The 119,290-nt window shown below is 40.5% G+C and overlaps 2 protein-coding genes across 3 annotated transcripts; both read left to right on the top strand.

The window, feature by feature from the left end:
• The first annotated feature begins 7,350 nt into the window (after nt 1-7,350).
• Nucleotides 7,351-8,698, top strand: HSPB3 (heat shock protein family B (small) member 3). Its single transcript, XM_071425958.1, has one exon. The coding sequence runs from the start codon at nt 7,537-7,539 to the stop codon at nt 8,131-8,133; it is 597 nt and encodes a 198-aa protein (XP_071282059.1). The 5' UTR covers nt 7,351-7,536; the 3' UTR covers nt 8,134-8,698.
• Nucleotides 8,699-20,457: 11,759 nt separating this feature from the next.
• Nucleotides 20,458-87,512, top strand: SNX18 (sorting nexin 18). Of its 2 annotated transcripts, XR_011678974.1 has the most exons (4): nt 20,458-22,199; nt 70,208-70,409; nt 80,698-80,763; nt 81,110-87,512. XR_011678974.1 is itself a non-coding variant. In XM_071425418.1 (2 exons), the coding sequence occupies exons 1-2, from the start codon at nt 20,654-20,656 to the stop codon at nt 39,516-39,518; spliced, it is 1,800 nt and encodes a 599-aa protein (XP_071281519.1). In that variant the 5' UTR covers nt 20,458-20,653; the 3' UTR covers nt 39,519-41,690. The 2 variants fall into 2 exon arrangements, 1 of the variants encoding a protein (XP_071281519.1); XM_071425418.1 differs by lacking the exons at nt 70,208-70,409; nt 80,698-80,763; nt 81,110-87,512 and adding an exon at nt 39,265-41,690.
• The last annotated feature ends 31,778 nt before the right edge of the window (nt 87,513-119,290 follow it).

Raw genomic sequence — 119,290 nt, 5'->3', positions numbered from 1 at the left:
TTACGCCCAGTAAATACACAAATTATTTTTTAAAACTTCTCTCTAAGAGTACATAATCACATTCAAGCTCTGTTGTACTAATTACTAATCTTTGACTACAGAACTACCCCATCAGCCTGCACAGACTTAATTTACCTCTTTGGTACAGCAAAGATTAATATGGAAGAAAGAGATTCTACTGTGAAAATAAAATTGTTTCTATAACATGTGAGTTAAATCTGCCTTTATAAATATTATTTTTCTCTCATGACCTCACTACAAACACTTTATTGCTTGCAGAGCATGCTATGTAAACATAAACCTTAGCAAAATAAAGTTTAATTAAGGATCTTCTGACCTTCAGTAGAACAACATAATAGCAACAGATTTTCACAGCAGTTATGATCTGTGTTATAAAAATAGCTGTATTGACAAATACATGTTGGGAGGAAAGTATTGTAGTAATGAAAAGGGCTACCTTACCTACTAATCAGGTTTCTAGTCATGTTAAATAAATGTGGACATGTACAGAGATCGTTCTTTAAAGGGTATGGCAAAGGCTGAGTTAGATTCTTCCAGTATTTTATATGATACAAAGGCTTTTTTTATGAAGAAAAACAAATTTCCCTTTTTTCCAACATATGTGGCATGAGGTCTTTGTAAATAGGCAAGTATACAAAGCAGGCCAGAAAACATGTTTAGATTTTTCAAATTCTAACATGCTTAAACAGAAGGTTGAATAAGAAAGAGGAGAAAAAGAGTTCTAAATTTCAGACCTAACATTTTTAAAGCATTCATGACTCACGTATATGGAGAAACCTACTTATCCACCTCCCATAAATTAAGGTTCAGAGTAAATTAATTGGTAATCTTAAAAAAAGTTTCTGGTCAAGTTCTGTTTTCTGAGATGAATGCACACTAGGAAAGAAACTATAATTTCAGAAGTAGTATAGATGATAGTGTTAATATTAAGGATGTAAATTCTGCACTGATACATAATTAAGGGCAGGTCCAGTAAAGATAAAGGATTATGTAGTTTATAGATCAGAATTTGTTCCTCATACTTAACTGAAAATTATCAACAGAAAAGGATTTCTAGCAGCAGATTTTACCACCTCTGCAGCCTTTCTGGCATTGCCAAAGTCAGGAAATTAGGACAATATGAGACTATTGTTTTAATTCCAACACTAAAGGAAATAACAGTTCTGACATAGAAGCCAGATTTTGATTGGCTTTCACCATGTGGAGGGGCAAGGTGAGACAGTATTTTAGCCAATGAATTATTCGCTTTCCTTCTAAGAATTTCATATTATCCACTAAGTTACCATATGAAAACAATAGCATTGAGACACCATCAATATCCTATCAGTCACTCTAAATTTGAGATTTTGGAGTAAGCCTTCCACTCTAACTACTTACCCAGTCAGTCTCCAGCTGCTCCTTGTCAGCTAAAGATGCTTGACACAGTAGTTAATTCCCAGGGTATATCGAAATCAAACAGCATATTTATGTCATTCCAGAGAGGAATTGTTCACTAACCACAGCAAACTCTTCCTGTAAATCCTTCTCAAATCCCAGCAGTTTCTTTTTAAAGACTTTCTGGATGAAGTACTTCTACCCCAGGATCAGCAGCTGGTCACCAACCAACCAGACCAACACGTTGACACTCAGCCCCAACGAGTTCTTGGCTGAGTTTTCAGGGATTCTTTGAACACAGAATTTCTTAAATCTCAAAATTCATTTAGTGAGTTCAATTATTTTCTGGTAAGGACTTGCTTTGACAAATATATCCAGAGGATCAGTACACCACTTATCTTCACTTTCTTCTTAGGAAAAAGAAAGAAACAAACATCAAAAACCAAAAGGAGATACTCAGTGTTTTGTGCTAATTACATACTAGCATATTTATGTGTAATATAGGACCTACACAGTACATAATTTTAAAAAGCATAAATTTTGCTACTTCCAGAACTTCATAGGTGAGATTTTCAGTACTTGTATTATTTTTACTAAAGTGGTCCACATGAAAACATGCACAGCTGAAGATGTCCCCATGGATAGGGGTTTCACATTTTAAATGTACATGCTAGCACTAGCTATGAAATTTTAACAGGTCCAAAATACATGAGTCTTATTGTACTTCATTGCCTTGAGATATTCCTACCAAGTCTCAAGTAAAACCTTCAGTGAGGCAGAGGAGTAGGAAACCTGACAATTGGCATTCTTCTTGGAACACTAGTTGATTTTTCACTGGTGAAAAGTAAGACTGTTTCTACAGCAAGAGTGCTTTGGATCCTGACTTTCAATAGCAAAACAGAGCTTTTGACTCCCTAAGGCACATTATCCTCTTTTAATTGTTCATTTCCTCTCCACTGTTTTGTCTGCAAAAGTTGAACAGACTATTATCACTGTAAAGAGTTTGCATTCTATAGGAATTCCTCAAGAATTTGTGAGGCACAGATGCATTTGCCTCTAGCATACATGCAAATATTGAAAAACATGTCATGTGAAAAACAAAGCAGATATGTGTAAAGAGTTGCATGACCTCACTGTAACTTTTACAGTAATGTGAAATTTAAAAATAATTGTTCTACATGTTGTATTTCATACCTTCACTATTCTGTAAAGCTATTGTTCCAACAGCAGCTGCTGTGGTCCTGTCAACCTTCAACTGCTTCAGCTTCATCCTTCATATGCTCTTCTATCATCTCAACATGTCAAGAAAAAAGTCTTGTAATAGTGTTTGCAATGTGTCAAAATGATAATTCATTCCATGATTGCTTCTATTTCTTACCATACTTCCTAACAAATGAGCAAACACTTGATTCTTAGTGCAAAAGCTGGGATTCGTTTTCCACTTCTTAAGAGGCCCATAAGTTACAAGAGAGCATCAGTGCCCTGGAGAGATTTTCCAAGAGGTTGATCAGATCCAGTCTTTTCCAGGTTTTGAAGGACATGACCCACAAACAGAAGTCTCCCTTCAGTAAAGCTGGCTACATAACAACAACAGTCTTTACTACTTGCAAGAATTTTTATAACACAGCATGAAGTCTTGCTGCAGAAAGAGTTATGTTGTGATTCACTGACCAATATAAACACCATGTGATTGGAATGAGACGTTGCTTAAAAAAAAAATCCCTCAATATTTATTGAAAACAGAACACTTAGTATTTGCTGATTAGGCACTTGCAGGACTCGTGGTTACATTGCTTATTTCTTCAGCGCTTACACAGATCCAGATCTAACAATCCAACTAAAAAGAAAGCTCATAGCTTTAAGGAGCAATGGATTCAAAGTGATGGAAGTGAGATGGTAATTTTCTCACTATAAACAAATATATTAAATGTCATGTTGAAAATAACTCTTTACCATGGAGTTTTCATATGTATCACCCCATTTACATTGTCACATATACCTTATTTTACTATCTAGCTTTGTGGTACCAACCACAAAGCCTGTATTTCCCGATTGGGCATAGCAGAACATTACTAAAATGAAAGGAAATACTTCTTCTTTCATTTAATATGTACTGCAAAGTCTTAAGTGACAATATCTCTTTTGAATGACATGTGAAGTAGATAATGAGTGGCATCCCTGTGTGCTTTCGTAAAAGTAACTTCAGTGCTTCATCTAGATTCATTTGGATAATTACATGGCCCTGATGTGAATTTAGCCTGTTAGCTTCTCCTATAAGAGTTCTTGTTCAATTCAGCCTGCCAGCCTTTTCACATTTTTCCCCTTTCAACAGTTACTGAATTTCAATAGTAGTTGAAATACAAATTTATCTTTGGGGAATCAAGCACACAGAGGATTGTGACAGGGTAAGCTACTACGTCAAAGTTGTGTCAAGCAAGATGGACCTGTATTTATTTAAGAAATGCATCAGAAATGTGTTACTCTCATGATTTTTTGCACTTTAGATTTTTGCAGTTTAAAATACAGCTTTACCAGGATGCCTACTTCATATATTTAATAGCATCACACAATCATAGAAAGGTTTGGGTTGAAAGAAACATTAAAAATCATTGAGTTCTAAGCTTCCTGCCATGGGCAGGGATGCCATCCACTAGACCAGATGGCTCAAAGCCCCACTCAATCTGCCTTGAACACTTCCAGGGATGAGGCATCCACAACTTCTGCAGACAACCTGTTCCAGTGTTTCACAACCTACACAGTAATGAATTCCTTTTGAATATCTAATCTAAACCTACTCTCAGTTTAAAGCCATCCCCTCTTGTCCTACCACAACACGTCCTTGTCAAAAATCCCTCACAAGCTCTCTTTTAAGCCCTCTTTACATACTGGAAGGCCACAATAAGGTGTCCCTGGAGGCTTCTCTTCTCCGGGATGAAAAACCCCAACTCCCCACCCTGTCTCTGCAGGAGAGGTTCTCCAGCGCTGTGATCATCCTGCTGATGCTCGTCTGGACCCACTCCATCAGCTCTATGCCGTGCTCACGCTGAGGACCTCAGAGCTGGATGCAGCACTGCAGGCAGAGGCGCAGAATCCCCTCCCTCGACCTGCAGGCCACGCTGCTTTGGATGCAGCCCAGGACGTGAATGAAATATTTTTTTTCCGCCACCCCCTTCCAAAATACTGAGAAAGTAGCTTATATCGGTGTGAAGGAGAGTAGAGCTCTTATCCAGCGTTCCCTGACGCAGAGTGCGCGGCCCGCCGGGAGCAGTTCCCGGCCTCGCCAGGAGATGTCGCTGTGCCCCGCGGAGCCGGCACCGCGCGCTCCCGGCCGGCCGTGCCCGCGCATCCCGGCGCCGCGCTGGAAAACCGGCGGCGGAGGTGGACACCAGGGACACCGGCGTGGGAGGCCGAGCTGCCCGGCTGCTGCTTCGGAAGAGCACTTCTGCAGTGCTCCCCCTCGACAGCCTCCCCGCTGGGCAGCACCGAGAGAGGCCTTCGAGGCACGGTAAAATCGGGAAACAAAACCTGAGGCACCGAGCTGGTGATTTAGGACATTAATCCTGCTCCTGTCGGATCTGCTCTGAAGGCTTAAAAAGACCCTGGTAATCAACTGTTATTAAAACGTATTGCTGGGCCGAATCCTGCTCTAGGTATTTGAAGAACACGGCACCATGAGCATCAGAAGTCCTTCAGTGTTGTAGCACTGCGCCCATGTTTAGATTTGAAAGCCAAAAATCAAGGGTGTTTGTGTGTTCCACTTGGCACATTCCCCCCGTTAGTAACAAAGAGATAAGAAGCATTGTGCTAATTCATGAGACCACAGATGACAAACTGAGAGAAGGGACTGAACAGAGGAGAGGGCAGGATGGGAAAGCAGAAATAGGCTCTACAGCTTCATTATCAAAATCTTTCTGATTTCTTGTCCTACAGAGTAGAAAGGGATCCCATAACCTTCTGCAGCATTTTGCATGCAACATGAATTTAAAGGGTATTCAAAGAATCTTTCATGCTAATTAGACCGGACAGCTTCAAGTATGCTTAGCACAGACATTTGAAAGACTAACACAGCTGTTTCTGGGAATAGATACAGCTGTCCCACAGTGACTTGCAGTGATGGTGACTTCGGTTTCCATTTGAAGTGTAACTATGGGCAAGTGTATCCTTTTCCAGAGATAATGAGAATAAATAAAACAAAATTTAAAAGTGATATTCCTGTACAGTACATTTATTAATGAAGTGCAAAACTGAAGTAAATTAAGTCAGGCTACCATCACAGAATTAATCAGGGACAGCAACAGCTTTCAGGAATCTGTATAAGCATACTATCACAACCAGCCAGGCATACTGCTTCGCTTCAGGGTTAAAGTTTCTTCATCAAGTGAATAATTTGCTAGCAAAAGAGAAAACACCTGAACAGATAACAAGCAATGCTCCAGGTTGGTTTTATCACTATTTTAGTCAATCATACATATAGAATTGCATTTTAAAATTATTTCTGGAGGACACTTTAACAGGAGAAGAGCCAATAGTTAAATAAAGTAGCCTAATTCTCCTTACTCACAGTACTTCTTTCTCACAATACTCAATTAAACAGTTGGCCTTTAATGTAAGTTATCTTGAACTTTTGAAAATTTCCTTACATTCCAATGCAGCCTTTATAATTTTAAAATAAAATGGCAGCCTCAAAGCTTTAATTACACATACATCTGGTAATTCTGCCCTGCTATTAATGCAATAAAGAAGTCAATATCTGATAAATATTGAAGTTTAGTTGCCTCTTTCTTCATTTCTCCATTAGCAACCAAAGATCCCATAATAACTATAGTAATGGAACATGTAAGGACAAGGGAGAGAGAGATCTCTGAAGAACAATAGCCAAACAAGAAGAAATAAAAGTGTCTTATTTGATTATTTCTAGCTCTAGGGCAACTTTTACTGCACTAACAAATCAAACAAAAAAAATCTTCTCCAACAATTACCATAACACATTCTGCTTCACATTACAAAGCTCAGCTGGAGTGATATTCTAGCAAACATGCTAAAATTTAGAAATTATTTTCCTTCTTTATTGCACTTTTCTCTTAGCTCTTGTTAAACAAACGATTGACCTTTGTAGGCATTATCTGCCCTGCAATCATAGAACGGCAAGAAGATTACAAGGCAGAGGTTGTAGAACCTCCTTCTCTGGAGGCATTTCAAACCCACCTGGATGTGATCCTGTGTGACCTGTTCTAGGTGGACCTAATTTAGCAGGGGGGGTTGGTGTAGATGATCTCCAGAGGTTACTTCCATTCCCAAACATTTTGTGCTTCCATAATTACACCTCAGAGAGCCTTGGAAGTCATCAGTCCTGCTTTGCAGTCACATACAGTAGATGAGATCACAGGTTCAAGCTGTTAAGCAGCAGAAGATGGGAGTTACTGGGACAATGTTGTAGCATTAAGGATTTAGAATTGTCTTTACTATGCCCCTGGGGGAAAATAACTCTAGGCTCTTCTGGAAGCTCTGAAACATGAGCTTTCATTGTAGTTCTGTCTGCACTCTTGTGGCTGACTCCCTGACATGTTGGAGATGTCTCTGCTGTGTTTGTAGGTCACTAATATTGCAGATTCAGCCCTTCAGGCTCCCCCTTTTTGGGCAGAGATAGTTCCCTCCTCCCATCAAAAACATGGTGTCCTGGGGTGACCATGCCCAAATTTCACCTATGCACAGCTTCTGCAAAAATGTCCAATGCACTTGCTAACTTCACAGTTTAGCTAACCTGAAATCTGCTCCATTCCTGCTCCCAAGGAAATTAAACCTCTTCCCTCACTAGCTACACATTTCAATTAGAACATACAATTCAATTAGAAATACAGATTTTGTACTTATTACCACATATCCCTTGGAAAAACCAAAGTATTGAACTTCCATTTAAATAAAAAAAATATTCACATTATTTGTGTAATCATTATTCATAATTATAAACAGCACAATATTGCAATAAGACATGCATTAAAATGTTTCTTTTACTATTCCTGCATGAAAGCCATGCATGTGTTGGAGCCACTCAATACAGCAGTGCTATAAATAGTGCTCTATTGTTAGTGGATAAAAGACGAAACAAGTCTCACAGCACTGCAGCACAGGACACTGTATTAAATGTTAAGCTCTGCCTGTTCTAAAAGTGAAAGGCGACATCAACTGATAGACTGGTCTGTGGGTAAGACACACGGCTGGGAAAAGCTCAGTGTGACTCTGCAGTTTCCCAACACAGCAAGAGCAGCAGCTGATCCTTCTGCCTCAGCAATGGCAGAAGCTGTCATAAGACATTGGGTGGAAACTCCTGTACGCTACCAGGAGCAGTTTGTTGGCCAGGAGCTGGAAGCACACAAACTGAACCACCTTTTATATGCTTTGCCGGGCCCTGCCACCACTGCACTGAGCGACCAAAGGTGCACCCCAGAAAGCACGGCTGGGGCCGAGAAGAGCAGCCAGGAGGAGGAAAACACACAATTCCGGGTCTTGCTGGATGTTGTGCAGTTCCGCCCCGAAGATATCATTATCCAGACTTTCGAAGGCTGGCTCCTGATTAAAGCTCAGCACGGACCCAGGATGGACGAGCATGGTTTCATATCCAGAAGCTTCACCAGACAATACAAATTACCCGACGGAGTGGAGAACAAAGACTTGTCTGCACTTTTCTGCCATGATGGCATTTTGGTTGTTGAAATGAAGAACTCAGTGGAAAAGAATTAGAACCATGTCTATAGTTATCGGTGAGATAAAATCATTCTTAATGTAACAAAATTATATCAGTCATGCAATGCTGTAGGGTGTAGTAAGCAAGTAGCTGTATTTATTAAAGGAAATTATTTGTATATATTTTTTGTATGCTGAGTTTACTGTTTGATGTAAACTGTTATACTGCTTGCCTCCAGCTACACATAGGTTGAAAACACAGGCTGTTCAAACAGTAGCAAACTCAGGCTAGTCTCAGCAGAAGAAAAAAATCTATTTGATAACATATTGAAAATGGAGCATAGTTTTGAGTTAAGTAGAGGGAATTGTATTTCTAAGCAGTAAGCATTTGTTATACATAGTCATAAACATTAAAGAAGGAATGGACAAGTTGTGAATCTTATAGAAATTTTAAAAATCTGTTTTCTAATTTTTGAAGTTAAATTCTTCTCTCTGGAAAAGCACACGAACTGAAAGATACCATGAAGAAAAAATCCCTATTTCCACAGTTCAAGCTTCTGTACCAAAAAACTCTCAAGAGATTACTTTTTAGAAGTGTGTTGCATGTTTCAAACTACAAGGAAAAAAAATTCTTTACTTGACTTTATTTGCTTGAAAACACAATAAATAGAAATTATGCTTTCTGTCAAATTACTTTGAAAGAAAACTTTTAAAGACATTTCAGAAAATTGGTTTTGTTTAACATAACAACTGAAGAAAAGATTTTTGTTTACAAAAGTACCAAGTTCTTCTTTGTGAAACCTCAGTAATAAAAAGACATTGCTCTTGCACAAATACCTTTTTATTTGCACATTTTAGGTAATCTTGTAATTTAATCTGATGAGTATTTAATTGTCCATGTTGCTTGACAATTTAGGCAATCCCACAACTCTGTCTTCAAGAGCAAATTTTTCTGCCAATGATAATCCCCCTCTCTCCATAGGAACACAGGCCCTACATGAATCTAATTTTAAATACAGGGGTTCCTTGCTGCAGACTCAGCTTTAGTTTCTGTTCCAGTGTCTCACATTTCATGAGAGCAGCGGAGATGAAAAAATATCCACCTTCTATATCTATGTGGTCTTCTCAATATTAAAAAGAAATAATGCCATGGGTTTGTAAATACTCACATATTTGAGGGTAACTGCATCTGCAAGTCAAACTGCCTCCTTTTATGTGTACTGGAGACTACTATGACTGGTGTGCTATGAATAGTAAAGGAATGTGGAATGGAAAGTGCCAAGTTAAAAACAGATGCTTTATCACAGCCATCTGCTGTTTGGACAAATCAAAACTATATTCAAATGAAACTGAATACAAATACAATTTTAGGAATATAAGAAAACTATGATGAACAAAACCTGGGCTCTCACTGGCTGAAGCTAGAGAGTTCTTTTAGTTTCAAATTAAAATCCTAAGCTTGTATGTCGGCACATGTCCATTTATGAGAAAGATTTACATTTTTGTTGTTTAGACTTAAAGATATTTGAAGCAATTGGTTTTAGAAAAGTGGGTGGTACAATTCTTGTATTTTACCCATTAATTGTGCTAAAAGTCAGAAAAAATTTGTACAAGAAAGGCAAAATAATTGAATTGTAATCTGAATTGTAAATTTCCATGAAATGCAATTATATTTTTAATACACCAGAAGTCAAAAGTGTAATGTTTTCTAACAAACTAAACCAAATATAAAACATATGTCCCTGCATTTCTATTCAACCCCACACTTTTCCCTCATATTGCCTGTGTTCAATTTGCATGTTGGTTTAAGATCAAATAGCAAATCAGATCTAGATTTCTACATCTAGGAGCTTCATCAGACAGCAATCTGGTAGAAGATGTAACATGGACTTAAGAAACTGAATTCTAGATACAAGTCTAGTGTAGAATTTAAACTTTACAGGCCAGATATATAAAAACTGTACAAGCTTAAATCCATGGTTTCTACACCACCTTACGGCACAACTATTGGGATAGTGTTCAGGATCACAAGTTAGCAATCTGTTTTGGTGATTTTTGTTTTGTAAATTTTGTAAAAACAGAGAGTTTTGTAAATTTTATCACTTAAACTTACAAGTAATTAAAAAAACTATTCTAGCTATGATTGCAGTGATGATATTCATAGCCCCATAGATGAGAAAGATGATCTAAAAAAAACATAACTGATTTAATTATTTCAAATTAGATCATGGTTAAGCTACTGGAAACTTGGCAAGGAATTAGACCATACAGCCAAAATCATATCATCTGTTCTATATATGTTAATACCATGGTTACACACAGGCCTGCTTATTTACACAGGCCTGCCTCACAAAACTGGGTGGAGAATGTGAAGTCTGATTGTTCTGTATTGCAAGTCTCTCTGCATCACTCTGTGCCCAAGTCTGTACTTGCTCACAATGTCATTCAGTCAGAAATCACTGGAACACCTTGACCCAGACATAGCACAGATTTATCCAGCCAAACTTTACCTTCTCTTGTAGACAGATCTTTACAAAAGCCTATATCCATGCTCCTTGGTAAATGGGAACTTCCCCTGACCTGGTACCCGAGTCTTCATGTAACAGGGACCACACTGGAGTATGGACCTGCCACTGAATTCCTGCATTTTAGCACCAAGAAGAGCATAGGAAAATATTTCCCTCCTTTTTTTAAGTGGTGCTTTATCAAAAGGTCTTGGATGCCTGATTTTATGTGTTTACCAGAACAACCTCAAAGTACTTGGCAGACAGTTTCTGAATAATCTGGAAAGATCTGTTCTCACACATTTTATATGATATTTTACTTTTATAATCTGATTAGAACTGAATGTGAATGTCACATAGAAAGGTGCTAATATTGCTCATGGGCAGCAGACTGAGATATTAATCAACAGCAAAGGATTTCAGAACAGCTACAGCTTAAGACAGGTTTAAGACATGCTGATGTGGTTAAATTAGGAACTGTGAAATTGGCTGTCTATAAAATTCTGGGCCAGAATAAGTGATAAGCCTGTGCAAGCCCTGCAGACCAAGTGTTACTGAGCCTTCTCAGTTCCCAACAGTGAGGGATTACCTTTGTAATTGATCAAACTGCTCCTCCAAATGGCTAAAGATGCTTTAATGCATGAATATAAGCACTGTGAAAAATGCCTTCATACAGAAGAAAATGTATCAATATGGCACTAGTCTCCAAAAAGAAGGTAAAAAAAAAAATTCCATAAGATTCTTGTGGGCAGAAAGCCCAAAAATGCCTTTCGTTGCCTTGCTGCCTTTTTATGGTTTCTGCTGCACCCAGGGCATTTGAGATCTCTCTATAGGGTCCAATATTGGGAATACAGTGAGCCAAGGCTGACATGATACCCACCAGTCACTCAATAACAACTTAGCTGCAGCACTGGAAAAGAGAAAAGGAAATCTCTGGTGTATCATAGTGGCAACACTCCTGCTCAGAGAGAAAGGTCTCACATTCCTTACTTACTTCATATCCAGGAATCAAAATGTTCCTTTTTAATCTGAGTAACCATACAAGACTCGTTTTTAAAGTGAGTAGAAATATTTCTGAAAATATTAGGTACACCTTCTGTTTGAAAGAGATGCAGACCTCTGTCTTTGCCTACTACCAGAGACAGTGGTTGTCCCCTCTCACCCAGAGGACAGCAGCTCAATAGCCCCACACTGTGAACACAGAAGTTAAGTCTAAAGAGTTACACCTGTACTGTACATTGGGTACTCAGGTGGCCCCACTTGTGCTAACTCTGGAGCCACAAGTACTGTGTGCTCAGGTCCAGAAAACTCAGACCCTCTACTTCTGTGCTCAGGCTGAAAAGTCATCCCTTATTTAAAAAAAACACTTGAGAAACATGGCACTCCAGCTCAGGACTCCCCATTCAGGTTAAAGCTAGAGTGGAGATTTCTGCTGTCTGTGCTATGGTGGGCTGCATTTTCACCACAAATCCCATCAATCTACATTAAAAGTAACCCTCTTTAGCCACATGGTAATACTGCTGATGCCAGCCTTTTCAAGGGGAAGTATGTCTAGCAGCAGCTTGCACAAATGGAACTGGTGCAAACAGAGAATAATTTACAGTTCCTCTCATGCTCCTTGGTGTGTTTACTGTGCTTTGGGTTGCCCCAGACCCCAGTGAGCACTGGCAATGAAGCATGCGACAGCTGAGCTCTGCTACATGGCACAGAAGCTGCAGCAGGCAGGTCTGTGCATGAAGAGGAGACAGAAAACTGTAGAACCAGGGCAGGTAGGCCTTGGCACACAGCTCTCTCAGGGAGAGCTAAAACATCCTTGTTACCAACACTGTTTCCAGCAAATCCACACCACAGCAGCTACCATCAAGAAAATACACTCAATCAGAAGTCAAAACCAGTGGATATATAAAAAATATTTGAAGACATAATATTTAAACCTTCTGCAAGAAATATTTGACTTTTTTGTAAAATAAGCACTTTTAGGGGCTGAGAAATACATTTTAAAATTACTTCAAAAATTTTTGATTGTTAATAGAAAAGGAACATGTACATGGACTGAACCCTTGGTATCCTAGGCTGAAAGAGATGAAGCTAGTTTAGCTACTATTTTCAACTACCTTTCTTTCCAATTGCACATCTCTTCAATTATCTTATCTATTAATTGTATATTTCATCATGTAAGCAGATATATCCATGTCAGAATCTCTAAAAGTTTCATTTGTTCTTAGCAGAGTTGGATGACATGGGGATAAAAGTGGAAGTGCCCTACCTGAACTAGCCACCCCAAAATTCCTAGTCAAGTCTTCATCAGCTCAAACTGGTTTACTGAATCAGTATAAAATAGCTAATCTGTGCAGTTATCTCTCTCACTGGCTGTGCATGGAGTTGGTTTGATCCAGCAAGACTTCCTCACTCAGGTGCTAATGTGCAGCCTCCAGGGCTGGCTGGAACATTCCTCTTTACCACCACAGTACCAGGAGTAGAAGCTGGCTGCTCCTGCAGATGATTCAGACGCCCAGAGGGATGACATGAGTAGTTCTCTGTATGTGTCTGATTTCCCACAAGAGGCAAGATGGGATCTGAGAATGTTTTGGGTTCCAGTGGCACTAACTCCTTTATTTTTAGTTCCACTCCTCACTTTCCAGGATATACTATTCCCTTCTCGGCCTGGGCATGGGAGTTATCTGTTCCACAGACATCACAGCAGCACCCTGGAGTAAGCACAAAGAGCAGGCATGGCTTCTGTCTGTGAATAAGCTAATTTGGAATTTGGATGTTGGGTTTAAATAAGTCCAGCTCTTAACTAAAAAATGATCCATTGATATAGCTATCATGAAAAATTAATGAAGGGGAATGATTTTCAGAGCAGAGTGTGACTAATAAAAATATAATTCTTGTATTCTGTCTTACAAGGCAGACAGAAGCTCATAAGCTACCTGCTCTGGTGACAGCTGTATGCATTTTAATAGCAGTTCAATTATATTTTGCAACTTGACCACAATTACCCAAGCACTGGTGGCATGATTAGTATGTACCGTACAAGACACTCCATAAATACTGCCTCTGCCTTAATGTATATATGGAGCCTCAGGACTTGATCCCAGAATGAAACTGAGAGACTCAATACAGATTAGGAGACTATGAGACAACTAAGTGAAGAAATATGAACTCTAGACCCTATCATAATAACCATAGCAATATTTAACTTAAACCTGCTAGAAACCTCAGTCTGAAATGACTACAGTGTCGAGACAGATAAGGTTTCCAGATTTATTTTATTCCAGATTTAAAGGGCAGAAGGATCAGTGATGATCTCTAGTGTGACACCCTAAACAGAATGCGCATTATCTCATTTGATAACTTCCTCACAAAGCCAGCCCATAATATGTTTGAAAAAGAACACATATTTAAGTAAGAGATCAAATCTTTATGTCAAGACTTCAGCTGATGGAAAACTCATCACATCACTCCATCAGTTATTCAAGTGTTAATAATCATCATGGTCTACAAAGAGCAGGTTTTCCCTTGTCCCCTGAGATTTGTTCAGTGGTAATTTTATCTTAAAACTAAAAGTAATACTCTGGACAGCTTTTCGGACAGTCTTTCTATTACCCTGTTTTTATGAGTTACAAAGATATAAAGGCATAGTGCTTTCTACTAAACAGTCTTATTAGCTACTAATAGAACACAATTTATCAACATGAAAAACATAATCTTTCCACACAGAGCAGAATCTTTCCACACAGAGCAGAAATACATATTGAATAACTTTGCATACATTTAAACTTTGTACCTTATGGATACCTGTATCATCATTGGTAATTTTGCCATCTTCATGTACTACTCTTTAAACTATTGCTAGGATTCTGTTGCTAATTGAATATGTCCTGACCTCCCACTGACCATGTAATTTTTAATATATTTTGAGCCTTCTCTTGTATCAATTGATATTCCTACCAACTCCTTATTTTTTCCATTTCTACTTTCACTTGCCCTTTTATAAAAATGTATTTTAGATTTGGATAATTCTGCTTATCTGAGCACAGTTTGTATTTATGGGTAGCAATAAACACTCTAAATGCATACAGAACAACCAGAGACAGGTTCTGATACTGTTTCTCTTAGGAAATTATAATCTCTTAGGATTTTATTAATGGTATGGGATCCCCTATACATCTCTGCATTGAACTCCATCCTAAAATGAATGTTCAAAACAAGGAAGCACCAGGCTACATCATCTGTGATAGGGAATTAATGTCATTCACTTTCTCACAAATACATGGCCCTAAGAAAGCACAGCAAGAACCTTCTTCACCACTTCAATATTTGCAGGCCTCTATGTTCTCCAAAAGACCAGCAAAGCACGGAAGCTAAAACTGTATGTAGTGTCATTTTGAGTCACTCACCTTCTCAGAACTTTCCATGTCTTGAGCTGACACAGACAAATGAGTAACTCCTTGGCCATCCTTCAAGTAGTCCATGTCCTCAAGCAACAACATGAACAAAATTTTTCTCCTTGAAGAGAAAAAATATCCCATAAATACCCAAACATTAATTAGCCTTAATGGAAATGCCACTGTCTCCTGATACAGAATGCACTGTATCAGCTTAAACACAAGCTCTGAGAAAATAAAAGATACTTTGATGGTCAAAATGCCACCAAAACTGGTTTGTTGCCTAAGTTAGTGAGTACTCGTCCTGGTTTCCAGGCTGAGACTGAGAAGTCACTCACAAAATTCAATGACAGACAGTAAAAATTCATAAAGTAGTGTCAAGCCTCATCCATCCTGACCCATTGACATATATAACTGAGGAGCTGCCAGTGACTAGTCTCTCACTGGGTCACCAGCCTCTGCCAGGCACCTTTCTGCACTGACCAGAGCAACTTCAGCTCAAGTCCTGTGGATTTTTAGAGCCCATCAGTATTTATTTTCCCATATTTTCCCAGCGTTAACATAACCACAGACCCTGCTAAGGAGGTCTCCTCTGCAATTTCTGTGTCCTCGGTGAATACAGGGAAATATGCATGCAGGAAATTAATGAATGCTCAATTCTTTATTCTTACTATGCTATGACTTATTCATCCTATACAATGGGTTTATTGCTGGTATAACTTTATTTTCATGCCACATTTATATGGTACATGGATATAATGCTGGCCTCAACATCAGCTACCCACTTAGCTCTCAGTTTTGCTTTTTATCAAGTATTTGTTATTACTAAAGGTATTAGATTGATAAACGTAAGATTGAGAGAATCCTTCAAGGACTTAGGTAGCTCAGGAGAAACTACAGCAGGCTCATTCATCCTCTTTTGCTGTCTCAGTCTTTACTCAGCAGGTAAATTCTGCCTGTGTGCAGGCCCAGGGACTGGCAGTTGGCATGGACCCATTTGTCCATAACCATGAGAGACTCAGCACCTTCAGAATGTCAACCTAGCACATATCACCCCTGCCACAGCATGGAAGAACTGCATACATAAAGGATTTATCCTGACAGCATCCTTAGATGGTTTGAAGCATTATCCCTTCAGACAGGAAGTGGAGACAGACACACATTCCAAGGAATATTAAATGGAGAGTGGAGAATGACTGAGTAGCAGCCACCTATTGCACAGACGGGGGCTGAGATAGCTGATACGTATCACAAAGACCAAGCAAAACCCTCAGTGTTTCTGATCAATTATCTCTAACTTTACACAACCTAGTTAGAAAAAAAGCAATGCAACTTTTGTTCAATTCATGCTTGTGATTGAAAAATATTTTGTTTCCTTCTATATCTCACTGCATCTTCTCCTAAATTTCAGTTTATAGAACACTATAAAGTGTTTTCATTTCTCTCAGTTTTATGTTTTCAAGTAAGATTTTTTAAAACAATTAAAATAAAATCATATTCCATCTTTCAGAAACTGAAAAAAATACCACTAGAATAACATCTTTGTCAAATTTATAGCACTTTCTTTACTGATTTGGTAGTTCAAAGTCTTTAGTCAAAGTCTTTGCCTTTAGCTTTTTACGTTTAGCAAGTGAAATGCTTTGTGTTTAAAATCATTTTGTGCCCTCTAGTGGCAGCCCAGCCAGGCACCCGAACTGTGACATCCGTATCAGAGATTACATAAAAATGGAAGCAAAACAGTTTATTCCCCTATTAAGTGAAATTTATTATCAATCTGTATGGTTTCCAAAAATTACACTCGGCTCTAGTTATGATGAGGTAGTAACACCAGCTACAGATTTACCACAAATAGCAAAATCCCCCAAAAAATCACATATACTGTGTAAGCATTTAATCAAACTTGCTCTTAGAAATATATTGATGAAAACCAACCTATTTGTAGCCATTTCCTTGCACGAAGCACTATTCAGTGTATTTCCTATTATAGCATTGCTCAATGTCCACACAAACATTTTTTCCAGGGTCCACAGAGGAGTACCATCATAAAGAAAAGGCTTAGTGCCACCAAAGTTTCATCTTCTCTCATGAAAATTAATTTTGCTTTTCGTACTAAAACAGCAAAGTAATAGCATAAAGGAATAGTAACAAAATAAAGATGGAAATATTTGACACCTTCAATGAGAAGTTACACAGGGCAATATAAACTTCCATTACATTTGAGTTCAGAGCCTCTCTTCATTCACTTTTTCTTAATTCAAGATAGATTAAAACCATACATTTTTTTCAAAAATGTTTAAATGTTTCCAAATTTTTTACTCTAATTTTCTGCACTTGATCAGCAAAAAAATCATGCTGATTTCAAACATCTCTTTTAGCACATATTAATGGTGTCTTGAGACAACTAACTCACATACAATGAGATATCCCATATACAGTCTTCGCTAGCCATTTGGTTTTAGTCTGGCTTTCAGCTTTACTCCCTCAAATAACAGGTCCCTTGGAACACAGTAAATAATACACATTTTCACTGAATTATAGGTTATTAGTCTTTATAATAACATTCACTTTGCCTCTGAAAATTCAATTCCCAATGAAGATGGTAGAAATTCCTGACCAAGCAAAGCACTGAGATACTTGCTTTGTGCAGCTAAAATGCTCTAAGTCCCTATGTACCATTCTTACTTTGAAACCGTTGTCTCTCCTAGCTCAAATAGCAAGAAAAAAGGTCAGTAAATCCAGCTCTTCTGCTTGGCACTGCAGATGGTTATTGAGGACTTTGAAAGCTGGTTGGTTTTTTTTCAAACATTTTTAAAATGTTTGTTAGAATGGCTTCTAATTTTGCAGGTCAGTTTTCTTGAAAATAATAATTGATGGTTTTAAGATGTTATTTATAATATGCACAACAGAGTGCCTCAGCACTGTGGTAATCAGAATTGGCTCACAGGTGGAAAATTATGGAAAATGTCATTTGCAATCATTTTATTGTTCCAAATTCTTTTTGCAGTTTTGATCACTAGGAAAATAACATAGCACACATTTTCCTTTCATATTTTTGCCTTATTGAAAACATTAGTGCTGGAAAAAACATGACTCAACGTCACATAACTTAATCTTTTATTAAAGTCTTCAGATAAAACTGAAAGATCCTAGAGAATAACTACTTTAAAAATTTCACCTGAGTAATTAAGAAATACTACTTTCATTAGCTTTATAGATCTTACACCTTCAAATTCTCCTCGTAGCAGTTTTTGTCCCTGTTGGACTTGACACCTTTGCTTCTGTTCCTTTGAGATGCAAACATCAAGCCAATACTTACTAGAGATAAATCAGGCCAAAAGCACTGAGGGGAGCAAGAGGAAGCAGGACAGCTGCCACCTCCACCAGACCCAAGGAAGTAAGGGAGAAGCCCAGCTCAAAGTTGTCCCTTTCTCCTGCCCTGGCTGTGACAGCCACAGCCTGACAGGCACTGTCAGCATGACCACTTGGAGCAGGAAAATCCCATTCCTGAACCAGCTTTGCACTTGTGCAAGGCATCTGTTTGTCACTCCACATTGTCCAATGAGAGTAAATCTTAAATATCTGCCTAAAACAAATCAAGCTGGTCAGCATGTCTAGTACTGTTCACTTCATGTGACAAAAAATGATTTTTTATCTATTCAGAGAAAACAACATTAATCATTAAGAACACTGAAATTTAGATGAATAGGAATGAAAAGTTTTGGAAAGGAGTTGGATCAGGTGCAGTTAAATATATATAATGCAATAAGTAGTATAGGGAAGGCAGATCAAGGACTATTCTTCTGTAGTTTAACCTGTGAGGATTCACATGAATGCATAAGATTTCCCAGATCAATATTAGCAGTAACTTTGGAAGGAATACAAAATCCCAATCACTTACCTTGATCTGCAGCAGTCAGAATTTGGGATGAAATCTAAAACCAAGGTCAAACTGATCCACATGTATCTCCTGTTGGGGTTTTAGTCCTTGCTGTAAGTTAGCCAGCAGGTGGAAAGCAGCATGGTGGCTGTGGGCCAGCTGCCATGGCTATCTCTGTGTTTAGCAGAAGAGAACCAGACCTGTGTGAAAGGCAGACACGGACGGTGCATCAGCTGCAAGGGCAGATACTGACCAGTGGAAAGAGAGCTGAGGTGGTTCTAAGAGCACTAACAGGTCCTCATGCAGGGTTTGAGGATCCCCTCAGGGCCTGCTGGTCAGTGGTGAGTGATGATGACCAGGCCAGGTCAGGGTGTTTCTACCAGCTGCCAGCTCTCTCTCAGGAGACAGCTGATGCTTCTCACCTTAGCACTGCTGTAGATACTCAGAATTGCTCTCTGTAAACTTGCTGCAACACAAATGTGTTCCACAGGGCTGGCTACTGAGGAGCTGGTTGTGTGGTGAATTACATGTTTCTTTGGTCATTGTACTCAGTAATTAAAACAGACTTCCAGATTTAAGCATTAAAGGAGTTTGGGGCTAACATGCTAGACTGGGGTGAGCTGACATATTAAAAAAAAAAAAAAAAAAGAGTAGACAATCTGAGCAACAGTAACAGGAAAGTACTGTGATGATATGTGAACTACTTGTGGAGAAAAAGAAGAAGTGTAAAAAGCAAACCCCAGGTACCAAACACTAAAACAAGCAGTGAAAGGAAACCGTGGGTCTTGTAGCATTCCAGTGAATTCCTCTCAGATGAAGACAAATTATTTGACACAAATTTATGAAGTTACATACTCTCTAAACTATAGCAGAGAAATAAGCAAGATACCTGGATGCTAATGGGGAAACATGAAGAACTGGGGACCAGAAACTTGTCACATCTCCTCTGAAACACTTCCTTCTAATTGCTTGTGAACAGGTAGAAATTTTGAGAGAAACTTCTACCTAGGGATCCAAATAGAGGTAAAAGGTGATTAACGGGACGGGGTTCATATTACTAGACAACACAGGAGCAACAGGTGGGGAAATAACCACGCAGGGTTATTTCCCACGCAGGGAAAAAAGCACCTCGACCGGACTGAGGCTGTTCCGCAGAAAACCAACATCAGTGGCATTACTACATTTTCTACGAAGGCTAAAATACGCGTTATCCACGAGCAAAACGCACCCTGACATTCTTTTTCTCTGGCCGCAGCAGGCAGCCGGAGGAGCGCCAGCAGCACCGGCGCGGCCCCTCAGCACCCGCCTGGCGCGGCTCCCGCGGCGGCCGCACCGGAGCGCGGGGAGAAGACCCGGGGGCTCGGGAGGTTTCCCGGCCGGACGCGGAGAAGCGCTGACGCGCCCTCGGGGCATCGGGAGGCGCTAGCGGCGGTGGAGCGGCGGAGGCCCGGCGCGGCCGGCGCACTCCGGGCGCTGGACGCGGCCCCCAGGGCCCGCGGCCGGCAGGGGGCGTACGGAGGGGGGGGCATCGATGGGGGCGGCCGCTCTGCGCTCGGCTGCTCCGCGCTCGGCTGCTCCGCCCTGCCGCTCGGCTCTGGATTAGCGCAACTGGCGACGTGGGACGGCCCGGCCCGGCCCCGCGCCCGCCGCCGGCTCCGGGAGCGGCACCGGAGCTGCACCGGGAGCTGCACCGGGCAGGCCGCCGACGGGACGAGGAGCCCGAGGGCGGCGGCACTCTTTGCGGCAGACCCGCCAGCGCGACGCGGTGAGGGGCGGCGGCGCAGGGAGCGCCCCGGTGGGCGGCGATGGCGCTGAGGGCGCGGGCGCTGTACGACTTCAGGTCGGAGAACCCGGGTGAGATCTCTCTGCGGGAGCACGAGGTGCTGAGCCTGTGCAGCGAGCAGGACATCGAGGGGTGGCTGGAGGGCGTCAACAGCCGCGGGGACCGCGGGCTCTTCCCGGCTTCTTACGTGCAGGTGATCCGCGCCCCCGCCGCCGAGCCGCCGCCGCCCGCCCGCTACGCAAACGTCCCCGTCGGCGGATTCGAGCCGCTGCCGCCCCCCGCCGCCTTCAAGCCGGCGGCGCAGCAGCCCCCGCCCGAGTCCTTCCCGCCGCCCCCCGCCGGGTATCCCTTTCCGCCCTACGGCGGCTCCTACCAGCCCAGCCAGGGCAGCGATGACGACTGGGACGACGACTGGGACGACAGCTCCACGGTGGCCGACGAGCCGGGCGCCCTGGGCAGCTCCTACCCCGACTACGAGGCGGCGGGCGGCGGCGCCCCGGGCCGGTACCGCCTGTCCACCCGCTCCGAGCCGTCCCTGGGCCCCCGCGGCGCGGGGCACCCACCGGGACACCCGCACCCCCCCGGCGGCGGCGGCGCCGCCAAGAGCTCGGCCACGGTGAGCCGCAATCTCAATCGCTTCTCCACCTTCGTCAAGTCCGGCGGAGAGGCCTTTGTGTTGGGCGAAGCGTCGGGCTTCGTGAAGGACGGGGACAAGCTATGCGTAGTGCTGGGCCCCAGGGGCCCCGAGTGGCAAGAGAACCCCTACCCCTTCCAGTGCTCGATCGAGGACCCCACCAAACAGACCAAATTCAAGGGCATGAAGAGCTACATCGCCTACAAGCTGGTGCCCAGCCACACCGGGCAGCAGGTGCACCGCCGCTACAAGCACTTTGACTGGCTCTATGGGCGCCTGGCTGAGAAGTTCCCTGTCATCTCCGTGCCGCACTTGCCAGAGAAGCAGGCCACTGGCCGCTTTGAGGAGGACTTCATCTCCAAACGTCGCAAAGGCCTGGCCTGGTGGATGGACCACATGTGCAGCCACCCTGTGCTCGCTCAGTGTGATGCCTTCCAGCACTTCCTCACCTGTCCCAGCACGGATGAGAAGGCCTGGAAACAAGGCAAGCGCAAGGCTGAAAAGGATGAAATGGTGGGTGCCAACTTTTTTCTGACCATCAGTGTCCCCACAGGCCCTGGGGCCAGCCTGGACTTGCAGGAGGTAGAAAGCCAGGTGGATGGCTTCAAAGCCTTCACCAAGAAGATGGATGAGAGTGCCCTGCAACTTAATCACACGGCCAACGAGTTTGCCCGCAAACAAGTCACTGGTTTCAAGAAGGAATACCAGAAGGTGGGGCACTCCTTCAAGTGCCTCAGTCAGGCATTTGAGCTGGACCAGCAGGCCTTTTCAGCTGGCCTCAACCAAGCCATAGCCTTCACTGCAGAAGCCTATGATGCCATCGGGGACCTCTTTGCAGATCAGCCCCGGCAGGACCTAGATCCTGTGATGGATTTGTTAGCGTTGTATCAGGGGCATTTGGCCAACTTTCCAGACATCATCCATGTGCAGAAAGGTAAGACCTTTTTGTGTTTTCTGAAACAATTTAACTTTTATGTATCAGTGGCATGCAACAGATATAGGAACCAGTGCCTAAACTTGCCTTGTGTCTGGCTTGCTGGCTTTGTGTTCAATATTCCTATGTTTACTTAGGTAAACTCTCTCTAGAAATACAAAAAACACGTCAATGACAATTTTTATTATGTGCCAAAGGCCTAAACATAGTTGGGAGTTTTGCCGATCAGAGGTTGCTGCGTTCGGCTGCATATCTCTCAAAGTAACTGCGTTGAACTAAACTACCTATATATTAAAAATTATTAGGCTTGTTTACAAGCTGGAAATCAAGTGGTTTGCAAACATCTATTACTCTGAGGTATGTGAGGTATCTTGAATCTTTTATCTATTAGGTACTGAATATGAAGTAACATGATGATGCAGGTACTCCTCTGATTGACCACTCTGTTCTAGGTGCACGTGGAGGTGTGTATTTTGCAGCATCAGTCTGATGAGATGTTTAAGGCTGCTGGGGCAGCCTCTTTGTTCAGCCAAGTGTCCTGTGGTGTTTGTGAAAGAGTAATGGTCAGCTACAGTGTTCTTAGTTGTTCAACCTTCACCCTTATTATCATGAACAGATGCTGGTCACCTGTTACCCTTTCAGCATCTTTCTAGCTGAAACATGCTGCCCAGGTTCAGATTGCTAGTTGTAAGGTTCTTAGTGACCTGTCAGAAAGAAAGAAATTCAAAAATGAAAAAAAATCTGCTGTATAACTAATGACACGTGTTCAGAGAAACAGAAGTTTGAAGTACTGTATAAGAGGAGATGCTGCTGTTAAATTATTGATAGTCATACATTCTTTACCATTGCAAGTAGGTAAGTCCATCATTAATTCTTTTTTTTTGTTATCTTCCTTACCTGTAGTTTTCAACTCAAAGTTCAGGAGAGTGTGGCCTTTCAGTAATAACACCAAGGCCAAGAAAACATCACATATGCTCTGCAGAAATGGTTATCCATAAGTTACCCAAGAAAATGCATGAGCTTTGTAGAAAATTATTTTGGAGATTAAATCCCAAGTGAATTGTCACCCAGAGCAAATCAGTCTTTTTGTCCTTATATGAGATTTCCAGGGGTTTTGCATCTGAAACAGTACACTAAGATTAGTAAAAAGAGTTGGAAAAGTTTTTTTAACAGAGCAGAAAGACAGGTGTCTAGAGGTATGCATTGCTGGGAACATCTGAGGAAAGAGAGTTGCTACAAAGTGCACAATTTGTTGTTATTTAAGAAAATAAGCTTTTCATAAAAATTGTATGCATCAAAGTCTGATTTCCATTCTGCTGTCAAATATCAAAAATTGTGAGTGGAAACTTAAACAATCTTAATTTTATTTTGAAGAAGAAAGGGAGGTGTAAAGGTTAGCATTTGAGGAGTTTCTTTGCTAGCTGCTGTGGTATTGTGTTTTGATAACAGCTTTCAAATATTTTAGATTTGGAGAGATGAGTGGCCTTAGCAATGCCTCATGTTTGGGAGCAGAGCATGTTAGAGTTGTCATCTAATAGGATTATCTGTAAGCTTCTGGAAAAAATATAGGGACAGATACTTGTATTAGATGGAAAAATCCAGCAGACTGTATATACTATTTAAATAATATATCCTCAGGCTTTAAGGTTATATGGAGGTCTTCACTGAAGTATTTTTGGAAACAAGCCTTTGAAGAGAGGACTGGTAATAATAAGACATGTGCTGAAACCATCCTTATTTCCTTTGTAGTTCTATTTGAATTTACGCTTACTGGTAAAGTGTACCTTGCTGAACTGCTGAAGGTTCATGTAAATAACTAGAGCTGTGCATGAGCATGAAGTATGTAGAGTTGATTTTGGGCTAGGCACTGTCCTGGAGCAGACTGGAGAAATGTCCAGCTCCGCTGCATGCAGCTGTTAATGCTCCAGCGCCTCTGAGCTAGCACTGTGTTCACAGTATCATCCATGGCACATAGTAGTCAAAGGAATATGGCAGGGGCTTGAGAGGGTGGTCTTGAGAGGGTTTGAGAGTCCCACTGAGGCTGGTATAGCCCCACTGAGGCTGGCATGGCCATTGCAGGAACAGAGTTGTGTGAGTTGTGTGATTTTCGTTGTTTCTGTTAACAGACAGAAACTAGAGAGCAATGTTTTGTGCTCCGTATTGCTGGTTTATTACTCTTAAAGGGTAATAAAGAAGGTACAGCTTTTCAATGCCAATCTGTAAACTTCAGATGAAAATATGAACTGTTTGATGTTCTTGCAACATAAAGGCTTTGTTTTGAATTTACTGTCTGGGATAGTTGCCAATTTTGAGAAATAATATTGCCCCTATAGACTACACAAATATCTGTTTGTATAGTCAATAGCTATGAAACTGTGTTTGTGATAAGAAGTCATGTGAAAAACAGGGTTGATATATCTTTCTTCAAGGGTTTTATTTTCTATTGAGCAAGCTCATTAAGCAGTAAAATTACACCAAAGTGCCCTTAAAAGTTGCAGAAGCAGCAGCCTGACTGATACATTGTATAAATGGCATGCCTTTAAAACTATGAACCCTGAAATTATCAGCAGTGCTCTTTTTTTGCTACATAATGCAAATATATTACTTACTTCTGATAAAACCCAAGATGATATTCCCTTGGACCTAAGAAGGATGAAAGAACAAAGGCAGCTGTACCAAAACTTGCCTGTGTCTGTGCATAGAGCTGGAGGACTATGAGTGTGAGAATGATCAACTCCCAACCCTCCCAGCTCAAGCTGGATCCCTGCAAATCTATGAGGCCTGATAGGATTCATCCAAGAATGCTCAGAGGGCAGGGTGATATCATTATGAAGCTCCTCTCATTGATTTTTGAGCAGTCTTGGAAATCCTAAGAGGTCCCAGCTGACTGGAAGCTGGCAGTTTTCCCAGTTCTAAAGAAGGGCAAGAAGGAGGACCCCTTCCACAGGCCTGTCAGTCTCATGGCAGTGCCTGGTGAAGTTATGAAGAAGCTTATTCTGAGAGGTGTTGAAAAACACCTGAAAGACCATGCAGTCCTTGGTCACATCCAGCACAGCTTCATGAGAGTAAAATCCTGCTTATTGAGTCTTCCTTGTTTTTTTATGACAAGGTAATCCACAAAGTTGATCAAGGGAAACCAATTGATGTGATCTTTTTGGATTTCACTAAAGCTTCCATTGTTCTCTCTCACTGTATCCTTCTGGACAAAATCAGCTCACAGCTGGACAAACACATCATGGGATGGGTGAGAGCTGGCTCATGGGCTGGGCACAAAGGGTTACAGTGAATGGGGTGGTATCAGACTGGGGACCTGTCACTAGGGGGGTTCCACGGGGCTCCATCATCAGGCCTGTGCTCTTTGCCATCTTCATACATGACTTGGATAAAGGACTGGAAGGGACACTAAGCATGTTCCGGAGATAAAAATCTGGGAGGAGCTGTTGACTCCCTCAGAGGGAGGGAGGCACTGCAGAGAGACCCTGACAGATTAGAGAGATGGGCAATCACCCACCAAATGAAATTCAATGGGGAAAAGTGCCAGATTCTGCACCTGGGATGGGGCAGCCCTGGATGTACAGACAGACTGGGGGATGAGAGGCTGCACAGCAGTGCCATGGAAAGGGCCCTGGGGCTCTGGTCCATGGCAAGTTGAACATGAGCCAGCAGTGCCCTGGCAGCCAGGAGGGCCAAGCGTGTCCTGGGGGCATCAGGGACAGCATCACCAGCCAGGCAAGGGAGGGGATTGTCCTGCTCTGCTCTGCACTGGGGCAGCCTCACCTTGAATGAGGTGCTGGGGGCACTTCTGGGTGCCACAGTATCAGACATTAAACTACTAGAGAACATCCAGAGGAGGGCCATGAGGATGTTGAGGGTTCTGAAGGGGAAGCCTGATGAGGAACAGCTGAGGTCACTTGGTCTGTTCAGCCTGGAGAAGAGGAGACTGAGGGGAAAACTCATTGCAGCTTGCAACTTCCTTGTGAGGGGAAGAGGAGGGGAAGGCACTGATCTCTGTGTGATTGATGACATGACCCAAGGAAATGGCCTGGAGTTGTGTCAGGTGAGGTCGAGGCTGGATATTAGGAAAACGTTCTTCACCCAGATGGTTTTTGGGCACTAGAACAGGCTCCTGTTTTGGAGATTTCCATTTGGACAATTCCCTTAGGCACCTGGTGTGACTCTTGGCATGTCCTTTGTAGGGCTGAGTTAAACTCAGTGATACCTGTGGGTCTCTTCCTACTTGGCATAATCTGTGATTCTGTAATTTTAACTGTCTTGCCCTGTTATGCTTTTGCTGTACTGCAGTTAGCTGAAGAGCTGCTGAATATGATTTCTAAGTGCAATTTGTGCTATGGACTGAGAACTCTGCATGTCTGAGGTTTTGTTTAAAAACTTTCTGCAACTTATGCAAAAAGAACCACAGAGATAAAAGTTTCCCTCTATGTGGGCTTTTTCTTTTTCTCTAGAATTATGAACCAAAGCCATGTAAGCCTTGCCATTGCTTTGTCTGCATCTAACCAAGAAAATGTGTTAACTGTTGTGCTTTTAATTGTTTTGGGATTCAGGTCTTTCTGCCTTCTATGCTGAGGACATCATATGTGATCTGATTTTGTAATTTGTGTAAAACACATGTACCAATGGACTGTGGAAATATTTTCAAACTGTTAGCTATCTTATTAATATTGTTAATTGATATTTTATGAAATGGCAATAGTTTCAATAGGAGATTTACAAGATTCCTTTTCTTTCATCTTGAGTTCCTAGTGTTTAAGTAATTTTCTGCAGGAAGAGTTAATGTTCCTGCTACAGAAGAGACAGACAAAGTATTTGAACATTTCTGTACCACATGCCAGTCAAGGATCAACAGGTCAATGCTTCGAGACCTTTCTTGGTTTCATGTGCACCCTAGTCCGGGTCTTGGATTCATTTGATTGAGTCCTACAGCAAAGAATGTGCCAAGCTGGAAACCCCACATTTCCATCTGGAAATATTTGGTTTGAGAGTCCCACTGAGTCTGGTATAGAACATATCAGCATCAAGGCATACATCCCGTACAATGACTTCTGTTCTATAGGTCTTACTTGGAAAATTAAGTGATTAGGGAGAACCAGTGCCTGGATAGGGTAGACAATGGGAGAGTGGTGTCTCAAGCTTCTAAATATCCCAGTGCTTTCATGCATCTAGCCCTCAGCTCCTTGTAGGTAAATGCCTCTGATGCGCATGCATGAAAACATACTTGGGCATGTATGTGGGATTTTTGGAATGGAAGGTACATATTAGACAGATACACTTGTACACAGTTTTCTTTAGCCTCTGGCGAAATATTTGCAGAAGAGGGATATTAAGTTCCAGAGGTGCAAAACACTAAGCTGCATTTATCATTTTCTATTGCAGAACTGGTGTATCGTTCAAGAAATACTGGTTCAGTTTTTTTTAATTTTGAGAAGCAAAGCAGCTTCCCATTTGTAGTGGATAATACCTTCTCTTTTATGCATTTAAGGTCTACTTGGGGAAATTCCCTAGGCATTCTTGGTGAAATAATTTCTACGTATTAATTGCTAAAGCTTTGCTCAACTTGATGCAATCTTCCAACTTCTGTACAACACAAATGCTCACTGCAGGCCCATGCAAGTTCAGAAAATTCAAGCACTTGAGGGAATTGGAGACAGTATATGCTAGTATCCTAGCTCGTTCTTGTCTGGCTCTCTTGTCTTCATATTTGCTTAGTGAGGGTAGAGAAGTTGGGAGAGTTTTGGATATCTTTCTTTCAAGTTTTATTTTAGGAATTACTATAATTGGCCTCTTGCAATTCATGAAAGTAGAGGAAGTACTGACTAACATGCTGTTTCATCTGTGCTTTCCAGATTTCTTCTCTCTTAACATTATGATGTTCTTGTTTGAGAAATTTCTGGCTATGGTTTTTACAAAAGAGACCTGAAAAAGTCTAAAGGTCTAAATGTTTCCTGAGATAACAGGCAATTCCATTTCCTTTGCATGCCAGGATTTAAGAGAATTATTTTTAAAAAATACCTGAATGACTTACTGTTTTCTGGTCACTGTTTGTGAAAAGTAAAATAAAGCAAATAGTCTTATTTACCTGAAGCTAACTTAATTCTGGACATAGGCTTTAAAGAATGCACTTGCTGTGTTTTTAGAATATTTATAAATATTACATATATATTTTTATATTATTTACAAAACTGCAGGTAAAAAATCTATCCAGATGGAAATGTGTCAAAATTTAAAGCACCAGAAAATCCAAACAGCACTGAAACCTGGAACTCTGTAACATTTTCAGCTTCCGCCTTCTCCCTCCTCCCCCCATGGAGAAGTGGAATAAATCAGACTGGTTAATATTGGCACCTAAAACTTTTATATCACAGTATAAAAGCAGTGCTTTTCTCCTATGCTTACTTCCTTAGCTCTTAAATTTGTTGTGCAGACAGGGTTTTTCTCATCACTGTTTTTTCTATTATCCACCTTGTAGGGTTTTTTCCTCCTCTGTCCCTCAGATGAATACACTCTGCATGGGCTTCAACTCAGGTAGCTGCTGGGTAAGAGCTAGGCATGCAATCCTAGCCAGATGACCCTTGCAGCAGTAAAAGGAGATGGGTGTTTCATCTGTGTAAGAGCTTTGGTGAGAAAGGATGCTCCAGGATGACTTCTATTTTTTGCCATGTCAGCCTCCCCATAGCTGTCACGTGATGATGTAACACTGTCTGCTTGCTGCCACATTACCCAATATTGTCTCACAATATTTAAAGGTAACCTTAAGGAAATGGAGCTAAAATGTGAAAGAATCTTCACATTTAGAAACTGTATAAAATTACAGCTGCCTTAGTTTGTGTGAAGTCAGAGGACAGGAGTAAAATTGAGCAATGCCTTTACTTGAAGAAAATTAAACAGTAAGAGGGGAAAAAAAAGGACTTCCATGCCCTGTCTATATGAAAGATAAATCAGTCTTCTTAATGTACGATTCATTTTCCTTTTCCACTCCCTCACAATCTCTGTTGCTTTTAAGGGAGGGAGATTCATGCTGTTGTGATGGGTCATTTTCCTGTTACCTTTTGAAACTGATCTGGTATCATACACTTTCAGTAACAGAGACATTTCATGGCTAATAACACACAAGTGGGTTGTTTTTTTCAAAAACTGCTGGTATCAGAGGAAGACTATAGCTATTCCTTCTGTGGGAGGGACTACATGCATTACTGCACTCCAGAAAGTCTGTCCAGTCTACCCTGCTAGTCCTAACTGGAGAAGTTTTGATTGGAGCTGACACCTCTAGGTTTGACTACAGGCGTGCATATTTATTTAAATACAAATCTTCATCAGATTTGTAGTCAGATCATAGAAAATGTCCCAATACTATGTGCTCACCACAAGTAGTAAGGCTTTATCCACTGGGAAGACCCAGTTGAGCAGCAAGGGAGTAGTAGAACAGTGTAGACATTGAATAATTAAAAATTATACTGTAGAAAAAGGAATTCTATTTCAAAAACAAAGTAATGCCTTTTGAGAGACATATGGAGAATCTGTAGAGAGGGCTGGTTCTTCTGAAGCCTTGGGTGCTCCTTGTCTGGCTGATAGGCTTCTATCCAAATACGAAAGACAAGAATTGGTAGACTGAAAATGGAAAGAAGCTCCCAGAGCTCTTCCAGTTCTTTGTTAGCACATTATCAAAAACAAACAAGCTGCCTAACTTTTTTAGTTTGTAAGTCACCTTTAGAACAAGGACATGTTTCAGCCTTTCCAGAATCTTTCCATGACTTCATTGTTAGACTTTGTTTGATCAGTTAAAATGCCAAGTCAGTAAGTGCAGACTGTGTAAACTTAGTCAGTTGGCATCTTATGTATTTTAAATTTCCTGGTTCAAATAACACAGAATTTGAAAATTTTAATTGAAAAAATAGGAAATTACATTTGGCTGAGTTCCCAAACATGAGCCTTATCAACAGACTAGAGCAAACAAATGGCACATGCTTTCTTATGCAGTTTTGTTTGTATCTTTCATAAAAGCCATGAGGACTTAAATAAAATGGAAAAAAACCCCAAACAACCCACCAACATTTAAACAATCTGTTCAGTTCTTGCCAGTGGCTTTGGGTTGTTATTGTAGCAGAACAGGAAGAAGTGTGATGTTTTCAGCCTTTGTTTTAAGTAGGTACACATCATGGGTGGACAGCTTCTGTAATCATAGTGAACTGAGCTATGTTTTTTATGCCTGCATGCAGTTCATTAACAATGTGAAAAGCAGGTTCATCCTGTGATTCGGAGTTTACATTTCTTTGTTGTCCCATAGTAAAAGCAACTTACTATTCTGTACTATTCTGATTTTTTTTTAGAGTGTTTGTGATTTTGAATCTTTATATGCATGAATAGCTATGCTGCCTATAACTAGCAGTATACTAAAGGAGCTTTTCTTTTAAATAATGTAAGTATAGCATTATATTAAAATTTTCATGTGTTCTGCTTTTGTATTATTTAACATATTTTAATTGGTTGCATTAATGATGGCTTACCTTGAATGTTTTTTTCTGCTACAGAAATTCTACTTCTTTTTGTTTATACAGAGAAACTGCAGAAAAAGCAGTTTTTCAAACAAGAAAACTTCTTTTTGTTCTTGCAGAGAAATGTTCAGAAATCTAAGAGAGGGCAGTTAAAGGGTACTAGGATAACATAAATCAGTATCTGCATTTCATTTGCATCTTGACTCTTTTATATGAATTTATGTTAAACTGCCTATACATGTTTTATTTGCTCATCTTACGACAGTAGTGGAGCTAAACAGATGATAGTGGACAAGCAAACACTGTAAGTTGTAGTTGTTCTTTGCTTCTCATTTAGTCTTAACAGAAAACAACATCCAAAAGCAGGTGTTTCATTGTGCCCCAATAAAGCAGTGATGTAAGAGTCAATGGAACTTGAATTTATACTTACTTCTCTCAGTAATAGTTGGATGTTCATACACAGTGTTACCTGGTTACCCTGTCCATCCACTTCCCATGAATCTTACAAAAATTTTTTTGTAACAAGGAAAGAAGTCAGCATTTAATGTAATAGTGCTCACATCCATTTTGGAGAGGAGGAGAAGGAGGAGACATTTCTGCTCATTTGTTGTTAACTATTTCTACTGAAAATTAATTTATTTTATCCATAGACAGCATAATTTCTGATGGTTGTTGTCTTGAAGTCAGCAGTATGAACAGGGCTTTTACAAAAGCTGTTAAAACTCTGGAGCATCTTTCTAACATAAAGTGCTTGTTCCTAGCATCCTAATTAGGAAAAATTCACAAAACTTGTGACAACTGAATTGTAATAGACCAACTCCAATTCTGGAAAAGCAGAGTAGTTCTGTATTAGAAAGCTTCTTTGATGCCCTAGTTAGATGTAAACTAATGAGAAGTACTAAAAATGACTGAAAGGTTTCATCTTGGTACTTCTGCAAATTCCAATTGCCTAGGTTTTCAAGTGTGGTCCTAAAAAACATGACTACCTTTCTAATGGGCAAATGTACTGTGTTTCTGGTGACCAGTCTAGTTTATTTTTCACTCTTTTTGGTCCCCGTAGTCTGCACTGCCAGCTGAAACCACACCAAAGAAAAAGTCTTTTGAATGGTACATGTGAGTGCCAAAAAGTACAGAATGCCTTATAACTGGGCAAACCCAGCGTTAGTTAGCATTTGCCTCTCAGGCTGTGGTGCAAAATTTTATGTTTGTGATAACAGACAGCTGTACACATAGTTTAACAGGATTTTACAGTCAAATGATTCCTGGTGGGCCTCCTTTCAGACATCACTGTAGGTGCTTGTAAAGTCAAAGCTATTCACAAACACAGTTTAAACATGCTTTAGTGTCTAAAATAAGGTCATTTGTTTGCTTAGAAGACTGCTAGTGTACAATGCATCAGAAAATAACAGTTTTAACATCTCTGCATTCAACATTTGAATGGAAAATATTAATCGCATTTTACACACTTTTTCTATGTGGCTACCTAGCATTATGTTTTGTTGGGGTTTAAAAAATTTTATTAATGACATTATGTGGGGCAGTTGATGCATTAAAATGATAATTCTATGATGTTTCTTTCATTTACTAGATCATGTTGCTCTCATTTTCTGTTATCGACTCCTCCAAAGGGAAGCTATGGCATCTGCTCACACAGCAGTGTGATGTAACATGGCCCAGCAAAACATTGCTACTGGAGGTGCTACACACCAAGGCTCACAGATTCCTCTGGGATACTCTGGACTGAAATGCACATTGACAGTGTAGAGATTTAAATATTTTTTCAGTAGTGTGATCATTTTACACTCTCTGAACATGCACAGGTATGATTACAGTCCTTGTAGATTTGGGTAAATAAATCAGCACTTCCTTTGTGTACACTAACTGACAAATGTATGCTTAATGAGTCTAATCAGATCTTAATAATCCTTCTATTTAAAATTTAAAAAGATATTAGTTAGACTACCAGTCACACTTTTGAAAAAATGACATTTTACACTGTGCATTCTAGCATCATTGTTAATTTGGTTTATGTTAATTAAATGAATTTATAAGTTAAGACCATCAGATGAGGTTACAGCTAATTAATGTCCTGAAACACCTAGCAAAGACTGTGTGAGCTCTTGAGTTGTGTAAATTAGGAAGCAACTTCATTTTTAACTGAAGAATGTGTTTTTTAGTGTCAGCTTTCAATTAGCTTTGCAGCAGGGTAACTGAAAGAGCAAATAATTATGTCTGATTTTAATAATTCTGTAGTCAGTGTTGATCTAGATGTCAGCAGAGTGATGTAATTTATAAACCTAAATTTACAGGATAGTACTATGTTGTTCTGGGCTTTTTTTGAGCAATGGGCAACAAAACAAGGGAAAACAAAGCTCACTTCAACTATTGTTAGGCTGCAGGTTCTAAAAGCATTATAGCTATTTTCATGTATCTACAAAAACTTCTATAATACTAAAGTAATGGCAGTTTGATGCATTTGAGTTTTATATTTTTGACATTTCACTATGGAAAAGGGAGTATTCTTAAAGTGTTTTTGTGCCCTAAAGGAGAAGAATGTAATCTTTTAAATGCAAAGACTGGGTTTGAAAACTATTGTGTTGGCACTTACCAAAAGAACGTGGCAGAATTTTGCCTTTGGTTTTGAAAATCACTTGCTTCTTTTGGTGTAAAACTGTAAAACTAGATTTTTAATAACTGTAATGGTACTTTTCCCCTGTCTTCTGGTTTTAATTTCAGGCAAATTCCTATTATGCTGCTTTCCATTATAAATCTTGGCCAGAAAATGTAAAGAATTTGCAGAATCTCACTGTAGGCTTCTTTTGTTAATCAGTGCTCAGAGCATTCTTAAGAAAATAATCTGTCAGTGTAGCAAAATCTCTGCTCTGTTACTATTTCACTTTTGATGAACAAGGAGAAGTTTGGGGATTTTTTCAGAGTTGGATTTCACACTATGTGTTATCTCATTGTTGTGGTTTGAGCACAGCTGGAAGCTAGGCACCGAGCAATTGCTCACTCAGCCCTTTCCTCTCTCTCCTAACCCCAGTGGAATGGGGAGGAGACTTGAAGTGAAATTTGTATGTTGAGATAAGAACAGTTTAATAATTGATACTAAAGTAAAATGCAATAATAATGGTAATTAATAATAATGACAATAAAAAGGAAACAAACAGGTGATGCACAATGCAGTTGCTCAGCACCCACTGACTGCCAGACCCCCTTCCAAACCCAGATCTGCTGTGCTTCTGGGTAACTCCCCCAGTTTATATCCTGGGCATGGCTTCTGTGGAATGGAATGTTCCTTTGGTCAGTTCCAATCACCTGCCCAACTGTCGAGTTTTCTTTTGTGCACCTCCTCACTGGCAGAACATGAGACTAGGAGGCAGAAAAAGAAGTCCTTTACTTGGAAACATGCCATAGCAAAAACCCAAACATCAGTGTTATCAACACCATTCTCATTCTGAATCTAAAACACAGCACTGTAAAGGCACTGAGAAGACACTGACTCTACCCTAGCTGAAAACAGGACACTCCTGAAATGCTTCTGCAATTTCCCTTGTGTTGGAGCTAATGATTGTGTAACCCAGAGCTGACCTGGATCACATAGCTAAGCCAATGATAGAGCTAAGGCATCATCTCTCTCCCCAGGCCACTTGCATTCTTTTATTGGATTAGTCATTTGAGACATCTTGTAACAACATCTTTGCTAGATCTGGAGTAAGAGGGACAACGACGTAGACCAACTTGCTCTGGTAGCACTCTGCTGGATTAGAAATAATGTTGTTTCCATGCACGTGAGCTACCTAGGGTTTGCTTTTTCACATCTTTAAGCAAAGATCTCTAGTTAAATAATCTCATCATTAAGTAAGGAAAAAGAAAATGTTTCTAGTTACATTATCTGCTTCTACATCTTTTTATGAAAGTAGCATCATTAATATGTTTATTTCCTTCTCCATTAGAGATGGTTTCTTAGATTTCTTATAAGAAAAGTAAAGCTAAGGGAGTTGTTTGACAAGTTCAAAGCTCTCTCTTCATTAAGGTGCTTTGAAGGACACATTATGCATCCTTTAATATGCTGGACAGATGAATGGTGTGGAAATTATGTTGTTTTCCCTTCTAGTAAGTAGTGCACTAAATGTTATTTTATAGCTTGCTGATAGTAGAAAGATGAAATATTTATTGCATAGATAAGTTTACTGGCACAAGATTTCTGATGTACAGCTGCTGAGAGATCATTAAAAATGTGTTTGCTCTGTTTTAGTATAATTTATCACTGTGAAAGAGATACTTTAATAGCTGCAATGATAAAGGCATTACAATCATGGGGTATAAAAAAGTAACCAGCTGGCTCTTACAAGTGGGTGAGTTTTCAAGTTGAATATTTTGAAGTGAGATACTGAAGACTTTGATATATTGGTGACTTAATGGGTTCTTGAGACTGACAGTGGGTTTCAGACCCCAGTGAATTCAGCTGGTGCTTACCACTGCTTCAGGTGCTGTATTCAGCAGTGTTGAACTGATGCTTCTTTGTGTTTCATCCATGTGCAGCATTACTGTATGCAGTTAAATTGCTGCTGCTACAGCAATGTACTGTTTGTGTTTTTTAAGAATGGAGCAAGCCCTGCCATGAAACAGATGTCATTGTGGTAAACACTGTGCAAATAGAGAGCAAAAAAAGGGCTCCTGCCCTGAAGAATTCTTTGTGTGGATTAGTAGCTTTGGACACAGCTGATGTTTCACTCCTATCTGTTGCATGCAACACTTGAGAGCTGATGTTTGGGTGTTTTGAGAAGAGGTGGAAAGGAAAAGATGATACATCCTTTGCAGGTATCACTGCTCTTTGGATTCTGATTGCGTGGGCTAGTAGGCACAGGACAAGCCTGTCTTCCTAAGGAGACTAAGGAATTGAGTGAAAAGCAGTCTGGATTGCAGTCTGCAAGACAGGAACCCTAAAACTTCTGCCTTCTGGCCACGCTGAAGGCTGCAACTTGGACTTGGAGATATGCATATACTTCAGCATGGGTTCATAGGAGTACACATGTACTAACTGTGTGGAGGGAAATTGAGTGTATGGATCCAAACCCATCCTTGTCTGACACTTCACACAATCTCAAAACATTTGTTACTGGAATAAAACTGCAGATGATGTGAAAATAGATTATTTTCTAAGTGCTTTTGGGTTTGGGATATTTTCTTTTCCTGAACGTGTTCAACTCCTTCTACCTCATAGCAATCTCATGTTTGCATGAGTAGCTTACTGTCTCAATACACTTATTTTTTCCTCATAACTCCTTAGCAACATTTAAGTTGCTGCTAGTACACTGTTTTATGGCTTGGAATTATTTATTTCTATTGAGAACTCTGCATTGTTCCTGTTTTTTGGCTTCTAGCACAATACACTAGCACAAATTTTGCTAGCATGAATGTTCCTTGTTGAATGTGTTTGTATCATCTTGTGCTGTCTAATTTCATACTTCAAAACAAGAACTGAAATCTGAATCTCTTTTAAATGCTTAGCTGCAGTGGGTACAGGAGTCTGTTTACTGTAAGGATTTGGGCAGTGACAAACAGCAATCATATAAGCTTTTCCCCACCTTGAAGAACAGAAATAGATGTGGCACAGTTTTTTGCATCATTTTTAATCCAGGCCCTCTTCACTTGTTGAAAGCTAGTCCCGATCACTGGGAAGTGACTCCTGACAGAAGGTCTTTAAATGCATGAGCAAGATTGAACAGAATCTGTACATCTGGATCTAAAAAAAAAGCCCAAGAATTTATTTTTATGTATTCCATCCCTCTGGGAACAGTGCACTGGTATATATTTATCCCAGGCATGTACTCTGCAGGAGGCTTCCTTGAGGTAATATGCTTTGGGAGGTGGCTCCTTCTGTTTCTTCTTCCTTAAATATGTTTTAGTCTTTTCTCTGACTGCTGTGATTCAGCCTTCTTTTCTTTTAAATATATCTTCCTTTTTTCCTTTTTTTTGTTGTCCAAACCAATACTAGGTATTCACATAATTAAAATCAGAAACCAGGAGAAGTTTCTGCAGGTGTACTTGTAGCCCAGTGGGCCTTGCTCCCCGCAGCATCCCACCCCAGGGTGGCAGCAGGAGCTGTGAGGTGCCAGGGTAGGCGCTGAGTGGGACGGATCGATAGTGAGGCTGGAGCTGGGGGAGCTGATGGTCTGCAGCCTGGGGTGCAGCAGGTCCAGAGTTGTGAGCTGGGAGTCGTTAAAGGTTACCATCACCTACTGAGGCATCTCTGCACAAGACCCTTCTCTTCACGAGGGATGTACACAAGGGGCTGCTCTCCAGTCCTTGTCTTCTATTCACTGTAGCATGAATCATTGAACCTTCCGCATGGAGAAATCTCTGTTCCAGCTCAGGGTCTTGCTCACATAGATTAAAGTACAAGAAGTGTAGATTATGGAAAGGTGTTTGGAGAAAAATGGGCATTTTTTTGTTACTTAAGCTGCTTTCAAAGCCATGGCAACTAATAACTTTGTTTACTTTGGATTTGCTAAACTGAGTCTTGCAAATGTCAGTAGATGCTGAACAGGTTAAAAATGACATTTTAAAACAATTAGTTTCTTCTTAGAGTAAAGGATGTGGTTTGGAGGTTTTTTTCTCTGTGTTTAGGGAGAATTCTTTGACTGTCCTCAAATAAGATAATATTATCCCTCTATAGAGTTATTTTAAGATAATTATATTACTAATTCTCGGGTATAATTAAAAGTTTCATTTAAAAGCATTAAAAAAACAAGCAATAAAGTACAGATTTATACTAAAGCATATGTATGAGCTTTGTCATATATTGCTGACATCTGGTTAAAGTCTGTCCAGGTTTTAAAAGAAATTCCACTACAGGGCCAGTATGATCCACATGCATTAATAGAGCAGTGTTAGTGATTGCACTGTACTTGCCCCACTGGATTGCTTCACTAATTATAAATCTTTCTCTTTTCTTTTATTTTTAATAGCAAAAAATACATAATATATCTAGTCTGGAGAGCAGTTGTGTTTGGTAATGTATGTTTTTTATTGATGTAAAATAATCTGAAGATTATACATGCTCCATAGCTTACTTATGCTTTCAGCTGCTGATGCTATGAATTTCAGTATTTCTTTTCCAGTTTGGTCATTTTAGAAATAACATCTAAAGCTGTTTCTCACATCACAACTGAAGAATTGTCATGTTTATTTAACCAGCTACATCTGGCTTCCAGTAAGTCCCAAATTTCAGTTTTTCACAGCTGTGCATAGATTCCTGTCATGCCCACAGCACACAGAAAAATTTTTGCTAAGCCTAAATTTGTTGAAAGAAGTATTCTTCTTGTAGGAGAAGGGATTAAGTGTTTTTCAGATCATGCCCTACCTCACAGATTCCTTACTTCTTAGAGGACAACGTACAGATCTGGCACAGTATCACTGCCAGCGCCACTGCATGTGGAGAAGGTTTTTCAGTGATGTTTTTGGAGCCAGGCTGGAGATGATGAGGTTAATCAGCAGAAGCAGCCAGTGCCAAGCCCTTAGCCATCCCACTGTCATGCCATGGGAGCCAGGAAGGTGTGGAACACTGCCTCTGCCTCGCAGCCCCCAGAGAGACACTGCCCTTGGCCTTCAGGCAGCATGCTGTAGTCACATGTAAGAAGTGTAATTTGATAGGAGAGTTACGACATCACAAATATTTACAGGAACAAGAATCTAGTGAGATGATAAAAGCTGTACTAGTCTGATTTGGTTTAGTTAAATGAATAAAATAAGTAAGGGGAAGAAGTTGCTCTGTGGGAAATTGAATGAATTGAATTGAATCCAATATGAATGTCTTAAGATGGCTCTGCTTTGGGTAGGTCTGTTTTGGATGAGACTTTGCTTTTGTAGGATGTGTGTGCCTTCATTAGCTATTTGGAGAGGGAGGATTGTCAATTCTATAACTCTGCTTTTCTACTACGTTTTACAACACTGTGTAAGCGTAAGGTCTGCTTGGGCATCTATGATTTTGAGATAAACTTTTAGATTCTCTGGTAATCAGTAATTAGTTTTGGAGTATCTCTGGTGCAAAATCAAAAACATGTTTTGACAAGATTTTGTGTATTAAGATATGCATTTGACATTTCACAAGGATTGGGAAAGGGATATTTCACATAGTCCAGTTCTTAACAAGGTTATTTTTCTGGTATTTATATAGGCTTAAATTGATCTTACTAATTTTCTCATGCTTTCACTTACTCTTCTACTGGTATAATGATAACATATTCTCAGAAGGACACCATCTGATTTTTAAGGTTGTAAAATAGGATTTCTAGTAACTTTAGTATGCTTGAGCCTTAAAAAAGTATTGAGTTTTATTTTTTACACAGGATCCACTGGTCTGTGATTTTTCTTACATTAAAAAGCTTTTGTTTTATTGTCTTTCATTCATACATATGTCTGTGCACACCTGTAAATACACTGAGAATAAGTCTTATACAAATCCTTGTTGTTATTAAATCACTTGTTAAAGTTCAGTAGTCAAGTCTACATGGTCCTCACAGTTCAACTGTTTCATTTTGTTCTTTACACAGGAGCCCTTACCAAAGTAAAGGAGAGTAAGCGGCACGTGGAAGAGGGGAAGATGGAGCTTCAAAAAGCTGAGGGCATTCAAGAACGTTGTAACATTATTTCCTTTGCAACCCTCGCAGAAATTAATCATTTCCACAAAATTCGTGTGAGGGACTTTAAATCACAGATGCAGCATTTCTTGCAACAGCAAATACTCTTTTTTCAAAAAGTGACACAAAAGCTAGAAGAAGCTCTTCACAAGTATGACAGTGTTTAGTCCCTGATTTGTGGACTTTGCTCATCATGAACGTGACCCAGGCAGCAGAGCAAATGCTGCTGAAGAGCTGCTGCCAGTTGGTAGATGGCGGTACAAGGATGGGTTTGTGTTCACCTGGAACCCGGGTTTAATCTCTGATTATGTAGAAAGGAAACAGTTATAGGGCTATGTAGTAGAAACAGTACCACGCATTGTAACTAAGTTATACTGTGTATGCCTACACCATTGTAACTTTTTTGAAATAATGAGTATACTATTTGCCTTATTGCTTTTTGAAATACGGTATCTTAGTGCATACTTCATAGACCTCAATGCCCTTTGGGTATTTAAGGAAGTTGGCTAGATAAATGCCTGCTTCAGATGCCTTTTTACTTTCCTAGATTTGGATTTCCTAAATTCAAGCAATTCTCTGTTTACAGACTCCTACTAGAGCAGCTATGTGATTCTGTGCCTTTAGACTCTATTTTTCCTTTTCTAGTAAGTCACATTTTTATGATTAAATGAATGAAGGGTTGGTGCCTATGACGGGAACTGATGATGAAACCTCACATTGACTGGAAAAAAAATTCAGCTGCCATCCAGTTTGCATAGCAAGTACTATCTTACAACGAATGTTGGCTCAAAAGGGAAAAGTTAAATTTATTCACACTTTCCCTGGAAATCGAGACTACTTGTTAAATGTACTAGGATGTTAAGCACATGTACAAAAATACACCACTTAATTCCCTTTCTGAAAGGAATAATATTAAGGGGTGAGGTTTTTTGGTGTTTTTTGTTTGGTTTTTTTTTGTTGTTTTTTTGGTATACAGCATTACTGTAAGTAGAAAGTTGAAGAGCTAGCCTAATAAAAATTACATATATCAAGGGGATATTAATGCAAGCTATGTGGCTGCAACATTTTTTTTAAGTTTCAAATTATTTGCGCTTTGTTCAGTTGCTGATTCAGTTTAACTTCAGACTTGCATCTGCACTGCCAGTTGTCTGAATTTAAACTCCACTGTGATTCATTAGTTTACGAAGTTAAAAGTTTTTTGGGGATTATCAGTAAATAAATTATCTGAAGGCTTGGCTGAACTGACTTGGAAAACAGGTGGCATTTTTATGTTTGTAACACTCGAGAATTAACAATTGTCTTAATTTTTGTATAAATATTTTTGACAAGCAGGGTGCATTTATAGATATGTAAACACTATCTTTTAAAGAGGTTTATGGCTTATTTCCTTTGAATTAAGTCTGTGTTTCTTACCTATTGATTTCCTTCTTATTGGTCAGTATGAAAGAGGGTTTTTGTTTATCCTATCTTTTTTCTCCTGAACAAAAATAAGAAAACTTTGCAAAGAAGCAAAATGTTTCTTTTTTGTTTAATTGAATTAATCAAAAATAGCTTAAACAAATGAAAGCCTGGAAAAGGAAGTTGAGCAACAGTTACAGTTAAGTACAAATCATTCCTCACCTATTCAGCAAAAATGTGCAGTTCTTTCAAACGATCATATGAGGTTTTGTAGTTTAACCTCACACCTCTGTTTCAGAGGAATAACACTTAAGAATGTAGTTTTGGCTCTAAGATTCATCCCCAAAGTTTTTGGAGATGGCTGTTTTGCACAAGCTGTGTTTGGTGGTGCTTCTAGTACACATATAAAGCAGTAAAATACAGAATAATGAAGAGGGGAAGAAAGGACAATCAGTGAGGAAAGACTATTTCCAGCCTGTTGAAACATTTCTGCAAACAAGATTGACCATAAAATAAGGACCACAGTCATAGAGCTGACTTGCTCTTTACCTTCCTCATGGTGTCTTATACTACATTCAAAACTCACGACTTCCCCTAACAGCTCTTCCCAGCAGTACTCCTGCTTTCCCATACGTCATTTAATTATGTGACAGAGTCATGAGCTAGGTTTGAGCTGAGTTCCATGGCTGATGTTTGCTTAAGCCACATACTGTTTTAGTAAATGTCTTTACAGTAATTAGATCAGACTATAATCAAGCTGGTTCTACGTGGAGGTATTAAGACCTGTTCAGAAATTGATCTTGGTTCAGTAGAAGTATTTTAGGAGGTTGGTATCAATGACATGTTCATGTCCAGGAGGAAATTAAGCTGTGATATGTATTCATACAACGTTATCAGACAGGTACAGTTTTCCCTAATAAACTGTCATGGCCTTCACCTTACTTTCTCATTTGTGAATTTATTTGAGCACAGGAAAAGTGAGTGTAGTAATTGGTTGAATTTGATGTACCAGAAAATTTTGGTTGGAATCCTGGTTTAAATTATTGCAGAGTACAGAAAGGTTCTGGTCTACATCTATATTAGTGTTTTCTTCTTTTCCTCAGTCATTATAGAGTTGAAGTTGAACTGGCTGATGGGTGGAGCACAAGGAGTTGCAGTAAAGGGTGTTGCATCAGGCTGGTGACTGGTCACCAGTGGGGTTCCACAGAGCTCCATCTCAGGCCCTATGCTCTTCCCTGTCTTCGTAAATCACTTGGACACAGGACTCAAAGGGGTACTAAGTTTGATGATGAGGCTAAGATGGAAATGACTGTGCATGCCCTCAAAGTCAGAGAAGCCCCATAGAGAGATGGACAAATCAGAGGGCCAGGCAATCACCAATCATGTGAAGTTCAACATGGGCTGGTGCCAGATTCTGCACCTGGGATGGGGCAGCCCTGGATGCACATAGAGACTGGGGGATGAGAGGCTGCACAGCAGTGCCATGGAAAGGGCCCTGGGGCTCTGGTCCATGGCAAGTTGAACATGAGCCAGCAGTGCCCTGGCAGCCAGGAGGGCCAAGCGTGTCCTGGGGGCATCAGGGACAGCATCACCAGCCAGGCAAGGGAGGGGATTGTCCTGCTCTGCTCCGCACTGGGGCAGCCTCACCTCCAGTGCTGGGGGCACTTCTGGGTGCCACAGTATCAGACATTAAACTACTAGAGAACATCCAGAGGAGGGCCATGAGGATGTTGAGGGTTCTGAAGGGGAAGCCTTATGAGGAACAGCTGAGGTCACTTGGTCTGTTCAGCCTGGAGAAGAGGAGACTGAGGGGGGACTTTGCTGTGCTCTTCAACATCCTCATGAGGAGGAGGGGCAGGCACTGATCTCATCTCTGTGGTGACCAGTGACGGGTCTCAAGGAAATGGCCTGGAGTTGTGTCAGGTGAGGTTTAGGTTGGGTACCAGGAAAGGATTCTTCACCCATAGGGTGCTTGGGCACTGGAGCGGGCTTCCCAGGGAAGTGGTTCAAGCACCAAGACTGACAGAGTTCCAGAAGTGTTTAGACAATGCTCTGGCATATGGTGTGTCTTGGGGATTCCTGTGTGGAGTCAGGAGTTGGACTTAATGATCCTGGCAAGTGTCTTCTAGCTCAGCATGAGTTTATGATGTAGGGTGCATGCACTCTATTAATGCTTGCTGCACTATATAAGAACTACAGTATTAATTGTATTTGGACCAATTATGACATTGACCACTTATGACTGACTGACTACTGAGTGACGTGGTCTGGGATCCAAGTGTACTCTACGTAATGTGAATGTATATTGTGTAGGACTATGGAAGCACCAAAGGAAATCTAACAATTTAAATAAATAAATGTGAAAGAAAGCAAATTTGCTCTGTATCATAAACCCTTTTGTTTCATATGATTCATGTAATTTGTTTTCAATGCATCGCAGTTATTGTGTTGATAAGTAGTAAGAATCTGGTATGCTTGTTGAGGTTTGATATCTGCAAGAAGATCCACTGAGGTATTGGTTTGTGTTAAAGTGCTGAATCCTGTGAACAATGGAATGAACCCTTCAGGGTAATATATCTACATAAAACCACCAGCAAGTGGAGAGTGAATAATATTTCTGTTCAAATTGTAGGGTTTACAGTTAGAAATTAGCAGCATACTAAAATTATTAGATGTTTGATTCCTATCCCTTTTTTTTGTGATATTTGCTGAAGAGAGTTACCCCAATGATTTGTGCATGTTCTCTACATTCTTGTTGCAAATAAAATTGGTTTGGTTTTAGAAAACCTTAATCAGCTGCCTGCACTGAAAATGCCAACATTACTTGGTGAGGCACAGGTATCTTTTTGGTGAATTACAACATCTGGTTGGCAGTACCTGATTATTTTGCCAGACCTTCACCATTCCAGCTGGCATCTTCCTTGCTGGTTGTCTGCTGCAACCTGAATTCTTCTGGGAAGCTTAAGTGAGAATTGGTCAGCTATTTCTCAAAAGGAGTTCATAAAAAATTTTTAAAAGGGTGTTTTATTTTTAAATTCTGTAAACAATTTGGCTGGAAATCTTTAGTTCTTCCATACTTTGGAGAAAGGAGTTGATATTTGGCAGACTCATTGTCCTTTACAACCTTAGATGTACTTTCTGCACAGCCTGTGAAAATTTGTCTATCTGTTTCCAAGTTTTACCAAAGATTTTCTGGGACCTGCAATTTTGACAGGTGAATTTTCTGTAACTCCCTTTTCCTCCAGGCAATCTTGATTCTAACCTTAGTCAGCAGCAAGTGAGGCTTTGACTGTAATTCTTTTCCCCTTCATTCAGAGGATCTGCACTTCTCAGGCCACAAGCTGAGCAAAGAAGCTGTCGATAGGTGCTGCTGGCTTTTTAGGCCTGGCCATGGGAGAAGAGGAGCAGCAGCCTGGAACACAAGTTTGATGTTGTGCCTGGCAGCTACAAGAAGGTGGATGTCAGAGATAGCTGAAGAGGAACATGAAGATAAGAAAATGGGGAGGAGAGAAAGCCCTTTGACTACAAAGGCCTGTTCCTCCAGTGCCTAATGAATACCTTGAGCTTCCAAAGCATCCAAGGGTTTTGCTGTTTCTAAATAGCCATCATGAGCAGGCAGAAAATGGGCAGCTTTAGTTCTGCTTGTGATGAGGACAGCAACGTTTTGTTTCCATCATTAGAAGTTACTTTCTTTGCTTGATGGTCTCGTGGGCAGCTGAAAACTGTTGAAGAACTGTAGGTTTTGGGGCTGAAGGAAATGCTGTAATTCAGGCCCAGTCAGGCAGCACAGTGGATGTCAGTGTGGTCTGATGTGTTTTGTCACACACCTTTTTTCTTGGGAAGAGGAGATCAGTTTAGGAAATTGTGCACATAAGAACTCCTGTATTAAGGAATACTAAGATTAATCATTCAGGAAAAAAAAAAAGAAAAATTAAAAAATATTTCAGCATTAAAGTTGCCTGTGGTAACTAGTATATCAAGACATCTCATGAGACATTTGCACTGTTTCCCTGCCTGATTAAGTGCACATGATATAAATGTGCACATGATATAAATGTGCACATGATATAAATGTGCACATGATATAAATGTGCTAATCAGCTTAAGGTCTTTCAGAGAGGTTGTTGTCTGGCTAATTCTTACTTCTTTCTCAGCTTCAGTTGTACTCTGCACTGTGAGAAAGTCCAGGGGAGTGAAGATCAGGTACGACTCTGTCCCTGTCTCTACCCAGGTTCTATGCAATATAAGCCATGTGAGACAAATCATTTCTATGCTCTCCATTTTGTGTAGGCTTGAGTTTAAACCCAGGAGTTACACCAAAGAAGGTGCTGGGAATTCACAATTTTCACTGAAGGTTATGCACATTCTGCTTTGGATAAAGGAAATACTTCAAATGCAAAGTTGTCTGGAAAAAAATAATCAGGTATTCATTTCTTTAGGTAGACCAGCACAAGTTGGAGAACATTTGTAATCCATTAGCAGCAAAAGAGGAATAGTAAACCCAGATCATATTGTTGGAATGTTGCAAATGTAAGTATAATCTCCTTGAAATTAGTGTTCAGATATTGATTTATTTTAAAAAAATCCCTCCTGAGAAAATTAATATTTTGCCTTCAGAATGAAGTGTGAGTATTATTTAGGAAATAAGGGATGGGGCCACATGTTGAGTAGCAAGGATTCTCACTCAGGTACTGTTCATTCCATGAATAGAATGATAAAGGCCTTCTGAGATGAATCATAGAGTCATCATTTGTATGTATATTTTGGACGCATATTCACAGGAAAGCGGAATTAGCCACGTGGGCTAACTTACTTCTGGCATTTCCTGAGGCTTGAGATGCTGTCTTGTAATTCCATAATTTCTCGATGTAACACAGTGCAGTATAGTATGTGTTGCACATAGAAAAGTAAATTGTGTAATATATGTAAGTAATGTAATTTTGATATACTTCAGACTCATGCGGTTGGCAGCAAAGCTCAGGCATGCCTTGAGTTAATTTAAATACAAATTAGTAATAGATACAGTAAAACTTAATTTTCTAAAGTTAAAAGGCATCTCCTGTACTGACTGACTGATAGACTTGCCACTTAATTTGGTCCCACTTTGAAATCAATGGGATTTTTTTTTGCTTGACTCCACTGGGAAGAATATCAGGCTCAGTGAGTTGAAATTACATCCCTCCATCAACCCAGAAGTGTTCAGCCCAGACTATTCCCCTCCTGTACTCATTTACAACTGAATTTAACATACAGAATTTTGAAGTTGCCTGTCAAAAAGCTCTATCCTGCAATTTTAATCAAAACCATCCCCTATTTTGGTGAATATAACATTATCATTTGAAATGAAGAATGGTACTGCTTTTGGTTTTAAAAGACATTTCCAAGGAGCATGAAAACTTTCTGTGAGAAGATAAAATCAGGAATTTTGAATTTCATCTTTTCTCTCTTGAGTGTTTTAACTGGCATTAACAACTATTTTTATGGAGAAAATAATGCAGGGGAAGAACATCACATAAATACATTAAAAATTTTAGAGCTCAGTGAGACAGTACAAAGTTTTATTTGCAATGAGTTAAGGTGACTGTATTTCTGTTGGTACACCCCATGCTATTTTTTAAGATCTTTTCTTTGGAAAAAACCTAGAGTCAGGTCTTTAATTAAAAGTGAAGATGGTGAAATAGTGTTGAAAGAGTATCCTCCCTTCAATTTCTAGTCACTAGCCCTCAGGTAAGAGTTGCAGGAGACATTTAGTTCCTCCGCTGTCCTTGAGGAGCACTTGACTGGCTCCCTGTCCTGCAGGAGGCTGCCACACCCATCACCTCCACCCCAGTGCTTCCTAAGGTGACTGGGGAAAGAGCTGCAAACAGCAGTTCCGTTTCACAGACAATTTCTGGTTGCAAACACGTGAACAATGTTGCAAAACCGCACTTGCAAAATGGTAATTGTCAGAGTTCCCCAGTGCCATCCTGGCAGGGTGCTGCCACGTTTTTCATTTTGCTTTGCTTAGAGAAATTGCAGGCAAGATGACTACCCCAATTTTTAAATCAAAGGAATTTAGGACCATGCTGCTGATTCAATTGCTGTGCCAAATCTGTGCCAGTGCTTGTCTATCAAGGGTAGATTTAATTTCATATAATTGTAAGAAATACAGAAAGAGTTTTTCAGAGCTTTAGTAAGCATTGGGAAAACCTTGTTTGCTTGCATCATTGTTCAGGACCTGTGAAGCAAGCTTATCAGAGGTAAGGTCCCTGCTGCTCTCAGACAGCTCGGACTGTTGCATAAGCAACATCCATTCAGAAGCTGTAGCTGAAAGGCAGCTGTATCTCTGCTTTAGGGTAAATAGTGTGGCAAGGTGCCTTTAAGCTCTGTTTTCAGTGTCATGGATGTCAGATGTAAAAATGAAGTTATGATGATACATATGCTTAAGGATGTGGCCAATCCATCATGCTGCAGTGGTGAGCAGCTCAGTGGTGAGCTTGTCCTATTCTGCTGGTCTTTTCCCCAGGTGGTTGTCAGCAACAACACTTCAGTCTCGCAGTGTCTCAAATAGGTAAGTTTCCGGGCTCTGCTGTCCATACCCCCACAGCACATGCAGTGGCAAGGAAGTGTGTCTCATTTCAAGAACTGGTTGCTCACACTTTGAGCCGCAGTTAAGGAGCGTGTTTGGTTGAAGCAGTTGAGCAATATGAATGTCCCTGTGCCTGAGAGTGGGGAGGAAGGAATTTTAACTGCTCACAGTAGTTACCAGATAAAGGGCAGACTCTGCACCTTGCAACATTGTTCAGTGTATCAGTGTGGTAAGGAAAGCCTGTCTGAAACTTGTTAGGGCAGGAAGATGAGAAGGAAGGGGGAAATAATTGTCTCTTTCCTCATAGCTCAAGTGTAGACTGTGGAGCTGTTTGTTGACAACCAAAAAGAGAAGCTCAAAGATGCTGCAGGTTTCCCTTTGGATCATTCTGAATCATGAATGCCCAATGGGTGAAGTATCCTGCAGAAGGCAGTTGTGGCTATTTTCTCTTTAGAATCATTATTGCTTAGTCTAAAATACAGGAGCAGCCCTGCCAGGAGTAACCTCTGGCAGTAAATGCTCAAAGGTGTCAAGGTCATCTCACAACCTCCTTTGCATTCTTCTGCACTTGGGACAGCAAGGACAAGCAAGCCTTAGCTCACACTTATCACAGATGCTTGTTCCTAAGACATATGTTCCTGGATCTCTGAGGCCAAAGGAGCTGGGATTCCCTAACTCATGGGTGAAACTATTTCAACACTATCCAGGACGTTGTGCAGGAGGCAGTAACATTCACACTGCCACCAGTCAGGGTTGAGCACGACTTTGTTCCTTAGCAGGACACACTGTAGGTGCCCACCTTCCAGAGAGTAGTTGGGATGTTAGTCCCCTGGCTATAAAAGCTTTCATCTGAAGCTGTACAGGAAGGACATAAGCTCTCAAGGGGCTGTGTGCTTATTACCCCAGTACTCATTCCATCCCTTGACTACTTCTATATGATTTTTTGCTTCTCCCCCTGGGAAATGTGTACGCAAATTGTTCAGGGAGTCAAGTCACCTGATGCAGAGATCATCTCCATAAGCCAGGCACCTTAAGTTAGGTTTACAGGATCTGCATTCCTTATAAGCCTTAAGCAGTTAGCTGCTTGGATAGTCAGGAAATTTTGTTCAAAATAGACTGAAGTAGATTAACTAAACCACGTTAAAACATTATGTCCATGTGTTCATTCAGGATTCATGCTATTCCATTTAGCCTTATTTGCTCACATACTGAAATAAAGTAAATCAAATTAAGCTTAATACTGAACAAGAGTTCCCAGCATTTGCATAGGGAGTTATGCAGCTCTAATACCTAAATTCCCATATGTAGCTGACACATGCAAACTAGTCTGAAAATTTTTGCACAGAAAAGATGCCAAATAATTTCCTGTATATTCCAGAATTTACACAAAATCTGAGCAACTTTTCTCACTTCTAGCATCTTTTCTAAACTGGGATTAGAGGCAAAAACTGCTCTAGCACAGGTCAGATTCCCAGTAGGAGCTACAGCTGCCTATCTACAGGAATCTCAAAACCAGAAGAGCAGGGTGAGAAAAGGCTTTTCAAGCCTACATGGTTCTCGGGGTTGCTGCAGTACATCACCACTTGTGTGAGGCACGATGTGCCTTCTGCCCTTCACAGCACACTACACCCTCCTTCTGCTCACAGCCCTCTGCTGAGCTGTATTCCCACAGACCAGTCACTGTCCCCACTGCCTGAGGGAGGAACAAGCATAACAAGGAAAACTGGCAAAAACAGGTTGATAAATTGATTTGGGATCTGTAGCATTTGGCAATGTTATCTACATGTTTATGCGTAGGGGTGACTCAACTTTTTTCCTATTATTGGTGCATCAGGCATGTTCTGTCTGAAACAACTCTTTTTGTATAAACTTTCCTTACATGTATCCTTTCTACATTGATTACATTATTCCAGTTGGGCTGGCTAGATTCTTAGAACTTGTATTAAAAATTCATTAAAACTTTTGTCAGGATTTTACCTGTCAGATACTTCTTTTCTCTTATGAATAGCTGTCACTGAAATAATGTCTCAGTGGTTAATTTGAACTCTTTCTGACACATTTTTAATTCCTGCTCAAATGTTTGTAATTCCATAGTCTGACAGTGAGCAGAACCTAATCTCTATCAGTGGGGAGATAATGTAAGTGGACTTTTCCTGATGATGAACAATATTGATGAACACTACTAAGGAGCCCAAAGCAGAGATGTGTCCCAGAGTGTAGTGAAGCCAACATATGAGCTGCTGCCATGAGCTGCAAAACAAGAATGTTTGGGGATACATTCAAGGAGGCATCTAATTCTCAAATTATATATTTAAAATACCTTCATCAGCCACCACTCAATCCTGAAAGTGCCTAATTCCATAACTATTTTCATTTTCATGTTTATGTTTTTGGAAGTGATGCAATGGACGTGCACTTTGCACCTCCCTCAAGGCACTTTGCACCTCTCTCAAGGTTGCTCAGATCTTCCTATGGTCAAATACCTCAATGCTTAAGGGGCATGTAAAATTCATTAGCACAGATGTACTGGACCTTGATGTAGCTGAGTTTTTTAGAGTTGTGATGATATTGCTAGAGGTTACCTGAAGGAGAGCAAGGTCTAGATTATGCATCTGCCCCCTAAGAGCAGTGTCCAGAAACTGAAACCTTAAGCTGTATTCAGTTTCTTCTGGTTGATTATGCAGGCTTTTCTCTGGTAGGAAAGTTCATGGTTCCAGAGGGTTGAGTCCCAACACTTACATACCAAGGGTGAGACCGAACACTTCCCAGCTAAGCTGAGAGCCTCTCTTTAGGAATTCTGAGTGCCAGGTGCATTTGAACTTACACTCATGTGGAAATGCTGGCTATTTTTTTTGCCTTAAACTGTCTTTCACAGAATCACAGATCTATTAGGGCTGGAAGGGACCCCGGGAGATCATCCAGTCCAATCCCCTGCCAAGGCAGTGTCAGCAAGACAGGTGACACAAGAACATGGCCAGGTGGGTTTTGAACATCTCCAGTGAGAGAGACCCCATGACTTCTCAGGGCAGCCTGATCCAGTGTCACCCTCACTGTAAAGAAGCTTTCTTCATGCTGAGGTGGAACTTCTTGTGTTTGAGTTCATGGCCTCCTTGTCCTGTCACTGGGCACCACCAAAAAAAGTCTGGCACTATCCTCTTGGCACGTGCCTTTGAGATGTTTATGTGCATTTGTAGTCTTAGATGGATTTATGTGCATCTCTTTTCCAAATAGTCCCAGCTCCCTCAGTCTCATAAGAAGATGCTCCAGACCCCTGATCATCTTTGTGACCCTTTGCCAGTAGCTCCTTTTCTATCTGGTACTGAGAAACTCAGAACTGGGCACTCCAGATGTGGCCTTACAGGGCCAAGTAGAGGGGCAGGATCACCTCCCTGCTGGCCACACACATCCTGATCCACCCAGGATCCCACTGGGCCTCCTGGCCACTGGGACACACAGCTGGATCATTGTCGACTTGTCACCCACCAGGATTCCCAGGTCCTTCTCAGCAGAGCTACTCTTTAGTAGGGCAGCTCCAGCCTGAGCTGATATTCGAGGTTATTCCTCCCCAGGTGCAGGACCCTGTACTTGCCCTTGTTGAGCTTCATTAGGGTTCTCTCCACCCAACTCTCCAGCCTATCCAGGTCCCACTGAATGGTCCTGTCTGATAAAATAGCCAATATTTCATGTGTGAATTGTGGTGATCCTGCATGGTGCTAGCTCAGGCAGTAAGCTCTTCTGAAACCAGTGACAAGGTTTCGAGCATCACAATTACTAGGAAACAAGGGTAAACCACAAACTGCAACATAGTCTTTCTCACCTTCTTCAAGATATATCTTTTTAACATAAAAGAAGGTTAATTATCAGGGTATTTTGAAGTGGACTCTATGCCTGTGTCAGGGCTTGCTGATACAGGTGTCACTGAGTAACAGTAGCAGGTATCTACTTTCAGGTTGGAAGAAAACAAATTATAACAAACACACTCCCTAGTTCTTGCACATTTTTTCATCAACATATAAGGAAACTGGCATCCTTCAATAAAATGAAAATATTAAGATCCTGTTGACAGCAGTATCTCCCAGCTATGATTTGTTGGATATTTATTGCCCACACTGATGGTAGGCAGCAGATGCCTGCTTTTTTATTACTGGCACCTCCCTTAAAAAAGAAAAATAAGAAGCCAGACAGACAAAAGACACACAAAGAAACAAATATATATTTAAATGAGTCTGTAACACACTGATGCAACTCTTCACTCAGGTTATAATTTCATGTGTTAACTAGAATTATAAACATAATGTAAGTATATCTATACCCCCTGTTCACTCTTGAGTATTTAGGTCATTTTGTCATTCTCTTATGCTAATTGTTTTGTGACTTGCAGACTTTGAAGTAGTGTATTTTCTCTCTTATCATACAAGCTGGAAGAGTGCCCAAAGCATATTAGCTCATCAGCCAGCCATTTGTACCTGCTGCTCACTGTCTGCTACTGCTAAATATATGCTAATGATGCTATCTGAGCCTTGGGATGAATTTGTAAATTGTGCTCATGGCAGGGAAATGAATGCTACTTACAAAGGTGACAAAGAAAGCAGCAGCTTTTAGATGAGATGAATCACCACATTATATTTTACTCTAGGGTAATAAATTATATTTTCAGTTTTGAATTCATTTTTTGGAAATGTGATTATAGGGCAACTGTAGCATGTGAGAAACCTTTTAAAGTCTCCTGAGGTAGAATAAAGAGACTATAATAGATTTTTTTAAATGATCTGATATTTAAATGCATACAAATCTGTTACAATGTGAGTTTTTTAGAGAACTTTTCATATATTGTGTTGCAATTTAAAAACTGCAGCCTTTGGATACTTTATAAGGCTTTTTTTCTTTTCTTTATGCTACTTTTCAACAACATGGCGCAATGGTCTGAATTACTTGGCATGTCTGAATTACTTATGTATAAGATATATCAAAAGCAATGAAATAATATGAGAGCAAATCAAGCTAATTTGAAAATCCAATGTACTGTAAAATAATGCAGCCTCTGTTAAATATGTTTGGTATGAAAGAAAAATTTAAGCCAACTGTAAGTACAGCTGGAGTTGGAATTGTTTAAACATTTTTGAAAGATTACTAAGATATTTAAAAGACTGTCTGAAAACTTGGGTTCTGCATTTCACAAAGATGCAGAGGAATAGCATTTTGGAAAGCTCTGCTGTTCCTCTTTATTTAGTGTTTTTGTAGCGCCAGGACAGGTCATTCCAATGCCCTTCCAAAGTGCTTTTTCATGCCCTATCCGTCAAACTAAAACAGGAACAGAAGAGGTGAAGAGAATCAGCCAGACACACAGAGTGGGTATTTTGGCTGTCTGCCCATGAAGTCAGTGATGGGTGTCCCAGAGCACAGACACTGCTCTCCCCTTGCCTGGCTGCTGGTCTCAGCAGTTCCCAGAGCCAGGCTGGGCTGGGAGGCAGAGTCCAGCTTGGGGGAACTCCTGCAGGAGTCTGCAAATGAACCATACCCAGAACTGGCTACTCACTGGGAGCTGGGCTGACCTCAGGTACAGGACAGCATGACACCCTGAGGTGACACCCATGAGAACTGCCATCTCATGGGAAGACCAGCTCTAGTTCTTAAACCCTGTTCACATGTAGTGTCCTAAACATGCTGGATCAGTCAGACTGATCAGACAATCTGGGAAAAAACAAAGTCTCAATAATTTCTTAATAAGTCATAGAATTTTCTTTCATATGCTAAACTGCTGGAAATAGAAACTTTTGAATTTGTCCTTACTAAGGATGCAACAACATGAAAGAACTTTTGAAAATACTTCTATTTAGCCACAATAAAATACTTATCAAAAAGCAATGGCCAAAAATACGTGCAGGAAGTGTGACTGAGAAATACAAAAAACATCTAAAGGAATAAACTTAGGACACCAGGTATTTCAGTCACACAAACATCCCAGACCATGAGAGAACCACAGTGGCAGTAATCATCTTAACCCACAGTAATTTCTGGAGCTATGCTTAACCTCTTATAGATAGCATTGAAATTCACCATGTGAGTTTTCACAGAATCACAGAATATCTTCAGTTGTGAGGAACCCACAAGGATCATCAAGTCCAGCTCCTGGGCCTGCACAGCACCATCCCCAGGAATCACACCCTGTGCCTGAGAGTATTGTCCAAGTGAGCTCTGTCAGGCTGGTGCTGTGACCACTTCCCTGAGGAGCTGTTCCAGTGCCCAAACACCCTCTGGGGGAAGAACCTCTTCCTAATATCCATCCTAAATCTCCCGACACAACTCCAGGCCATTGCCTTAGGTTCTTTCACTGCTCACTCAGAGATGAGATCAGTGCCTGCCCCTCCTCTTCCCCTCCCAGGGAAGTTGTAGCTGCAATGGGGTCCCCCCTCAGTCTCCTCTCCTCCAGGCTGAGCAGACCAAGTGACCTCAGCTGTTCCTACAGCCCAGCAGCTTTAAAAGAAAACCCAAGCTTTCTCAGTCCCTGCACAGACATCTTGGTTTGGAAGATGACTGTGAAATGTTTTGAGTTCTTTGTGAATGTGTTCCTATTAGAGAATTATTATGGAAACCTAAATATCTCCAGAGACAAGACCTCTCGGCTGTGTAAACTCGTAGCCCTGCAGTGCAGTACTGCCTTCCAGCGAGAACCCATGAGCTCTGCAGGGGCTTTCCAAGGCCTCATGACTGAGACTCCTCAGGTTTGCTCTGTCTGAATATCTCCTGACTTGCCTGCAGCTCTGTTTTGCTTTGTTTAACCTCCAGTTAACCAGGTGCCTATGGCTAATTCCCTCTACTTGTGTTTATCCTATACTTGTGTGGTACAATCATGCTTTTACATAGCTGGCAGTGGCGTTAAATGAGATGTTTAAGACTCTGACACACAATATAGGGCAAAGAAATAGAGGTGTGGTATGACAGCAGAGGATGTGAGAAGTGGAGATACAGAATGCATCACAGAGGATTAGGGGGATGGAGCAGTAAGAGATGGGCCACACGCCTGGCGCTTGACACTCACCAGTTGTCCATTTTAGAAATGTGGATCCTGATCTGGATTAATCTAATTTGACAGCTAACAAAGGGAACAAGGAAATAATATCTAACATACATAAATAGTACTCTGTGTAGTAAATGCATTTGTAAAATGAAGCCATAGACCAGGAAAGCAAAAGAAAGGTAAAAAATTGCTTGGGAAAGCATTAAAAAAAACCCTCTTATCCCAAGTACATATCAGGAAGGAGAAAGAATCCAATGCTATGACCATCACATTCCTCATGGTGAGTGACTCCAAGGGCTATGGTTGATGTTGTTATCCTCTCCAGTTGGTCCAAGTGAGCTCTGTCACTTTCCTCCAAACCTTTAGAGTTCCTGAAGGTCTGGAGGAAAGTGGAAGGGTGAGCATATGTCCAAAGAAAGGGGTAGAAAATATTAAATACATGCATGACAATTTTATTATTGCTATGATTGAGACTTTTACTGTACAGACTGCATTCCTAGTCTCCCTTCTTCTGCAATAATAACACCTACAGTCTTGAATTGTAGAGTAATTAATAATTCTTGAAGTAGACCATTAAGATTTTTGTCGCAGTAACAATAAATTTTTTGCTTTTTTTGTGTATGTGTCATGCTTTCTCTTAGTTCACAGAGAAGATTTTGAGCATAATGGTGTATTATTTCCCACACAGAAGGCATAGAAATGTTTATTGTCAACTCGGGGATGCCTAAGATAAGGTAGGCCAGCACTTTGAGCTCATTGCCCAGTACTGACACTGACTGCCTGGCTACACTGGAGCTAGCACCCTTTAATAGTGATTTGCCAGGTCATATTTTCAATTTGTAAATTCTTTTGCAGACACTGTTTCCTGAAGAAACAAGATGTTTCCAGTCAAGAGCCTCTCTGGAAAGCAGAGGAAAGCAACATGTCTCTTGCCCGGTTTGGGTGAGCCCCTCCTTCTTGCTGAGTCCTGCCTGTCCCTTTCTGGCCCAGGTCTGTGTCTCTGGTCTGTCTGGGTCATCCCTAATGCTGACCATCAACCCTTGCCCATATCAGAGTAAAAGTCACAGGAGAAAAGGACAAATTTAACTTCAATCATTTTGGGAGGAAAGCAGGCTTGATAATAACCATGCCAGTGCCAGCCTATGGGAATGAGATTTAACAGCCATGGGAGACCCCTGGCCTTGATCTCAAAGGGCCAGTGTTGTTTTGTCTCTTCCCTGGCTCTGTCTCAAGAGCTGTTACCCACAACAGTATCTCAAGGTAAAAACACTACTTTCTTACATTAAAGGCACCATGCTGAGGTCATGTTAGGGTCTTCAAAACAAAATTTTGACCGTGTCTGAAAGACTTGGACCTCCATTTCTGGAAATGATGTGTTTATATATTAAACTGAGATTAACTGTGAAAAACACTATTGTGCAGCCATAAGCATCAGAGGACCAGGGAACAGCTTGAAATGTCAGGGAACAGTAGAAAAATCTTTTCAGTTTTGGCAAAAGGAGATGGATGTGGGAAGAGAGGTTTCTATTACAGATACCATCTGATGGTAGTTTTACCAGGAAATATCTGTATCTTTATATTTTTAGAGGCAAGTCTCCAGCCTAATAATACTACTATTGCTATCTGCTGAGAGTTGCTGTGCCTGTGACAGTCCCATACACTGAACAACTTGCCATAAAGGAGGAACAGTGCTACTGTGCAGAAGTGAGGGCTTCACTCAAACAGATGAGCTTGGGTTGCTGTAGGTCCATGAAAACAAGCATGCAGATGTTAGCAGGCACAGAACAAGGCAATGGAGTAAGCCTTTATTTTTTATTGCTTTTTCTATTGTCTGAAATATCAGGACCATAATTTCAAGTTATAAATGCCTGTGTAGTTACACATGCATGCATACATTCACATTCATTCTCTGTACTTTGAAAATAGCTACTCATGCAAAATAAACTCTTGTGCATAATAATTATCACCAGAGGATGTGAACTCTCCTGATTACTGACTGCTCACAATGAAATGTCCTCCAGCATATTCACTGCACAAATTTTCTATTTATTTCCCTTCAAGTATACACAGTTTAAATCTTGTACTGATTTACAGTTTCCTAGATTCAGGAGCTAATTACACCAAACTATATGTTGCCATATCTTATATGCTTTGAGAAAGTACCAGAATTAAGAGCAGTATCTTCAAAGTCTGCTCTGAGTGTAGTAGGTTTTCAGGTATTTCCCCAAAAGAAATCCACTTGCTTGGCATTTGATGCAAAGGGCTAGAATACACACCATCTAGCCTGAAGCATGTAATCTGCATCTATATTGACTTTAGAAAGGTTTTGTCTCTGAATTTGAGGTGCCACATCCAGGCACCTCTTGAACACTTGCAGAGATGGTGACCCCACCTGGATTGGAGGCAGTTCAGCTTGTTCAGGCACACACAACAACAGACCCCTTCCCAGGTCTCCACAGTGTTACCTGCTGCCAGCAACTGCTGGAGCCTGTGAAGGACTCATGATCACAGTTTGCAGAATACATTCTTTATTAATATAGTAGAAAATTGTGACATGTTAAAGTTCAAAGATTGGGGGTGATAGTATTTGGCTGCAAAAATATATTCAAAGCAATAAGCAGACAAGATCTAATCACCAGTAAAAGTTAGGTCCAGATAATAAATCAGATGCATGAAGTGCAATTCTTACCCAATAGGCATTCCTATGGGGAAGAAGACATGTTCATTCTGTTGACTGATCCAAGAAATTATGATGGAGTTTTCTTTTATTTCTCCCCATTTTAACTTACTTTTATACTGGTTTTACCTTTAAGGAGAGCTTGAGTAACTCATGTTCACTGGGAAGTGGTTGCACTTGGGAAGTGGGTAATCCCATTCAGGGAGTATCATCTGCATTTCACCCTATAATTTCTCTGCTGTTATTACTTCTGCTAGAATGTGGATATGACTTCCATGTTTTTTCTGATTTTAGCCCCAGTCATTTTCCCACACCTCCCCTGATGCAATTGAAAGACATTTACTCTATCCTTTCACTTGAGACACGGCAGAGGAGACTGAACCTACCTGGCTATAACCTCCTTTCAGGGAGTTGTAGTGAGTGATAAGGTCTCCCCTGAGCCTCCTTTTCTCCACACTAAAGAACCCAAACTACCTCTGCAGCTCATTATAACACTTACTTTCTAGATCCTTCCCCAGCTCTGTTGCCCCTCTCTGGTCTCCTTCCCTCACTGCAGCACCTCAATATCCTTCCTAAACTGAGGGGCAAGCTAGACACAGGATTTGAGTGGTTGCCTCAGCAGTGCCCAGCACAGGGGGACAATCCCTGCCCTGGCCCTGCTGGCCACAGCATTGCTGATCCAGGCCAGGATGCCATTGGCCTTCTTGGCCACCTGGGCACAGCCTGGCTCATGTTCAGCTGCTCTCACCAGCACCCCCAGGTCCTTTCCAGCCACTCTGCCCCAGCCTGTGGCACTGCCTGGGGCTGTTGTGACCCAAGGGCAGGACCTGGCCCTTGGCCTTGTTGAACCTCACACCATTGGCCTCAGCCCATGATCCAGCCTGTCCAGATCCCTCTGCAGAGGATCTGCAGCAGATCAACACTCCAACCCAATTGGCTGTCATGTGCAAATTGATTGAGGGTACACTTAATTCCCTTTTCCAGACCACGGGACTTGTCCCAGCACTGAATCGCGGGGAAACATCTCTAGCGTCTGGCTTCCAACTGTATTTATTTCCATTGACCACCATAAAATCTTTTCTGCTAAGGCCAATTTCAGTGTATTTTTTATTCCTTACAGAAGTAACAACCCTTCAAATTTACCTTTATATAGGGCCTATTAGTGATTTCTCTGTGGATGTGACAGCCTGCTCAGAGAGTGAGAAAATGGGATTCATTTTCTCACAGTGGACTTGTGAGACTTTTTTGGGAGTTGTAGAGAAACAATGATAACTTGTTAGTGTAAACAACCTGCAGGTGGTGTTTTCCTGCTCTGTTTTTCTGTTCTTCTCAAAGACTGCTTGTGAGAAAGATATTTTTGTTAATTAGCCAATCAAGTAGAATGTGTCGAGCCTATCTATAAAAGAAGAGAATTTTCATACTAAAGCTGCTGTTGTGCAAACCAGCCTTCTGGTGAATTTGTGTCATTTCTTGCTCAACGGTGACAATTTCTCTATCTGGACAGGTAAGCAATCACTGAATTTAAATTTGTATTTTAACCAAGAGACACAAAAATGAGATAAAAATAATTCCAGGCAATTGAGATTAATGTATTTCCACTAGATTTGAAAGACCCATCAAATATCCTAAATTTTGAGCCCCTAGTGCTATTGTCATGGTGGTCTAAAATGATAAGAGAGTCAGCGTTCATAAATGTAGCATCTGAGATTTGGAAGAAAGGAAACTGAACATCAACTCCTAAGGTTTGGGACATGAAAAATCTTTCTCAGCTGCTTCTTCAGGACATAATGGGGGCAGTTGCATACCCAAAAGCACACATGTTTTTCTCCCGTTGCATTACTTTGATAGAAGTTTTCACCTCTTCCTTCCTTCCAAAGTCGTTTTACACCTGGTTAATTTTTTGAACGATTATTGCCCAAAAGGTATCTATCAGTAAGAAATTTTTTTGTTTCTATTAGGTGTAAAAGTATTTGAATTTCAGCTAGAACAGAACAGAATTTCCACAGAATCCATTCTGAAGGTAAAGACAGGGAGCTGCCACCACATGATAATACAAAGTAAATCACAGAATCAAAGAATAGCCTGAGCTGGAAGGTCCCCCTGTTAGTCCCCGTACTGATTATTGAAATCCAACACCTGGCCCTGCACAGGACAACTCCAAGAATCACACCATGTACCTGATAGTATTGTCCAAGTCTTATGTGGGATAGAGTGCTGGATTGAAATGTTGATATGCCATTCTATAAAGATACATCTGAGATGTATGAAGAATGTTATGTTGAAAACATGATTATGCCTTACCATTCCACTTCACTGCTGAGCTAGCCCGTCTTACAATTCATAAAGGTTTGTACTAGCTGGGTGTCTCAGTGGGTATCAAGGAGATGAGGGTTCAATAGTGACCTTTACATATATGCACAAGCAGGGCCTCCTTAAACATGGTGGCTTTCCAGGGCCAAATACACATATGAAGTATGTTTCCTTGGGCGGAAGGCAGTCCCAAATATTAGGATGCTTCTTCTTCAACAATGCAGAAATCTCAGGCTCTGCTCAAGGAACCTGATTTTGCTGTCCTGTGAATGACTATGAGAAGGGGGCAAATCTGTCCCTGGAAAGGAAAACCTTGAGGTTTACATGAGTTGACTCCAGTCAGAGGAGCTGCAGAGTAGCTGTGAGTGAGCATTATAACTGAATGACAGTTTGCAGCTGTAATGGATGATCCCATGTGCCTTGCACTGCCCAGACCCTGTTACTCACATAATTGTTAAAACTGTAATGGGCTTCTTAATATATAAAATGGAGGTTGGTGTCTGGAGCAAGAGTGGGAGGTCACGTTGCAGGCTGAACCCCAGTGCTCTCTACCTCCTTACCAGTGTATGAAAACTGCCAGATACACTTAATTGATGTTTTACTAAGTGAAATGTATTATATTTGATACTTCCATCAATGTATACTTGCAATATTTTTCCTGTCAATATAAACGTTTCTTGGAAATATCTGTGGTTGCTGTAAATAGAACAAATACACCAGATATAGCAGACTAAGGCAGAGTATGTGATGCTTTTACTGTAAACTTTGCTGAAAACTAAAATGTGTACTTTTTTGTGACTAAATAAAAAAGAAAAATGTGAGGTCTTCACTAGTACTGCAATCAAAGTACTGGAAACATTTTAGTGGTACTCGAATCCGGCAGGGACTAGCAACTATTCTATACAAGCTATTCTGTACAAATATTCTATACAAGTTTCCTGCATTAATAGACTGGCTGCTGTCCAAACTGAGGCTCTTCTGTGAAAATAGACACTGTCTTAAGGAGATTACTCAGGAAATTCTTAATTTTTAAATAATTAAATTCTAATAATGAAATAAGCAGTGTAGTCAAGAGACACCCTCCCAAATCTTTGCAATGTTCATGCAACAATAGCAGACAAGAGTGTATGAGGAAAAATTACATTCACAGACACCAGCAATAACTAAACCGGGTTCCTTAATATATAGTTATTTCAGCAGGAATTTATATTTTGTGTATTGGCTACTGAGAGGGCTCTAACTTTTTCCCTAATAAAGGGAAAATCTGGAAGAGTTGTGTTGTTTATGAAACATGGATTTGACTTTGTATCCTAGACTGAGAATTTATTGCATGATTTGGAAGGGGACTGCACAGAGGTGGAGGAGGAAAGCAAAGAAAGAAAAAGGACAAAAAGAGATTCAGAGGCAGACGTTATTCAAAACCACAGTCAAGGACACAGCAATAGTAGGTTAGATATTAATAGGCTGCTGGATAACTTCATTGCTTCAAAATGCTGGTTAAGAAATTACATTTTATTCTTGCCAGAAGTTACTTCCCACAAAGAATGTTTTCCTGAAACTTTTTTCTTACTTTATAATCACTGAAATAAGAAGAAATGAAAATAAAGAAGCAGGAACCTTCTCTTGTTGAGGTAGCTGGCAATATCTCCAAAACCAAAAAGTTAAATTCTCAGGAACCTGAATTTTTCAGAATAAAGTCCCCTAGCCAAAACCCCAGTCTCAATGGTTCTTGAATTTTTCACACTTTAAATCTCTAATAATGTGTTAAAGAATCACTTCAAATTAGATGTGCAGAGGGATCATAGTGCTCAGCTGTACTGTGAGTTTAAAAAAGTGCTAGAGGGAATAGTTTTCTATAAAGACAGATAAATTTCTGTGTATCTCACGTTAGACAATTGGTTGTTTTCTCCCTCATTAGCAAAGCCCTATTTTGGTATATAGATCAAATTATTGCCAGTCCACCTTTAAGTAAATCCTCCTCTTAAATCTGAAAGATAAAAAGTGAACTAACTGCAAACACATCCATGATATATTTTAAAACCTGGTATTTGTTCTGAAAGTCATACTGCCAGGGCTAAAGTTATTACTAGAAAACTAGATACTTTGGCATGTATTTGTGAGAGACATTACTAAATCAAAACAGCTCTGGCCAAACTTGGACACTGCATTAAATGACTTCTTGATGTACTCAAGTTGGCATAAGAAGCAATTCTTTTGGCTGGTTCCAGCATTAGCTGGGGGAAATGAAAACTGAAAAAAGCAAAAATTTCTGTCCTTGCAGTCAGAGATGCTCTCTCAACTCTTCTCTCCCTGCCCGTCTCCCCAGGCAAAGCTGCCAAATATCCGAGGGAGCACATCGGGTTACAGTGATCTTTCCACAAAGGGAACGAGCTGATAAGTGTTAGGAATGTGTTGTTGTGGGGTAAGGTGTGTTACCATGCAGATGGAAAGGGAGCTGTGCGGTGCCAGGGCATGCAGCAGTGAAGAAAGCAGCCAAGCTGGGCCACGGACAGGAAAGAAGTAGGTCAGTGACAATCTGATTCCAAAGCAGGCTAGCTGGAGTCAGGCAAATCTGCAGGTCAGAGTGGAGTCTGCCCAGCTTACGGGAACTGCTGGTCAAAACGGTGCCAGACAGGCAATTTTTCCCTGCTGGTATCACCATTCTTCTCCCCATGAAGAGCAGAAGCTGGAATGGGTCACAGGATGGGACAGCCATATTTGGGGGCAGGACAGTTCCTGGAGAGGTGGCTGAGGGGTGCCTTTCACACATCTGCTCACACAACCCAGCTGCCAGCAGTGCTTCCAAATCATTCACAGAGTTGGTCTGAGCTGTTTAAAGAGAAGCCACAGAGTTGGTCTAAGCTGTTTAAAGAGAAGCAGGATGAGACTGCATGGCCTGAACAAACAATGCTACTGCAGTTGCTTGTCTTTTTAGCATAAAAGTATAAATAGGAAGAAAAAATAATTTCTTTCCCCAGTTACTTAGTTTTAGCAATCAATAAGGGAAATGGACCTGCCGTATAAGACAAGCCACAGTTTTCTATCTCCAAAACACACTCCAACAAGCCATAAAAGCCTGATACAAAGGGATGGATTTGGATCCCAGGTTATGTCCCAAAGAATTAAAAGCAAAATACAATTTTTTCTACATCCCCAATGCCTTGCACAATAGAAAAATATGAAACGGTAAGTGCCAAACTTGGTCAATCAATAAGTTAACTCCAAGTGACATCAATATAAATGAGGTACAGATAGGACTTAACTAAGTCTATCTTACCTGAATGCCAAGAACAACACATCCTTGCATAAATGGGGCATATGTAGAATTCCTTTAAAAGAATAGAATACTCCAGTGATTGAGAAACATTAAATTCCTTGAAAATGTTGATGTAGAACAGAGAATATACTGGAAATCAATATCCTCACAAATGTATATTGGAAGAACAGAGCTGTAAGTCCAGGGAACTACTTGGCTGTTCTACGTTAATGATTGGACTCTGTGATCTTAAGGATGCTTCCCAAAGTAAATTATTCTATGCTGTTCTAATTATTTTCACCACAACTGTCTCAAAACAGCTCTAATGTGCTGAGAACATCTGCAGCCAGAGGCATGGAGAGGTCAATAGAGTCTTGAAACTAACACTTCTGCCAGAGATGAGTGATGGAAGAAGTGAGGAAGCCCAGTAAACTGGAGGGAGTTCATTTATTTCCAGCTTGGAATAAACTGGAGCTTTTAATCTTTATGAGTAACTGCTGGTTGGCAACCGGTTTAAAGCTGATGGTCAAGAGTGCCCCAGGATCAGATCTCACATGCAAGTGCAATCTCATTAAAACAGCTCAGCAGACCCAATGTGTATCAGATTGTTCCTATAGAGCAAGAATGAAGGTAGTAATTCCTTGGCTCTTCTTTATTGTCTTCAACACTAATGAAATCCTGCCTATGGTAGACAAACCAGCTCAGCTGAGCAAAGAGCTATCACAGTCCCTGTGAAACTACTGAAGTGTTTGTGGCTGGCAAGCCTAGCTAGCATAACATCTGGTATGAGAAAGAATCCATCACATAAGCAAAGATGAGGCATGTCACTGCACAGAGACAGATGGGATCCATTTCCCCACAGACTGTGAAAGCCCTTTTCCAACAATATTTGATTGAGATCACTTAACTGGCTGTGCATCAGACAAGATAAATGGTGACCTAGCAGCAGTCTGCCACTCCATCCCTGCTGCCAGCTCAGCAGGTGAAGTTGCAGCAGGACCACTCTGAGGAGGAAGGGCAGGTGTGGACACATGCATCCAGCTTGCAGAGCTGTGGAGCAATGTGTCAGTAGGCTGCAGGGCTGCTCTCTCCCCCTCCATCCAGACACAGAGCAGGATGCTGCTGACTCAGGGATCCACAAGCAGCTTTGCATGGCTTAGCTGGTGTTTGTATTCTAAATCTCTCTGTTTTGCATCTGTTTTGCCCACACAGCAAGGCAGCAATAAATAACCATAGTAAAAATGATGAGCCATCAATCCATCCTGTTCCTGTGTTCCACAAGGTGGAACAAGAGAAAGAACCTGGTGTGAGAACATGGTCACAGACATGGAATTGGCTTGGCAAGGGCACCAGTGTGCACTGAGGCTATCCCAGTGGTGGGGAGGGTCAGTGGGTAATGACACTGTTCCCACATTATACCAAATTAATCAAAGATCAAACAAAGCCCCGATGTTCCATCTAATTCATACTCATTTAAAGGATATTTCTGTGTGGTTTTGGAAACTAATGCAATGAGCTGAATTTTGAGGAAGGACATTGTAAAATGACTCTTTTAAAGGACTTTATTGGTCAGGTTTTTATAATAGCATCCAGAAGAGTTATTAATACAGAACTAAATACAGATTATTCAAAAAGAAGTTTGGCCAGTAATCAAAAAAGACTATCAGTTAACATTTAACAAAGGCTGATTTATGTAATTGTTAGCATGGCTTGTGCAATGCTCCAAACAAATGAACAGAAGTCAGAATACAGCTGCCTTTTAAATCCATGCCCCAGATAGGAGACAGACACAGGGGATTTAGTGATTTGATCATGCAGAATAATAGTCAGCTTTTGGCAATTGGATGATATGTTGTTGGTTATGCATACTATTTGTTGAATGTTTGAGGTGTCCAGGGAGGGAAATGTTTCCATGTAATTTAAATATGTATTGAATTGGTATTGGAGAAAATACCTAAGAGAAACAGGACCAGCAAAGAGCACAAACAGAAAATCACCCTGATGAGGAATCTGGACTTTCCATTTCAGAGCAGATTAAAAGTACTTGTGCTCTATCAATTGAGAGTCTACAGGGGAAGATTTTAAAAGATGTGGAACACAGATTTGTTTCCCTGGAGCCACCCTTATTATACAAAAGGTCTGCAAGCACATTTAGCCTGTAACTTCAGAAACGATACCCCATCACATAAACCCAGATGTGTAGTGCAGTGGTACCTTTTCCAAGGCAGCACTGTTCATCTTAGATAATCCATTGCTACACACCTGAGTATCTCTGAAGATTTGATTGCTATTTGTGGCTACTCCAAGGTACAGCAGCTGCCAAAAGCACCCAGGAAGCCTGGGTGGGGCTGAGTTAGCAGCTGCGGGTCAAACACAGCAGCCTTCACAAGGACTATTTCAGAAGGGGAGACAATAGGGTAAGGCTTTATGACACTTCTTTGCCTGTCAAAATGTTACTGAGATTGAATCACAAGGCTGAGATTCTACAGTGGATGAATCCAAAGGATTTAATGCAGAAGAAAGATAAGTCACACTGTGGTGAAGCCCTACGTGGAAACTCTCATTATTTTGGAAGAATAGAGCTTTACACTGTGTCTCCAATAGAACAGCTGCTTATGAAGAATTTTACTGCTCCCTGCCACATGTGTAATACTGACAAGATACCTATGCTTTCATCTGGCATTGGTTTCCCATTCTGATTTCCCTTCTTTCCACATTTAAGTGGAATTTCCCTTCCAACAGGAAATCAGCAGAAAACCTCTCAGCAGCTGGAAAAAATAACAAAATAAGAGGACTAGAAAATTTGAATGTATGGAAGAATAAACTCTCCTTGTATTTACAAAAACTGACCTTGCAATGGTCTTCACATCCCATTTCAGCAACTTAAGTAAGGCATGGATAATACAATAACAGCCATACAAATTATGGAAATTCTAGTTCAGAAAAGCTTTTCATATTTTGTAGTATGACTTTATTTTAAGCTGGATAAAAGCCAAAAACTTCTGTTTTCTTCTGAAAAAAATTCCAAAGCATTTTCCAGGCTGTTTGGTTTCAATATAATATACTTTATTGAAAGCTGTTCCAAAACACAAAAAAGTTGAATTTTTTCCATTTTTAAACAATTCCTGTTTCCTCTGTTCTCTTTATAAACCATTTTGTTGCAATTGTACACTTCAGAGTGATGTCATTCCATTAAGTCTCTCCAGCAAGCTATAAGCAGATCTTCTACCTCTCTTTTCATTGCTCCAGATTAGCCCAAAATATAGTTCTCTGCATTTAAGGAGGGGGGGGAGGGAGAGGGGGGAGGGAGGGAAGGTGGGGGAGAAAGTATTAATTAATGGAATTATTTTAATATTTTAGAAGTGTCTTTTCTTAGTAAATCTCAGTACAGTATATTTGAATATTATGGATGGCTGAAATGGAAACATTTGTATTTCTGCCACACAAAGAAGCTGCTGCCTTGACAGCCCCGGAGGCAGGAAGATGAGAACTGCCATTGAATGCTCCCAGTTAGGCTCAACACATCTAGTGTCCAAAGAGAAATAAAGGAGCAAATCCCCACTGCATCTGCAAGAGCCCCACATGGCGCAGAGGTTTTTGGACCCTCTCCATGCCACAGCAGACAGCAGTTCCATAGGCACTGGGGTGTGACGCTGAGCTGTGTGCAGCTGGTAGGAATTATTTAAGGGCACTTTAGTAAATTAGACTAATGATTCAGATGAATTCACTCACAGTGGCTGGTGTAGCTGGAGGGCCAGAACAGGATTTTCCCCACTGGAGTGGGAATCCCAGGCCAGCAACCAGCTAAAATGGGATGGTGCTTTAGAGAGGGCTCCTGTCAGAGGGCTCACAGGGGCAAGCAGAGAGGCTTGAACAGGCAGGTTTGACAGGACTGGCACCAATGATGATAATACCTGTTGCTAGTTCAATGCTGACAGATTTCCACTTGCCAGTGTGGTTAGATCTGTGGGTGTTTCACCATTCACACCTTCGACGTTCAGCTTGCATTGACAGAAGAATAGAAAATAACTTCATCCCTGAAAGTATTTCAAATAAATAAAACAGCTGCCCATAAAGCCAGAGTAGGAGTATCCCATTTCTAATCAAAATGTGCCTTGCCTTTAGATAGGAATGCTGTAAATGACTAAAGAGCACAAGTCCCTACCACCTCCTGTTCCCAGCAGCACGGCTGGCTGAGGCAAGAGCGGCTGATTGCTGGGTGCAAACGCTTTGTTACCAGAACATCTCCCGCAGTACAACGATAACCATGTTATCTGCTTAGAGAGTTCAGTGATCTCATACAGGATTTCAGATGGGCTGGGCTGTAGGAAGACTGTGACCCAGCTAAGTGTTTACTTTAGCCTGTCTGATGGATTGCATGTTCCTGTGAGGTAATCCAGTTAGAGTAAAATCCAGCTGGCTCAAATACTTCGCTACTAATTAATTCAGTTAATATGTAAAACGGGTAAGGTGAGATGGAGTAGTGCTAGGGAAAAAAAAAAAAAAACAAATGGGAAAAATGGGGTTCAACACCAGTGAAAACTGAACTAGAGAAATAACACTCACTGACAGGTTTTATTCTGTTTGTAGAACTCACTTGCTTTTACAAAATTGCCTAAGCAATAAATAAATGTTTTCCCTGAGAACTTGGACTTTGGCAGGAAAGGGCACCATCTTGTAAATGGAACAAAATTAGTCAGTTTTTATTGTTTGCTCCCAGAGAGCAGCCAGGCTGCACTGGCTGGCAGGAAGCCCAGGGGCCAGTCCCATTTTCACTCTGAGCAGTTGGGCTTGCCCACCCCTAGCAGGTCACATAGGAGTGTTGCACCGTGGCCCATACCATCATGCTGTTGCTTGACCCTGAATGACTTCTTGTTTCCCCCATTAGGCTCCAAATCAAAGGTAAGAATCATTTCACATCATTATTTGTCCTAAAGAAAGAGCTATGGTGAGAAGAAGCAAATTTTCAAAAACATAGTATCAACCTTTGGTTTGCAAGCCCACCCCTTTTCAAATCTAGGTTCATTACCTCAGACAAACAATTCCACAACATGTCATGCTGAGCTGGAAGCTGCCTGAAATTACTGCACTGAAATCACTGAGAATAACAATGTACCTGAAATTCCAGCACTCCCCAGGTGTTTGCTCCAAGATTCATTTGTAATGCTGCAGCTGCTAAAGAACAAGAACTCTTCAGAGGTAAAGCATTTAATGCAGAATTAATTTTTTATGTGGAGAGATTTTGCTCCTAGGCAGCATATGGGTTGACAAACAGACCTTGCCTTAGAAAGGTTTACCCCTTCAACAATGAATTCAGTAGGAGATAAAAGAAATTGTTCTGGCATTCTCATTCTTGACTTAATCAATATTTTCCCTTTGAAAATAAGCTATTTTAAAAATCACATTAAATATATACCAATATGTTATACATTGGACACAGGACTCAAAGGAATTCTAAGTTTGACAATGACACATAATTGGAGGACAAAGAGGCCCTGCAGAGAGATCTCAACAATTAGAGGAATTAGCCATTACCAACCAAATGAAATTCAGTGAGGAAAAGTGCCAGATTCTGCACCTGGGATGGGGCAGCCCTGGATGCACATAAAGACTGGGGGATGAGAGGCTGCACAGCAGTGCCATGGAAAGGGCCCTGGGGCTCTGGTCCATGGCAAGCTGAACATGAGCCAGCAGTGCCCTGGCAGCCAGGAGGGCCAAGCGTGTCCTGGGGGCATCAGGGACAGCATCACCAGCCAGGCAAGGGAGGGGATTGTCCTGCTCTGCTCTGCACTGGGGCAGCCTCACCTCCAGTGCTGGGGGCACTTTTGGGTGCCACAATGTAAAAAAAGATATTTTAACTACTAGAAAGAGCCCAAAGGAGGGCAACAAAGATGAAGAATGGCCTTGAGGGGAAACTATAGGAGGGGCAGGTGAGGTCACTTGGTCTGTTCATCCTGGAGATGAGAAGACTGAGGGGAAACCTCACTGCAGTTACATGTTCCTTGGGAAGAAGAGGGGCAGGCCCCGATCTCTGCTCTGTGTGACTGGTGACAGAAGCCAAGGGCATGGCATGAAGCTGAGTTGGGGGAGGTTTAGGTTGGATATTAGGAAAGGTTCTTCACCCAGAGGGTGTTTGGGCACTGGAACAGGCTCCCCAGGGAAATGGTCACAGCACCAAGCCAGACAGAGCTCAAGAAGTGTTTGGACAATGCTCTCAGGCAGAGGTGTGACTCTTGGGATGCTCTGTGTAGGGCCAGGACTCAATGATCCTTGAGGGTTCCTTCCAACTCAGCATACTCTACAGTTTTAGGACATTTTAGTTAATGAGAAATAAGGACAGCACAGTCAGTTGCTGCACTTAGTTGAGAACTGATGCATGTCTTCAACCAAGCAGCCACAGTCCCTACTCAGTCACTTGTCCTACTGACTTCCAAACCCACAATCCTACAGTCCCTCTCCTGCTGATATTGTCATCAGAAACAAAATATAAGCACGTGAGCCTGATCCTGTTATGCAGGTCTCCAGCTGGACCTGCTGACACCTCATGCACCCTTGATCAGGAAACCTGGCTGAATGGGTTGGGGGAAAGAAGAGACAGATGGCCACCTGGGACTAGTACATCCTTACATGCAGCTTGTGTGATCCACAGGAACTTGGAGGCTCCCGGAAAAATGAGCTTTGTCATCAGGTAGAAGTTATTACTGGTCAATATACAAGTGAGAGAGGGTATAGTCTGTTAGTAATTGTTTTTGAGAGGTGTACTTCAAAAATCTCAATCTTTATTATGCCAGTTACAGTATGGATCACAAAATGACGCAGCAGAGCTACATGATGAGGGGTTGACATGATTTGATTAGCATGAATCCAAAACATACTTTTCAGGGTAATAGATACTAAGAAAGCATTTGCTGAAGGTACGGTAACACAGGCCACATAATTTTTCTCTTATGGACTCCATATTCATTGCCATTTCCACAAAAATGGGCAAACAAACAAAACCTTATTTTATGCTAATGTTTGACTTAAAATAAGAAGAGCTAGTCCCACATTACCCCTTGCAAAGTACCTTTCGCAACCTAACCAATCCCTAATCTTCTCAAATTTATTAAAGTCCTTATTCAAATATATAGTCAAGAAAACATTAAGTTTACCACGTTATGGAAAAAAGACGGCTTCTGTAGTTTGATCATTTTAGTTAAGGAAGAATCACTGACCATTGCCTTTCTATTAATCTGTGCAAAACCAAAAGAAAAAAGAAAACTCTTTTTTAAGGATTTTGTAAGTTGCAATAAATTTTCAGTTTTCTTTAAATGCTAGAAACACCTTTTAACACCAAAGCAGTGAATAAGTCAAACTCACTCTAAATCAAGTAATTGCAAAAAGAAGGGACCCCTATGTGAGTTCAGGTACTCATCCCTTGCCTGCAAAGGAGGGACTTGTTGCCAGGGTGTTGCAACACAAGGTCTGATCCAATTAATAACTCTAATATACTGAATAATTTATTTTTCCAGTGTTAATAAAGGTGTTCTGTTTTCTGGAACCTAGATTCACTGAGGATCAAGATTACTGCATCCTGCTGGTTCAACTTCTTACCCCAGCCCCTCTGAATCCACCTTCCCTCTATTACAGCTCCTGGCACAGCCCTACTGCTCTGCGCAGAGCAAATTACACAACTGCAGCACCACTGCCAGCTCAACACCCTGATTTAACCTGCCAAACACACCTGGCAGTGGAGAGAAAACAGCTGTGATTAAAATCAAGCCATCACTCCCCTCATCCTGGGTCGCTTTCCTCCTGAAATTGTCTCTGCACCAAAGATGACAAAATATTGGCAAGTATTAGACAGCTGGCATGCATAATCCATCCAATTTATTTTGCAATCTGATTCTGCATGTCTCCAGGACCAAAATGAAGATAGAACCATGATATATGCTAAACCTACACTGTCTCCACCTAGCCACAGTGACATGTGCCTTAGCTCCTGTCAGCAGCATGGGCACCTGGGGCTGAAGGGGTGGCTTTCCTTTGGACATGTGTCAAAGCATGTCACCACACCTCCACTGCCTTGGTTACCCACAAAAATGAGCTCAAACTTGAACAGGCCATAATCATATCTATTGCCTACTCTGCCTTGTGCCCTTCCAACTTCTGGGCCTATTCACTTCAGGTCATTTCAGAGGAGGAAAAAAGACCTTCAGCTCTTTATTACAGGCTTGTATGGAGCCATGTACAAGGTTGGAGCATCTCAGCACTGCTGCACTATGAGGAGTGCTAACTAATTACTATTAGCCTGTTACTAATAGGCTCAGAACATGGCCATGAACAAAACAGCAGTGTGATTTTGGAAACACTGTCAACAAAGAAAAAACACAAATAATCAAGCTTAACCTTTTCCTGCTGCAAGGCATTTATTCACATCTCAAAAATGTCAGGGTTTTGAATTCCTAATAGAAAATGCTTGCCCTTGGCAGCCAAGCTGAGAAGGCTGTCCTTTCAACTTAACCATGTGGGAAGTGAGGGAGACAGAGGTCTTCAGTGGTCCCATCACTCTCCTTCATGGTTTGTGTTTTAAGGAGAGATGGAGAGAGAGCCAAATAGAGCTGAGAGGATTGTTCCAAGATCTATAGTCTCCAGAGGCTAGTTGAGAAAAACTGAAACAGCACAGCCAGCATCATAAGATTTTACATCTACCACATTTTTTCTGTTTTCTGAATTCCCATGTTGTTCAATAAGCTCCCCACTAAGAACTTTAGCAAGGGAATACAGGACATCTTAATGGTAAATATATAACCTGTGAATGCAACTAAAAAAAAAAAATCATATTTTACTACAATACATATAAAATGAGTTTGATGTTCAAATTTTGCAGCCCTCAAGCATCGTTTTTAACATAAGAAGCAATGAAATAGGTACCTATAAAGACTCTGAACTGGAAACCTCCCTTGTAACTATTCCTTTTAATTTGGAATAGGTTTGCTAGAAATAATATTAAATACCAAAAAGAATGAAAAGCAGGGACCCAAGAAGTCTGAAATTAATAAATCTCTGCTATATAGCAACTAAATCCATACGGTAGCTTTCCAAGATATAGCTTACTGTAAGACATTACTACTTTGTCCAGTAATATGTTTCTAATACTTGCAGAGTGAGAGTTGTGCTATTTACTCACAAAGTTATTTATTACACACCATAACAATTCTTAGGGTTATGGAAAACATTTGTGTGCATCTGACAAGATTTTCATTTATTACAATACTTGGCAAAACTTTTCAAGATCCAACATAGCTGAGTTACTTCAATATGAATATGAGAAAAAGTTATTTATAGAGCTTCACAGATTTAAAAGACTTCAAAAGAATATTTGGAGTTCAAGAAGTAAGAAAGAAGAGAAAAAATATGAAAATTTGAATATATGATTAACTATAAGAATCCTATCATTTATAAAAACAACCTTACAAGAAAATTAAAAGATAAATCTAAAATGCAACATAGCTAATATAAAAGTCATATTACTAGTTCATAATTAAGGAAAGAAATACTGGCATACTCAGTAGGTTCACATTCAGCCAGGCAATACCAGCATCCTATGTCACTTCCCTTTAGTAACAGCCTCATTACTCTCTTCACCAGTTAATTACATTAAAACCCTCCCATCTTTCATAATGTTTTTATAGAAGAAGCCAAGTTTAAAGATAGACTTGGCTATCTTTAGACATCTAAAGATAGGCATTTTTTTTGTAAAAGCAGTTTTTATTTTGTGTTCTAGTTCTGGGTAAGGTTTGACCTATCACATCAATTATATGGCCTTTCCATTACTGAAGGAACTGTTAACCTCTTGTTTGCCTCCTCAATCCTATTTACTAAACCTTCATGAATAATAGATGTTAAGCAAAAAAATAAGAGTTCATGCGTGTGACTAACTTGGCTGAAAACACCCGTATAGTAATCTCACTAAAAATACTAAAAGGTTTAGGTAATTGCAGAGTTGGCTTGAGGTCCAGAACTAAAAAATTAGTCATAGATTTATGAAAATACTCCACCACCCCTAGGGAAAACACAGAAAAAGCACATGATTTTTATTTAAAATATTTTCTATCCCTGCCTTTCTCCTACACAAGACTACAATGTTTTTACCATCAGGACAAGTCTTCCTAGTTCCTATAGCTTGTATTTTTTCCTGAATATAATTTCTGATTTCCCTTGTGACGATCTCTCCGGACCTGGCAGCTCCTGTTCTTTTGTGTCAATCATTCCAATGTCAAGCATTATAACCATTGCAGTTCTTCAGGTTATGACCTTCAGTTATGACCTGAGGGGCAGCCTCAAGTCAGCTTCAGTCCCCCAGCTATTAATTTATTAAAACATGTGCTCACATGTTAAAGCCTTCAAAATCTTCTGGATATTTTACTGGAGAAAATTTGGCTAAGAGTAGCGGCAGTAAAACCAGCTGCTGTTTCAAGATAAAAGGGCTGCCCTTGTATCTTGAAACTTTCAGAAGTTGTTCCTTTCACTTTTGGACAGGACTTTTTGCTGCTGGCCATGGAAGCAGAGCTCGAGCTGGGGCAAAGAAGCCCCACACATGGTGGTTGGCACCACCTGTACCAGCAGGGAAGATGTGGCTTCTTCTACACTGAGGTTGAAAATAGAAGTCACAGTGAGCAATTCTGTCACAAGAACAGAGAGGGAGAAAGACCATCAGAATTTATGGCTAACACTGATGCAGTGTTTTTTACATATGTAATTTTCATAAGCACAACTAAATTGGGTGTTTTTCCACTTAGGCTTCTACCAGGTTTATATATAAGACACAAAAATCCTTGTCTGTGCAATAGGTTAAAAATATTGCAGATTTACTTTGTTGACATTATGTTCTGTGAGCAACACCTGAGACTAGAAGGCATCTCTGACAATTGCCCTGTCCAACCTCTGCTCTAGGCAAGGTCACAGGCTGTCCAGGGCTCTGTTCCAACAGGCTTTGAGTACCTCCAAAGGTGGAGACTCCACAACATTTCCATAACTTGTTATAGGGTTTAATCACCTTCAGGTTAAAAGAGTTATTTTCTTGTATTTAAATGGAAATTCATCTGTTTCAGTTCCTGCCTGTTGCCTCTTGTCTTTCACTGAGCTTCACTGAGAAGAGCCAGGAATCCAGCTCCTTGATTCCCCCAACAGTTTTTTACCCACATTCATAAAATCCCTCTTGAGTATTCTCTTCTCCAAGCTGAACAGCCCTAGCTTTGTCAGCCTTTCCTTGTTCATCAGACGTTCTAGTTCTTTAATCACCTTCAAGACCCTTTGCTGGACTCCCTCCTGCAGGTAGGCTCATGCCTTTCTCCGACTCAGGAGCCCTAGGGTGCACACAGCAATCCTGATGTGACCTCAAACTCTGGTCTACAGCAAGAACTTTATTCTGTATTCTTTAAATCTAGCTCCAGTTCCCATGAAGAGGTCAGTCTGAATGGAAGGATTTTGTGTTATTAAACTGATTTTAAGTATCAGAGCTGCAAAAACAAACTACATAAGCCCTTGGACGTTGTTACAATATGAGTCAAGGGCTATGCCTATCTGCCAGATGCAGGAGGGCCAGGCGTCAGTCTGAGGCTGCTGGCGTGACTGACTCTGCTGATCAGCCGCTGGCTCACAGCTCTGCACAGGCTCCTCCTGCCATCTCCCTCCACAGCAGGGCTTGGACAGCACCAGGGAGGTGGCTGACCACAAGGACCACTCCCAAAAGACAAGTAAAATGGGGCTTGAGAGACACCAACAACTTTGTTAGCTCTTCAGCAGGGAACTCTATTGTTCAAGAACTGCTGGCATTGCATTTCATACCACTGCTGGAATATTTGTTCACATCCAGTCTTTGCCAGTTTCAATTTGGAAGCAGAGGAAAAGCTTAAAAACAGCCAAAGTGATGTTAAAAAATCTGATATGAGCTATCCAACACACCTGACAAAAAAAGAGTAAAGAAGATTATGCTTCTTAGTCTAGACATGGTTGTCATAACTCACATCTAGTATCTTACCATCTACTCAAGGAGATTAAATTTTAATGAATTGCTAATTGCTTGTGACTGGTTTATAACTGATAATATTTATTCTCAAAGGAAAATTAAAATTAGATTTATCATTATGCCTTTTTGATATGCATGTGTATTTACCCACATGTTTAGGATAAAATCATCTAGACCTGAGATATTTTTGGAACAATGTGTCTTAAGAATGTATGACAAGCATGGCATATAGCTTCTAAAAGATACTTCAGCCAGCTCCTGGTTTTTCAAGATGGTTTTTGATACTGAAAGGCTGTACTCAAAAAAATGCTGTTGTAACTCCATCCACAAGACACAATATTTGCAAAATCCATTTTCTGATTATGCTTTCAGATAATAGCTAAGTTTTTGTCCTTCACACCCCATGCCCTAAAGAAAACCATTGTTTTCTACCATCGCATTGAGAAAGGCTGAAAGAAATGTTAATAGCATCAGGACTCTGAAAAAACAGCAGGTATGAAGTGAATTAAACAGGGAACATTCTGGTGAACATGAATGTTGGTGAGGAAGGGAAGTGAGAAACCTTCTTCCTGATCCCTGCAGGGAGGGAGGGGATATTTTTGTAACTAAAACCAACGGTTTACAGAACTGTCATTTCTTTTAAGCCAAGTGCTGTATGAGTCAACAATTTGAAGGCTCAAGTTTCAAAGACTACCACTGTTAGCAAGCTCCTTATCCAAAGGGGCAGTGATTTTGAATCTTCAAAGACTCAGAACAGAGATTCAACACAGAGAAACTTTTTGTGGCATTTCAAAGTTTAAGACCTCACTATGTTGTAAATGCATGTAGAGAAAACAGGAAGAGCAATGCTTCCCAGCTTGGCAGTTTTCAAGATAACAAGTACATTCTAAGTGGAGATTGCCATGAATAAACATCTTTTCTACATGTAGAGAAGCAACTGCTCACAGCCCAGCCTGTCCCAGCAGCCAGTAGATAGATTGAATCAATCTTTCTTTCTGTATTGTACCTCTACCCTTTCAGAGGAGACAGCAGGGCACCATTCAGGCTGGCAGTATTTCCCTTCTGTTTTTCACTTGTTTGCATTCCAGAACACAGCTTCAGGCTCCTGCTTTAAATACATCACATCCAAGGAGCAATCACTAAGGACACATCGATATCATCCTGTGGATAGCCAGCCAAAACAATTCACACATCAAACACTCCTCTCAAAATCATGGCATCTTAATCATCTCCAAACAAAGGGCCATGAAGAGGAGGAGGCATGGGCATCTTTCCAACAAAGAGAAAGGTCACTCTGTGAGTCTGTGCCTGTTGCATCACTTGGCCAGCAAGGACCAGAAATGCGAGTGGGTCCAGCTATCAGAGGTTCCATTTTCATTCAGAAGGAAAGTTCCCTGAATTGTTTGCATTCACAAGCAACATTATTTTAGAAAACATAGGATATTAGGAGCTGGAAGGGACCTTAAATATCATCTAGCTCCAACTCCCCCTGTCATAGAGGACCCTTCCCATTAGACCACATTGCTCAACTCCTCATCTAGCCCGGCCTTGTCACTGCAAGGAATGAGGCATCCACAACTTCTCTAGGTAACCCATTCCAGTGACTCACTACTCTCACAGTAAAGAATTTATTCCTATATTTAGCTTAAATTTCCCCACTTTCAGTTTGTGTCCATTTCTCCATGTTCTATCCTCAAATGACCTAAATCCCAAGGCAATAATCACCACATGGTGTTAAAAAAGAACAGTCAGCTGGCTCAGGGAGCTGAGCAAACACATACATTTGCAGTGAAACTTTGCATTAGATGTACCCAGCCAGTAAAAAGGCTCTGATGATTTCATTTGCAACAGGACATAGACACCCACAACAAGCACATACACAAAATTTATAACCAGAGAATCTGAAGAGCAACAAATGCCAAGGAAATAGAGAATTTGAGACAAATTTCTATGAACCAGTAATGAAGGAGGTTTAGGTAATAGCAATAGGAAATGAAAAATAAAGATGAAGGGGTACAGTGAAAATGAAGAGAGTTTGCAAGAATGAGAGCTGAAATCCTGCCTTTCCTGCAGGCCAAAGGATTTAGGTCATTGACTCCAGCTGAGCCAAGGAGTTTATTGAAGGAGCACTGTTAGGAGTCCAGGAAAGGTTTGATGTAAAACTGAAAGACTTAGTGTGTTAAAAGCCCCAAGGAGAGAAAAAGTATTTTAAGACAGAGCAAAGTTCAGCTGTGCTGAGGTTTTTAGGACTAAGAATATAAAAAACTAGTGCTGACTTCATCTCTATAATCTGCGGACACACCAGAGGGAGCTGAGAAAAAAGATCCCTGGAGCCTTTTGTTTTCCAGGGAACAACACCCAATCATTGTGTGCTAACCTAGAATGAAGGGTTGGGAAAGGCTGTGACTTGTGAATTTCTGAAGAGCAGGCTGGTGGTTACAAAGGGGTACCCTGGGGGATTAGACCAAGGCTAAAACTGATGTGTGTCACTGTGAGTAACACCACTGGCCCTGGTGAAGGGCTGCAGTGTTGTGAACAGCTGTGGCTAATGCTCTTGATTTATGGATGATGGAGAGCACTGGCACATTTTTGTGCAGCCACCAATCTGCAGAGGAAGGAGAGAAATTTCAGAAGGATTTTATACCGAGTAATAAATGTCTTTCACAGATTTATGAAAAACAACAAAAATCAAACAAAATCACTGGAAAGCCTGAGCAACATGGCAAACTTTAAAAGTTTCTCATGTGAGCATTTTATATATTTCTTTCAGTGTAATGATTTTTTTTTCTCAGAAAAAAGATGAGATTTTTTCACTATTTTGCGAATCAGCCACCAAGGATTTTGAAAACATTTTGAAAGTATTTTTCCTTTCCTTTCCTTTTCTTCCTTGTTAGCAAGGAGAAAAGAAAAATCTAATAATCTACTTGAATTGTGTGGAGTAAGATAACATCAGAAAGAAGTTAATCATTCATCATATTCCTACACTCCTAAAAAGAGTCAAAACAAGAAAAAAGGTCAGTGACTTACAAGAAGATGCCAGTGAGAAATATGTTTGAGCAATAGGAAGATTTAACCAGAAAAAAAAAAAAGTTCCAAGTATTACATTGATATAATAAGAAGATAATAATTAAAATGACAGCAACAACAGAAAAACTTCTCTATAATAAAATAAATTATTTACCAGCCATACACATTATGGCTTTTGTTAGATTCACATACTGTTTGTGGTGTAATTTTTTACTTCAAACATTTTATGACACAAAACAAATCTTGTGCTACTTATCAGACAGATTACATGTACTTAATTCTTTTTGTAATTCTCATGTCAGAATTTTACAACAGATTATTTTCTACTCTATTGATCACAGTATCTCTGATGCATTATCGAAATTTTTTTCATTTTATGAAGCTACTGTTGTTTGGCTTTAAGTAAAAAGTGGGGAGTTTATGACATCTATAAAACATTTTCCTTTCTGTTTAACATAAAGTTTTACTGGAAGTTGCACTGAAGGAAAAGTTTGCCAAGCTAAGATAGGTGACTGGCATATGATCTATACATAAATTGATGTAGAAAGATTTTCCTTCTGTGAAAGGTGTAGCTCAAAGAATTTTAAGAGTTTCAGGAAATCTCAGAGCTTTATAAAGAACCTGCTATAAACCTTTTGACATCTGACACGACTAAAAATAGCATTTTTCCTTTTCTGCCTGTACTCTACCTTTTGTTCTTGGAGCCTCCTCTGTGCAGACTTTGTCAGAGCAGCTCACCAGAGGGGTCTTGGTAGGCAGCACTGGGGGAGCCCAAAAGCTACAACCAGGCCAGGACTTGGGACAGACTTAATTGGAACTGAGTTTGGAAGAAGGCTTGGGGGAAAAGAGAGCTGAGTGCTGCAGCCTTACTTGGGAGGGGCTGCAGAATGACAGTCTGCGTGATCCAGGAACTAAGGGTCTGGATTAAGTGACAGTTAAACAAATTGTGTGAAAAATGCACACTGGACCGAGTTTGGGGCAGGGATAGGCACACTGGAGCATTGTTCATCTCTTATCACAATCTTCTTTCTGGCTCTTGGAAGCACAGCAACCTCAAAAAGAGGTTTCTCTCATACTTCCAAGTGTTGCAAGTTAATTTAAATGTATTACAATATTCAGAATGTTACAGTTATTGCAAACCCAATGTGCAAATATAATTACAGTAACACCACCAATATAGAGACAACTTGTCTCCAAAAGCACTAACAATTGTATATTAAAACAAGAGGCTTTTAAATCCAGCATGAGAGTTGAAAACAAGTGTCCCCATCGCTACTCCCCCTCTTCGCACGCACAGTGACAGTGCAATGCCCATCCTTTTTTCTTCCTGCTCTTGCTCTAATGACCTTCAGCAGTTTGCTGGCTTTCTAATAAACTGCATGGAGCCAATCCTGGGTCTTTTTCCGTGGATATCTCTCAGGCTTGGCACTGCCTTGCTGTGACCCAAAAAGGCCTTTACCACGTCTGCAGTGGATCCTGGGCTACCCCAGCCGACCATGCCCAGGTCTCAAAGCACACTTTTCTTCCTCTTCATGATTTTATCTGAATCTATGAAGTAGAGCTAAAACTGGGCAAGCAGAGCAGCCAGATGCCCTGCTGCTCAGCCACACCCTCTTAATGTAAGCTACCACATATTGCACACACATAAAACCAGTTATGATATTTCATTTATTCTGTTTATCCTGAAGTGTGGTGTATTTCCAGTATGCCAAGTCCTGAAAAATATTATATGGATGGAACCAAGCAACCCTGACAGCAAACTCAAACCAAGAAAAAATAAAAGTAACAACAACAACAAAACCAAAACAAACAAAACAAAAAAAAGCCATGCACTTACTACTCTGAGAATATTTCTGAAAGAAATGGTCACATCATACTGAGTTCTTGGTCATAATATCCAAAGAAGGATACTTACACAACCGTCCTGAGAACTAAATCATATGGAAAAATTAAGGACTTAATAAAGTCCTTAAATTTATTTTAAAGACATTAGACCCGTTGTGACCTCTCTGATGTCTGTCCCTGGTGTACAGGGTCCCTCCCTGTACTCCCCAGGATGCAACTGCACATTTATCTACTCAATCTAATTAAACACATGTAAAAGCAGTGTTGCAGAGCCGGCATTTAGTCTGTATTTACACACAGTTCAAAAGCCTTTCCTTGTACTTCCTGGCTGTTTGAGGCTATGGGCAGCAGGACTAATGTTGCAGGTTGAGGGTTAGGGACGGGCTTGTTGCAACCTCCCTGATCCTAACCCAGGGCTCTGGCACTCCTTGGAACTTTCCATAAGCTGATTAACCCTTCCAAAGGGGTTTTGTTTTTTTTCTTAAATTGGCAAACTACCTTAAACTATGTTTCATGCATAAGTTGCTGTACTAGCACTGGCTTTTATTCTCCCTCCACTTTAAATACCTTACTGTAAACCTTTTGAGTTTAGATATTGCATCAGTAGTGGGTAAATAGAGCAGCTCTTTGGCACTGGCAGGGGACCAGGATGAGGTCAGATTTGTACAGCAACAAAAACTGACAGAATTTAGGAGATGATTTAACAGTGGCAACTGTAAAACCACTGATGGAGACTGACTGTATGCAAAGGCAGCTGTACCATAAGAGTCAGGGCATTCATTTTCTTGCTTTTTGGCATACCCATGCTTCAGCTCTTTCTGTACCACCATTTCTACAAGAGATTATTTCAGAACAAATGCTCTGACTGGAACATGACTAACCATGTGACTGATGCTGCCCCATTCAGGACTTAACTGAAAAATACTTTCTACTGTAAGTGGTGATGTGAAATCTGACTTCAAATTGTCCTCTACCCAGATACACACCATGAAAAGAATTCTACAGATAATGTCTGTAAGGTCTTCTCTTCATTTTTTTCTGGATGGTATTGCTTTGGCTACTTTTTAGGGTCCAGCTCTAACTATACCATTCACAGTTTCAATAAGAACTCCCACTGTGGCTCAGAGTCATTTGCATCTCCTATCTCTGCTGGCCCAACAGGCAAGCACAGTGCTGACATTGCACTTTGCACTTCCTAGCAGCCTTGTGATTTCAGTTTTATTTTTTCCTTTTTCAGGAATTTTTTTTCAATAGTTTGGGATACTCCAATTCCTTCCAGCCCCCAATTTCTCTAGGAGCCAAGGTGAGCACACGGTCAGTATGCATGTATGGACCTCCAGACATTTTCAACCAAAGTCCAAGCAGGGAATTGAGCTTTGAAGCTGGCAGCAGGCAGAACAGTGTGACTCACTGTGAAAGGGCAGGAGCACGAGGCCAGTTTAAAATAGTTTGTTTCTCTCAATACTGGCTCTTCCCTGAGGCCAGCTGTGGTTTCAACCTGAAAAAGACATGTGAACAGATCTGGTTCAGTTTGGACTCTATGTCTGCATGCTGCATGTTTATTTGCTGCTTCTCTCTCTCCCAGGCTATATGTTTTTCTATCTTTTTCCTGGATCTTTCATTTTCCTCCATCCCCTGTTTCCTTTTAGGCCTATGCTGGGGCAAGGACAGTGCCTGTGTTCCTGGAGATGTGACCCAGCTGCATCCCAAACCTGTACCTGGGCAAGATGAAGGTGTGTCCTCCCTCTTATCCCAGAAAGGAATTATGCTGTGGTCTCTCAGGTGAACCCATGGGGACTCCAGCAAGGATAAGGACTGCAGGGTGTGTTGTATGGACCTAAGTCCTTGCTGGCAAAAATGTATTCTGATCCTAGAAGGAAATGGCTTCTGTATGTGTCACTGTGTCTGTTCTGAAATATTTTCCCATAGAGGCAGTGGTTGGTAGTTCAGCTTGAGTTAAATGTTAGATTTTTTGTTTAATGAATTGGATATAACTAAAAAAAAGAATCCACTGTAAATAAGGTTGAGAAACAGTGCCTTAAAGTTTGTTACTCTATTTATAGAGGTCAGTCAAGCATATCCTGGTAAAGTAATAGCTGTTTGGTCTGTACATAATCTTCTTGTTCTGGATTACATCAGTGTTTGCCCACATACAATTAAAGTACCTGACACACCACAGCTAAAATTCTGCCAAAGGCCTCTCCCAACTTTATTTTACCTGGTGTTTCACACTGATCTAACTACAAAATGTTCAATCTGCCTCACAATCAGGATGAGTGCTTCCCATGCTGGCTGGAGTAAAACCAGTTCAGTCTGCAATGTAATGGCTGAAACCCAGAAAGGTTTTTAGGCAATTGCACTGTAAACCATGGCATAGAGGTTAGCTTTCAGTGAAGAGCAGGGCTACAGCAAGGTGAAGGACTTCGGAGAAGCAGGGGATGTTAATCCATAGGTAGATTCTCTCCACTGGAGGCAGACAGTGACTGGTAATTGGCTAAAACCTGGGCAGAGGCTCGAGGTGGAGAGAGGAAATAGTGCCTGGAGTTCTGTCAGGATTACAGAGCACAGCAAGCACACAGCACTGTGGGTCTGGTGAGCTGAAACAGCTGCCTCCCTGCATCACTGTCCTGTGGCCAAGCATGTGAGGGCTGGACAAGCTCCCCTCTCAGTGAACTACCCCGCTGCCTCAAGCACAGTCCTTTAAGCCTCCAGGAGCAGGCATCAGGGCTTTGGACTCCTCAGTTTTCCTGAAAATCAAGAATGCTAACAGGAGGAGAAGGGAACACATTTTTTCCCCTGTACCATCTGTTTCATGGCAAAAAGCACCCCTGTGATTGTTTGTAGATCAAGCAAGTGGGTTTATGACTCCCAATGATGTGTTAGTGTGTAGCAGTGCTCTGCTCATCCTTCCCTGGATTGGTCTTAATTCCTGGCACCCTAGGAATTTTTCCTTCTACCTGCCTGGGCCTCTAGAGGAACTTGATTAAGTGCTCATAGTTTGATTTGTGAACAGGAAAAGGATCTCCTGTGTAATGGAAGTTAAGTGTTGTAGGGCTTGGCTGAGTCAGGGCTAGCTCCAAAGTAAGTCAGTGAGATCAGTTCTTCCAGGGTCAGTAAAAAAGTGAGAAGGGAGAGAAGAACCAGGCCCACACTTTTTATGGATCTTTTCCTTTTAGCTGAATCTGTTAATGCCAGCAAAATTAGGGGTACTTCAAAAAAAACAAAGCCACTATTGTCAACATTAAGGGATAGCAGAAGCCAGGACAGGAGATCACCATTAAGCAATATCCTATCTTGAAAGACACTGCATAAGAAGACAGTCATGATATTGATCCTGGCTCTCTTTCAAAACTTTAAAAATGTTATAAATGCTGACATTATCAGTGTTGTTCTATGATGTGAGGGAACAGAGAATTAGAACTGACCTTTACAGTCTTGTACTTTGAGCAAGTCATGCTGTTGATCACATAAGCATCCAAACATTTATGTTTTATTTATAAATAAGCCAAGCCTTTTCCAACTCACTTCCTGGTAAAAAGGCAGCATTCAAACCACAGAAATCCTTTGTGTCATGTGTACTGCTCGTTATTCTGGGAAACTCTGAGAGATGCCTATTGTATACTGAGTTCTTTGTTTCAAGCTTCCAGAGGTCCTCCTGGGATGATTCCCCACAAAGTTACTGTGGCTGTGTTTAACAAGCACTTGAAACCCAGAGCATGTACTTGTAGGAAAATGAGAATATGTAGCAGCATGTTAAGTACTATGGAAAACTGCAGTCTGGCTCAATTCTGAGGGAAGGGAATTTCTGCCATTGCCAGCAGGAAATTTCTGGAGGTCTGAAATAATAAGAGGAATAATAGAAATCTTAGGAATGTATGTACTTTTCCTTTTAAGTATTGAGTACCTGTACCTAGTTTCATTTCGGAGATTCTAGAGGTTTTGGAGTTCTAGAAATACATATCTCTTTGAGACTTGCTGGCAAATAGTAGTCAAATACTGCTTGCTTTGGTGTGATACAAAATCCTGCCTGTTAAATTGCAAAGCTATTTTTGTGAATGCCAAACCAGCCAGCTTCAGAAAATACCATATAATATCCATTGTGACATTAAATTTATGCCTCTTAAGAACAAGAGGAAATACAGTGGTGTTTTCTAGAGGTTGAGTTTTATAGAGACACCCACTGTGTGAAACACCCACAGCAGCACAGTCCGTGAAAAATTCTAACTCTTATTTCAGCATTCGTTTAGTAATTAGCCCGGAAATCACTGAGTCCTTCGTACATTCTTTTCCTCTGTCTTCAGGCAATATGCTCGCCATAAGCAGAAGTGTCTGCATCTCTCCCACAGGTGTCCAGAAATCTCACTGTACAATTTGCTGCATAGCCTCTGACCAGGTTCAGAAGCAAACACCAGTGACTGCATATGATAACTGCTGTGCCTGCAGCCCATTATTGACTCATTTTAACTGCAGAAACTGCATCATTTGTAAAGACCAGTTACTTTTCCCTCCATTTAGAATCCTCATTAAAAGTTCAGTAACTTAGAATCCATCACTTTCACAATTTCTACAATTTCTATAAATACAGTGCATTAACACTGTATTTATAACGTGATACATGGGGAAATTATAAGACTGTTTCTAGATTGGCAATGGAAACATTTGTCACAGTATAGCAGTGTGATTTGGGGATCAAATCAAATTTGGAACATCAGCTCCAGAAAACCACCTCAACATCTTGTCAACAAATCCAAGATATTTGAGCCTGATTTAATTTTCTCTTCCACTATTTCATTGCCATGACTTTTGCTTTTCCATCAAGGTTCGTGCACTGATTGCTCCTTTCTGCAGTTCAACAGCAGATGCTCATATTTTTCTCCTCCTGATGATGTTTCTACGTGAAGCAAGAAACACTAAATATTTTCAAGCACATTTCTTTGGGATTTAATTTCCACCACTGCAGAAATTAATATAGGGCACTTTTATAAAGTCTTGTGCTTTCCAAAAGTCATTCTGCAAGGATGGAGAGTTGGGTAACAAGCTGCAGTAAACTTATGTGGTGAGCGTTTGCAGCATTACTAAAATGTACATTAAAAAGAGGGAATGATGATATATAGTTTAACTTACTGTATTTAGCTGTAAATCTCTTTTGCCTGTAGAAAAAGAGATTTCTGTTACTCAGTAAAAAGAGATCTACCATCACACTTCATATAATGGCACATTGACCATCTTTCTGCTGAAACTTTTCATTTTTACTGACTGAGTTTTCACACTGACAGCATAAGAATGAGGTGATGAGTTGATTTAACTGTGTCAGCTATTATCAGAATGAAATCAATGGTGCAGAAATAGTGGTTACTAACTTAATGCATAGCTGATGTTTGCATCCTAGCTTTCCTTTTAATGACATTCAAGTACATGGCTTCAAATTTGGATGCACTTCAGTTACAGAATTAATATTCTTATTCTCTCTGAAGAACTGCAGGCTGTCCCTTCAAGAAAATACTTAAGATCTTAGAGGAAAAGCTTTAAGATTATAACAGGGAGAAGGACTGACTTCAAAAGGATTTTGTACAGAGGTAGGAAATAACCGTTACCCTTCCTTTCTAAAATCCTGTGTATGTTTAGTGCTAACTGTGAAATTGTTTTCCTGCAGTTAAAAGCTGAATAAAATTCCCAGTGAAATAAGCACCAGAGTGTCAAATCCAAAGAAGTAAAAGTAAATATTATTTCTTCCTGTCCAGGACAGAGTATTTTGCTTCTAAGATAAGCTGCCTAGGATCTTCATTCTTATTCATAAAATTCCCCAAGGAAAACCCTTTTAAGTACACTTTCAGCTATTTAATTCAGAGGGAAACGTCATGCATAGCTTAGAGCTGATGCACATTTCCCTTGCTGGTTTCCTGCAAGTCTCTCAGTTCCTTCAGGGATCATTCAAGTCACAGCATATTCTATCACTGCATCATTAATCACACAGATAATAAGGAAGAATATTCTATTTGAATATACCTATCTTAATCTGAATGTGAATCTCTCTGAAATGTACTTTATCACAAATTCCAAGCACTCATTGAAGTGTTTGCTACCCAGCAAGGCTCTCAAGTAAGCATGCAGGGAAAAGATTTTGTTAAATTGTGTTTAACTGCGGTTGACTAAAGCCTGAATTTTTTTCTCTGAAAATGTTGTGGTACCAGTGAGTTCAGATTATCAGATCTGCCCCTAAACAGGTGCCTGTCATCCTTTCCAGTTTTTCTGGCTTTTAAACCGAATTCTTAGAGTGCTACCAGTACACTACAGAATGTTGTGATTGGAAAGAGTCCAGCAGCAATTCAGCTTTAAGCCTAACAAAAGCAGGAAGCAGGGAACATAGACACCATATATTCCTAGGCCTGCCGAAGTGTTCTTCCAGAGATTTGCTGCTAAACAGCAGGGGAGTGTGGCCAAACACTTTGATAAGTGACCTCTACGGGGAAAATTAATGTTGCTTGCAACAGGAGATAACCCCCTTTCTTTTAAAATACAGACAATTACCATGAATTTAGCCCGTTACTTTTGTAGATGTGTTTCCACGCAGCACTTGTGTTTAGCATCCCAGCACTGAATTATTACCCCTTTGCCTTCCTGGCATGTAAATGGAATCTGTTTCACTGCTTTTGCTGATTAGATAACAAAACAGACTCTAACAAACATTATGCAGCTAAAGGCTATTTGTCAGGGCTGGTTGAAATCTTTCCAATTAAGATTTCAGCAGAGTTTAATCTAAGATCCCCTTTCATAAAATATTTACAAACAATGCAATTCTTCAAAAGGATATATTGTGTAAGTATCCTAGCAAAAAGAACTTCTTAAGGATTTGGAAAAAAGTCTAATATCTTGGGATTTTTCTTAATCTTTTTTTTCCTCTTTCCAGTTCAATTTCCTCCCCATTCCTGCTAGAAAATGTGTTTAAAATATGCAACATCTTAACTGCTTATTAATGAAGGTAAAAAAAGCACACAAAGCAGTCTCTGAATTGAAGCTGACAAAAACCAATGAAAACTGTTCTGCCATGTAGTTTACCTTCTTTTTTTACTTTTTTGTGCCTCAAAGGAAACAACCTATTTCAAACCAAAGCTGCTTTTTCTCCTCAAAAGAATAAGATATTGTTAAAATATAATTAATTTTCTCATGATTAATTACAATATTTACAGAATTTTAAAGAAAATGAGAAATAATAAATTCACACAGAAAAATGTCTCTCTGCTGTTTACTGTAACTCACAAGCTCCTGACAGAGGAGGACGCTTTGCATAGGAGTGCAACCCTACTCTTCAAAGACAGAGATCCAGTAAACACAGGGTTATACCCAAGCCTCCGCCTGGATCCTTGCCTCCATCTGTTGGCTTATGTTTTGTAACCAAAAAAGTCACATTTAGGTCTAAAAAAGTAAAAATGTGCTAGTTAGCCTAATGCAGGTTGTAGGTTTTCCTGCAAGGAAATCTCTGAAAGTATAAGGTGTTATTAGCTGACTTTTAACAATCTCCAAAGAGAGAAATTTCATGGCTTTTCTGGAATGTGTTCCAGTGCTTAATCACTCTCATCATGAGGATTTTTTGTTCCTCTAAATCCAACTGCCATTTGGAAATTTGCTTTTTGCCCATTGTGCTTTGGCTGTGCACTTCTGAGAAGGTCCTACTCTGCTTTTTCTATAACTTCACTTTTTGTAGGATTATATTAGAGCTTTGTTTTCTTCAGGATGAGCACTGAAAATAATTTTCTACAATAGGCACACTTTTATACACTAATATTATTCAAACTCAAAGAATAAAATTTTGTCTGTTTCATCAATAACTCAATTTTTTAATTCATTGAAAATTTCTTGTATAAAGTTTCCTTGAGTCTTCTTAAAAAAAAAATCTATTTCACTTGTGATTCCCTCTGCCTCTCACATTTATCTGAAACACATAGAGTGAGCTGAAATGCTCTTGTAATACTGAAGATTGCTCAGCACTAGTTAAAGTTTTTAAAACTCCTGCTTTTTGATTTTGATATCTAGAGATCCTGGTCATCTTGGCTTATATTTTTGGGGGCTTTTTACAGGGCCTGTTCTACGCCCAATATTTGAAGCAGGCAAGAAGTGGCATGGCTTAATCGCTAAACACAGACTGCTGTCCACAGCCTGTCTGTACCTTTGACACCATTTAGGAAGCCATCTGAAGGATGACAAATCTTTTCTGGGCTGCACAAGTGGAGGAGTCACCACTTCTAGAAGTGTTTCAAGGGTCCCTGGATGTGGCACACTCATTTAGGGTGACTATGGTGGCATAGGTGATCTTGAGGGTCTTTTCCAGAACTGATGATCCTGTGATGCTATGAAAAAAAAAAAAATATATATAAGTTAGCATAAGTTACTCATGCAGACAAAGTTTTAGTTTCAGGACTCCCTAACAAACTTTCTGTGTGTCATGTTAGCTGTTCCATGAAGTCTTGGAGCCTTCCTTATCCTCCACATACAAACCAAAAATTTACACACTTCCTTACCACACACTGCCAGAGCTTGGAAGCAGTCATGAGGTTTCTGGGAAACTCAGGTATTGCAGTAATGTTGGAAAGGAACAAAATGAGAAGGGATAGGACATGACTCTTATATGCCAGAAACAGCAGGACTAATTCTACTTCATTGTAAAGCAGCTGAGCTTCCAAAAACTGATTTAATCCGAAGCATGCATGGCTAAATCTGGTCTTCAAAACAGAAAAGCCTAAGCTTGTTTTTTAAGAATTACAAATATGCAACACAAGAAAAAAATTTTTTTAAAAATATTTTTTAAAAATTTAATTATTTATGATGGTGATATCATGGAAGTGTCTTGTTTGTGTACTTTCTTGGGGATAAGGCTCATGCATGGGTATGGAACCTAATGATGCCAGCAGGCAGGGGACTGGAGCATCTGACTTAGTTCCCTTTGGAGGAAATCTGATAAACACATCAACAACTTGGAGGAAAAACACAGCACATAGTAAAGAGAGAAACAAAATCTCCTCAAAACAAATTGCTAATACAGATACCAGCTGAAAGATGTGTAAACACATTAGGTACTACTGTCTTTTTCCTGATGAGTTTTATGAGCAAATTATTTCCTTGGAAACTGCTACAGTTACATTTCTAAAAGGAAAACTCTGCAGCTTTCAATACTCCAGCCAGAAATACACATTTGCCAGGAACCAAATATGTAGGAGAGTGACATGTTTTAGTGAAAAACTTGCAGAAGCTTGAATGAAAGAGGTCTTGGAGCATAACAACTGCAGTCCTGCCTTCCTTGGTCGCACAGACTGGTAGTCTGGCATTCTTGTGAATATAAAACATGAAATTAACCAACCTGTTAGTGAACAAATCTTTGGGCCAACTTAAATAACACCGACATGTGTCACAAGCCCTTTTAAGTGCAGAAGAAAACAAGGAGAAATTATCTTGTTCTCTAGTGTTGTGTATATTTTGGGCAATACAGAATTAACTGCAGTTTTTGAAGATAATTCCTCACTCATATGAAAAAATAGTAACCCTGTTTTTGTGAGTAGAAAAAGCAAACATCCATTCACCAACCAATGCCATCTACCTGGACTTCTGTAAGGCTTTTGATGTGGTCCAAGGGGCATCCATATCTCTAAATTGGAGACAGCTAGATTTGAAGGATGGACTGTTTGGTGGATAAGGAACTGGCTGGATGGACACAGCCAGAGAGTTGTGATCAATGGCTGGATGTCCCAGTGGGGGTTTGTGACGAGTGCTGTCCCTCAGGGCTCTGTCTTGGGACTGGTGCCTTTTAATATTTTTATCAATGACACAGAGAGTGGGATCAAGAGAACCCTCCTCAAGTTTGCAGATGACACCAAACTGACGCGTGCAGCTGACAACAGAAGAACAGGACACAATCCAGAAGGACCTGGACAAGTTTAAGAAATGGGCTAACAAGAGCCTCATGAAGTTTTGCCAGGCCAAGTGCAAAGTGCTGCACCTGGTTTGGGGCAATCCCAGACATGGGCACAGACTGGAAAAGTCACTGAGATCAGCCCTGCTCAGGAGGACCTGGGGGTGCTGTTGGGTGAGAGGCTGGACATGACCCAGCCATGTCACAGCTCAGAGAGCCAAACGTGTCCTGGGCTGTCTCCAAAGCACAGCATCCATGCACTGCATCCCTGAGCAGCAGGTGAAGGGAGGGGATTCTGTCCTCTGTTCTGCCCCTGTGAGTCCTCACCCAGAGTGCTGTATCCACTTCTGGGGCTGCCAGTACAAGAAGGGCATAGACGAGGCCACCAAGATGATCAGAGGGCTGGCACGTTTCTCCTCTGAAGACAGGCTGAGAGACTTGAGGTTGCTCAGCCTGGAGGAGAGAAGGCTCTGGGGGCACCTGTTGGGGTCTTTCAGTACTTAAAGGGGGCTTATGAAAAAAAGAGAGAGGAACTTTTTACATGGGCAGATAGTGATAAAACAAGGGGAAATGTTTTTAAATGGAAAGAGGAGAGATTTGGATTAGATATTAGGAAGAAATTCTTAACTCAAAAGATGGTGAGGCAATGGAACATGTTTTCCAGAGACACTGTGGATGACCCATCCCTGGAAATGTAAAGGCCAGGTTAGATGGGGCCCTGGGCAATCTGACCTAGTGTGTGGCATCCCTGCCTGTGGTGAAAAACAGGAAATGGATGATATTTAAGGTCCCTTCCAGCTGAAACCATTCTACAATTCTCTGATCTCTCCTGGAAGTTTTGCAGACACACTTAGCCAAGTATCCCCAGTGTGGTCAATTTCGTAAAATCTAAGATTACCCCAGCACCTTAGGGACACTTTTGTGAAGATGACACAAAATCAGAGTGCATTCAGATGCAGGGGCAAATTAACCGTAAAGGAGAGAGTGCTGCCTATTGCCAGCTGGAGAACTGCCAGGTTTGGGACACCTCATTCTTGAGAGGCTTCCATGCTGTGCCATAAACTGCTGCTCACTGTGTGAAACACTCCAATACCAACTGCATCACAAGGTGAGAGCTTTCCAAGAGCACTGCATGATATCTACTCCTTACCTGGGACTATCTTTGCTATTACATTGTAAATATATTCTGGCTATGGTTAGCATGAACCTCTCTTGATGTGGCTTCTTGTTATGAGCGAGATGTTTCTCTGTGCATCCTCTAAAGTACAGAATATAAGCCAAGTATTTCAGAAGCATATTCATTGTTTCACACTGGGAATTGCCACAGTAAAATATTAAATACAGTCAGGCTGAAAAAATAGCTACTCTAAAGGGCTCCATTGTGTTATCAATCAAATACAGATGGACCAATTAATATTATGCAAACTCAATATCTAGCCAGAAAAATTTCTTGTAGCTAGGGTCACAACAGAAAATGCCCTCCAGAAAATAAAGGATAATTAAGCTGAAAAGGCTTTTTTCCTAAGGAAAAACTGTAAATGTCAATTTAAAGTACAGTTTCATTGCAACTTCTAAAATATTTTTTTAATAAAAACATTTGGGACTCCTAATGAGCCTAGTAATATAGACAGATATTTGTTAGACATCAGAAAGAAATTGTATGGTATGCAAAAAATCCAGAAACAAACAAACAAACAAAACAAACAAACAAATAAACCCCCAAGAAAATCACAAAAAACCCATAAAGAAGGTCAAACACATTCATACAGCTGCACAGTTCAGAAATTCTAGTATAATTCAGGATTCATATACTTTTTTCAGATCTTAATAAAACCAAGAAATCTGATCTCCATTATGATATTTTCCCTGGCTGTTATCAAATTCTGTACATGTTACCTCTTAAGCTTCACTAAAGACATGGCATAAAATGTAAACTTCTTCCTCCAAGGCAAGTTGAACATTCAATGCCTACAATGAGTAGGTCTACAGATGAACAAATAATCCTGGGCTCCTTTATCATACTAGTGAAGAGAAACACATTTTAGACCCAACCCACCTTGCCCATCTTAGGAAGTAAAATAAATCCAAAACGTTTCTCTTTTTACTCTGTCTTTATTGCTGTCAATACAGGGTCATCAGCTCAAACCATGCAAAAATGAGATTATTTCCATCAACTATACTGGGACTAGCTCAATAAGTTAGAGGATGGTGCTAATAGTGCCAAAGTTGGGGGTCTGATCCCTGTATTCACACTCCCAACTCATTTACTTTGGAGTTGGACTTGATGATCCTTCCAGCTCAGATTGTTCTGTGATTCTGTGTCACCAGATGTTCAAAAGAATTACATCAAGCCTTAAAAAAAAACACATCTTAAAATAAAATGCATTCACTAACAGATTTACCTTCTCTTCCTATTATCTAGAAAATATCCCTTACGTCTCTTGACCTGATTTCAGCAGTTGCTTTTTTTCTCTGCTAGCTTTGACATGTAGGACTTACAGCCACTGGATCTCAGAATGATAGAATGATTTGAGTTGTAAGGGATTGTGAAAATCTTCTCATTCCAACTCCACTTCCATGGGCAGGGACACTTCCTTCCTACTAAACCATGTTGCTCAAAGCCCCACCCAATGAGGCCTCGAACACTTCCAGGAGTGAGGCATCCACAACTTCCCTGGGCAGCCTATTCCAGCGTCTCACCACCCTCACAGTAAAGAATTTCTTCCTAAAAATAATCTTTCCTCTTTCAGTTTAAAGCTGTTGCCCCTTGTTCCATAAATTTCCTGTTAACAATATATCAAAAATGTCTCCATGAAACAAAAATTAGAAATAAGCCACCTTCATGAGTACAGCATTATAAATATAAACTATATCTGGTAATATCAGATTTATGTCTTAGCACCTGCTGCAGTAACAAGAAGGAGAAACTTGCTCCAAAGTGGCCCCCAGGCCACTTAATCTACTCGCCAATGGGTCCCACCTTGTTATAAACAAAGTTGGCTTTCGTAGGCAGAGTTATGAATTGTTAATAATGTAATTTTATTCTGAGTTGTTAATTAATGTAATAGATTGTTATACCTAATTTATGTAATAAGTTATGAGGTAATAAGTTATGGAGTTGAATAGCACTGTTAAATAGTACTGTAACATGAGAGTGTGCCCACTAGAAGGGGGCGTGGGGAAGTCTGAGTAAGAGAATTTTCTAGAAAGTTACCTCATGAGCTGATGGCATTAATATGGACTGTGATTGGAAGACTTGCCAGCCAGTGAGGCCTTGGAATTCCAGAATGGTTGGCCAGGAATGCCCCATCTTATGGACCAACCAGCCACCAGAAAAGGGACAAGTGGATTGAAAACGCACCAATCCTGCACCTTTAAGAGACTTTAAACCCCCTGGTTCCGAGCACCTCCTGTCTTTCTAAGGTACTTTGTGTCTGGCAAAGCCGCTTTTGTACAAAACTGTTTGTGTTACCCCGGCTTTTGTGTAGGCCTTACACTTACCTTGAGGCCTTGTCCTCTGTTGTTCTTGGTTTTAATAAACCGGCACTTCCTCTTTTCAAAATCATGAGCCTTCTTTGATTTTTTTTTGCCTGTTCACCACAGCCTGGGACCTGCTGTGATCCCACGCTCACTTGCCCACGCTCACTTGCCCCAGGTGCTGGCCCCACGGACACACCAGCCCAGTGAGCAGGGCTCTGACTGCGGCTGCTCAGCTCAGACCCCTGTGCCCGCACACACACACACACAGGGTAAATGGAGACAGCACTCTGTGCCTCTGATGGTGCTAAAGCACTCACAAATAGCAAAACCTTGCATAAGCTGTTCAAATCTAGACACTAAAATATCTAAATGCACTGTAGGAGTAAAACACAACAAGTGAGGAACAGGAATGGCCTTTATTATGTGTTTAATTCCCAAGCAGATGGAGAGTAAGGTGCATAAAAAAGTGAGTTACTTAAAATGAATAATTGTTTAGCTATACCTAATCACAGCCTACTGAATTCAACACAGGCTATTATTATCCTTACAACTGGGTAATACTGTGGCTGCTCTACCAAATGAATAAGCTTTTCAAGCCTGCCACAAGAGCTGTAAGAAACTGGCCCTTGGTATCAGTCAGCATCAGGACCTCTGGTAGGCTGACTGCTCTTTCCCTGCCTTCCCTGCAAATCCACATTCCTCTTCTGCTGCTCAGCACAACATAAAAACCATCTATTTACAAAGAGTAACAGCCCCTTTTGAGATATGCATGCAAAGAGGTGATAAAACTACCTGAGAAAGAAGAGTAAGACAAGCTCAGTAATCTGCTTGCCTTATTTTTTTTTAAAGTAGCTCCTGTTTCTCTACAATGCATGGGAGAAACAGAAATCTTATTCCCTATGAAAATATTTCAAGAAAACAGCCTATTTGTTTTGTGTATGTCTCACCCTGCAACACAGGAAAGGAACAATTTATGGATGTGTAGACCTCAGTATTGCAATCAGACAAAGAGCCTCTCAAAATGATGTGACCTTGCCCTTCACTTCCCCCCACTGCAGCAAGCATTCCCACAATAACACAGCACAGCTGTCTAAGGTGTGCTCAACTGTTTGACCAAGTGTCACTCTAGAAATGGTGATTAAATCAGCAAGCAATGCATGCTGCAAACACTAAACTCAGGAAGGTTACAGCCATACAGTCCTGCCAATGCCAGTGTACTGGGCTGAGCTGTGTCTTTCCTTTGGGAATCCGCCAGTTACATTCCACAGTCTTAGGAGAAGAGAGAGATTCTAATAAAACACTTTAATCTCTTTCTCAATCCGTTTTATAAGCTGCCTCCTTAAAGCACTTTGAGATATACACATTCATCTTGGCAAAATGCCACAATGGGTGGATTCCCAGCTAGACTCTTCAGGATTACAATGATTCAAGCTATTTCAAATAACCATAATGCTGCTCTTGAATTTTCATCTATTGTCATGAAATTGTTTTTTCTTCACACCGGTTTGTAGAACTCTAATACCAGGGTCAACATCCTTTTAATGCTTTGTTCTTCTAAGTAGAATAATCCTCTTCCATTGTCCCTTTTAATGCTTTTTTCTGGCATTGGCAATATGCAAATATTGCGCTGAAGATTACTGTGTTCTACTTTTGCTGGCTATTTTCCTGAGAAAAGTATTCTATTTATGGCATATGTTGACACAGCTGATTCCAATTTTCCTTCCAGAGGAAGCCTGCCATAGTGCTGTATGTAAAAGCAATCATGCCAGGGCTTTGTTTCAGAGAGCACCCCAGACTATGGGCCCTTTCTGCTGTCTGGGGAGGCAATCCTTGCTTTATTTGCCGGTTTGTCCTCAGCTTCCTCAGCAGAGGTCCCCAGAACCATCACTGGGGTCATGGCCAAGGATAATACGGTGAGGGAGACAATGCTTCTTCAGTTTAAGGACTAGTTCTCCACCCACTATTCTGGAATGGGAGTGTCCACATATGGAGTTGATCAGGGGTAAATCCCTATACGGACAAGCCCTTACACTTAACACACCACTCTGAAGGATGCTGAGGCTTCTAACCACATCCTGGGAACGAGATGTTGATCACAGAATCCCTCAGCACTGTGCCTTGTGCTGCAATCTATAGCTGAGCCTTCAGTCTTTGCAAAGATCAAAGAGTGCATACCGCAGTTCTGCTATTGACTTCTTAATTAAGACTTTTTACAATGATTATAAATGTGATGGCTGTCATAATTCACCTACACTTGAAAAGCCTTTGAAAATAACTAATTCTTCTCCACAGTACCACTGTACAGCAAGTTATCGCACTACAGATGTTTCACACCTATGTTCATTTGCACATCAGGAAAATCTGCATTATTTTTCTCTTGACAGCTGAGCTGACACAACAATGAGCAACTGAGCTGCTGCTGTTTTGGGTTGGGGTTTTTTTTTGTTGGCTTTGTTTATTTGTTTGTTTGCTTGTTTTGTGGGAAGTCATGGGGAGCAATTGGGAAAATTATTCAATGTGATGACTCTCTGAATTCCTGTGGGACTCCCTGTCGAAAGCATACTTTTTCTATTTTCCCATTTTTGGACAAAAAAATAGTAAAGGCAAAGAGCTAGGTTCAATTCCCAGTTACTGCTGTGTAAAACTGGAGTAGCTCCACCAAACCATGGGTATTAAATTAGATTTATGCTACTTTGAGAGCAGACTTTGGACAGCAGACTTTGTGGTCAGTGCTTGACTATAAAGCTTTTTGACTAGAGGCTTTTGTAATCACATTTCCCAGAATTCTTTACAAATGAACTTCAGAAGTCACTTTAACAACGATGCATTTTCCTTTTAAAAATCTTTATTTTGAATAGTAAGCAAATGCACTTGTAATCTTATAAGTACAATAAAACTAGAGTAAGGAACCAGCAAGTCTGGTTGCAATCAGATGGCCCCAATTTCTTTGGTGAGGCCAAGGGTGGCACAAAAGGCTGAGTGTAAGAGGGGATATAATGGCTTGTCCTACAGGCTGGGTATGTGTCACCCATTTGACTGACCAGAATCGAGAACACCATGTACATCATCAGCTATGTTTGCAGCCCTGGTACCAGCTATAGGAAAAGCAATAATTAATGTTGTTTTGGGGTGATAAATCATCCAGCTGTACCAGTGTGCATTAATCACCTCCCCATAGAGACAGGGCTGTAGATGCAATGTCTGTTTGTCTGTTCTTATGCCTTTGCACCATCAAGAGCTCCATTCACTAGCATCCTGCTCCTCTTCCAGGTGCTGGCTTAGGCAATATCATGCTGCCCAATGATGAAAGCATCCCAAGGAGTGTAACCCAGCTGCTGCTGCTCTGTGCACAGAGCCATCACAAAGTGCTCCATGTATGCACTGTTGGAGCATTGAACAACAACTGTCTCAGTGGAAGGGGATGGATGTGTTATTGTTTTATTTTTTGTGGTCTTCGAATAGGGTAGGAAAATTATGAATCCCATTTGGGTTTTTAAATCTCACAAGTAGGAATCCAACTGCAGGTTTAATTTCTACTGCTGTGACAGTCAGCATTCTTCAAATTTTTGAGCTGTCAAAAGCACTCCAGAGTTTATTTATACATTCTTTTCACTCTAGCCCCCTCTCTCATACATGACTACTCTCAGATCCTGTGAGGCTATCTTTAAACTTGCAGGCAGTTTGGAGAGTTACTTGGAATCACCAGCTACTTTAATTTTAATCTCAAGTCTAAAAAAACCAACAAAACACTGTGAACCAAACTTCAGCATATCATAAGCTATGAAAAACCTGTGAATATTTGTACAGTCTGGAGACTTGGAATTTTCCTAAAAGCTTGAGCTGCTTAACATAAACTTTTTCTGAAAGTTTCACTGTTACCCCAGTCAGTATCCTGCTATGCAGTAACACCCTACCAATGGAAAAGGCAGAAGATTAACAAATTATGGGAAAGATTGGAGAATATCTCTAATGTAGAAAATGCAGTAGTTCTATTGAATATACACCACAATGTCCACACCAACTCCTGTATTTAGGAATGGAGGAATAGGGCAGTAATGCCTATTGTGAAATATCCTATCGTGAAATCTTCATTCAGCAATCACCTCTACTCTTGGGCAATAGACATGTTATCAAAGATGCAGAGCAAACCAGACATTGAGCTGTGCAAATAGACAGAGCTGAATCAACTTTTGCATGTTTATAGAATATGAATTAATTTGAGTAAGTCTTTTATTCTCCAGATTTTCCAGCATAGGTACTATATTTGAGCCCTCATGTGGGTTTTTCTAACCAATATTCAAAAATTAACATGTACAGGGTGTATTTTCAGGACAACATATGACTAAGTGGTTACATTTAGCATCTGTGCTGAAAATTTACTTTTTAAAGAGCACTGAGCATATCATCATGAGGATGATATCCACATCCAAGCTTATTTGGAGCCTATTCTATATTTAAGGACATTGTCTTAGATTCTTGCTTCACTGCCAGGCTCCATCCAGCTCACATCTCCCCTATGGGAACAGGTACTTTCTACATGTATTTTAATCTGAAGTGTTGATGTATGGTCTCATAATTTTAATTTTTTTGCTGTGAACTCAGTTTACTTCACCCTTTCTTTTTCCTCCCTGGGGAAATCTACATTCACATGCAACATCTGTCACCTATTGACTTCTTGGGAAAAAAGGCTGATGTCATTACAGTTTCCACCCAACTGTCAAGCTTCCAGTCTACTTCTGCCTGTCTCTTACCCACAGCTCATTTTCCTTTTTATGAGAGTGATCTGTTCTGTACCTTGCCACAGGAAGTGGGACAAATCCTTTGCCTACAACTAATGCAGCTATAGTCTGTGCACCTCTTTCCCAGAGACTGCCAGGCTGCCAGGACAGCTCCTCAGAGAAGGCCACGGACCCAACAGTATGGAACAGTATGTGCCTTCAGACAGGGTGAGTGTGAATCATCCTACTGCAGCTGATTTATGCTTATTGCTGATGGCAGACTGGGAGGAAACTGGCTGAATGGTAAAGCCTGAATTAAAAAAAAAAAAAACAAAAACAAACAAACAAACAAAAAAAAAACCAACACACAACCCCCCCCCCCAAAAAAACCCCAAAAAATAAAACCATACCAAAAAAAAAAACAAACACCAAAAAACCAGACACACCAAAAATTAAAAGAAGATAGTTAAGTTCATCAGGCATTTCAGTTTTGCTTGTAAGGCAGAAAGCACCTTCAGATCCTCATTAGGATACAGTTCTAAGTGTTTGTTCTTGCTACAAAAGCAAATCTGTGTGCTACGTGTGCTACAAGTCGGTGTTCTACTCTTGTCTGGGATTGTTCTGACCCAGGTGCAGCACTTGGTTTTTTTATACCTAATGAGATTCCCATAAGACCACTTGAGCTTGTCCAGGTCCATCTGGATGGCATCCCATCCTTCAGCTGTGTCAACAGCATCTCTCAGCTTGGGGTCATCTGCAAACTTGCTTGAGGATGCCCTTTGTCTATGTAATTGATGATGTTAAATAACAATGGTCCCAATAGGGACCTCTGGGGACACCACTTGTCACTGACTCAGACTCTGAGTCCTTGACCATGACCCTCTGGATGTGACTTCTCAACCAGTTCCTTATCCAAAGGACGTTCCATGCATGGAATCCACCTCTCTCCAATTTAGAGAGTAGGATGTTGTGAGGGACCATTTCAAAGGATTTACAGAAGTCCAGGCCATCCACAGCTCTTCCCTTGTCCACTGATGCAGCCAGTCCACTACAAAAGGCCACTGGGTTTGTCAGACGGGACTTAACCCTGGTGAAGCTGTGCTGCTGTCTCAAATCACATTCCTGTCTTCCATGTGCCTTAGCACAGCTTCTGGAGAGCTTTATTCCATGGTCTTCCCAGGCACAGAAGTGATGCTGAGAAGTCAGTAACTCCCACTAACTCAAAAGGTGTGGGAAGAGATAAAACCTTTGAAGAGTGAGACAAAAGAGTTGTTGAGTATCTCAGCCTTCTCCTCATCTGTTGTTGCAAGTTTCCCAGCCTTGTTTATCAAGGGTGATACATTTTCTTTGTCCTTCCATTTCTGGTAAACACACCCATTGAAGCCCTTTTTGATGTTCTTTGCATCCCTTGTCAGCTTCAGCTTCATCTTGGCCTTTCTCACCCCATCCCTACAGAACTGAACTTCATCTCTTTGTTTGCTTTTTTCCCTTTAGTATTTCCAGCAGGACCCTGCTCAGCCATCCTGGTCTCTTGCCTTCTGTGTCCAGATTCTTGCTCCTGGGGTTTGTCAGGTCTCACACTCTGTGGAAGATTTCCTTAAAGAGTTGTTCCACTCCCTTGGACCTGAGGGCAGGGTCTAAATTTTCTTAGGTGAAGTTCTGGATCCTAACTTTGGTCCTTACCTGACCCATATCCTTCAGGACTGCAGATTCCACCAGTGCATGATCACTGCAGCCCAGCCTTCCTCCAATCTTGATGTTCCCAACTAACTTCCATCCAAAGTATCTGTGATAGGAAAAAGATAGCCTCTTGGCACCTATGGAGATTTAAATTCTGATAGTACTTTTTGAAATCATAGATTTGTTTTCTCTTCTTTCTTCGTCCAATTTCCAGTTAGACAGCATGCTGTTAGCGTTACTTTAGGTAAAGTTCTCTACAGATTGGGATCTTTTTCCTTCATTTCCACTTCTCCCAAACTGAACAGTTCCAGTATTTGCTCATGTGTTCATGCTATCTGAGGATGACAGTAACTACTCACATTGCAGTCTAACTTGAAACTTTTTATTCCTGCAGCACTACTACAACTTCAATTCAAATCAAACCTTCTGTCATATTAGCTCCTCAGCTATTAGTCCCTTCATATATCTTGCTTACCTCCTAAAAATTTTCTGCTCCACCGATTTTTAGAACATTTTATTGTGGTTGTTCTTGCTGCATTCAAAACTCAAAGGCAGGGTACACAGTTGCAAATAAAGGGAATGACAATGTTAGGCAGGTCAGTTGAGGGTGAGATGAGTAAGCGTGTGATGCTGCAGAGCCACTTGCTGAGCTGGAAGTGGCTCTGATGAGCCAGAATAAGATGATCTGACAGTAAAGAAGCACATTTTCTATGTTCCTAACTTGAAATAGTGTCTTCAGTATCTAGCTGTTGGATGTGAATATTATAGAACTGAGTCCGCATCATACCCCTCAACTGCCTCCAGGCCCAAAGATGCAGCTAACATCCTTCTAATGGGTCTCACACTCACAGGAATGCCCCAGGGTCTCATCAGCTTGGCCTGAAGCTTACAGACTTCATGACTGATTATGAAGTGGTTTTATTGCTCAAATTATGTTGCAGTCTGAGAGATGATGATCCTGTCAAAAGCTGATTACAATTCTCTGAAGTTCACAAAAGAAATAGAATTATTTTAAATGATGGTATGTAGATGCTACTGGTAGAACAGTATCCATTTCCCTCCATTGTGAAAATATAGATACAAAAGAAATCAGTTTGTCAGACATCAACCATTACATCATTACATGCTTCTACCACTATCTCCAAATACAATGGTTTTGTGGTTTTGCTTACAGACACTCAACAGTGACCTTTTCCTATTACTTTTTTGGTGCTTGCCATTTTTCTGCTGGTATTATTCTTCCTGTTTTCTCTTGAGGCATTAGGTTATCTACACACAACTTCATATTATTTCCTCCTTATTCACTCCATGCTTATTTTAGCTGTTTGTTCCTTCCTCTTACTTTTTCTACCAACTTCCTATGTACATCTTTTTCACACACTTTAGGGAGTTGCCTCCTCAGAAACCTCTCATATTTGAACATTGTGATGTGAATGTGATTCATTTAAAACATTCAGAAACAAGAAAATTTTCAGCCTTGTAAACAGTGTTCTTATTTGATTATGACAACCCCAACATTTGCCCCTACTTCAACCATATATTTTATCTAAACCAGAAAATCAGTTCCCTGACTCAGTGCAGCACATGAGAAGAAGTGGGGCAAGAAGAAAGCAAAGCCACCAGGAGGGGAGGCAGTGCCTCTCTGACTAGGTCTAAGCCAGCCAGGATGCCTGAGGCCAGCCTAAACTCATGATAAGACCAAGGCTCTGCTCAAGGTGACCTTTTTGTGCCTTGTCATTGTCAGTAGATTCATGACAAAACGGAGCTCAGGCCCAGGACTCTAACTTCTCAACTAAAAGTTTGAATAGTCAATACTTTGTTTCCACTTTTGTCCCAGCCTCAGTCAAAGCTGTACCTGCCTGGAGTTAGAGAAAGGAGCTGTCAAACAAAGTCAAACTTACAGTGACTTTTCTACAAGTAGACTATTAATAGAGTTTATGCATTACTTTCTCCACATCAATACATTTTTCCTCTGCCTTTCTACATAATCTTGCACATATTTTCCATATTTATCTGCTTCTTCACTATAAATATCAAAACTTCAGATCGAACAGAGTGAAATAAAAGGAATGCAGAGTGCACATAAAGCAAATCACAACATTTACCAAGCTGTCTTGTACTTTAAGCAAGTTAAATCACAACCACATGAAAAAGGTCCACCTAAATTTAGGATAAATTTAGGATAAATTGTTCTCTTTTCTGTGATTTGATTCTGTATTTTAGAATTTCAATGTTTTATTCCTGCTGCCCCACTTCACTGGCCCTGCAAAAAATGAGAAAGCTACACTAAATCCCACAGATTGTACAAGAACTTCTATATAGGCTTACTGTTTGCCTCAGAAGTAGAGTGTGAAAAACTTTTCTACAGTGTAGTGCCAATTTTTTCCAAGGAAAACAGCCCATGTAAAGTATTGCAATATATCCACTCTTTGCTGGTTCCTGCATGCAACAACAGTATTTTTTAATATATAGCATTTAATTTCTTATAAACAAAAGTCATCCAAAACACACCATTTCAATTTTTTTTTAATGGGAAAACAACTTTTTGCCCCCTTTTCCTACCTTTCTAGGAAAAAAAAAAAGAAAAATTGAAAGATTAAGTTAACTATCAGATTATAGAGACCTTTTGAGTCACCAGCTAGTCAGAATGTTTAACTTTTTAGGTTAAGATTTCTCCTTTTCACTTGAGACCTTTTGCTAACCTCTTTGCAGTGTCCAATTTTATACCCAGGAGAATCCTCCTTCCCCTATCTGGCTGTTGTCTGATACATTTTTTTGTATTGTGCTATTCTTCTTTCAATTTGAGTAATTCAAATGTTTGACAACACATAAAAATTAGAAATTTTATTTACATTATTTTATAAGGGTTACTAAATTCATTTTTGTTATTGGGGTCACTGGAAGTGAAGGATGAATGCACAAGCAATATTAACAAAATATTAACCAGAAAAAAGGCTATGCAGGAAGTGTGTATAATATTATTACCTAAGCAAATTCAGACAGCAAAAGTCTCCGTGTCAGGAAGCTGGAACAAACAAATATGCATGATAAATGAGGAAATGTGGTGGTTTTTTTTAGCATTCCGGATGGTAAATATGTGGAGGAAATTGTCAGGAACAGTGATACAATCAAATGAAATGATGTGTCCTGACAGTTCCCTGACTCAGTTTCCTTGCAGTAAGACAGGAATACTCATTGTCTACTTTCACATCCTACAGGACCAGCTAGATCTTCCTAGCTCCTGAGTGGGACAGCACACAGGCAGCCCTCAGCCATAGGGGCAGCCTCTGGTCCTTGCTCTGTAGGACAGGGCCACATACTTTGCTAAGGATTCATCCTACCATCTTGACCCTACAGAATTTCTCATGTCAGTAAGAGACACAGAATCAGAGGTGCAAGATGGAAAGTGATCACTGAAGGCATTGCTGAAGAGGAGAACCTGGAGGGCTTTTCCAAAGCAAAAAGCAGGGTTTGAGCTGCTCAGGTGACTGGATTGCAGCCAGGGCATAGCCAGACTCTGTTGCATTGTGCAGGGTGTGGCACTTGACACACACCACATCCCCAGCCTCACCACATCTCCAGTCTCACAACATTCCTAGGCTCACTGCATCCTTGGGATTGCTTCTTCCCAATGCTGAGGAGATTATCATAGCCTCACAAACAGGTGTTAACTGAGTCCTGGGTGGGAATCCCAAGGGAGCTGCTTGAGAGCTGCCAATAACTTAGGTGACAGCTATAGCTCTTTCTTGTTCCAACAGAAGGATTTCCTGTATTATCCACTCAGTCCCAGAAACAGAGATAAATCTTTATCTTAGACATCAAAAATAGCAGATACTGCATGCATTGGGTCATAAATAGGGCAAAATTCAGAAAGATGCACAGGTTGATATGCTATGTGAACCAGATTTGCTTTCAGATTATATCTTCTTTGCATGGTCTGGACTCTTAAGGTCTTTTCCGTCAGGGACACTGGATAGTTCAATTAGAAAATTCACTTCCTCTCAAGAGCTCATTTGTCTTTTAGAAGGAGCAGAGTAAATGACAGCCCCATGAGCCACAGCACAAGAGAGTGGCTCTGCCTTCCACCTCGCTCATTGATCAGACTGACAAGAGCACATCTGTCTCCGAGGTCTGGAGTTGGTCTTTGTGTCCCTGGCAGCCTGGCTGTAGGAGTGTCAGCAAGAGCCAAGCAGCTGAAGCAGAAATAACACCAAGCAGGAAACAAGTCATTTCTATGCCACTGGAAATGCATGTGCAGAGAGCAATCATGTATAGCCTGCAATTGTGTTCATGAATAAATATTTCAGCTATCATTCATATTTATCATTCGTAATTATCAGCTATCAATACTGGTTATTGCTGGCAGTGGCCTTGTCCTGAACAGTGGTGTCACTGGAATTCTGTTTAGTACTCAAGCTCAGCTGAAAAATGACAGCAAAGCATGTTTTCTGCCAATTTTAATATGAGCTCAGCAATTAAGCAAAGCATTCTTTACAGATACTTCATTTGGGGAGCAGAGGGATTGTTTTGCAGAGCAAGTTAGATAATTTGGATTAGCCAGTAATGCATCTCTATCAGCAAACGCATTTTCTTTTACAGGCATTACCCAAGGGATAAACCACTTGAATTTATATGTTTGTGATGTGTCTTCATTTTCTAGCCATGACCAGGATTACCTGCTTTGAGGGTGGCACTCCCTCTAAATGCATTCAATATGCATTTAGACAAACAGTGCTATCCTGTAAATAAGATCCTGACTGGACCCAGATGACTGAAAATACAGAAGGACCATATAGACTGGGACTGGAAAGTGGCAAATCAGAAGAGATATTAAAGACATAGATAAGCTCATGAATACTATGAAGAGATTCAGGCTAACACTCTTTTCTTTTTTAATATCCCAACATAGTGCTAGTTATTTAGTCATGCACCACAGAAACTTATGCAAAAAAAATCACATATGTTTAGGAAGCAACCAAACAAAATAGCAGTAGAGCAAGCCACCAAAGATATTAGGAGCACTTGAACAAATATTATGTATGCATCCTCTCTTGATTTACATTTTGGGTAGGTATCCAATATTGGGCAGTGGTGGACAAAGAGTAATGGGATAGATGAACCTTTGCACCAGTGTGTAGTGTGGCACTTGTTACATATCTACCTTCTAAAATTGCTGCTGGAATTATCCCAGTCTTCATGGGTTTGTAAATCATATATGGATTAATGTGCACAGGACATCTTGAAAAATTGGTGATAACATGGAAGAAACAGCACTATTTTTTAAACTGTCTGTGGGAACTACACCTCCAAATGTCTTAAAACTCGTATCCAAGTGAGAAATTTTAAAACATACTATGTTTCTATCACATACAACACATTTTTCTATAAATGAATCTGTTTACTTAGAAGGAAACACTAAGATAGGCCTTGTGAATTTTAGAGCTAACTTAATTTCTGAGGAATACTAATGTTCAAATGGCACCTCCTGCTTTGTCCATTTGTGTAATGCTTGTAAGTCAATATGTCACTTTGTCTTGATAAAGGTTAAGTGCAGGTAATGGACTAATTGGATTATTTGGGGTAATGAAAATAGTCCCAGAAGAGCACAGATGTAAAGAAACACGAGCAAGATTGTGGACTACCAGCAACAGCTGAAATAACTTTTATTTCAGACATGCAGATCATGACCTGACTTTTAAGTGTAGTGATCCAGCATATGGTTTACAGTAGAGTCTTGGAGGAATAATCACCATTGGTGGTTATTTTCTGAAATGTCAAGGCAGATACATAACTCTCCCAGTATCATTCAATGTGAATATTACAGTCTTCCTGGATTAGCACCATAGTTTTACTGTGATAAGTATGTCACAGTGAGCACTCTTTCCCTCATTTTAAGTAACTCAGACATTATATCCTACCGATGAAATGACAGAAGTAATTTAAAAGCATTTTACAATGCTCTCTCCTAGTTTACCATTTTTAATTTATGATCTGTAGACTATTACTGTGAGGTTCACAAGCAGCAACAGAAAGCCAAGCGAATTATCAACAGGCTTAAATTTCCTCTAAATGAGCTGTATTTTTCCATGCAGTGGAAAAGACTGGTGACATCTGCAGATGAAAGTATAAAATAAAATCAACTTGTGCCATTTCAGATAGAACTTTTTAAACACCTAGTTTTTTTTCCAAAAAGCAGTCCCAGTTTTATAAAAGGTAACAAATTTAATTTTGTTAAATTTGTCAGTTTATTTATCAGTTAGTTCAATACTACCACACTTCTCTACAGAGAAGCAGAAAAGTGTGCACTGGGCTTTTGTTAAACATTGCTCAATATACGCAACTGCATGCGGAAATTGATGCCTTCCCCATATTTTAACTGTTAATGCATAAACCAGCACAAACTCTCATGACCTAAAGTCTGCACGAGGAACTTCTGTGTTCTCTCACTTCTTTCTTTCACATTGGGAGTCACTGAGGGTTTTTTTGTTCACACTACCTTAAAATATCATAACAAAAGGAAGAAGGAAGAAAAATCAATTTAGGCAGTCAGTCTAAAAGATCTTTTGTTTCACACTTTTTGAAATGTTTAATGTACGTAGGGCCAAATTCTGAGCCTTTTTAAACATGAAGGCAGGATGAATAATAACAATAACAATAACTAACAATAGCAATAATTTTTAAAAATGTATTATTTCTATGCAGAGAAATTTCCATGTTGATTAGCTTAACGACTCATTATTAATAATTCATCCATTTCCATTAAATAACTTTAAAACATTGAATCAGGTTGTCCAACTACCTCTCCTAGGCTACCAATCACACTAAAATGATGTGATCATCTGCAATACTAGTTGTGAATATTTAAAATTTAAATTTTAAAATATTTAAAAGTCTTTTAAAATTAAATCCCAATTAAGGACAGAGTAGCTAGTGTGGAATCAGAAGCTGAATGTGTATAAATCAGGTTCCTTCCACTGAAATAATTTGAATTCCCTAGGAAGTGAAGGACTATCTTCAGTTCCTCATTTTTAAATGTGGGTTCTCATTTGTGTGAGCAGGACTGTTAGATCATAGTAGAGATGTACTCGGTCATTCAGTTCAGTTGTGTGCAACTAAAACATCAACCTTTCATTGTTTCTTCCTGGAGCCATGCTGTCTATTCTCTTCCAGCTGAGCAACATACTCTAAAGGACCTAGTTTTTAGTACTCAGTTTGCCATGTTAAAGTGCACCTTGCTGAGAAATTTAATTTAGGGTAGGCAGCCTCAACAGCACTTGGGATGGGTGATAATTGTAGGATCAGACCTTTCTTTCAGGAAACAAAGCCCAAGAATTTTGACATTTCTTTTAAAAATATATCAGAGCTAAGCCAGTAGATTAGTTAACAGTTCCTGTTTGCTGGAGAAGAAACCTTTTCAAACTTACTCAGCACTTTGTGTCAGATGCTGAATGTCTGCGGTCATAATCTTAAATTCCTGTTTGTTTTCAGTCAGCTGTTTTTTTCTTTTTTCCATAAAAACAAGTATTTTCACAGGACTCAGTTTCCCCCAGATGTCATACTTTTCAAGAACAGGGTGTAAGCCACTTCTTGTCTTCCTCAGTGCTGAGGTCATGAAAATCACTCTGAGCACTCGTTTCTCTCCTGTTCCCTTCACATGCAACATCCTCTAGAGAAGATCTGCCTACTAACGGCTTGTTTTATAAACATAACCAGTACAAAAGCCATTCCCTTCGTGTTCTGCAGAATAATTCAGTGCCAAGAGAATCAGGAAGCCAAACCATACATATGAACACATATACTTTTTAAAGATTGGGTAACACAACTCAGTGATGGAAGCTACATATGACAGTGAAGTCATTGGGATTCTATATTCTCTTACCATCCACTATCATTTTAAGCATTTTGTCACTGCATTTTGCTGGTGTAAACAGTCTTTGCACTTTTTGATGACGAATTGTGCCCCAGATTGATTTTATATGTGGAAATCTTTCTGGGGACTTTGCAGTCCCACAGAAGGTGGGGCTATTTTTTCACATGACAGTGCCAGAACAGTGGAATATACAGCTGGCAAGACACAGGGCACTGCTGTACCTGTGCTCTCACCTCCTCCAGTGGAGCCTTCCAGTGCTTAGGGGAAGAATCTCTCTTTGAAAGAGGCTTAATATTTTGGGGATTATGCACTTCTTTCAACATAAGGTCCAGGAACTGAAACATTGCCCAAAAAAGTGATGTAACATGGTGCTGCCACAAGCTGCACCACTGCGTACTGGGGGTTAGCACTGCACTGAAGCTCAGGAATACAGTTATGTTAAGTAGCTCAGTGCTGTGGGATTTGCCTAAGCAGTGACACTCAATGGTGTTAAATCACTAGGATCACCCTCAGTGTGGTTTTGGTCTCACAAAACAAGCAGACTCCCAAAACCTCCTAGATATGGTAACTTCCAGTTGCGGCCATCGTGTTTAGAAATGTAAGTGGGGCTAACAAGCCGTGAGCTCAGAATTCTAAGAGGATTGGCCTCTGTGCCATTTAAAATCTGTTATCATTGATATACAAGCATAAATGTAATCAACAAATGGAACTCTTACTTCAATGATTCACTAACTGTGATCTTTGGATTTTATTATTACAATAGCTGGTATCTACAAATCATTCTATGGCCCCTAAATCTGCCCTAGAGCATGCACAGCACAGTAGGGTAAAACCCATAACAGCAGTACCTCGCTGTCTGCAAGACTCCTGACTTGACCTTAGGTTAAATCAAACTTTTCCATCTTCTTTCTGAGGCTGACACAGATGATGTGAGACCTTGTTCCATGAGTACCTTTCAGTGGAAGTGATAACTGCACCAGCAGGACTGGGTAGCCCCAGTACACATCCTTCTGGACAGCTAACACAGGAAAATGGAACTTGTCTTTGGAAAAAAGAAAAAGCACTGACAAGTTCTTGTGCTTTTGGAATGAAATTTAAAAGTAATTTTTCCTGGATGAGAAAAGAGAACAAATACCAGCAATAGGAACTCAGTCCAAAGAAGCCAATAGAAATTTTTTTGTTGGCATTTTTATGAACAAACCACATATGAAATTACCACTCATAAAAACTGGCTGCTTTTTTTCTTAATTTTGGTCTTCAGATATAGTTGTAGCAACAGTTCTGCAAACTGTCGTGTTATCAACTTGTAATGTCAGAATAAAGCAAAAGAGTACAAGTTTCAGAAAAAGTGAATATCATGCAGACGGTCATCTTTAATCAATGTATCATCCCTCTAAATCAGCAAGAGTCCTATAGAAATAAATAACTTCAAAATAATAATAGATAAGAACGACCTTATTCTTTGTGCAGTTAGAAGCTGCCTTGTTATTTAAGGACTGGGACAATTAGTTTTCCTGCTATATTTTTCCCCCTGTATTTCTCTTTCATTTTTTCTTTCTTCATCAGACCAGTGAAAAATAAAATTTGAAAGCATAGGTGCCCATGGAACAAAGGGAAAACCAAGCACTGCGGGAGTGGAGGACAGAAGGGATCTGCAATAGTGGATTTAATGTAGTTTGTAGCGTCATCTTTCCAGACAGCCCAGCAAGAGGCCAGTTGCTCAACTCGTCATGTTTCAGTGAAAGAGAAACCCATGACTATTGCAACCAGGAAATGTTGACATAATGGAGTTACTAAGAAAACCTGAATCTTAGTAATTCTCCATCTTAGACACATTGCAAGCAAGGTCACACAAGTTTTATGCCCACTACTTTTTTTTTTTTGTTTTGCCTTGAAAGGCCTTATGATAGTCAAACAAAATGGTTTTGTTGTCAGCACACAAAATAGTGCTTTCCACAAACACATGAAAAAGAAAATGTTGAGCCTGTAGCATGGCTGTATCCTGTGAATAGATTAATTGCAAGGAAGGGGAACTGCCAAGAACTGCCACTAGGACAGATTCAGACATGTGTGGGTATCTGCCTCCAGTTGCTACAATTACTGCACTTTTAATGCCCTTGAGGAGACATTAATCATGTATTCAGGAATTCTCTCACTATTGAAAATTCTGGACAATGAGCAGCCTATCAGACTACAGCATTACCCCATCACACATTGATGTGTGTGGAATTAGCCATAGCTGCGTTTACAGAAGATCAAGACAGTTAAATTCAGCTAAAGGGAACTAATTCAACAATTGTAGGCAAGGGCTCTGTGGCATAAAGCAAGCAGGAGAAAGGCAGAGTTAGCTGTGTGATCTGAGCAGGATGAGCAAGGCACAGAGAGGGATCGACCACCATGAGCAGGTGTGGGACCTCATGCCCTTGTTATATTACAGGTGGGTTATTCCCACTGCGGTGGGAAAGGAGGGGCTGGATGCCACTGCAGGCACTGGCTGTCTGCCTGCTGCCCACTGGGGTGATTGGCATGAGGGGAAGTGAGAACATGAGTTGCAAAACATGACTAGAGCCTGTGCCCCTGCCTGCTGCTACATCCTTGCAGGGACCTTTGCTTTCAGACCACTTTCAGATCTCCCACTCCTATGTTCTCCTGTTAGCTGCAATTCACTTTCCATGCTCTCCTCCTTTTCTGAGACTGTAATATGACTGAATTGCATAGCTTTAGTCATAATAAGCATCAAAAAATTATTTTAAAAACATTAATATGTAAACATTTGCGTCAAGTCAGCAAATATGATCATCATTCAAAGTCAATAAATTTTTTTGGGGACAAACAAAAGATAAGGCGTAGGTGTTTATTTAGCCATTGTTTTCTGATGCTCTTAATATTTAGGCACTGAAGATGTGTGCAAATGGTCTCCATCTGAATGAACTTCAGCTAAAGACACTGACTAAATCAGTGTGAATTACAATGCAAAGCCAGATTTCTAAAATCTTGACAGGCATATTTAGCTACCTCTTATTATCTACTTCCTCCTGTTTAGAGCAAGTGATCACAGATAAACCACAGATCTGCACGTTTTGTACATGGCATAAAAATTGTGGAATTAATTGAACTGAAATATGAGGAACATAGAGATAAAATTTTAATTGCTTGTCCTAATGTTCCTGCTTGCTGCTAAGTTTGAATCCTTGAATTCTCTTCAATCCTTGAATGCTCTTCTAATCAATACAGGAATACAAATATGCCTTTTGTTTAGGAAGTCACTGGTATATCAACTTCAACTGAAGTAAGCAGAAATGAAACAAAAGCTTATATTTTCCTGCAAAATTGAGTGACCAGCAGTAAATTCTGGGCAATAAAAGGGTTTTGTTTCATGACAGAGAGATCTCAGGCAGAACCAACCACAAGTATGTGTCATTCTCTGTTTATTGTGAAGTTGAGAGGGGAATACTAGTCTGTCTTTAACATTTGAAAGCTAAAAGTCACACTCAAAATATTTTCAAGTTATTAGTAAAATTAAGGTCCTTACACCTGCTATAATTCCCCAAATATCTAAATACTCAGCTTTGAATATGTACCTCAAATATATAGTTCTTGCCATTACTAATGTAACCCAAATAACTGGGTACATTCTAAAACAACCCATTAGGACTCTCTCTAATTGATTGGCAAACAGTTTCTTCTGGGATGGTATTACCATCTAATGGCCTTAAAAAGCATAAAACTACTGAATAATTGAATCTAATTTAAACTCCACTCTGAGGCAGAAAACCCACAACAAATCTGTTCTTGCTCAAAATAATCTTTTGTTGTTGAGATTTAAATGTTTAACGAATTTTCTGAAACCTGATTTTATTTATTTTGCTGATATATCATGCTCATAAGACACTGCGTATTTTTATAACAGGAAAGGCTCATGTCATTTACTTCTTGAGTTGCAATTAATGGTATTAAACCTGTTATTTTTTTGTATTGTAATAATTTACATTGTTTTCACCCTAGCAATTTAGCTATTATAATTCAAAACAGTAGTGTCAAAAGACAAGAAAATGAGCTTTCTAAAAATAAATCATCTTGGTTTTATTTGTATTTTCCATCATTTAATTTAACACAAACATTTATTTCCTGATTAAGATGCTCAGGACAGGCATACAGCACCCACCACGTGGGGCTCTGAGCAACTGGGTCCAGTGAAAGTTGTCCCAGCCCATGGCAGAGGCAGTGGAATTAGGAAACTTTAAGGCCCCTTCCAGCCTAAGCCATTTTATAATTAGAAATACAGCAATACTAAAAACTTGGCATCAGGGTGTTTCACAACATTTTTGTCCGAGAAAAAACAAAGCCAAAAACCTACAGGCTCAACCTTACACAGTTTACCAGTCTAAAAAAGTTCATTAAGGAAAGGTTACTTACCCTGCATATCCCCAGAGATTCTGGCCTCTTTATCAATTACTTTGGTAATTTCCACTGATACAAATACCTGTTCTGACTATTCTCCTTTTTCATTGAGGACACTAAACAGCAGCTAGGTGTTATACAATAAAAATGCCTTTTAGGAATTTAAAAACAGAGTGAGAAACATCTTTTATTCATTTTTCCAAGAATGTAAGCAGTATACATAGTGGGAAAATGCAGGACAAAACATGTAGAATATTTTTCTTCGGTACCGTAGACACTTTCTGCCGTGCTCATTGAGGTAGATAGGTTAAGTTTCATGCTAATGTCATTTCCTTTTGAAAAAGAATAGTGATTTCTTCTGTTTAAACATGGGGAATGACCCAAAGGTCTCTGCATTGGTCAGTAGGAGAGCTACTGTGCCCAGGGAGCACAGCACGGTGAGGACTGTCTTTGCTGGGCTTTGCACAGGTACCCAGCTGCAGACAGATGGTTCCTTGACTCTTCCAAAAAAGAGTATCAGTTACCAAAAGCCTAAGGAAGTACAGGGCAACCCTTCTAGATTTGCTTTTTCCTTCCAAGCCTTTAACTTCCCTCCCAAACCAAAACTTGACTAGTCTTTGAGAAAAACGTCTGCTAGGACAGAGACTGAATGCACTGGGGCCAACGTTAAAATTTAAGGTGGCTTTGATTAGATTCAAAAATGCCTGGCAGAATTCTTACACCATAGACTGAATCCAAGAGGTAAAGAACTATTATTTTAGGAGAACATTTGACACCAGCCTGTTTGTGAGAGCAAAGTGTGAAATAGTCAAGACTTGAATGATCGTCCCACCACTGCAAAAGCCCATGTGTTCAGGCAGGCAGTACCTACCTTCACTGGACCCAGAAACTGGAGACTGTTGGAATGGGAAAAAGTAGAGGCGAGGAAGGGGAGAATTCTTGTGCTGTGCCCGTGAGGATGTACTCAGGAACCAGGATAGGCCAGCCATTCATGTCCCCCTTCTTCAAGGAGATGAGGTGAGTAGATCTCTTTGCTTGGCTGCTGGCATTTATTTTTACTTCATTCTTTCAGCACAGCACTTCAGCTTGACAACACTTTACTCTGTCCTTGAGTTCATAATTTTTCAGACTTAGTCTGGTCAAGCCTGTGAATGTCTTCGGGTCTTCATATTTAAGAAAGGCTCAATTTGAAGGCTCAATTTGAAGACTTCCAAATAACAGTAAAATTATGTTCCCATGTATGTTTTTGCAATGCTTAAGCTGTGCAGCAGAAATGTTTTCTACTCACTCTGCCTTTTTTTGTTACCTTGGTTACTTGTTAACCTACTACAGGCCATCAACAAGACAGATCTCGGTCATTTTCTCATAAAGCAAAATATTTGTGACTTCTTCATATTCTCACAAGACGGAGAAATTTGATTTCCTCAAATATCTCTCCTCACTATAACACTGGTCTAGGTTCCTTCCTTCACAAACATGGACATCAGCATCAAAAAATCAATTTCATTTTGCTCCTATCAATGCTGCATGGATATAATACTTCTTCCTTAAGCTACTAGAGCCTAAGATTATCCTCTGACCTAAAACTGGGCTGCAGACCAGTTACACTGATCAGGTTTTCTACTGTCATCTGCATTCATATGCAGGTCCTGTTCAGTGTCACTGATTTCCAGGAAGAGGAAAAACTTCATTTTGTCTTTTTTTTCCTCAGATATGGTTACATGTGAATGCAGTTGGAGGTTTTTCCAAAGTCCGCTCTCCTCTTGCAAATGAAGTTCAGAAAAGAAAAAATGGAGTCAGAAGGGGGGGAAAAAATAACCCAATAACTAAGAGTACCACAGGAAGAAGAAGGGGAGGGAAAACTTTAGCAATGTGTTAATAACATCTATCTTTGACAATCACAGAACATGTCTTAAAACACAATTCCTCACTCTTCAATTATCTACAAATTCCACGTAAATAGGTACTGTCGGTGTAGCTGTTTTACATTTCAGTCTTTCAATATAAGAAACATTGAAAAATTACTGAACTCTGAATTGTATTTCTTTCTTTCTAGTTTGTTTTTCCACAGGAACCACCCCTGTACAACCATGCCATCTGCCTGTCTACCTCCCATCTCCAAATTCAGTGCAACATTCACCTTGAGCCAAGTTTGAGAGAGGTGCAGCATTCTCAAAGATGACAAGTTATTACAAATTCATTGGAAAATTAGCAGCCTAAAAGGGGAAAGAAGCCAAATTTAGTATCTCATGGTGAGTCAAAGTCAGATCCATCTCAATGTCTCTATTTGAAGAGGCAGCAGCCATCTGGCCAGCATGTAGGCACATTTTGGCTGGTTTGTCAAGACACAGAATCACAGAATCACAAAGTAACAGAATTATTTAGTCTGGAAAAATCTCCAAACATACCTTTGACTGATCACACCTTGGCAACTAGACAGTGGTACTAAGTGCCACATCCAGTCATTTGTTGAAGACATCCAAGGACAGTGATTCCACCACATTCCTGGACAGCCCATTCCAATGTTTAACAAACATTTCCATGATGAAAGTTTTCCTGAAGTTCAACCTGAAACTCCCCTGGCACAGATTGAGGTTATGTCATCTCATTCTGTCACTAGTTGCCTGGGAGATGAGGCCAACCCCACCTGGCCACAGCCTCCTTTTCAGGCAGCTGTAGAGAGTGATAAGGTCACCCCTGAGCCTCCTTTTCTCCAGGATAAACACCCCCAGCTCCCTCAGCTGCTCCTCACAGCACTTGTGCCCCAGACCCTGCCCCAGCTCCATTGCCCTTCTCTGGACTCTCTCCAGCCCCTCAGTGCCTTTCCTGCAGTGAGGGCCCAGAGCTGGACCCAGCACTGGAGGTGAGGCCTCAGCAGTGCCCAGCACAGGGGGACAATCCCTGCCCTGGCCCTGCTGGCCACAGCATTGCTGATCCAGGCCAGGATGCCATTGGCCTTCTTGGCCACCTGGGCACAGCCTGCCTCATGTTCAGCTGCTCTCACCAGCACCCCCAGGTCCTTTCCAGCCACTCTGCCCCAGCCTGTGGCACTGCCTGGGGCTGTTGTGACCCAAGGGCAGGACCTGGCACTTGGCCTTGTTGAACCTCACACCATTGGCCTCAGCCCATGATCCAGCCTGCCCAGATCCCTCTGCAGAGCCTACACATGTAGCTCTGGATCAGCAACAGGAAACACTGAATGTTTTCTGTGTAAGACTGGGGGAAAGGAGGTGAAGGTGAAGCTGAGCAAGGGCAGAACCAGGGCCTATAAAACACACAACCACAGGAAGGTATTCATGTTGCTGCTCGTCATCTCCCACCATTTAATATTCAAGAAATGACCACCTTGTTAATGAGAACAAGGAAAGGAGAAGAATTGATAAATTCTGGACTCAGTACCACATGATCACTGGCTTTAGTTAGTTATTTCACTATGATAAGGAAAGCACAGACAAGACACTGGGAAATTCCATTAAATCTGGAAAACTCAATGGAGAGATGACAGCATTATACAAACACATCTGTATGCCAGCTTTTCCTAATGTGTAGTCATCACCTCACACCATCCTTACTATATGCAAAAGATCACCGTGCCAAATGAAATATTTGAGCTGATTGCATTTTCTATCAGCTTCCAATAAAAATCTTTTTTTTTATACTTGATGGGGCCTTCAATTTGTGCCAATATTGCCCCTACCCTATTTGTAGCTTAGACATGTATAGCTCTTTGTATTGCTTTCAGGTAAGTACAGAACCAGGTTTTGAAATGTACAAACCTGAGAAACCTAGCAAGATGTCACAAGGGATTCTGCACCCTTATGTTATTATTCCCACTCTCAAAAAGTAGCATTTAACAAAAGTTCATTCAGCAGCAAGTTTGGGCAGTATTCTGTGAAGACTTCTGCATTTTTAAAAGCAAGTCAAAATAACCTCTTGCAAAGTGATTCCAAAACAGCATGAGTGTGATTTTGTGTTGTACTCATCTGAGAAAGAGACTCTACCATGGTGAAATCACATCTGCTGCCAGCTGGGCCCATTTATTGGATGTTAGAGAAAACAAAAGAAGATAGAGCAGCAATTGGAAAACAATCTGTCAAGACAAAGAAGACATAGTTGAATATAACCCATCAAAATTTGAAAACCAAATAAGCATTGTTGCAAAGGCAATGGGAAAATGTGTCTGTTGGTTAACTGCTGTGTGGCAGTAAAATGTCCAAAAATTTGCTTTGCCTGGGGCTGCAGGAAAGTGCGATGATATGATTTCTGTGGGACTATTTATGTGAGAACTGAAAATAACAAAAGAAGTCGTATAACAATTGGGAAAGAAAAAACGTTAGTATTAACATCTACGTCTGGAGAAGAAAATGTATGCAATGATGTTGTTGCAGAATACCTGAATACTTAGACAAAAACATGCTGGGAGTCAGTTGCTTTACATTAAAAAAAAAATTACAAATAAAACCATCAAGGTAATGTGTTAGACATGGAGCATTAGATATCTGAAAAAACTTTTCATAGTAACTACTGATACAGACCTGGAGCTGCCTGTGTCAAACCAAAGGAACAAGTCTGTGTCATGAAAGAGAGGTTGGTTTCCAGCTGTGGGCTGCAGGACAAGGCCAGTCTCCATTCACCATGAACTGCCAGCACTCACCAGTCAGGGACTCAGGTAACAACTAAACCAGCTCAGCAGTCCTCCCCAGAAGGCCCTGGAGAATTATCGGCAAGAAAACATATTTTCCCTTGCTTTTTGCACATAATAATGGAAAAAGAACACTCATCTGGCTTAGTGAAGTCTTGGTTGTCTGGAGAGCACCCTGCATGATTTAGTGTCCTCCTGCTCCTTCAGTATTTTTGCAAAGAGCCTGTATGGCTCACAGGTTTGGACTCTCTTCTGGGAGTGAAGGGGACATTTTCTCAGTCAGAGACAGAAGGTTTAAATCTGGATTTCCCCAATATTACATGAATGCCCCAATCATGATCTTTATCTAGCCTCATCAAGACTTTCCCAGAGTATATGGTATTTGCAAACCTAGTGGCAATATGTAGGCTAGAGCTGGATCACTTCAGACCCTGAACTGCCAGCTCAGGCTCTCTCCTCCATCAGTCAGCAGAGTGTAAATCCCAGGCAAGCCCAAAGAAAGGTCATTCTGATTTCAGCACCTTCCAGTGAAACCAGGCACTGTCAGACTCTGGCTGGGGTGTTGAAGGTTTAGTGAATGCTGGTGTACATCATCAATATGCAGGTATGACAATTCCAGGCCCTTGTTGCTCTTTATCCTCAGAGTAAAAGAGCTCACTTGATATTCTTCCTTTTTATCAGTGGCTATGGCAAACCCAGGAGATTTCACAGGCTGAGCAACACCCTAGTGCTAACAGTTCTTGCTCCCATTACACCTCTGTGTGAGATCCCCCTGAGCCAGGTTTGAAGGAGCAAATTGACATGGAGGAGTCACTTCCAATCAGACAGCCTACAGATTTGCTGTGTAACCATCCAAATTTCCAGCATCCATTTTATTTTCAAAGAATGTAGGCATCCTGTTTGTCTGCCCTAAAAGCAAGAAAGGCCATGCCATTTCCTGTGTCTGTGGAATCTTCAAAGGCAGTTTGCAGAGACTTTGAATCAGGCATCTCCCCCTTTCCATATCACGTGCTTATGTAGAAGCTATTAGTCACTTGTGTCTTCTATTCTAGCATGGGACAAAAAGTTGAGCTCAGTCAAATGCTTTGTAAATATAAGTATCTCCTAACAGGAAAACAACAACATCCATTCCTCTATGGAAATCGTAAACAAGAAAATAAAACACCTTTTTGAGATACTTGCTGGATACTTGCTTTTGTATTTCTTAAGCATATGCTGTCAGTGTAACCAGCTGGATGATTTACCCACACAGCATCCAAACACATTTCCAGTTACAGTTGCTCTGCACTTGCTAAAGAAAGGCAGTCAGTCTCAGTGGACTCTGCATTGGCTGTACAAACAACTGGCATCATCATTTTTGCTTTATTTTATCAATAGCTAAGAAATAAGCAGGTCCATATCTTGCATACCAGAAAAGAGTGTTTAGACAAAATAAATTTTGCTATTTATTTCAAATTATTCTACAGTTACCCACACGTAACAGGGTTGGTGTATTTTTTCCCAAAGTGGTAAAAGTTAGACAAGTTGTTGGCAGCAGCCAAGCTATTCTTTGAAATACACATATCAGCTCCAAGATGTCTGGACTTACAAAGACTTTCAAATATTTGAAGAACAAGAAACTTTCTGTTCCAAAATCTATGCACAGGAACATCTTTCTCATTGAACTTTCCCATAATATAAACATGTATTGGTGACTTGTGGCCAATGAGCAATTCAACCACATAACAGTTACTTAAGAGAGACATGTGAATTCCTAGGCAGTCAGACTTGTTAAAGAAATGAAGAATGACTTAAACTACCACTGAGGTAATGGGCAAAACTGCATTTAGTATGTACATCCATCCTACACAGCTTGTAGCACAAGTGCCTGGAAGGAGATGCACTGTTTACAACTATTCCAATATCTGACAGAGGGTCTGATTCACATTATATATTTATTTATATTTTTAATATATATATCTGTGTTTATATATTCTTCTTCTGTGTTTGTGTTTCTCAAAAAAGAGGTTGGTTTGTTGGGGTTTTTTTTAAGGAAGATAAAACTCTAAATCAGAGCACCCACTGAGGCGTTTCTTAGCAAAGTACTGCCCTCTGATTACAGCTGCCAGCCTGAGAACTCCCCAGCAGGGTGGCAGTAGGACATCTGTGAAACTAGGTCAGGGCTCCTCTGCCTGACAGCCCCTGAGAGCAACTTCTTCCTCTGCAGCTGCACTGAAGATGCAGGAGAGGGCCTCGCTCTAACAGCAGGAGGAGTGCACAGAGGCTGCACTGACCTGCGTGAGTGAAGGCTCTCGCCCTCTGTCTGTGCAGCAGCCTAGTGGGACATGAAATAGGCTGCTAAATGTCCAAGGTCTGCCAAGCACAGCACAAGCTGAGCTTGGTGTTGAGGGAACAAGCTGCTGTTTCCTGAGCTGTGGAGTCACACAGAGGCATCATGAACCCACCATTTTACAATCTTTCAGGCTTTCTGGGGAACCAATAAAACAGAAATTGATTTAAAGTGCCTTTAAGTTTAAACTGGGTGTTCAGATTAGAGTAGGCCATTACAGAGATCAGTGGTGAACAACCATTACCTCCCTCCTTGTTCTTGAATGGCATGCACAGAAGTACTTGTCTTCTGAGGGCAGATTCCATGATGAGAACCAAGGAGATGTCTCTGGATCCCAGAAATCAGCACCATAGAGAAGACTAAATGAACCTAAGTGCTGCAACCAGGAACAAGGTGACTTCAGGAAGGAAAATGGGCACTCACTGATAATTATATTGCAGCATTCTTAGAAGTGTATAGGACTAAATGGCTAATACAGATTGAGTCAATGTCTTGCTCAGATGGCTAATGAAGAAGGCAGTTGTTTGTTCTAGTTGATTCATCCCACTTCTGCTTACTTTTACACCTGATCTAATCCTCGTGCTGCTTTTCAACAGTATTTTGTGCAACCGTGTGTAAATGCGATCAGCTCTCCTGACACGTTCATTTCTTCAAGGATTAAGCTCAGGTCCATTTTTGTCAGTGTAATTAGCTCAGTGCTCAAAATCAACACTTCTGCTGCCTTACTTATAAATACCTTTTGTATCTGCAGATTGCTAGATTTACCATTAATTGTTAATTGCTTCCAATTAATACAATCAGTCAAAATC

The sequence above is a fragment of the Agelaius tricolor genome, unplaced genomic scaffold (assembly GCF_023055355.1).
Source record: "Agelaius tricolor isolate 1412-34295 unplaced genomic scaffold, bAgeTri1.0.p SCAF_4, whole genome shotgun sequence".
NCBI classification, from domain to species: Eukaryota; Metazoa; Chordata; class Aves; order Passeriformes; family Icteridae; genus Agelaius; species Agelaius tricolor.
Note: the sequence above shows the minus strand (reverse complement) of the source record. Positions and strands in the feature narration are given on the sequence as shown.

Coding starts and splice junctions, on each gene's coding strand:
- HSPB3 (XM_071425958.1), top strand. CDS start 7,537: ATGTTAAGCTCTGCCTGTTCTAAAAGTGAAAGGCGACATCAACTGATA.
- SNX18 (XM_071425418.1), top strand. CDS start 20,654: ATGGCGCTGAGGGCGCGGGCGCTGTACGACTTCAGGTCGGAGAACCCG. Junction 22,200..39,264: donor CATCATCCATGTGCAGAAAG/GTAAGACCTTTT, acceptor TTCTTTACACAG/GAGCCCTTACCAAAGTAAAG.